The sequence below is a fragment of the Oncorhynchus kisutch genome, linkage group LG23 (genome assembly GCF_002021735.2).
Source record: "Oncorhynchus kisutch isolate 150728-3 linkage group LG23, Okis_V2, whole genome shotgun sequence".
In the NCBI taxonomy this organism is placed as follows: Eukaryota; Metazoa; Chordata; class Actinopteri; order Salmoniformes; family Salmonidae; genus Oncorhynchus; species Oncorhynchus kisutch.
Genome location: NC_034196.2, coordinates 16796952 through 16941130, shown reverse-complemented (window position 1 = coordinate 16941130; position 144179 = coordinate 16796952). Strand labels below are relative to the sequence as shown.

General features: G+C 42.9%; 3 protein-coding genes and 1 long non-coding RNA gene across 5 annotated transcripts; 2 read left to right on the top strand and 2 right to left on the bottom strand.

Annotated features, from left to right (window-relative positions):
• Positions 1-33173: 33173 nt before the first annotated feature.
• On the bottom strand, positions 33174-39343 carry barhl1b (BarH-like homeobox 1b). The gene is made up of 3 exons (XM_020458424.2): positions 37485-39343; positions 35032-35257; positions 33174-33855 (listed from the first exon to the last, which is right to left on the bottom strand). The coding sequence occupies exons 1-3, from the start codon at positions 37936-37938 to the stop codon at positions 33564-33566; spliced, it is 972 nt and encodes a 323-aa protein (XP_020314013.1). The 5' UTR covers positions 37939-39343; the 3' UTR covers positions 33174-33563.
• A 34316-nt stretch (positions 39344-73659) lies between these two features.
• On the top strand, positions 73660-98905 carry LOC109868410 (erythrocyte band 7 integral membrane protein-like). Of its 2 annotated transcripts, XM_031802221.1 has the most exons (8): positions 73692-73874; positions 75343-75455; positions 76961-77070; positions 89515-89587; positions 93579-93661; positions 93760-93963; positions 95029-95163; positions 97251-98905. In XM_031802221.1, exons 2-8 carry the CDS (start codon positions 75344-75346, stop codon positions 97440-97442), a joined length of 909 nt encoding a protein of 302 aa, XP_031658081.1. In that variant the 5' UTR covers positions 73692-73874; position 75343; the 3' UTR covers positions 97443-98905. The 2 variants fall into 2 exon arrangements, with proteins under 2 accessions (XP_020313540.1, XP_031658081.1); XM_020457951.2 differs by lacking the exon at positions 75343-75455 and having other exon boundaries at positions 73660-73874.
• Positions 98906-98912: 7 nt separating this feature from the next.
• Positions 98913-121562, bottom strand: LOC109868411 (gelsolin). The gene is made up of 16 exons (XM_020457952.2): positions 121321-121562; positions 115123-115320; positions 113853-114007; positions 113383-113544; positions 112978-113127; positions 112700-112789; positions 112419-112551; positions 111516-111820; positions 110826-110959; positions 110655-110745; positions 101337-101507; positions 101043-101217; positions 100821-100948; positions 100654-100731; positions 100262-100322; positions 98913-100064 (listed from the first exon to the last, which is right to left on the bottom strand). Exons 2-16 carry the CDS (start codon positions 115313-115315, stop codon positions 99895-99897), a joined length of 2196 nt encoding a protein of 731 aa, XP_020313541.1. The 5' UTR covers positions 115316-115320; positions 121321-121562; the 3' UTR covers positions 98913-99894.
• An 11188-nt stretch (positions 121563-132750) lies between these two features.
• Positions 132751-135144, top strand: LOC109868484 (uncharacterized). The gene is made up of 3 exons (XR_002251914.2): positions 132751-132907; positions 133972-134090; positions 134384-135144. It is a non-coding gene; the product is annotated as an uncharacterized LOC109868484 (long non-coding RNA).
• Positions 135145-144179: the final 9035 nt, after the last annotated feature.

Genomic DNA, 144179 nt, shown 5'->3' with positions numbered 1-144179 from the left:
ATCCTTTCCAGAATCAGCAAATGTTGTGCGATAATCTAACTAAAACCCATGTAACTACACAGCTAGACATCAAATGCGCATCAAACAAAGGAGATTGGTGGCACCTTAATTGGGGAGGACGGAACGGTAATGGCTGGAGCGGTATAGCTGGAATGGTATAAAATACATCAAACGCATGGTTTCTATGTGTTTGATGCTATTCCATATGCTCCATTCCAGACATTATTATGAGCTGTCCTCCTCTCTGCAGCCTCCACTGGCATCAAACAACTATTATACATAATTATTGAACCCAGTTAATGACAGTATCGATTTTAAAAAAAATTATCAATCATATTAAAGTTACTCTTTTTGTTTGAGGCATTGCAATCACTTGCAATCACTGCATTTTGGGGGGGATATGTGTGCCCATCAAAGCTGTTTTCACACTGTGACATAGGGAGATACTAAATGTTACGAGGTTACAGTGCATATCCGAGATCTCCATACAAAAAAAAAGAGTCTGACAGCAATATCCAGGAACTTCACAGGATCAAGGTCAATGTGTAATTCAATTTTGAAATGCTAAGTATACAGTATTATATAACACCAAACAACAGTATCGTAAATGCAAGGATAGAAAGATAATAAAATGAAATAAAGATTTGTGCCAGATCTGTGAAGATTCCAAGCATGGGAAAGGGTTTGAAAATATGTTTTGATTCAGTGAATTATATTGAATGTATCCATGTTCCCCCTTTAAATCTTAATGTATTCCAATGTTCATTTCTCTATCAATGTTGTTTTAGAGGATTTGGCAGTATGTCCAACCGGCCTCACAACCGCAGACAACTTTTAACGATGCCAACCTAGAACCTCCACATCCGGCTTCTTCACGTGTGGGATCATCTGAGACCAACCACCCGGACAGCTGATGAAACTGTGAATTTGCACAACCAAAGAATTTCTGCACAAAATGTCAGGGTAGCTCATGTGCGTGCTCGTCGTCCTCACCACGGTCTTGAAATGACTGTAGCGGTGCGAGTGGTTTGCTGATGTCACCGTTGTGAACAGAGTACCCAATGGTGGCGGTGGGGCTATGGTATGGGCAGACATAATCGATGGCAATTTGAATGCACAGAGATACCGTGACAAGATCATAAGGCCCATTGTCGTGCCATTCATCCACCACCATCACCTCATGTGTCAGAATGATATGCACGGCCCCATGTCACAAGGATCTGTACACAATTCCTGTAAGCTGAAAATGTCCAAGTTCTTCCATGGTCTGCATACTCACCAGACATGTCACCCATTGAGCATGTTTGGGATGCTCTGGATTGACATGTACAACAGAGTGTTCCAGTTCCCGACACTATCCAGAAGCTTCGCAAAGCCATTGAAGAGGAGCGGAACAACATTCCACAGGCCAAAATCAACAGCCTGATCAACTCTATGCAAAGGAGATGTGTTGTGCTGCATGAGGCAAATGATACTGACTGGTTTTCTGATCCATACCCCTACTTTTTTAAGGTATCTGTGACCAACAGATGCATGCATATCTGTCCTCATTGAAATGATGAAGATCTATGGATGTTTTAAGTAGCCTCTTAGTAGGGATCTTCAGTAGAACTCTGTCTGGTCTTCCATTGCATTAGTACCAGTAGTAGTGGACCTTCTGACATAAAAAAGTTTCACATAACCTTGCAGAGGTGAATCTGACTTGGTCTACAGTTTGGACCTCTACCAACTCTCTGGGTTTGTGGATCTGAGTAAGACCTGTATACACAGATCAGTCCATAGACAGCGACTGTCGTCCTTTACTTCTCCTCTCAGGGCCATCCTGTCAGGCTGTAGTTCATAGTGACAGCAGGCCCATACGGGCAAAACCAGAGAAGTCATCCCCTGCCCTCTCCGTGCCCTGGCATCCGTGTACAAGCCGTCTGCACCACAGTTCCCACCACTGCCAAGCATGCTCTTAAAAGCAGGGCCTCTGCCCCTTTAAGTAACTCACCTAATACGAAAGGTCACACAGCCAGGTCTTGTCATCCTCTCCCTGCCTCTCTGTCATCCTCCTCCTCTTCCCCCTCCTCCCTTCGCCATCCCTCAGTGCCCACTTCCTGACCATCAGAGCCAATCGCTTTCCAGCCTCACCTCCTCCGCCACAAATGCCGCGCGACAATCTGTCACCCGGGCACGGGGGGATGCCACCCTGCCGGCCACCTTCCGTACACTGCAGTAATGGCTTCTGGCAGCCCCAGAAAGATAAGTAACCGTCAAAAAAACAACAGAGAGAGAGGGAGGGAAACGGGAGGAACGGGTAAGGGGCAGTTAGTTGAAGACCCACTCTCACTTTCAAACTGCCCCCTCCTCCTCTGCCGTTATTCGACCCTCCTCTCCCCCTCCGTCTCCCCCAGCTTTGGCCTAGTCGCTTTGCGCGATACTTCAGTGAATAAATGAGTCGTTTTAATCCGACTGACAAGCTGGCATTGCCCAGCCCTGCCCTCCATCTGTACTGGCGGCCAGCACAGCAGCAGGCCTCAGGCAGCCCGATGTGCCAATCCAACACACAGCTTATCCTGGCTGTAGCTTCAGGGACAGAAGGGTTAGAGCTCCATGCGGCAGCTACACTCTCCACCAAAGAGCTATTTATATAAGAAAGGGATTAGCTGCCGCAAGCTTTGATGGACTGGAAAATAGAACAACATTTAGAGCTGTTTACTCATTGTCTCACGCAAAGCTTCTGTTATCTTTACAGTAAAGATAATGTAAAATACAATGTTATATTTACATAAAGGAAGCATATAAACTCAAAAGGCTGTTTTTCGAATGTATTGCACAATGTCACAAATTCATCAATTCCAGGTATGTAAATGTCGTAAATCAATAGTGACTCAATAAGAGCATATGATGCATGCTGCTTTGTCAAGTGTGAAAATACGTATCAGGTCTTAGACAAGTCCACCGACATAAAACCGTGGCAATACCATGGTAAACTATTTTTTTCGGTGACCCCAACATGATGGGCTCGCCTAATCTGCTGCTATATTAGAGATGATCATATATTATGATAATCATATAATGCCTCAACCCCGGACTCCATCCATCCTGCCACTGAGGGGTTACTTTTGCCATGTCATCTTTGGCACAGCTAAAAACCAAATGTACCATCACTCTCTCCATCCCTCATCCACCCAAAAACCCATAGAGAGAAAAGAAATCTGGCCATAGGAGGTGCTAAACCCTCTGTTCCATTTCCTATCTCTTCACATGCTGCTCTACTCCCACCTTGGGGCCTCTCTCTCTCTCACTCTCTCTTTATCTCTCTCTTTCTTCCTCTCTCCCTCTCTCCCTCTGCCATGTGTCACCTCGAGAACTGTTGGGAAGGGACCCGATAGCATTTGAGTGCCCAATTAAGCGCAGGAGCTCAGCTTGCCCTCCTCCCGTGGCCCGTTCAGGCACGTCACAGGTGAGAGGGGTGCCATCTCCACCCAGAGGCATCGCTGCAGCTTACCCCCCCCCCCACACACACACACCCCTCACCCTCCTGCCCCCTCACTCCTCTCCCTGCTCACTTCCCCTCGACTGTTTTTCGTCTTCTATCTCTCTCTTCCCTGTTTAAAGCTCCCCCACAGATCCGATTGCAGCTTATCCATGGAACAGGAGGTTATGGCTGTTTGATCCATGGACGCTGAAGCCTGTGCCAGTGATACACTGGGGTCGGGATGGATTCAGCTTATTAGCAGGAGAAATACTCCGACAGTCTTTTGCTGCCGTTGGTGTAAGATTAATCACTGTTGTCTTGTATTAGCCTGGAAAATACATAAAGGGAAAAATAGTTTGTAAGCAAGGTCAACATGTACTCATTATCACTAGGATTCAATAATAGCTTGATTTAAGAGAAAATAACAAGCCTGATTTGATGAAACAGCAAGGCCTTTTAAAGTGTAAAAGGAGTAAGGCATTTCCATGTAAAAAGCCCCATGAACACAAACATATGAAGTTCATAGGAGCACGTCAAATTGGGTGTCAAGTGGAAGATAAGCGTTTATATTTTTGAGACATTAAGGCATAAATACATTTTTCAACTATTTTCCAACCCAGAAATGTGGAATAAGCAGAGGCTTTGATTTCTGGTCAAACAGATGGAAAAGGGGACTTATAAACCATCTCGCAGAAAAAGTCTTAAAATGTATTAGAAATACATCAGAACACAAAAATGCTGAAGTAAATACCCCGGCCAACTAATATCGACACATGTTAAGTTTTGCATGAAATATTTGCCTTCTGTAAGTTTAGTGTCTTGTCATTCAGTTACCAAAAACCCACATATCTTTTAAGATATTTTCTCATTTCTCTCCCTCATGAGGAGGGAGGATAATGAAAGTGAAGGTAGACCAATCAATTAGTTATAGTGTTTTTACTGATAACAATTTTGGTCATGATTAAGTGATTAAAAAGTCCACAACAGAATTACCAAAAGATCAGTAAGAGAATGACTGCAACTGAATTGGCTACAATGGGAGTTCGTAATAGTCACAATTAGGTCATCTGCTACTGTCTTACTGACACCTACCCATGATCCCTCTCTATTTCCATTGACCGTAACCAGCCCCCACTGAGCACCGAACAACACCAGACATCCACGGACGTTGAAAAGTCTGAATCTGAACCAATCATAGATGTCTGTTTAGGGCTCCCGAGTGGCGCAGTGGTCTCAGACACTGCATCTCAGTGCAAGAGGCGTCACTGCAGTACCTGGTTTGAATCCAGGCTACATCACATTGGCCCAGTGTTGTCCGGGTTTGGCCGTGGTAGGCCGTCATTGTAAATAAGAATTTGTTCTTAACTGACTTGCCAGGTTAAATAAATAAAAACGTTTCACAAGTTTAGACAGCACAGTATAGTAGAGCACAGTACAGTGCAGTTGACTAAGATAGAGTATATGACAGTAGAGTACAGTATAATTAACTTAACTGTACTTTTCTGAACTCTACTTCAGAAAAGTAACCGAAAGGTCACTGTTTAACCGAAAGGTCGCTGAAACCGAGAGGTGGCTGTTTCAAATCCCTGAGCCAACAATGTGAGCAAGGCACTTAACCCTAATTAATCCAGGGTCGCCATTGAATAACACTGAATAACATTAACATTGAATAACAATAACATTGAATAACACCCTAGCCGTGAACTAACTCTCCGAGGGTGTCTCAGGGAGATTTCCAATTCCCATATGTGAAATAGGACAAATATAAGCAACCACCAAATTAAATATTATTATTATTATTATTATACTGTACTGAACTATACTGCACTTTACTCTTATTTTCTGTGCTTTGCTGTACTGTACACTCTACTGTGCTCAACTGTGTTGTACTTGTGAAACACAGAAGTCTATCAACATTAACCACATTTGTGTTGTTTGGGGGCAGCGCTCATTAAAATAATAGCCAGTGTGAAGAATAATACCCAAACAAGTAGGATATTACATTTTCTACATTGGTTTACCTATTGAGGATACATCACCATGAAGAGAATCACATTCATGATTATGCATTTCTGTATAGTACAGATCAGGGACCCATGGTGTCATTATGTTACCCTCATTCTGTTACTGGGTGCTAATCCACTTCACTAACTGGAGTTCAATAACCAACATCGATTATTTTTTCACTCAAGGTGTCATATTATATCTAGCACCTCGTTCTTTCTGCAGACATCTTTGAATCTTAACAAGAGTTTTTGGAAAACGTGGTCACAAAAAAACGGAGGGAAATTGTACGGTCATTCTGTTACCAAATTTTACATCGCACTGATCTTTTTAAAGTAGTCCTTGTACATAGAGTTTTATGGTTTGTTTAAAAACCTCTAAAGTTGTTGTCCGCCCCCTTGAGGAAATCTAATTAGCATAACACAACAATCCACGTAAAAATATGTCAGTTTAAACTAGAGATATCTGGGGGTTTTTGCATTGGATGATAGACATTTTTTGAGGTATCTTAAATCACAGCATCTGCCTATGTCACACTTCTGGATCTGCGTTAAAAGGTGACAGAGCTAGAGCAGTGTTTGTCAGACCATGAGACATCGCGAAAATCAGTCTTCTCACAAAATTATCTGTATTGTCTGAATGGTTTGACCTACAAAACTATTGCGCCTAGAAACTCTATGGAAAGATGAGACTCTCACGAACACGATGATGTTCTCCGTTTTGGTCTATGACCTCCACAAGTGTCAAAAGACCCGTCTGAAGTCGGTACAGCCAATCTGCCAACTTCGGTCAAACTGATGATGATCACATTTTGCTACGTTACAGCCTTATTATAAAATTGTTTACATTATTTTTTTCTCATCAATCTACACACAATACCCCATGATGTCAAAGCTTTTTAGAAATGTTTTCAAATGTATTAAAAATAAAAAACAGAAATACTTACTTACATAAGTATTCAGACCCTTTCCTATGAGACTCGAAATTGAGCTCAGGTGCATCCTTGAGATGTTTCTGCAACTTGATTGGAGTCCACCTGTGCTAAATCCAATTGATTGGACTTGACTTGGAAAGGAACACACCTGCCTATATAAGGTCCCACAGTTGACAGTGCATGTCAGAGCAAAAACCAAGCCATGAGGTTGAAGGAATTGTCCATAGAGCAATGAGACATGATTGTATCGAGGAATAGATCTGGGGAAGGGTACCAAAACATTTTTGCAGCATTGAAGGTCCCCAAGAACACAATGGCCTCAATCATTCTTAAATGGAAGAAGTTTGGAACCACCAAGACTCTTCCTAGAGCTGGACGCCTGGCCAAACTGAGCAATCAGGGGAGAAGGGCCTTGATCAGGTAGGTGACCAAGAACCCGATGGTCACTCTGACAGAGCTCCAGAGTTCCTCTGTGGAGATGGGAAAACATTCCAGAAGGACAGCCCTCTCTGCACCACTCCACCAATCAGGCATTTATGGTAGAGTGGCCAGACGGAAGCCACTCCTCAGTAAAAGGCACATGACAGCCCACTTGGAGTTTGCCAAAAGGCACCTAATTGACTGTCAGTCTGATGAAACAAAGATTGAACTCTTTGGCCTGAATGCCAAGCGTCACATCTGGAGGAAACCCGGCACCATCCCTATGGTGAAGCACGGTGGTGGCAGCATCATGCTGTGGGGATGTTTTTCAGTGGCAGGGACTGAGATCGAGGGAAAGATAAACGGAGCAAAGTACAGAGAGATCCTTGATGAAAACCTGCTCCAGAGCGCTCAGGACCTCAGACTGGGGTGAAGGTTCACCTTCCAACAGGACAACGACCCTAAGCACACAGCCAAGACAATGCAAGAGTGGCTTCAGGACAAGTCTCTGAATGTCCTTGAGTGGCCCAGCCAGAGCCCGGACTTGAACCCGATCGAACATCTCTGGAGAGACAGAGCTTGAGAGGATCTGCAGAGAATAATGGGAGAAACCTCCCAAATACAGGTGTGTCAAGCTTGTAGCGTCATACCCAAGAAGACTCAAGGCTGTAATCGCTGCCAAAGGTGCTTCAACAAAGTACTGAGTAAAGGGTCTGAATATGATATTTCCTTTTTAAATGTCATACATTTGCTAAAATAAAAAATGTAAAGTTGTTGCTTGGTCATTATAGGGTATGGTGTGTTGATTTATTCCATTTTAGAGGAAGGCTGTAAACGTAACAAAATGTTGAAAATGTCAAGAGGTCTGAATACTTTCTGAAAGTATTTTTGTTCAATTACAAAAATATGTGGTTAAATACATGTACAAAAAGTATACATTTAAAGGTTTACTGATCTTACTTATACTGTACCTCTCAGATATTGGAGAGCCACTTCAGACCACACTCCCTGTTGTTCCATGTAGTGAATCTGTTATTCAATGTATTTGTCTGGGCTAATAGCAGTAAGGCCACCCCAAAAAATGTATCAAATAATTTTTTTACTTTAAAAAATATATATATTTCAAGGGGTCTTAAAATTCGAAATCAAATAGCTAAATGATCCTTTGTATGACCTTCTTAAAAAAATTCCTGTATAGCTTAGTAGAACACTCCCCCGGCTTGGACAGGGCTTAGAATCTGATGTGTTAACTTTACAATCAATGGTTTTTGTTTGGCATGCTTTTAAAGGGAAAATGGGAGTCTCAGCGTCATTCTGTTTCAGTGGAATTGCCCAGTAGTTTATTCCCTTTACAATGGCATCCAACCAAAGTCCTTAGAACGAAGGAACACTAGTGGATTATTTAGGTTAGCTAGACCGTGACAGCTGGGCTGCATTGAACGCCAACCAAATTGACATAAATCACACTCTTTTTCAATAAGTAGGTTAATATCTCAGAATGGTGTTAAATGTATTATTGAACATCAGGGCAGGAAAAGGGAAATGTTTTGATTGTGGATTGGAGGAGTGGAGAGGGACTGGGGTGGGCAGTGTTTGGCATCTCCCTGTGGCCGCAGAGGAGTATGGGCCCTGTTAAGGCCTTTGAGAACGATTCCCGCCTCTCGAGCCATTCCATATTAACCAAGTGCTTTGTAAGTGTGCCATCATTACTATTCATCACAAATAAATACTTTAGCACAGAGAGCTTAGCATCCCGTTGTTTTACAGTTATCCATTATTTCTGTTGCCCGGCCGTCTGGTATGTTCTGCTCTGGCCCCTTCCCTCTCTCTTCTTGCTGCCTCCTCTGTGACCGTTCGTTCCCATGCCCTTCAGCTCAGGGGCATGGCGTGCTGGGACTACGATGGACCTGGTGGCTGATGGTGCCCGCATGCCAAGCGGCATCCCTGCCCAGTGGCCAACATTATCTGCCCTCACCTGAGGCCCAGTCCCCACAGGACAAGGGGGCCAACAGCCTGCCCTGCCTGCCCTGCTGTCTGCATGCTCCCAAGACATTGCCCTTCACTGTCCCTGTTTCACTCTGCTTACTCTCTCCCTCTCTCTCTCTCTTTCTCTCTCTCTCTCTCTCGCTCACTCTCTCTTCCACTTTGTCTCTCTCTACCTCTCTCTCTCTCTCTCTCTCTCTCGCTTTCTCTCTCTCTTTCTTTCTCTCTCTCTACTTTTTCTCCTTCCATCTCTCTCACACTCTTAACATGTAGTCACAGACACCAGGGCAAAACTCCACTGAACCCCATCCTCTGTCAGTGTTGGTGTTTTTTGGAAGGTGATCCGGCTCTTTCTCCTGCCATCCACTGGTTAGTTGGTTCCAGCACTGTGCGGCGTGTGCCTAGTGTGTGCTGGCGTGGACTGAGCCTGGGCCAGTGTGTTCGGAGCTGATGAATTGCAGGCAAGATGCAAGGCGGCAGCCGGCAAGGAGCGGTGGCGAGCGGCCGTCAGGCAGCATCTCTGTCTGCCTGTGTGATTGGGGAAATCGGAGAGACAGCGCTGACAACTTAATTTAACACCAGATCTGGGGGAAGCCAGAGTGCCACTGTGCTCTGTATAATTGATAACTCTGTCATATCGCCACCCCACCACACCACACCTCACATCACACCTGATCAGAGAGAAGGACAGGATGGACACAATGAATGCCAAAGGTAGCACCTGACCAATTTACTCATAATGCATTGGAGATAGATTTCACGATATTTGCTTACCAAAGGCTTTTTGCGTGCTTTCACCTATGTGTAACATGCATGCATGCCAATTATGCCCTGTGTGCTTGCAATTGCATGTGCAAGCACTCATAAGCATTATGTGTGCACATGAATAGGCCTATTTGTCTACAGTATTTTACAGTCTTTTTTCATGAATGTGTTTCATGGTGTTGTGAGACATCCATACAGTACAGCACTAAACATCTCTCTCTCTGGCTCTTGTCTGACACTCCAGGATCCTGTCACCCCTCACTGAGCCTCAGTGGGCCTCTGAGGATAGAGACAGCTTCCTGGTTCCCCCTGACATCCTGGGCAGGAGACCCTGGTTGACTGCTAATGTCTATTAATTACACAGACACTGCCAATAAGCATTTCTAATACCAGCATCTGGCTCCTCCATTCTCCTTGCAGTGTTAAGTTGATACTGTGTAGTAACACCTTCAAGGTGCAACAATGTAATAGCACTGGCTATGATGCTACATCGGTTACCACTGTACGTCCAAAGCATTACGCAATCAAATGCTAATGAGCTGTACTCATGTTTACTGCCACCTTAAACATGCAATTAAGTGAACTTAGTGAATTATTTATGATTCAATCTATTTTTCAACAGCGGACCAGACCAGGTATCCACCCTCTTTAAGGTCAAGGAAACGGAGACCAGGTAAGAGTAACAACACGTAAACACAAACATGCATAACAATACATTCGGCTAATAATAGCTAGAGGTTCCTCCCCCAAACCCCACCCTCTCCCCATGGTTGTGACAAGACACAGCAGTGCCCCACCCTGCACTACACACCAAAATATATGAGTTATTGGACACAAAGTGTCAGCCAGTCATAATCCCCTTTTAATTTCCTTTTGGGGCCTGAGCCAGGCATCTCCCTCATCCCTCCAACCTGGGACCGACCACTGACTGATGACAGAATGGCCTGAGTGACAGTGGAGGGCTGTGGGGGTCTTTACTGGGAATCAAGGGAAGGAAATACAATAACCAGACATGGCTGTCTCAGCCCTCACACAGCCACCACTCTGTTTGTCTTACACTTGAGGGGGATTTATGTCTCCACACACACACACGCACGTGTGCACACATTCACATGCACGCATACTCTGTCACGAACACACACATACACACATGGTCTCACAAACACACACAAGTGTGCACACTCGCACATAAATACACAGACACTTGTACGGATACATGTATATGCATTCACACTCAAGCACAAACCCACTTATTCTACTCTATATGAGGTTATTTATCTCTTAATTTATACAGCTTGGGCTCAATGTACAGGTCACAGCCCCACAGCTGTCCAATCCTCCACAATCCCACAGTGCCAAGAGTAATATCTCCTTTTCAACAGCAATTTATTTTCCTCGATCTGTGCCGTTATTCAAAAGTAAAGGTCTCATCATTAAAATGTGTGCTTTCACAATGCAGCGTAGGAAAAGGGCAGGCGCTGAATGGAATTCACTCTCCATTCACGTAATGAAACAGAGAAGCCAGCAGATGCAGCCTAGAAATCTCAGTCTGGGAGAGAAAGCTCAGATAGTGCACATCTTTGTAACATATTTGCCAGAGAGGTGGGTTCAGTGAAACAAAATGGAGAAGGTTAACGTTATCCTAGCAGATGAAGGAATTCTTCATGACATTTACTCACAGTAGGGTTTTTCTCGGCACCATCCATTATAAAAGTCTCATTACCATAGTAGGCAGTAGACTACGTGGTTTACTGGTGGTGCCTGTACTGCAGTCACTGTCCGTGTATATATATATATATATTCACACAGACTAAGGAGTTCTTTCCTCTCAGATAATGTGTCATATCTATCTCCATGAGAGAATGGATTTTTTAATAGCAAAAATAAATAAATAAGTAAAGCACACAAAACATTTCCCCCAAGTGAAGGTCCTTATTGGTAACATAAGGGGTTAGCGTATTTTTCCAGTCCGGTCTCATTTAAGGGTAATTCCTATGTGAGTCTGGCTGTTTGATCCCGTTGCCCATCTGAAGTAATTAAAGGGTTATTAGTAAACAGATATTCACGCTCACACTCTCCTGCCAACTGTTTCATGCCATCTGCTGCCTGTGCACGTGCTTTGACATTGGAAATATGCTGTGGAACTGGTGTTCAATGCATAGGACATGAACAGTACAGTTATCATGAAATAAATGTGTCACCTCAACATACTGTATGTGTTAGTGTTTGTGTGTGTGTGTGTGTGTGTGTGCAAAAGAGAGATAATTGTTTTTTGAAAACCTAATTGTTAATTGTGAACTCATTAACCTGTTTTATCTCTCAGGCTATGCTAGCCAGTTGCATCATAGCAACAGGATTATATTAAATCTGTACGTAATGGTATTTTGTATTCTACATTTAATAGCTCCTGCTCCACATTCCCTGCTATCTCTCTCTCTGTCTCTCTCTCTCTGTCTCTCTCTCTCTGTCTCTCTCTCTCTCTCTCTCTCTCTCTCTCTCTCTCTCTGTTTCTGTTTCTCTTTCTCTCTCAACCTCTTCCCTCGTCTTCCTCTCGCTCTAGCTCTCCCTTCCTCTTTCTGTTTTTTTTTAATCCTTTTTATTTTCAGTAATATTGAGGGGATTAGCCCTGCTGGCCCCTTGGTGGTTACTGTTTCATTTTATTCTTATTAAAATCTTAAGAACCTGCTTTATTATTCCTGTTTGATACTACCTCAATAATCCAGGCTGCCCTGTGTGTGTGTGTGTGCGTGTGTGCGTGTGTGTGTGTGTGTGTGTGTGTGTGTGTGTGTGTGTGTGTGTGTGTGTGTGTGTGTGTGTGTGTGTGTGTGTGTGTGCGTGTGTGTGTGTGTGTGTGTGTGTGTGTGTGTGTGTGTGTGTGTGTGTGTGTGTGTGTGTGTGTGTGTGTGTGTGTGTGTGTGTGTGTGTGTGTGTGTGTGTGCGTTTCATGAGGGCATGCTATCTATCGCCGTGTGCTCATAAACATAATCAATCAAATTAATTTGATATCAACAGATGTCACAAAGTGCTGTACTGAAACCCAGCCTAAAACCTCAGACAGCAAGCATTGCAGATGTAGAAGCACATAAGCAACTTGTGTGTTGTGCTGTGTTGACGAATTAAGGCAACCATCTCGATGTTGGATGTTAGTGTTACACAGACACAATCTGAAGGCTTTATTATATTGGCTGACAATGCTGTTGCTGCCATTTAAGTAAGCTCTTGTTTTGTTCACCACTTCAGACAAACACCTGAGTTTCTGAGCCTTACGGTTATACTTCAGCTCCCTCTCATTGGTTATTACTACTGATCGCCCCCCCAGACGGGGTGTGTTATGGTACATACGTGTGTTATGTAGCTGTACCATTGATGTTATTATGTCTCCTCCAGTATGAATCAGGAACATCAGAGCAGTGTTGTCACAGGAGAGCTTCATGGATCAGACACTCAGTGATTCCTCCTGCAGTTTCAGTGACCTGGGGGCAGTTTATTTACGCAATAAGGCCTGGGGGGGTGTGGTATGTGGCCAATATACCACGGCTAAGAACTGTTCTTAAGCACGACGCAATGCAGAGTGCCCGGGATACAGCCCTATCGTCAATATACCACAAACCCCCGAGGTGCCTTGTTGATATTAGAAACTGGTTACCAATGCAATTAGCGCAATATAAATAAATGTTTTGTCCAATCAGCATTCAGGGCTCCAACCACCCAGTTTATAATCAGCAACACAATGCAGCGCTGTGCACAAAGACATCTACAGTCCACAAGGTTATACTTTACAGGCTCCCAACTTTTGTTAAAATGTATTGCGGCATCTGTTGTTGTCTGCGTTGGTCTATGTGATGCCTTTGATACCCTCTCCCAACAGTTGTATATGTTAAAACAGTCTTACATGCATTATGTGATGCAGAATTTTGTGGTAAAGTAGAAGACAGACAACAAGTATATATTTGTACTTTCATTTAAATCTATGAAAGGAATAGTAAGTGTGATGTCAATGCATTCCCCTCTTTAGAATGATTATTTTGTACAGCTACTGGTTCACTACTTCATGTTTTCTCAATCGAGGGACTGCACAGCTTCATTATATTTCTCCTACCATTGAACCTCAGCATACAGTAGAGTACCCAGAGCTAAAATGGATTATGGCTTATCGACAAAGGAAAAGGTCAACATTATTTGATTTTCTGAAAGGTTAGGCTACTTAAATCACGTATTGATTGCAATCTTTTCATAACATACTTTGCTACATTGGTCCCAGCCTCTTGTTTCCATTTCCTCATTTTTGTCATTTACTGTGTATTATCTAAGAAATTATGTATAGTAATTTCGTCTTGATAAAGTATATTATATATTCAAAGTAATAGGATTGTTTTAATAGTTCATCCGGGTGCTGTAAGGTGACTCAGAATAGATCTAAGTGTTTCATTAAAGAGCTGTTGGCTGGCTGCTTAGAGAACACAGGGGTGTTATGCCTGTCTTCCCCTTTCTCTCTCTCTCTCTCTCTCTCTCTCTCTCTCTCTCTCTCTCTCTCTCTCGCTCTTGCTCTCGCTCTCTCCCTCTTAATCTCGTTTTCTCTCTCTCTCTCCCTTTCTCTCACCCTTTCTCTCTCCCTTTCTCTCTCCCTTTCTCTCTCCCTTTCTCTCTTCTCTTCTCTTCTCTTTCTCTTTCTCTTTCTCTTCTCTTTCTCTTCTCTTTCTCTTTCTCTTTCTCTTTCTCTTTCTCTTTCTCTTTCTCTTTCTCTCTTTCTCTCTTTCTCTTTCTCTTTCTCTTTCTCTTTCTCTTTCTCTTTCTCTTTCTCTTTCTCTTTCTCTTTCTCTTTCTCTTTCTCTTTCTCTTTCTCTTTCTCTCTTTCTCTTTCTCTTTCTCTTTCTCTTTCTCTTTCTCTTTCTCTTTCTCTTTCTCTTTCTCTTTCTCTTTCTCTCTCTCTCTCTCTATTTATTCTCCATGGCTCTTTCTCTCTCTCCCTTTCTCTCTCCCACTCTCTCTCCCTTTCTCTCTCTCTCTCTCTCTCTCTCTATTTATTCTCCCTGGCTCTTTCTCTCTCTCTCCCTCCTTCTCTGTCTGTCTGTCCTCTCTCTCTCTCTCTCTCTGTCTGTCCTCTCTCTCTCTCTCTGTCTTCTCCCTGGCTCTTTCTCTCTCTCCCCCTCTCTCTCTCTGTCTGTCCTCTCTCTCTCTCTCTCTCTGTCTTCTCCCTGGGTCTTTCTCTCTCCCCCCTCTCTCTCTCTCTGCCCTCTCTCTCTCTCTCTCTGTCTTCTCCCTGGCTCTTTTTCTCTCTCTCCCTCTTTTTCTCTCTCTCTCTCTCTCTGTCTGTCTGTCTGTCTGTCTGTCTGTCTGTCTGTCTGTCTGTCTGTCTGTCTGTCTGTCTGTCTGTCTGTCTGTCTGTCTGTCTGTCTGTCTGTCTGTCTGTCTGTCTGTCTGTCTGTCTGTCTGTCTGTCTGTCTGTCTGTCTGTCTGTCTATCTGTCCTCTCTCTCTCTCTCTCTCTTTCTCTCTCTCTGTCTGTTTTCCCCCCTCTCTCTCTGTCTTCTCCCTGGCTCTCTCTCTCTCTCTCTCTCTCTCTCTCTCTCTCTCTTGCTTTGTCTTCTCCATGGCTCTTTCTCTCTCTCTCCCTTTTTCTCTCTCTGTCTGCCCCCTCTCTCTCTCTCTCTCTCTCTTTCATCCTATATCTTCTTTCTCTCAGAGATCTGCTCTGAGCTCCTCTCTTCCCTGGCAAACAGAGATATAACCAAATCCCCCCTGCCACGGCACCAGGGTCATGCCGTCAAAATGACTCTTTTTATTACAGTTCATAAACACCAGCTCCCCCGGCGGCCCCGGGAAATTTCACATAAACTTTGATCAAACAGACGTTAGCCTCCCTGGTCCTGAACCACCTCTCACCACACGTGAAAATAGCTCAGCTCAATCAAAGGCAGAGAAAACATGGGGAAAACAGTGCAAATAGCAAGGCAGTCACTGATATATCAAATCATTATTGACCGGACCACCAGGGGAATATATCTCATATAAAAACAATACGTTTCCATTTTCTCTCTATTTTTATAGCTCTTGTTGAAGTGGAGTGCTGCGTCGCCAGTAAACTTTGTGGCTTAAAGTTAATGGCTTTGAGAAGAGGTCAGATGGATGTTATTGTAGCGTGAAGGTGAAAACCATCAGGTTTCTAACTTGTAAAGAGTTAGGTCAGTTTTATATTGATTGCTCTGTACTAAAGTTCATCTTCATGGTCTGCCTCACCATCTCTGATACATGTATCTATCCATCCGGTTTTACAGGACTGTTGAACCAGTGTTGTAGAGAGGAAGTGATGTCATCTCCTGTTTGTAGAATCATGGCAGAGGGGAACTCCAATGACTTATTGGGACAGTATTTTACATGGGGACAGATCAGGGGCGTCCAACCACAGAAGCACGCTGTCAATGAGTGTAGACAGCCTGCTGTCTCTCTGCTAATCATCAGATGGGGGAGGAGGGGAGGTAAAGGGCCCACGTGGGTAACTGGAGGCTCCTGCCTTGGATGGGTAACTGATTTATATAAAATATATACATTACCAGTCAAAGTTTGGATACAGCTACTCATTCCAGGATTTTTCTTTATTTTTACGCTTTTCTAAAAAAAAAAATTGTGAAGACATCAAAACTATGAAATAACACATATGGAATCATGTAGTAACCCAAAAAGTGTTAAACAAATCCACATTTAATTTATGTTTTAGATTCTTCAAAGTAGCCACCCTTTGTCTTGATGACAGCTTTGCACACTCTTGGCATTCTCTCAACCAGCTTCACCTAGAATGCTTTTCCAAAAGTCTTGAAAGAGTTCCGACATATGCTGAGCACTTGTTGGCTGCTTTTCCTTCACTCTGCGGTCCAACTCCTCCCAAACATCTCAATTATGATGAGGTCGGTGATTGTGGAGGCCAGGTCATCTGATGCAGCACTCCATCACTCTACTTCTTGGTCAAATAGACCTTACACAGCCTGGAGGTGTGTTGGGTCATTGTCCTATTGAAAAACAAATGCTCATCCCAGTAAGTACAAACCAGGTGTGATGGTGTATCACTGCAAAATGCTGTGGTAGTGATGCTAGTTAAGTGTGCCTTGTATTGTAAATAAATCACTGACAGTGTCACCAGCAAAGCACCCCTACACCATCACACCTCCTCCTCCATGCTTCACTGTGGGAACCACACATGCAGAGATCATCCGTTCACCTACTCTTCTTCTCACAAAGACACGGCGGTTGGAACCAAAAATCTCAAATGTGGATTCCTCAGACCAAAGGACAGATTTCCACTGGTCTAATGTCCATTGCTTGTGTTTCTTGGCCCAAGCAAGTCTCTTCTTATTATTGGTGTCCTTCAGTAGTGGTTTGTTTGCAGCAATTCGACCATGAAGGCCTGATTCATGCAGTCTCCTCTGAACAGTTGATGTTGAGATGTGTCTGTTACTTGAACTCTGTGAAGCATTTATTTGGGCTGCAATTTCTGAGGCTGGTAACTGTAATGAACTTATCCTCTGCAGCAGAGGTAACTCTGGGTCTTCCTTTCCTGTGGCGGTCCTCATGAGAGCCAGTTTCATCATAGAACTTGATGGTTTTTGTGACTGCACTTGAAGAGACTTTTGAAATGTTCTGCATTGACTGACCTTCATGTCTTAAAGTAATGATGAACTAATAATTTATTTTTGCAAATTTGCGCTGTTCTTGCCGTAATATGGACTTGGTATTTTACCAAATAGGACTATATTACCCCTACCTCGGTCACAAACAAGTGATTGGCTCAAACGCATTAAGAAGGAAAGAAATTCCACATATTAACAAGACACACCTGTTAATTGAAATGCATTCCTGGTGACTACCTCATGAAGCTGGTTAAGAGAATGCCAATAGTGTATAACGCTGTCATCAAGGTGAAGGTTGGCTACTTAGAAGAGTCTCAAATATAAAATATGTTTTGATTAGTTTTACTGTTACTGTAATTGAGTTATTCCAATATGTTTTCATTCATTTAATTCCCTTAATCTATTTTATGAGAATTTGTAAGATTCTTGTTTGCATGAAATAGACGGAGACCAGTCTTATCAATAATAGGTAACAGAATTTATTCTCGGAGCGCGATGCCATGTTACCACGAGCAACAGTTTATATACAATACCATGAGGTAATTTCATTGCTTCTAAAATGAATCCCCTCCTCTCGACCGAGACAAAGCGAACTTTAAAAGTTCATTCAAAGTTCATTCCAACTCACTAGCACATACACAAAACACACAACACAACTGAATTAACTTTTGACTCCTCACCATTATCGATCACCACTTAGCTGTCAGTTCTAATTAACAGAAAACCTAGGAATGCACTCACTGCCTTATCTAAAACACCACAGAGCTCAGTTTCATCAGTTCAACCATAGGTTAACTACCTTATCTGTTTACTTAATCCACAACCCATTCCTTTCTTCCTAGTTGGAATGGTGTTCATTAACTTTAATTACTCCTTGTCCGTGTCACACAATCCCATCTTATGAACTCATATTGTTAATCAGATATAATGAAACAGAGTATATGTTTACTTAGTTACAGTTCTATTTAAAATGAGAATAATGTTCAGTCATTTAATCATAATTTTCCTAACAATTACACGTTTTTGGTTACTACATGATTCCATATGTGTTATTTTGTACTTGTGATGTCTTCACTATTACTCTACAATGTAGAAATAGTAAAAGATAAAGAAAAACCCTTGAATGAGTAGGTGTGTTCCAACTTTTGACCGGTAAATTGTGAGGCCTGTTGATTCATAATCCAATAACAAAGCTGTTAACGAAAGCACATGTGTCGGTGTTGGCTTATGTCATTTTTGTTGTCTGCCCTGACTGTGAGAAAAAATATTGCTAACTTGCTAGCTAGTGAAAATGGTCAGAAAAGGTGAGAGTGGACTGAATGGGGCCCACAAAATCTAAATACAGAAAATAAAATTGCAGGAGCGAGAAATGATATGAAAAGTATCTAAACTTTCTGGTTATTTTTCTGTGGATCACAAAGACACAAAGGACAACGACAACCAAGTAGGGGCCAACTGTTCGAAATTTTCTTGGACATGATTTATCGGCCTTATATGTCATTGAGGCGTAGCCTATGATGGTATTTCTAACGGGTTATAAAGCAAATTATGCAATTATAACAACTGGTTGTATTATGGCTTTTTCTTCCTCAGTACATTTCTACCAGCTATCACAGTCTCATGTCAGAATTAGACGTTCATCCACGTTTCTCAAATGTCCAATTTTGAACTTGTTCCAAACATCACAAGTTTTTAAGGTTAAGTTTAGGAATGAACTCAACATTTTTAAGGTCATGGTTAAATTCAAGCATTAACTCCAAATTGTCACGCCCTGACCTGAGTATTCTTTGTTTTCTTTATATATTTTGGTTAGGTCAGGGTGTGACATGGGTGATGTATGAGTTTTTGTACTGTCTAGGGGTTTTGTAGGTTTATGGGGTTGTTTACCATCTAGGTGTTTATGTATGTCTATGGTTGCCTAGATTGGTTCCCAATTAGAGGCAGCTGTGTATCGTTGTCTCTGATTGGGAACCATATTTAGGCAGCCATCTTCTTTGGGTATTTTGTGGGTTATTGTCTATGTGATGTTGCATGTTAGCACTCAGTTTTGATAGCGGTCACGTTTGTTTGATTATTGTACTTTGTTTGTTTTTTTTGTCTTTCATTAAAAAGATGTATTCACTTTGGTCTCCTCGCTACGACGATCGTGACACAAACTCTTTTAAGGTTAGGCATTAACTTGAAATGGTTAAGATAAGGGTTAATGTTTGGGATAGGCTTAACTAAAATAAATGTAAATAACTTTCTATTGCTGTATTCTAACTTGCAACCTATGGAATCAGAGGCAGATGCTTAGACACACTAACAAAACCGAAATGTACTTGAAGGTAACAGTGCTCACTCTTTCCCCTAATGGCAGTTTTCCACATCTCCTGACGTCCTCAGACATGGATGGACGTCTGACTTGAAACTCGCCTTTTTGACAACATACGAGACCATTCAGACGCATAAATACTTGGTAGAACTGTAATACAGACAGCAGCTACCCTCTAAATGTACACAGTGCTGTATGTTTTTCTCAGAAAAATAGTTATTCAACGGAATGTGTTATATACAAGAACTCCTACAATACCCTCCAATATTACATACTATACACTGAGTGTACAAAACATTAGGAACACCTTCCTAATATTGTGTTGCACCCCCCTTTGCCTTCAGAACAGCCTCAATTCGCTGGGGGAATGGACCACAAGATGTTGAAAGCGTTCCACAAGGATGCTGGCCCTTGTTGACGCCAATGCTTCTCATATTTGTGTCAAGTTGGCTGGATGTCCTTTGAGTGGGGGACCATTCTTGATACACACGGGAAACTGTTGAGCGTGTGTGTGTGTGTGTGTGTGTGTGTGTGTGTGTGTGTGAAAAACATGACTCACCCTACTCATCCTCCTCTTTCATGTTGATGAAATGATCTATGACGCTGTCATACAGTACACTCTTACATTTTTGTTGTTGTCCTAGCTACCTGGCTACCTGGCTATAATGCTTGTTTGCTAGCCTAATTTCCTTTCATGGGCAACGTTAGTTAACATTATCCTTCTACATCTAGCTACATATAGAACTTCCATCCTCTCACCCAGAGGCACAATGTGTACATTTATGGTTGTATCAGAATTATCGTTATAATCATTGGCCAGTACGGAGAATTAAAGGCTCCCGAGTGGCGCAGCGGTCTAAGGCACTGTATAGAGGCGTCACTACAGACACCCTGGTTTGAATCCAGGCTGTACCACAACTGGCTGTGATTGCGAGTCCCATACGGTGATGCACAATTGGCCCAGTGTTGTCTGGGTTTGGCCGGTGTAGACCGTCATTGTAAATAAGAATTTGTTCTTAACTGACTTGCCTAGTTAAAAAAAAACACAAGTCAACAATTCAAGTTGTTTCTATCAATGATGTATTGCTCTCGATGTGATTGGAGGGAAGCCAAATCCAATCTGGCTTCCCTTAAAACTTTTTGGGGGTGTGCCAGCACCATTCACAGTCGAGCTTACTCAGTATAGGTCAATGCTGATTGGCTATTATTCTATTCAATGCCATGGGCGGCAACAATGTCATACTCTTTTCGGCCAGACAGTATCCGATAGATGGCCTACACATACAGACAGAGGGATGCTGTTTCGCTCCCTTGGATACTTTCTCCAGAGAGATACATTCAGTCTCTTGCGAAGTGAAGGAACATTTTGAAACACAGAGACAAAAGATAAATTATTCTATTTATTTTGTTCTTTTTTTATTGGCACATTTTTGGGGGAAGCCTGAGTTCCCACTGACTACCATACCACATTCAAAGGCACTTAAATATTTTGTCTTGCCCATTCACCCTCTGAATGGACACATATACAGTCCATGTCTTAATTATCTCAAGGCTTGAAAATCCTTCTTTAACCTGTCTCCTCCCCTTCATAAACACTGATTGAAGGGGGTTTAACAGCTGACATCAATAAGGGACCGTAGCTTTCACCTGGATTCACCTGGTTAGTCTATGTCATGGAAAGAGCAAGTGTTCCTAATGTTTGGTACACTATGTGCGACTTGTTATGGTGTTTTGGTGCTATAAGACATTGAGGATTTGGTCATGCTTTTTGAAGCATCCTGCCATAGGCCCTATCACTCCTATTGTTTCACTAGCAGCGATGCTATTGCTGGCTGTGGGGTAGGTAAATAAAGAAAACTAAGCCATCTTGTCTTTCAGGATCAATAAATTAATAACATTTTGTCAATAAAATTAGTTATATTTCAGATGTTGGTGTACTGCCACTTTAAATGACAGTCATGTTTACCACATATTTACAACACAATTCTAAGAACTAAATGATACTACAACGAAATGATGGTAAATCTGCATTTTATTACTAATGTGGATTGTACTTTGGAGAAAATACGTTTTTATATAAGGGAAACAAGTGTATTTTCGTTTCTACAGAATATGAAAATAACTGAAATTTTCCTAAAATTGCAGTCTAAGTTGCTATTTTGCTTGATAGTTGTTTTTTCCAATAGTTTATTTTTGGTGTAAAAAAAACCGTGTTGGTAGTTTGAGGCTTCATGTGATTTGGTGACAACGGGAAAGGTTTGTTTGATTACATTGTCAAATCTTCAATTATTCAAACTCCAGAGTCAAGTCTTGGTAGTCCTTGGAAATACAGAAAAAGGTACGGTCTTTCAGGGACTATTTGACTGTGTAGCGGACTTTCAAGGCTGACTAAACAGCGTGCTGCATGTCACTGGGTACAGCAGGGTAACCTTAGAGCCACAGAGATAGGCTGGCCTGGGCGGGATGTACCTGGCAGCTGTAGTGTTATTGGAGAGCCTCTGCCCCCTACCCACACTCCTTTCCTCCTCTTTGTTCATCAGTGAATGTCCAGTCTGTCTCTGGTCCAGCCGATGCCTTCACAGTAGCGATACGGCCCAGCATATGACCTCAGGAGCTCCTTGGTATCTTCGGGGAGGTAGAATGAGTCTATTGTGTCTGATGAGTGTCTCTGAGGCTGTGTGCGTTTGTTTTCTATTTGCGCCACATGGTTGTCTGCATACCTACTGCACTGCCTATGTCCCCTGTCTAGTGGTCTATCTTATTTTACCATCCGTCACTGCCTCCTGACTTCCCCTCTCTGTGTGATGACTCAACCTTTCTTTTCACTGCTCCTTTTTTTTAGCCACCTGAACTACTGAATATCTGTCGGTTCCTTCTTGTCTCCTCCAGCGCGTTCTTTTACCCCAGCCCATGTCTCTTTCACTCAGCCATCAGCTAATCCTCTACGCAGCCTAATTACTGAGTATCTGCTCAATGGGACAGGCACTGATGGTATGTGTCCTTTAAACCTGAGGAGCATGTTAGACTCCCTACACCGCCCTCTCTCTCTCTATGATTTACAGGATAGCATGGAGGGAAACATTCGTTGCTCACAGAAAAAACAGCAATAGTCCTCTCACCCTGAAGATGAAATCCTGTTCCTTGTCTACCAGCATTCTAGTATATGACTTGGAAGTGGGTTATGTGTTGACACTGTTGTCACAATTGTCTCTGGTGCACCTGATTAGTATAGCCTGTCAGTCAGAGAGACAGCATGTACAATGTTTATTGTGTGTGTGTGTGTGTGTGTGTGTGTGTGTGTGTGTGTGTGTGTGTGTGTGTGTGTGTGTGTGTGTGTGTGTGTGTGTGTGTGTGTGTGTGTGTGTGTGTGTGTGTGTGTGTGTGTGTGTGTGTGTGTGTGTGTGTGTGTGTGTAAGGATATGTGTGTGCATTGTGTCTGGTGTCTGTATATATTTATGCACACACATTTTTTTTGCATGCTAGTGAGTGTTTGTGTGTTTGCATGTGTCCGTATGGAGGCTGAGGGTTCTTGGTTTGGAGCATCTACTCTTGGCACCCCTAGGTCTGTGGAGACCTGCCGCTGTGCAGGATCAAGGGGTGCAGGGCTGCTAGTACGGAGAGCCAGCCTGATCGCATGCCAGCTGCAGTCCCTAATGCCTCTGCCACATCCTTGGCAGCCTGGGCCTCTGCCCTTCTCTCTCTGCTCCTCTTCTTGGCACAATAAGGAGGTTTTTCTCATGCATTTATTCCTCTTTTCTTCTCCTCAGGCCTCAGGTTATATCAGTGTTGTTTGACTGATGGGCACATGATTAGGTTGGTCTATATTAAGTACAATAAGCCATGTAGTTACATAGTTATTTTATATAATGTAACAGTGTGACTCGCTTGCACGTTAAAACCTCTTAAGGATCTGCCCCTTTTTTTTTTTAATTGCCTAAAATGACATAGCCAAATCTAACTGCCTGTAGCTCAGGACCTGAAGCAAGGATGTGCATGTTCTTGATACCCTTTGAAAGGAAAAACTTTGTAGTTTGTGGAAATTGTCCAATGAATGTAGGAGAATATAACACATTAGATCTGGTAAAAGATAATACATAGAAAAAAACATGTTTTTTTGTATGTTTTTTGTACCCTCATGTTTGAAATGCATGAGAAAGTCCATAATATATTATTCCAGCCCAGGCTCAACTTAGATTTTGGTAACTAGATGGCAGCAGTGTATGTTAAAAGTTTTAAACTGATCCAATGAACCATTATATTTCTGTTCAAAATCTTGTATCAAGACTGCCCAAATGTACCTAATTAGTTTATTAACAACTTTTAAAGTTCATAATTGTGCACTCTCCTCAAACAATAGCATGGTATTCTTTCAATATAATAGCTACTGTAAATTGGACAGTGCACTTAGATTAACAAGAATGTAAGCTTTCTGCCAATATCAGATATGTATATGTCCTGCGAAATGTTCTTGTTACTTACAACCTCATGCGAATCACATTAGCCTACGTAAGCTCAACCGTCCCGTGGAGGACCCACTGATCCTGTAGATGTTTTAAAACGTACTCATTACAAAGTGTTATGCGAGAAGTCAGGGAAAGTGTATTCCCATGCAAGAAAATGGCTGCCTTAAATCCAGCGGCGGCCCACCCATTGGGGCGTTAGAGGTGGCGCCTCACTTATAACATATAATTAATGGACTTTGTTTTAAATGCTTATAAAAGTGTTGTTTCAAAAATATATTATTCAAAATAATATTATTTGACGGCCAGCAGTAGCAGCAGCTCCGCCTTAAACCCTGCGCTGTGCGAACATTGCTTGGATTATTTAGCCAGCCATTTGCTATGAGGGGGAACTCCCCCAATGAAATCACAGGGTATTCTGCCATCAGTGGCCGCCAAAAATCTATTCTGGTTTAGCAAAATTTCAGGACTACCATCTTTTATTCACCTTTTTGTTCACACACAGTGCATTCGGAAAGTATTCAGACCCCTTGAATTTTTCAACACAAAAAATGACGTTACAGCTTTATTCTAAAATTGACTAAATTGTTTTTTTCCCTCAACAATCTACACACAATACCCCATAATAGCAATGCAAAACCACTTTTTAAAAACATTTTAGCACATTTATTTTAGCAAATGTATTGAAATATTACATTTACATAAGTATTCAGACCCTGTACTCAGTACTTTGTTGAAGCACCTTTGGCAGCGATTACAGCCTTGAATCTTCTTAGGTATGACGCTACAAGCTTGGCACACCTGTATTTGGGGAGTTTCTCCCATTCTTCTCTACAGATCCTCTCAAGCTATGTCAGGTTGGATGGGGAGTGTCACTGCACAGCTATTTTCAGGTCCAGAGATGTTCGATCGGGTTCAAGTCCAGTCTCTGGCTGGGCCACTCAAGGACATTCAGAAACGTGGCCACTTTGTTCTTGGGGACCTTCAATGCTGCAGACATTTTTTGGTGCCCTTTCCCAGATCTGTGCCTCGACACAATCCTGTCTTGGAGCTCTACGAACAATTATTTCAATCTTATGGCTTGGTTTTTGCTCTGACATGCGCTATCAACTAATGGACCTTATATAGACAGGTGTGTGCCTTTCCAAATCGTGCCCAGTCAATTGAATATTCCACAGGTGGACTCCAATTAAGTTGTAGAAACATCTCAAAGATGATCAACGGAAACAAGATGCACCTGAGCTCAATTTCGAGTCTCATTGCAAAGGTTCTGAATACTTATGTAAATAAGGTATTTCTGTTTTTTATTTATAATACATTTGCGAAAAATGTCTCAAAACCTGTTTTCGCTTTGTCATTATGGGGTATTGAAAAAAATATTTGATTCAATTAGACTAAGGCTGTAATGAAAAAAGTGAAAGGGGTCTGAATACTTCACTGTGACACTATAGCAGTTCAGTTTGGAGACTGTCAAAAGGATCATACAGAATTAAACTGGGACTCTCAGTATCCATCATCCTCCAGTGTTGTGAGGCTCTGTGAAGGCTCACAGAAAGCGTCGGCGAAGAGGCGTCACTTCCAGTTAGCAGACGTGCAACACGCTAAAGAGGTTCAACTGCAACGCCAGGCATAGCCAATTGTATTGATATGTTTTTGAAGATGCTTCTCTCCTCTACCTTGTATCACACTCCTCAGACTTGATCCGTCGTGCCACTCCAGACTTACTTCAAACCCCCGGAGAGGAGTGTGAAGTGTGTTTCCTTCTGTTCAGTTGTGTGGAGCAGGGTGAGGAAGCCCAGTGCTGCTGTTTGCTGGTTTTGCTAGCTGCCTCCATTATAGAAATCAGCCCTCTGATCTCCACGACAACATGCCTCCAAATTCCTCTGCCTCTCTCTGACTTTATGTAAATATCCCTGTGTCAGTTTCTCTGTTGATTAAATGAATATTAGCATTAGGAGCAAGGCAGGAGACCGTGCCATTTACTCTCTATCAGGATGTGAAATTCACCAGCTCTACAAACTTTTATTAAGTACAAATGTCATTGCTTATCTTTGTGCCTCTTTGGACTTCTTGGTTTCGTTCCTGTTTTGTTGTTTTATGCCTCTCTCTGCTGTCTTGTCTCCTCACTTCTACCTTCCTGTCAACGGTGGGTGTAGCTGGTGCATGGAAGTCAGGCGCAAGAGAGCAGAGATGAGTGAACACAAAGCACTTTACTGAGGCAAATAGTAAGACCAGAACGCAACAGTGTCACCAAAACCAAATGCCCAAAACAAATAAGGCAGCACAAAGTACCACAAACAAAGTATAAAGTACAGGCTGCCACAAAACACAGGTAATACATAAAACCTGGCGCTAACCAGCCGGAAGCGTGCCAACCTCGACAAATACACAATACTCCACACAGACATGGAGGGAACAGAGGGCTAAATACACGTAGTAATTATGAGGAGATGTAAACCAGGTGTGCAGGAAAACAAGACAAAACAAATGGAAAATTAAAGGTGGAGCGGTGATGGCTAGAAGATCGGTGACTACGACCACCGAACGCCGCCTGAACAAGGAGAGGTGCCGACTTCGGCGGAAGTCGTGACACTTCCTCCTCTCCTCCCAGCTCTCTATCTTTGGCTTGTTAGCCTTGGGTCCTTGCCTTGGCATGGAGTTATAGCTCAGCCAGGCAGCTGCTTGGTCAGCCCTAGGGGTCCACAGATGCGAATGGGAAGTCAAGGACTGATCATTGGAGGTAGAATGTCTCTCCCAGCAGTCAGCCTCACTGCTGCTACTGGCCTCACATGTCCAATTATGGGGTGTTGGACCAGCCTATACCCAACACACACACACATGCACACACACACGCACATGCACACACACACACACACACACGCTCTCACTGAGACCTTGTTACCCACATTACCCACACTGCGCTTACTAGTAAACCTGGTGGCACTTGCCACCTTGACCCAGTCAGAGGTATAGGGGAATCCTGTGGTTTAAGACAATAGCCCTCTAGACCCCCTTTGGGTCTGTTTTCCTGTTGATGGCCCAATGGGGCCCCTGAGATAAAGATGTCTTCATCATGTTCTCCCCATCATGGCTCAATGTCTGCACCTCATACCGCTGTCTAAAGCAAAAGAGCACTTGGCCATATACTTAGCTTGGTAGTTCCCTGTACTGGAATATTTGCATGTTTGTCTTCTATTGAACTTCTGTTCTTAGCCCCGATATCCTCACTTCCCTTGGTTTTTTCTCATTTCCACACATGTACGCATACACGCCCCCCCCCCCCCGACCCCCACTCACACACATACATTGAACAACCAGAGAACAGTAAGACGAAAGCACACTTGGTCCTCTGCTGGCCTCTGCCCTGTACCAGCAGACAGTGTATGAGCGGCTGCCAGACTTCACACAGAAGGGTGTTAAAAATACATGCATACCACACCTCATGACTTATTGATGCTTCTCTCCTCCCTTTATGTTTATGAGGTGAGAGGCCTCCCCGTTGTCCTGTACATTGACCCAGTGGTCCACCGGTGTGTCTGAGACACTGCCTATTCCTTATTTTTTGTTCACTTTAAATGAGACCGTAACATGTGGACACCTCCATATATGCATGCTGACCACAGGGATCACATAAATAGTCATGCTACCTTGGAAGAGGAGCTCCTCCATTGTCTAGGAGCTGCATTTATCATCACTGGGAATCATCTTTAAGTCGTCATGTTTGGGTAGAAACTGACATAATATGGTGCATCAATGTTACCACTCTTACCGTTGAAGACAAAGACAAAGATAGGAACACAAAGACACAGTTTCAGAATTGAGCAGATATTTAGGGAATTTCACCGTCATCCGGTTTAGGTATTCTTTGCTCAGGCCAGATGGTAACTATAGGTAGTTAGGTACTTAGCTTTGCTAATGGTACCAGGTCTGTAGTGGCTAAGTAAATTGGGAGGCAGCAGAATGCCCCCATCCAGCAGGAGGCGCTGTAGTGTGATGTGGAGACTGGAGGACACTGAGGGTATTTGAGGCTGCTGTCCCTCACTCTACTGCAGGCCTCTGTTGTGGTCATGGTCAGTCCTGTGTGAGATGTTGTTATTGCTCAGGGGTGTATTATCTCAGAGGCACTTCCCTGGTCAGGTAGAGGGGGTGTCAGGTGAGGGGTGGACATTTACTTGAGAGGCTGCTTAGGGACTTCTGCAATAGACAGGCGCTCATGCCGGCCCTAACACCACAATTTATTGATTAGATAATCTCTGTGTCATCTGATGGCGGTGTGGCTTACACTGCCTCCCTGCTGGGGGTACATGGCAGTAATCACTGACTGGGGGTAGGGGTGGGGGACAGGGGACGGGGGCCTTTCCTTGAACATAAGGGACTACCTCTTCATGTTAGTCCTGCTTTGATTCCACTTTCCTTCTCTCTTCTTTTCTATTCTCCTCCAGCCAGTGGTGGACTGGGACCAAAAATCAGCCCTACATTTCTAACACATCGGCCCATTTCTTTCCTCAAGGCCCCCACACCAGCTCAATTCTTTCCTCAAAGCCCACACGCGGGCCATTTCTTTCCTTGAGGTCCCTATTATTAGTCAGATATTGATCAGTTTGCGCAAAAAAAAAAAAAACATGTTAGACAGGCCCACTTGGCTAAAAATGGGCCATTTTCCCGAAATGCCAGATGGCCAGTCCGCCCCTGCCTCCAGCTCTGAGAGGGAAGCAGAAAGCTCAAGCTTTCATTATTTGCTGAGATTGGGATGTCAATCCCTGCGCCCCTGACCCAAGTTTGTAGTTCTCCCCATTTTATTGGGGAAATGATTAGCGTCGTTATCTCCCCTCCACACTGTAAAGCTTTTCTTCCTCCTCTCTTCTCCCCACCTCATACCTTCAGGCTAGGAGAAGATTTGCTGTACAGGACATTGCCATGGGAAAGACTTGACTTTGTGATTTCCCCTTCCCTCCTTCCCTCTCTATAGTTTCTTCTGATATTTCAATCTTCTATCCTAAATGTTTCTGTAGCACTGTGTCAGAATCCATATTCACAGTTTTTTCTTTCTTGTCCCCTTTCCCACCCTACCGAATGAGATGGTAGCGTAAAGTGTGGAGTTCTTGACTTTGTTTCTGTGTGACAGAATGGAGGGCATATGATTGGGTGAGAGAGCCAGGGTTAGGATCTGATTTTCCTTGGTTTACAGAGGTCAACCAACCACCCCCATGGAGTGATAACCCAGCTGGATGCACCTATCCTAGTCTCTACCCTTAACCCGCCATACTGAATGGATATATTCACCTTTACAATTCATTCACAGCTTAGTTGTAAATATTCAATAGTAGGCGATGTGATAGTATCATGCAATTTTACTGTTAGTCTGTCTTTTTAATCAACTATTAATGACAACTGCTTACTTACTTTCTTTATCTCAGTTATTATAGGTCTATGGGTATAGTGGGAATGTCTCATTCACAGCAACAGTGCAGCCATTCATGGCCTACATTTGAGCTGGATTTGGTCCAATCAATTTTGCATTTATTAATTCCGTTTTCTAACAAGTATGGGAAACATCACTTGTTTTTTTTAAAAGGTTGTGGACATTAAGTTATAATAAGAAGTTATAATGATTCACTTTTAAAGAAATACATCACAAAACAGTTATTCATTTGAAATTCAATTGGATATTTACTTGCTAAATGGAAGAAATAGCCTTTTTTTTTAGAACTGTCCATAAGGAAAGCAAAATGTATCATTTTTGCATTCAGGTATTTTTCCATCCACCAAGGCTTCCCTGGATTCAAAAACGGATTAAATAACGTTGCCTTAATAACGTTGCATTAATAACGTTGCGTTAATAACGTTGCGTTAATTTAGAAGGATGTAGTAGCCCAATCTCGATCTATAATAAGGAATGAAAAGGCACTGATAAACAAATCTAGGAGAAAAGACTATCGCCCACTCTACAACGCAAATTGCGCTTTGATTGAATCTTAATTTCATCTGAAGGTTGTTTTGTTTAGTTTTTATTCTGACTCAATGAGCTTAATCAGAGTCACTGATCATCTGGGTCTAAGCCTCCCCGTGTTGTGTTTTTGTTTGTCGGGAGCTCAACGAGACTCTATCCGCACTTCATTAACCCTGAGCGGGGGACAATCCGCGGTAAGAGCCGAGGGATTTGCCCGTATCCTTTCACATGCAAAAATCTCCGCGTCATCCATCAAGACAGGGAGCTTTGCCTGAAATCAGCTGCGCACTTCGCAAGAATAACCCTTTTCATAAATGTTGAGGGGGTTATCTTTATTTGAATCGGTCACGGATCCTTATGATTTTTTGGCAAGTTGGGAATTTGTTGAGGGGGGTTTCCTCTCCCTTTTTCCCAAGTCCTAACCACATTCAGTGCGATGTAGCAAGACCTAGAATATTTCTCAGTTAAAGCAAATGTACGCAATATATATGTGTCAATTAGTTAAAGTCAGACTAATGGGCCTATTTTATGAAGAGATGGGCTGATGGTCAATGGGAGAAGGGATAACATGTGCCATGCGAGCGGTGCAGCGGGGGGCTGAATATTACACCCATTATCGACCTTCAATTTAAAGCTATTAAAGTATTTTGTCTAATCGTTAATATCCCATTCGCCAACTCTGTCAGACTGAACTACCCAGCCGTCCTTTATGGTCTGATATTTTGGTTGGTTTAAAGTTTAAAGTCAGACTCCTATTAGGAGTGAGGTTGGGGTGGCGGGTGGGGGTCTGGTGGAGCAGGGCTCTGCGGTGCCGCTAACCAGATGTCCCCTCGCTGATCCGGCCCACAGTCAGCATCGCCCGGTCACCAGCTGTTGGAGCTGTTTGGCAAAGAGCACAGCACCAACACTCCAAGAAAGAGGCATGGAAACAATCCATTTCCAAATGGGATCATTTAAGGCACTTAAACAATTGCACTAGCCTCGCATTAATATTTCATCTGCTTATTGTTTATGGAAAGGAATTAAATGGCATCCTTAATTCAGTTTGCCTACTGTCTACTGTACTAGCGTATTTGTAACATGTAGGCTATCCCCTAGCTGAATAAATGGACTGCTTTTGCCAATGATCATCTCTCGATGCAATTGCTCAAATCTGTAGCAGACTATTTCATTATTTTTTATTTGGTATCGACCTATGTTAGGTTTAACCGAGACCACTTTTGAAGCATGGCTATTGTTTGTGTATACATGTGTGTGTGTGTGTGTGTGTGTGTGCGCGTGTGCGCGTGTGTGCGAGCGTGCATATATTTAATTCTCTGTGTGTGTGTGTTTTATTATATACACACTCCCATCAATGTATATTTTTGACAGAACAATTAGCCTATCCTATTTATTTATAACACATATATACCAAAACACATTTCTAGTCATAACTTATTAGATAGGCCAAAGTTTTAGATATCAAGGCAGAATTAACCAGCCAGCCTACATTTCCCAAATTGAACTCTCACCACTCCAAATCTTTGGATAAATATCTAGGCATTTTTTAAAGGTTAAGGCGGTGAATGTTCCATGCTCTGACGGTGACATTCTTATTAACTTTTTCAGGTTTGACAAATTAAATTCACGATACTAACCAAATAATGAGGGGGTTTGAGGGAAGTGTTTGACAGACATGTTCAAAATGATTCAAACATGGTGCTTCTAATAGAATTCTACGAACCTTAATTAGATGTTATCAGGCATACTTGCCTGATTTATCACAGGTTTACACATTGGCTCTCCTTTGTCGCAACATAACATGTTTTGTTGTTTAATTAGCAAATATGCCAAATCATTATTTTTGTTTGTAATGACCTTGTATGGCATTAAACTATACATCAGAAATGCTACTCTATGTGTGACTAATGATCAATGTCATTCATTCATTAATTGATAAGTTGAAAAGTGAGCATTTGACACGAGCAATGATTGCATGCAGGACCATTTTGTAATTTCTTCTTTAGAGAATAGGACGCCCATTAACAAACCTTGAATAACCCAACTTTCCTCGGATGTAGGCCTATTCATTGCATCTTGCAACGGAAACCGTTTACCGTTTAAGAAACAAACGGAAGCAAACGGAACGAAACGTGGACGGACCTATACCTTCAATAGAAACTCTCCTTTTCATTGAAAAACATTTTCAATTTGGAGTCAACGTGTTGTTGTTTTTTGCAACAGAGGAAACGTTTGCAACAGATTAGGCAGTATTGAATACACCCCCAGGTTGTTGATGATGATGATGATGATGATGATGATGAACAGCCTACTTGTATGCCATTTGCAAAAAGAAATAGTGGCCCTGTATTTGTCTAACATGGATCTGGAAAGATATGGCTGAGTCACGTTATTACATGAAATACCTTTATTTGCACATATATAAAAGTAATGATGTTTTACTCCAAATCCCCCTCTATAGCTCCGACTTAAGCTGTTTGAACACTTTGACAAAAAGTTATTTCAGCTAATGGGGGCGAGGAACGAAAAACGATCCAGAAATACGAGAACCACTCCACAAATTAATATCTGCAATATACATTTTCACCAAAGAGAGTAACAAGGTTTCCACGGTTTGATACGAAATAACATAAGTCATCCACAACGTCTGCTTAAATACACCTAGCAAATCAACAGGCGAAAGACCCAAATTGGTCTTCAGTCGTTATCTGTTTAGCAAAAGTGAAGGGTTTGCAAAGGTACATTGCTACTTGATAAATTGATTTACTCTTACTCTGACTACAAATTGAATACAATTGGGCAAAATTTTAACTAAAAAACTAAAAACATTATGATTAGAGATTTTTAAATACATTTCGTTACAATTTGGCATTGTATGTTGTTTCTCTCATGGACCTTCATTATTCCCATCCAGATTATCACTGAAATGATAGAAAATGAGCCTTTAGCTCTGGCTAATCTATAGCTTTTTTTGTACTGGATCACTGTCATCTGAAGGAAATAAAAATGGATGAATAAATAATATTTTCAAATCAAGAAGTATTCGTATTTACATGTCTATAGCCTATGTCTGGTGATTATTATTTTCATCGTTTGAAAAAAAGTGAATGAAACGCAACTCGTCTTTGTAAAGAGAAATATAACGAAATTATAGTCGTTATGAAATGCCTTTGGATAATCCAATTAGCTATTCAACTAAACTTGGAATGCTATTTCAGTTTCCAGACCAATGCATTGGTTTGTTATGCATGTTTTAAAAAAATAATTGTATCCTGACAACTTAGCATAATAATAATAATGATGTTAATAATAATATCTTTATGATTCTGAGTAAAAGTGCCATTGTCATAAGCCTTGGTGCCAGCAACGATTATTTCAGTAAAACTATCGTGCCCTTTCTGATGTAGCCCACACTGAAGGTATGGTAAACACAAATATAAATATATAAGTTAAATGCATAGAGAAAAATAAATAAATAAAGAACTTCAGCATGGTAAAAACCTATCCACTTTAGATAGTTCGAGATTCAGTCATGAAGTTCATTGTTTAATACCATGACTTCTTTTGTCACCGTTTTAAATAGTTTTTTTTCTCTCTATCACATAGAGTCCTAGTCTGCCAGGTATGGCATATATCCGGAGCGACCGGCTCACCGCTGCTGTGTTGGCCGGGGAAGCACACCGGAGAGAGGGGGGAGAGGGGGTGGTTCACTACCCCCTTGCAGACCATGCAGAAGAATCCGCGGAACGAGAGGTCTTTGCAGAGCCGGAGGGGGCGCTGAGGGGCCTCTGTACAGGTAGAGCGCCGCTCCGGGGTCCAGGTTGGACATCAGGCTTTGAGGGTAGAAATAGGGCGAAGGAAACATTCTCTGAAGGGCTGAGTAATTTCCAGCCTCCGCTAACAGTTCCAGTCCAACTGCCGTCTGCCTCTTCCACTTTGTTCTATTCGGACAAGAAACAGTGGATATTAGTAATTGAAACTCTGATCATAAAAATAGAAACAAGTTTGAAAAGTGCAGTCGGAATCTTTTTATCATATGACTCTGAAGTTTAGAATTCAATCATTTTGAACTGAGTAAAAAATGCAGTTTGGAAAAAACCCAGTCAAAATGCATGGACAAATAACATAGGCTGCATGGTTCAATTTAAACGAAATTAGTTTTTTTTCTTAATGGATTTAGGCCTGCTTTGTAATAACAAGCGTTACCAACATGTGGTGTTTTAAGTGCAAAGTTGAGGGTCAGTTCAGAGTCAGTTGGAAACATCTGTAGCCTACGCAATATTATAGCATGCATTCACTTTCGGTTGGGATCGTATTGGTTTCATCGTGTGGTCTGAAATGAGTCTAATTCTTCTATGTTTCCAAGAAAGATCTAGTTGTACTCAGTTACGCACTTCCGTTATTCTGACAAATCAGTCCTCTCCACTTGTATTCAAGCGAGGGTTAATCTGTCAGATTGTCAATTGAAAGCACTCCTCAATCAGGTAAATTATTCATAATTATAATAATTGAGTAAATATAGTAGTGTGTCTGAATTATTGATATGGCATAGGCCTACATGCAACGATATATTATTCATGCACCAAAGTGTTGTTTTTATACCTATTTATTAATATCGTTTTGCTGTCTGAATGTCATCATAGATTCATTTGAAAACCATTTGGATTTTTTTCTCTCAAAAATGGTTTAAAACAATCTAGTCTCTAATCTAGTAGAAGGCTATTTGTCAGTATTTGAATCACATTGTTCAAAGGTTTCACGCAGTGCCAAATTGCCAATATTTTATGATGTTTTTATTTTTGAATTTCTGTTCTATTTTCTCCTTAATTCTTAAGGAATTGATGCAGGGTGTGCACGTTTTGAGAAAGACATTGGAGCTCATATGTGACCAATGAGTTTGTCTGACTGACATGAGAAAACCATTCTGTCTGGAGGTGAAGAGCGTTTAACCCTAATATCCTAATGATACAAGTGCAGGCGCGCGCACACACTACCATTGTTGGTCTACTAGGCTCACTGCATTCTACCATTAGGCAATATCAAAATACTTCTCGTCATTTTAAATGGTTATAATTTGTGTAATTACACTAAAGGCAACCAAGCGTCGCAGTCCTTACCTCCTGTTCTGGTACCAGGTTTTGACTTGTGTGTCTGTGAGGTTGAGGGAAGCGGCCAGTTCCATCCTGTCTTGCACGCTCAGGTACTTCTGCCGTTCGAAGCTGCGTTCGAGCTGGGCCAGCTGGTGGTCAGTGAAGGCTGTTCGCGCCTTCCTGGGTTTCTTCATCCGAACATGATGCGGACTGTCCCTACTGCTCGAGATCTCTCGGTCTCCTTCCTCTTTCACTGCAAACACAAGAATAGGATAAATATGAAAAACTCAAATTTACAACAATATCTCAAATGTTCATAAAGCCTATAAAGGTGACGGGCAGAGCCTAATCTAAAAGGAATCTAGTCCTCGGTTGTAGACTATATGCCCATTTATTAAAGGGATTTGGATTTCGTTTAAATGTTACATTTACAAACGGACTTAAGCCTATTTCAAAGTTGAACTGTTTGATACAACTTCATATCCTTGTTTGGGTGTTGTGTTGGAGGACTTTAGGCCACTCTCCATTTGATTAAGATTGTGCCTAGTTTTTATGAAGATGTAGCCTAGACCTATTTACAAATGAATATGTTTTGTATATTAGCACATTGTTTTTGCAATTGGATGTGTGTAACATTCCCCTTTGTTCTATTGCTGTCGTGTTGGGGTTAGAACTGTAGTATACATTTCTCAGTTTATTCTCCCCCGTTCCCTCCAAAAAGAGGAGACGCGACGTGAGAGCTCTTGCTAGTTGAATAGTTGAGTCGTCTCTCAAGAAGCACAATAATCCGGCTAATTGAGCCACAAGGGAAGGGCGCCTTTCAACCGCGACCGGAGAAACTTCACAGAGCAGCGGATGAGAGCGAAATAAAGAGCCGGCCGGCCTTGCGCGTTACAAATCTGATTAGCACTGGGACAAATTACATCAAATCCCCGAAATATTAGAAGGCGGATTCGCTGAAATCAAAGCAGTGTACTACTCCCTACAAGGGCTTTGGAGCTGAATTGACTGCGTTGATATGACAATCTGTTACACACACCACACACACACACACACACAAACACACACACACACACACACACACACACACACACACACACACACACACACACACACACACACACACACACACACACACACACACACACACACACACACACACACACACACACACACACACACACACACACACACACACACACTGTATCCAAAGTATATTGATGTCGTTCATGTTCATGTTCCTTTTTAAAATCTGAACTGAAGTCAGGACTTTTGTAAAAACCCTTGCTATAATGGATTGATGAAATAACATTGTTCACTAGTAGGCTATAAATAACATGTCAATGACATTATTTACATGAATAAAAAGTCGAATGAATATTATTATTAATATTACAATACATACTGAATAATATTGGCCTATCCTCATTACACAGTGTCACTGTAAAATGGCATTTTCTTTTTATCAATAAAAGGGGGTAGATATATTTAGTGTTTTTGTTATATAAGTTAATCAAGTCAATATTTATTAGGCCTATTATATTTTTCTTTTCTTTTTCTACGCAGATTTCTATTGACTATTTCCTGCCAGCAGGAATTGTCCTCGCCTATAACCAACGGTTGACTCATTTGTATCCAGGCGCTGCTTCATTAAACTGTCAATGGAGATGACATGTCTGTTATGGCTGACATGATTGGAAACAGACAGACCCTTGATGGCATTTATCTGGAGGCAACCCCGTCATCTTTTCCCATGCAGCTCTTCTCTTGCCTCCCTGACATCAACAGATGCTTTCAAGACGTCTGCTAATGCAAGCAAGTGCGTCTGAAAGGAAAAACGGTTTGACACCTAATGTTTATCCCCCAAATCATTGGAGAATATCAACAGTGTGGATTCCATAATTTAAGAAAATAATAGACTCGTGTCCTCCTTTTCAATAATCCGTTATAGGCCTAGTGTAACTATAGACACTGCTTAAAAGAGCTTTAGAGTTCAAAATAATATGGTTGATCAACTTTCACCTTATATATATATATATATATATATATACATATTTTTTGAGGGGGGGGTTAATTAATCTCTTATTGAGTTTACTGGGATAATGTAAAAGTGTATAATTTGATATTAGATTAGATATATTTTATAGGGGATTCCTTTTGAACAAAGATTCTAGCCTAAGCTGTAGCCTACTTCCAGTAGCCTATTTGCCTTCCGAGGCTAATCACAATTTACAACCATAGCCTAATTAACCGAGCACTACATCTTCAGAAACACTTTGAAACATGGACAGGTGATGTAACACGTTCAATTATGATAAGAAAACATTGAGTTAGAATGAATTATATAGAAAATCATCTGCATAAAGCTCACACAAATACAACGGATATAGAACAGTAGGACTACAACAATTCCATTAGATATAATGTGACAAAGTCTAATTAATTTCTAAACATTAAGCTTGTTTACATCACTATTTTACCTTTGTATTCGCTGTCTGACGATGAGTTGCTATGGATTTTGTCCATGAAGTCATCTGCGAGCTTGGAGGCAAGTCGCCCCGTTTCTTGAGTTGGCTGGCCATTACTGGAGTATGGGGCGCAGGCGGCTAGCGGTTTGCAGTCAGCTAGAATATCTCTGATCAGAAAGGATGAGGTGACGGTCCGCGGCTGTGACCCGGCGGAGATCTGTCCGTGTTGGAGATGGGGCGGCAACCCGATAGCATGACCTTGCCTCTGCAATGCCTCATCCACACACTCCCTCCTCGGCGACGGGGGAGACGAGCAGCCGCTCTCTAGGTCAGACCTCGGGCTGAACTCCAGCGGTGACCGGCACTCTCCCACCAAACTGTCCCCCTTCGACATGACCGGACTTCCAGGTCTGTGGGAAAGTAAAGAGTCGATCCCAAAGCTGGACCCATTGGTGGATGCCTCCATTGTTTACCAGCACAGCTAAGTTCTTCGAGGCCTCAACTCAAACTATCATTGGTATTCGAGGCAAGCAAGTTCAGATGATTGCTGAGATGAGACTTTGCCTGAATTTATCCAGCAGGAAAATCCCAAAATGATTCGGAAATCACATATATTCAACCAAGATGTTTTCTCCTCTTCTTAATTTATTATTATACTTGTCAAAATAGCAACATCTCCGGGTTCTCGGAGTTATATAAGAGTAGGCTACAAAATCGACTCTGCATCCAACTATTTTGTCCTAAATACAACACTATTCATGAATTGGATGCAGCTAGGCTCTGTTGGCGAGTTTGTCCATATGTTTTCTTTGTTAGAAAATGAAAACTCGCCGGTACGACTTCTAAATTATTGATCAACTTATTTTAAATATTGACAAAAAAAACTGCAATGATTAGAGGCAGTGAAGCAGCGTTAGTGCAAGTTAAATAGTCAAGCGATTCAGCACCACCTTTCAGCACCACGGACAGAGACAGCAGCGAGTATTGCAAGTGGAATTCAAGACCTGCAAATGACGAAGAGCGAGGACACAATTGCTGAAATTGTCATCACTTAAAAAGTAGTTCGCTGGTGTGACCCGTGTGGTGCTCGATTGTAGAGGAAGGTAGAGATATTCTACACCAACAGAAAGATGCAACAAGAGACTCGAAACGGGTGGGCTGTGGCAGTCGAGAAGATACGCACAGTAAAACAGTGGTAACGCGGGTTAAATAGACACAACTGGGATAATGTGAAGGAAATCTCAAAAAATGGAACTTGAGGAAAACTCAGGAGCTAGGTTTTTAAGGACGCCCCGTCCACGTGAGTCCCTAGTGACAAGTCTTCATTGGTTGAGGGGGCTTTTTGGGTGTTGACGGGTTTGCGGAGAGGAAGGTAGACCCCCCCACACACACTCACTCACCCCCTCCTCCTCGCCCCATCTCTTTGATTAAAAGAGACACTGAATTCATCAGGAGACTCAGATCCAACTGTTTACAGGCAATTTTCACACTGTTTGCTTTCATTACATCATTGATGAGGCTTATAATGGGGTTATTATGTGGAGCTGGTAGGTCTTTTCTCTCGTCTCTCTTTACGCGCGTGTTCAGTCAAAACTGTACAGGCTTTTTTTACATTATCGGCATTTTCCCACATTTTGCATTTATTGGCAAGTTTCAGAATTTAGTTTAATTGTTTTCCCATTTATGTTCACGTTGTTCTATAAATATTATAAGGCTTTTATTGACGTTAGTTGGCACAGATCTGCTGTTATATGCTGTTGCATTGGATATTCTTTTCTGGTTAAAAATATATACCTAAAGGAATTATATATTATTATTATAAATGTTGTTATTGTGTTACTGTTATGAGGAATGCATATAAAAAATTTTCTCACAAACTTAATGTACTCTACATTCATTTCTAATGAATTGAGGACCCATCCAGTGACATTTTCTTGAATTTCAACGTGTAAACTCAACGTTTCAAAAATCATTCTAACACAAATTACATTTGTATTTTCTCGGATAAATGTGTTGTTTTTGCTCTATGCATCGAGTGCAAGTGAATTTCATACATGCATAATTCGGCCTCAACATCCTACTCCACACACTTTTCTGGGAGTGTACAAAGCACCAGCATCGAATAGTCAACGTTTAGCTCATACTACGTATCTAATAGTAATACAATGCTAATGAGGGATAATAGTCCGAACAGCATGCGCTGAAAGGATGGCGTGAGCAAACTTTAACGTGCATGAAATACCATTGTCTTCATTTTCGCTTCTATTTCCAAAACAGTTAGCCCCACATGACTCCCCGACAGGCCCTAATAATCGAACCCCCCATGTGACCACCAGATTGGAGGCGCGCGTCGGTCTCAGACACCGGCAGGTTAGTGAATCCGCTCCCCGCTCCCATGGGGTCCTATCGCGGCTGCAAGCTGTCACATTGAGGCGGGGACAGAGATGGGAAAGAGTAGCCTTCACACCCATCCTGCCTGACGTTGCCTTTCTTAACAATTGACTTGGGCTCCGGAGGTGGGTTATGGAGATTGCTTTCGAACAACTCCTTTTCCTTGCCATATTTTCGAAAATAAAATGAATGGCCTATATATTTTTGTTTGTCTATCCTTTTCACAAATCAAATCTGGCATGTGTTTACAAATATGGATGTGGTTTCTAATCTTCAGATTGACAACTACATGGCTAACATGGCTAGCCTACATAAAATAGTTACAATAGGATGAAACATAAATTCAAGTGGAAATGCATTGCTGCTCCAAATGGGATTGGATCTGTCTTTTGTAGAAATGTGAGTGATTCCATTTGTGAATTTATATTTCTGAGCTTCCCTTGCAAGAGTAATTTAAAGTAATTGTTTGTACACTTTCCCACTTTATCGAAACAATTCCTCACATGGGAATTAGAGTACACTGTAGACTTGTGTGTGTGTGTGTGTGTGTGTGTGTGTGTGTGTGTGCGTGCGTGCGTGTGTGTGTGTGTGTGAAGGAGAAGGATGGATCTTTGTGTAATGACGTTAGCTGCTGGTTTGGGACAAGTGTTTGGTCAGAGGAAGTAGAGATTTGCAGCCAATGGTATGACTGTGAGTCGGTGTTGTTGATATCACAAATCCCCAATGTGTGGAGGATGGATTTCAGATGAAGTATGGTTGTGTGTGTGTATGTGTGTGTGTGTGTGTGTGTGTGTTAATGTTTGAGACATCTAAAGTATATGATGCGCAATGATACTGTAACATTTCCTGTTTAAAACTGAACAAATTGTGGTCAAATAGGACAATGTGGATAAAACCAAAAATATGTTTCTTGCGCACACTCTTTGGGTGGTTGTCAGTTGTTTATTGTACCAAGGTCGGTGTGCTGCTAAATATGGTCTGTCCATTGTTTTCCAGTTTATGTAGCCTAACTAATAATTGTGTATCTGAATAATATGTGCATAACCAATGGTTTGCCAAGAGGATTCTCTCATTTCAATTAGGGGAGTTAATGGTTTCCTCATGCTGTTGAAAGTGCAGCTGAAATTAAGAATATTTATAGATCTAGACTAGATGTCACCTATGGTAATATTTTGTTTCTGGACACTTAACTCATTTCTGCTGCTGCAAATCATTCTCCATTGTGAGTAATAACACTTACTGGGGCTTATCACTCTTGGAAATGTGGTAAAAAAAACAACAAAAAAAAACAATGTGGAGCTTTTTATTTATTCATTCGTTAAATATATATCTAGATTTGTTTTGTAAAATATGCCTCGGCTTTGGATAAGCTTCGGCATCTCTAACGTTTTGGGACATAGAGTAAAACATCGCTTTCAAGAGGAGATATGTAAAAAGATGACTTTACACAACAAACAAATAGCATGAAAAAAAACTGGCAGGAATAGGCACACACCTGGACCAGTCAGGGATGCAAATTATGCACCTTAAAAAGCCATCAGGTATGGGACTTGACAGAAAATAATGAGAATTGCTGAATCTTTTATAAGGTTAACACTCACATTTCCCAGTCAGCTGTCACACAAGAAAGAATTTAGCACACGCATGCGGGCGAAATAAACCTTCATCGTCTCATTAAAGCTGACAGGGCCCAGGACCGGCAGCTCTCAGCGCCAGGCAGCGCAGCACCTCGTTTTGTGTTGGTAATTTGCAGCGGAGACAGACCTCTCGCCACCAGAAAGAGAGCGGTAGAGAGAGGAAAGGAAGAAATTACGAGGAGCGCAAGAGTGAGGGAGAGGGAAGGTAGGCCTTGGGGGAGGGTGGAAAGATGGCTAGCACACCAGGAGTCTGATTCTCCTCTAATTGGAAGCATTGGGCATTGTCAACTGAGGATTTTCAGCCGGTCACTGACAGGTAGAGCAGTCAGGTTGATAGCGCACTTGTCAGCCCAAAAGACCAACACAAACAAACCGCTTTTGATTTAATTGGAGAGGCCTAGCCTGTGTATATGTTACCTTATAACATGGTAACATATCCTTATGGATGAAGACAGTCATGAAAATATACAGCTGACTGAAGACTGGATGCTGGGCATTTGTGTGGTTGAGTCCGTTTCTGCGGTAACATGGACTCTTAAAACAAAATTATGAAACTTTGTTGCTTGTTGCTGAAACAAGCAAGGTGTTGTTGCAAGCAAGTCTTCGGTTGCCTAGGCAATTCCCCACTACCTGCAGCATATAAATAGAATGAATAGAAGGTGCTTGAAACCTCTAACCCCGGCAATTCGACTGGTAAACTCATCATGGGTACACTCTCTATGGCTGCTTGGAATTGTGATGTCATATTCATGGTAACGTAGAATGTTCATTCAAATTATGTTAACTGATGTGGCTCATACAATGGAACATATTGTTTGTAATGCCAGTCGATTTGAATCAACCAGTTCACAGGACATATTGATGGATACGCTTCCTGTTTTGCTCCTATGGGTACACTTGTAATGGTCACCAGTCCACCCATTATGCCATCATTGGGGCAACATAAATGGGGATGTCCATTCTATTCATCCTTATTTCTATTGCAGCACATGCAGTCAGGAGCAGAGGAGAACATTTGATATTTTTTAAACTCTATGTTTATTAAAAAACTAGGGGGCACTATTTTTATTTTTGGAAAAATAACGTTCCCAAAATAAACCGCCCATTTCTCAGGACCAGATGCTAGAATATGCATATAATTGACAGCTTAGGATAGAAACACTCTAAAGTTTCCAAAACTGTCAAAATATTGTCTGTGAGTATAACATAGCTGATAATGCAGGCGAAAGCCTAAGAAAAATCCAATCAGGAAGTGACTCATGTTTTGAAACCGTTGTGTTCCTATGCACACCTATTGGCCATTGAAAGAGATATCAACCAGATTCCTTTTTCTACGTATTCCTTAAGGTGTCTACAGCATTTTGACGTAGTTTCACGCCTTTATGTTGAAGAATGAGCGTAAACGACTACATTGCGTAAGTGGCCAGCTGAGGGCTCTCAGAGTGATTCTTGCGTAAAAGACAGAGGTAGTCATTTTTCCTCTCGCTCCTACTGTCATTTGGCTGGCCAATAACCGCTGCCCAAAATAACCACCACCCAACCGCCACCCATGACTGTCACAGCCCTACGTGTGTGTCAGAGAGAGAGAGTGAGTGAGGGGGGGGGGGGGGGGGGGTGATCACTGAAGTAAGGGGGACATGTGTGTGTGCATGTGTGCATGTGTGTGTGTGTGTGTGTGTGTGGTTCGGTTTGTCTGTGAAAGAAATCATCACTAGCCTTCAGTTGTTCTCCCTTCATCCCCTCACTGCCCCTCTCTCATCCCTGGCCAGTCAGAAGCCAGGCGAGAGCCAGGAGAGAGTTAGGTGGCCAGTAGCTGCTGGCCTCCCAGGGCATCAGGGTTTCAGGAGGAGAGACAGGGTTTGATTCAGTCCCAGGAGGACTCCTGGCCCGAGGTTGTGCCATCAGAGCAGAACTCAATGAGTGTTTCCTTTCTAACATAGGAGGGTTGATGCAGTACTGAGACCTGAGACCAGGAAAAAGCTGACCTAGCTATGTTGACATGCCTTTCTACACTGAGCAGTGGTCAGCAATATTGATTAAAACTTAGAACCAAAATCAACATGATGACTATGTGTACAGTTTGTGTGAGCTCACTTGATAGAGTGAGTGATTTATGAGTAAATGTGATTGTGTGGTATGTGCCTGTGGATTGTCTTCCACTATGGACTTTTATCTGCATTTCTGTGTATACTTATTAGTTGTTTTTGTGGGAATCATTATATGTTAATTTTAAAAAACAATCTAATGATGTGGACTGATGTTGGCATGCTGTCTTGATCTACTAGTCTATGTACAGTGTGTCTCATGACTATGGGTCCATCCATGTTCCTAAACACAGGCCCTCCTAGCCTTCTCACTCCGGGTCCTCCTGCTCTGTATGCCCAGTGTGCCTCTACAAGCCAGTGGTTTATTATTCTTGACAGAGTTCAATGAACACATCTGGTCTGAGGCAGAGAGGGGATGGAGAGAAGGTGCCAACAGGGAAGAGATGAGCGAGAGGATGGAGGCCGAGGATGGTGGAAAGTCTGGAGGACGAGGTGCTCCAACCATCCATCATATCAGCCTCTGGTGAAGAAAGCCAACTCCCCTAAACTATCCCTGACCCTCCTTTCCATTACTCTTGACCCCACAGTCATGAGGCCAAGGTCTGAGCCAACACCATCACAGAGCTCATTACCACATAGAAACTACAGCTTTTACTTTGATCGAGAAGGATTGTTGAGATGGTGAACAATTAGAGTCGTCAGCTTCAAAGAGTGGTGTAGGTATACGTGGCATGATTGTAATATGGCACATTATTGCATACAATATTTGCAATGAACCTAATTAACCCCAATGAGTACCTCTCTTATAATTAGCTATCGCACAGTAGAATGGAAATAAAAAGCGGAGGTGATTTGGAGGTAGAGAGGGAGGACATTTTTTCTGTAAGGTGCCATAGTTCAGTGTTAGCCTGTCGTCCGAGTGACGGTGGGTCGGTGAGTTCAGGATGGGCCGGAGTCCCTTCCAGCTGCCACAGGGAGACACACACAAGCTGGCGGACAGCAGAGATGCTGCCCCTCTAGCCCCCAGGCCTCCAGGGGGTAGAGAACCAGGGTTGCCCCCTAGCCTCTAACCCACCATCGGAGACAGAGACAGGGCTGCACCCTTGCCCTCCTCCCTCCATGTGGGGGGGTTGTGGCTAGGGAAGCTACTCTGATGTCAATGAATCACCGCATACGTGTCAGCAGACAGGACACATTCTCCTCACAAGACTAATGACTTATGTGTTCAGCTAGCTGGGTGAATGGATACTTTGGAAGTCTATACCGTATGTTGAATTTAATGACCTTGTTAGATGGATAACATTGGCTTAATGTCAACACAGTAATGCAGTCGTATATATGAAGTTCACCATCTTTTATATGTTTCTAGTCCATATATAATACGCTAAGCCTTCTAAGTGACGGGAGAGTCTACTCCATTTTAGCGCCGAGGCTAAAAATAAGTGCATTGTCCTCTTACATGGCAAGCCTACTGTCAACTTTATGTTACGCCGTTTTTTTCTATTTTTGTTTATTTTCCAGTTTTTGTGTGTTTGGAATGGCAGGATTCGGCTACTACGGGAGAGTCAGCTGTCATAATACAAATCATACAAGAAGATCACTATTGTGTCATGTCAATGCCATTATGATGTCATTTCGCTCCCAAGGAAAAGCATACAAAATCGCAGGTCCAGCTGCTCAGTGGGTAAATTCTATCAAAATAATAAAGTACGGGAAGATAGTGAAATTCAGAATGACATATACTGTACACACACACACACACACACACACACACACACACACACACACACACACACACACACACACACACACACACACACACACACACACACACGAGTGTGCAGCTTGGCATTGGTTCCAGCATTCAGTTCTTCTCTCTGGCTCATAATGTGGCCAATATGCAGGTAATATGTGGGGTCGCAACATCTCAATTATCACACCTCCTGTCAGTGGTTAAACTGGGCTCCCAATCCTCCAGTTATAACCACAACCCCTCCCTCCCTCACATCCCACCCTCACTCCCGCCCCACCCGCCGTGACTTTTATTGCTTCATTAGTAGGCTCCACATGCTCCAGGGCACACCCACGCTCCACAAGCCTGCAAACCCTAACAAGTTTGGGCAGACTAGGGGACGATGAGCGGACCCTTGCCCACTGCACCACACGGCACTGTCCTGGCCCACATTGCCTGCCTGCTCCTGGGATAAAGATGATGGGAGTAGTGGGGTGCATGGGGCTCTTTGACCAAGCCTTAGAACAGTCTACATGAATCCGTGCATATTATCCTGCCTGTACCCTCACAATCCTCTGTACTGTAATCTTTACACATGAGCAGAGATCGATGGATTGCTTTTCAGTACGTTCATGTTTTCCATTGCAAAGTACATTACACTGAGGAGGTACAGTACATGTATGCATGCATGTCATACGTGTTCGAATGTGTGCACATGTGTACCTATGTGTGCGTGTTAGGGGGGGTTGGAGAATAAGACCCCAGAAAATGCTCATTAGAGTTGACCTTGGCATTTCTGGTCGGCGTTTGATAGATGGGGTACAGGGCCAAACAAGCCCCTGGGGAGCCATGATCATATCTTATATTGTACACACACCTCCCTCCTACTGACCCCAACTCCCCGTCCCCCCGTCCCCCCGTCCCCACTCACTCACACTGCTCTGCTCTACACGCATCACAGGCAGAATAAATCTGTTTCTGACACACCGAGCAGAGAGAGAGAGAAGAAGGGGGAAAGGAGGGAGGGGAGGCCAGAGGGAGTACGGTGAGACTGGAGGGGGGGGTCTTGGCGAGAGATGGAGGATTTTAAAGAGAGAGAGAGAGAGAGAGAGAGGAAGAGGGAGGGAGAGGTGATGGGCGAGAAGAAGACAAGAGTAGAAAAACACACAGAGGACCCAGAAAACCCAACAGCTCACTGAGGTGTCATTAGCTACATAAGTCAGCTGTGGTTTTCCACTGTAAGTGTCTGCAAGACACAAGGAGCGTAAAAGGGAAACTGAGGAAACTGGCTGTGTGGGGAGGGCGAGAGGGAGGGGGACGGAGGGAGAGGGAGGGAGAGGGACGGGAGAGGGAGGGAGAGGGACGGGAGAGGGAGGGAGACGGAGGGAGAGGGTGATGGGAGAGGGAGGGAGGGGGACGGGGGGAGAGGGACGGGAGAGGGACGGGAGAGGGAGGGAGACGGAGGGAGAGGGACGGGAGAGGGAGGGAGACGGAGGGAGAGGGAGGGAGATGGAGGGAGACGGAGGGAGAGGGAGGGGGACGGAGGGAGAGGGAGGGGGACGGAGGGAGAGGGACGGGAGAGGGAGGGAGACGGAGGGAGAGGGAGGGGGACGGAGGGAGAGGGACGGGAGAGGGAGGGAGAGGGATGGGAGAGGGAGGGAGAGGGATGGGAGAGGGAGGGCGAGAGGGAGGGGGATGGAGGGAGAGGGATGGGAGAGGGAGGGAGAGGGATGGGAGAGGGAGGGCGAGAGGGAGGGGACGGAGGGAGGGAGAGGGATGGGAGAGGGAGGGAGAGGGATGGGAGAGGGAGGGCGAGAGGGAGGGGGACAGGAAAGGGAGAGAGACGGAGTGAGAGGGAGTGGGACGAAGGGAGAGGGACGGGAGAGGGAGGGAGACGGAGGGAGAGGGAGGGGGACAGAGGGAGAGGGACGGGAGAGGGAGGGAGAGGGATGGGAAAGGGAGGGCGAGAGGGAGGGGACGGAGGGAGAGGGACGGGAGAGGGAGGGAGAGGGATGTGAGAGGGAGGGCGAGAGGGAGGGAGAGGGATGGGAGAGGGAGGGCGAGAGGGAGGGGGATGGAGGGAGAGGGACGGGAGAGGGAGGGAGAGGGAGGGAGACGGAGGGAGAGGGAGGGGGACGGAGGGAGGGAGAGGGACGGGAGAGGGAGGGGAACGGAGGGAGAGGGACGGGAGAGGGAGAGGGAGAGGGAGGGAGAGGGGCATCAGTGCTGGAGCAGTGATGATGATGAGTCTGAGATGAAAGACATTCATTCTCAGGCGTCTTAGTGGTGTGTGCGAGTTTGGTCTCTCTTACCTGTACCCTCATCTCTCAACACACACACACACACATGCATGCACACATGTTATGTTCTTCTGTCCTCTTGGGGACCTAAAACTAATTTCGTGTGGGAAATGTCCACACGAGGTGGAATTTTCTTTGTTCTTCTATCCTTGTGGAGACTTTTGGGGATTTTAGGTCCCCACAAGGATAGAAGAACAAATCCCCCCCCCCCCCCCCCCCCACACACACACACACACACACACCCTCCTGTATAATCCTAGTCCCAGTCGGGGGACCCACCAAACACAGAGACATGAGGCAACATCTACCTCCAAGATGGAAAGTTTTCACCCTGTCTGGAAGCTCTATCCACAGGGGTGGCTTCACATACTTCTGGCTCTTTGCGTCATACTCCTCTCCACTCTCCATGGGGAGAGTCCCACTCCTAATTGAGCTTTACTCCAAAGTATGTTTACACGCACACCAATAATTAGACATTAACATGATTATGGCAGTAGGCTGAGTATGGCTTTGGTCATGTAAACACCTAACTTATCTAAAATCGTCAAGGTCAAAATCAGAGGAAGCATACGCCGATTAAAACACCTGGTTTTCTGAGCAATCTTTCGAATGATCGAAAAATAACGTGTGGTAGAACGTTTGATTTTCTGCATTTATCCCAACATGTCCATGTAAAAAGGAATATTAGGAAATTGTTCTTCTTACAACGCATGTGAATGTTTAAATGAATCTATTATATGAATCTGACTATTCACAATAATCATACTTTTGTGTGCTTGTAACCATACTGTTTCCTGGGTTGTTTGTGGTACATTAGTCATAGCTCAATCGTCAATTTTACAAGGTCAAAACAAAACAAAATATGGGTCAGAAAAGCACAATTTGTGGCGTCTTTGTAAAAGATAATATTTAGTTTCCCCTTCTCGATCCTCTCAGTCTGTCTATCTGTCTGCCTGTCCGTCTATCTGTGTGTGGAGGGCTGGGAGGGCCTGATGTCTTACCTGCTGTGTTCTGACAGTTACGGCAGCAGCACACAGCGCAAAGATGTTGCTGTAATTGCACCTGGTTGCGTCATGAAAAAGTAACAATTTGCTGTCAAGGACGTCAAGGTGTCAGTGTTCAGCAGGAGCTGATAATGTATTGACTGCCTCCAGTGCACACACACACACACACGCACACGCACACACGCACACACACACACACACACACACACACACACGCGCGCACACGCACACGCACACACACACACACACAGCTTCTCAAAGTTCCAGAAATAGAGTCAAAATGGTGAGAGAGGGTGGAGAAAGACAGAAGACGCCAAACTCTGAGATATGAATAGCCTTGTATCACCTCACAAATCTAAATCATTTATTATACATGGTCTTAGTAAGTTAAATATTACACAATTACCACCTGGCTGCCTTTGATTTCTGTGACTGGTGTCATGACCATCTATTGGCTAGCAGTCCCAGGCTGGATAAACAGAAGGCTGTTCCTGTTCTGAAGTGGACACGTCTAGACCCCTCTGCTCCTGACTGACTCTGTCTGATGATGAACACAAGGCCTCAGGAGAGGGGCCAACCTTCTCTAGTCCGTACTGAAGGAATGCTATATCCTTTGAGAGGGAGGGAGCGTGTGGGCAGGGGGAGAAATATCAAAGGGTGGAGGAGAGAGCAGCACATATGACAAGGGCACTGGGGAGAGCACTGCACACACATCAGTGGAGCTCACCTTTGATCCAGAGCAGGCCCTCCAAAGCACGATGGACAGGGGCGTAGGAGCGACTCTGGCATTGGGGGGGGCACACATTTTGCTGCGAGGGTCCGGGGACATGCTTACGAAAAATAAAAACCCATTTCTAGTGACTTTTGAGAAAAAAATTGGGGGAAACATGTCCCCCCTGTCCACCCCAGCTCTTACACCCTTGAAATGAGTGCCCAGAAAGAAAGCCCCAGCTCAGGCATAATTTCCGGAACATCCCCCTTGCTCAGCTCCCTCTTCACACCGTCCAACTATTTGATTATCTGTGGGAGATTAAATGAGGGATGATGATGTGTCTGGTTCCATCAAGACTTGTCAAAGCACCTAAAGAGTATTTTTTTAACACCTAACTTGAAAGGGTGGGAATTGACTCCAAGAAAATAAACTGATCTTAATATCTGTGGTTTTTAGTACTACGAAGACAAGGGAGAGAATGACAAGAGGCACACAATTCCTCTCTCAAATGGGAGATGAAGTAAGTTTAAAGCCTCCTAAAGGTAAACAAAAAATGCTCTATACTCCCATTCAGCAGTTATATGTTCTCATTGTGGTTTAATGAACCATCAATAGACCAGCCTGGAGCAGCTTAGAGGATGGGGATTGTTGTGGAGGCGCTCCCAGGGTTGAGTCTCTGTGTAAGGGGTCAGGGTTTGTAGAGCTCTAGGCTGGTTCCCTCCGACGGTTCCCATAGTTCTAAAAGCATCCATCCTAATCTGCTGTCCTGTCAGGATCTCCCTGGCTGATCATCTTCTCATGGGCCACCTCAATCATCCTTTTACCAGCAGCTCCAAGCACTTTTGTTCCTTTCTCTGGCCTTGTGTGCGTTTGGGATTGGCCAAGTGGCCCAGATTAGCTGCCCTGACCTCAGAATGGTTCCACTCTTCTTCTACTCTCTCTTCATTAAATCTTTGTCTTTCACTCTCTCTGTCTCCACCCCCTTTATGCACATGCACACAAATGCTAACGTAAACAATGCGTCCTATTTGTTCCCTCTTCACTACTCATCATCATCCAATGTGTCATAGACATTTCAATAATCGACAGCGGCTCTTTAGGAGCCAATGGATCTCTCTAACCCAAACCCATAGGTTTAAAGTCGACTGGCCATGGACCGACTCACCCCGTATAGGGGACACAGTAATTAAACCTGCTGTCCTTATTTCTCTTGATTCACCTTGCATGTATTTCCCCCCTGATTCCCCCTCCCCTCCCATCCCCCCAGCCGCCTTCCCTCCCTAAACTGATTACCTCTCTCTCCCGCCCCCTCAGTGGCATTTAGCTATTCTCATTTCCATGTACATGCCCTTGCTGTGCGGCCTGCGAGCTGCTGAGATTGATCAAGAATGCTGCAGTGTGTTTTATTATGCGTCAGTCGGAGGCCGCTACCAGACGCAGTGGGCACACACATGCACACCAGCCCACGCAGCCGGGTACACTAGTGGGTAAACATGTTTTCTTGATCATCCACGCACAAGCACATGCATATGCGCACGCACACAAAACATCCACACGTACTGCACAAACACTCATCTAACTGTAAATACACACGTTAAAGCCTGTGGATATGCTCACGTTGCGCGGATATACTTATGAGTCAGACAAATGTATTTAAGCATTTGGTCTGTATATCTTCTTGTCCAGTGAGGGTAAGTGATGGTTAGCATGCAGATTGCTATCACTCAGAGGAATGGTGATTTTACTGTAAGATCTTGGCAGTGATCTATCCTTTCCTCTCTTAGGCCTACTGAGCTGACAGATATTAATATGCAAAATAGGAGGATGCTGAACAAAATGATGATAATTAAGTGAAGATGTTCTGGGTAGTGTCGCGCTTAAGAACGTGCACGTGGGACCCAGCACATGGTAAGCCATATGCCTCCGAGCAGTTAGCGCTGTGCTTTGGGGTGGGGGTGAAGGTCTGTTCTGCACAGGCACTGTCAAAATAGAACCTCAGAGAGTTTAACTGTATGCTTATTAGGAGGGAAGGACTGCATCTTAGGTCTTTTTATTTAGGCTATACCAGGAAGCGAGGGAAGGGATAAAGGATGAGCCGAATCGAGTAATAGCTGCAAACTTATCGTAGGTAATACAGTATGCGGGCATGAAACCACATATTCTTTGACACAGGTCAAAGGTTACAGTGCATTCTTCCTGTGCCAGGGTCCTTCCTCTCTTTAAGTAATATTCCTTCTATAGATAATGTCTTATAAAAACGTCTCCACTGGATAAGTTTGGTTGCCTTAACCCTCTAGGTGGCCACCTCCACTCTCTTTCCTCTCCCCCACCCCCAGCTGATCTCACTCTGTCCCTGAGGAGGTGAGGCGAGCGGGAGGATTCCATGCTGCCGGGGGCGACAGGCAGGCTCTCTCTGCCATCCTCTTACACAAACGGCAGGATCAGTGCTCCACACAAGAATAATTAGAAGATAATGGGGAGTAATGCGGCCCGATCTGTCCCGATTATCTCCTGGCACCCACCAGGCACAGCGCCATCTGGTGCCTGATCTGGGGACAGCAGCTCCTGTGCTATCTGAAAAGAAGGCAGGCTTAGTATTAATCTCACCCCCCGCTCTGTTTATTGACTGTCTGTTTTGGTGTGTATGTTTGTGTGTGTGTGTGTGTGTGTGTGTGTGTGTGTGTGTGTGTGTGTGTGTGTGTGTGTGTGTGTGTGTGTGTGTACGTGTGTCACAGTCACAGATGAAAAGTGAGTTTGAAGTTATGAATGTCTGTCAGAGTACCGTTGCTGAGAGACTGTCCCTACATGGACAAGTGTCCACCATGCTGCTTTCTCCCAGCTTAACTCACGCCCTGCTCTCTTCTTAGCCAGACAGTGTCTCCCCCAGGCAGCATTGGGCCAATTCAATAAGGCACTCCATTGTATGGGCAGTGTGGCCTGTTGTTTAGAGAGTTAAGGCTCTTTGTGCCGTGTGTTTACAGATGCTTTACATACCCGTCAGAATTCAGGGCTCTCTCTCGCTCACCCACCGCCACACACACTCAGCAGTCTAATCCCCATAATGCCAAAGCCATTACAGATATTAGATCCCACAGAGAGACGCTGGTTTACCGTAAGACATAAAAAAGATTGCCGTCTGTAATGTCAAGTATATAGAAAGGAGTTATGTGTATCAATATCATCTGAAGAATGGTATGCTTTGTAATAAATGTTATTATGCAGCCGGGGATGGACAACCAATTTGCTTCAACCTTGCATCAAAATACACCTTGTAAAATCCACTGACAAAGGAGATCTTTAGTAACACAGATATACACACTATCTTCAGAACTTCCAACCACCAACCAACTTCCAACCACATTCTGCCTGTTCCTACTGTATATGCCACCCCCTCCCCACAAACTCCCCCAATCCATAGCCACCACTTCCACCTCTAGTCTACAACCCCCTCATACACCCCTCATCTCTCCTCCTGTCCCACTAATTTGCTCTCCATGCACAACCTGGCTGTTTATTGAGATGCTAACTCTCTTTATGAGCACCTAATCCCGGAGCAGGGGGGATAATTTATGAAGCATTTACATGAAGAAGGCCAGCTAATTGGGAGCATGTGTCTGAGTAAGCCTTGGCGACGCCTCCATACTGCAGATGAGCAGGCCAGGATTCTGACTCTCTGCCTGCCATAACGTACAGTATAGCCCCATAATCACCATCTCTTTCTGGTAATGATACGTCAAATCCATCCTTCTTCAATTTATCACTCCCCTCAACAATTTAGCCCTTAAAACTTCATCTCTGTGATATATTGGTGTAACAATTGAACAAATTGTATTGTGTGTTTTCAGAGTGGTAGCTAGTCAGTCATGGTAGGTCTACAGCAGCAAAATACAGGGACTCCAAATCCTCCCTTTGTCTGCTTGGACGCGTACGGTAGCCACTCTGCAAGCAGCTGGCTTCTCCAACTAACTTCCTCCATTCAGAGCCCAAATGACCCGCCCAAGAGATACTCAGCCATGACTTTCAAGGCCTGACCTCCAACCTGCCGTGTCCAGAGGGTCAAAGGCCAGGGCGGACAGTTCTCTCCCCGCCCGCCGAGAGAGCAGTGGCCATTTTTATGTCAGATAACACGTGTCTCCCATAACTTCCACAGTTTTTACGTCCCTCTTCGCTCCATCCACCGCCTTCCTCATTTACATCAGGTCGTTTGTTATTACTTTATGGTTATATATGGGGCTTTGTCTGGATGTGCATGTACCTTCACCACTCCCAGCTGGTCCCCATTAATAACTGGGCCCTGGCAGCGGGCGGCAGGCGGAGGGGAAAGGCAGGCAGAGGCAGGGAGACAGAGAAGCTTGTTAGCGTCATAGCCGAGTACAGGGGCCCAGCGTGGGAGAGGGGACGGGAGTGGATGGGTGAGTAGGACTAGAGAGGAAACAGGAGGGAGACGTACAGTCCAGTACACACACCAGGCAGAAGCCATACATATAAACACTACAAACACATTCCAGACCAACACACAACTCAACCACAGTCCCAAGGTTGTTGGTAATGTGTCAGCGATCAGCCCATTGCAATCACACAAAATGTATTGTCGTTGGCTACATCTCTGTGTAAACATGTTTGTGTTATTCTATATGTCTGACCATAGTGTCTGTCTGTGAGCCACCAGTCAGACGTGTTGGGGTGAAAGCATAATGAGGCTGCTGAGTGGACAGAGCAGAGCAGGCCATACACGATGCAGACAGGCTCCATTGTGGGTCACACACAGCAGGCAGCAGAATCCCTCAAATCTGCCTGCCTGATCAGCACTGTGGGAGCCAGCAGGGAATAAAGGCGTGGAAATAGGATTTATTTAGCACGGCTCATCAAAAGGGAATTAGCAGGGTTTGGGAAGGGAAGACGGGGTCTGTTTAGGGCCAGGATGAATAGTAGGATGATCTCTTTAATCCCAGACCCCCCCATTACTCCCTCCCCAAAAATGACTCTTTATGACTTAGCTCTTATGTAGCCTCGCTCAATCAGTCAAACTAAATGCAGGCCAAAGTAACACATATTTACGAGATTAGATCTTCAGAGCAGTATGTAAAGATCTAATCTCGTACATTTTTGTTACTTTGGCCTACATTTAGTTGGACTAAATGGCCCACATGGCCCAGATGTAAGGCTGTTGTGTCTGTTCTGTTCTTTCTTGTAATTCTTCCTCCTCCCTCACAACATGGCGGGGAGCTGTCAGCCTCGATCATGGCAGTGCTGATGGCAGAGAGCTGGCTGCTGAACATGCCACAAACAACGAGTGGCAGTGTGTAAACTAAAGCAAACACAAGCCCTCTCCGCTCCTCCAAAGGCAGGATCCCTCCCAACTGCCACCTCGCCAACGCTGATGAAACACACTGAAACAGAGAACGTCCATTAAATAGAAAAGCAATGGGAAACGCTGTGCTGTAGAAGCCCGTATAATACAACGGAGCTTGTTCAGGCTTCCCCATCACACTTGCCGTGGTTCATTATCCCTGACAGGCACAACTTTGTGTTGTGACTTCTCAGGCTGAGCCTCAGACAGAGACACACGTGTAGCGGTGCTTATCACAAACAGCTGCAGAAGTGACAGGGTGACTGGCATTCTCACTCTGACAATGTGATGACAGACAGAGGCTACAGTGCAGCCTATCTTGCTGGAGTTTCATCATCAATATTCACCCTTTCACCATAATCAAATTCTTAAGTCATTAGTAATGCATAGCCAGTCCGACTGTCTCGAGTTGGCCTAAAGATGTAAGCTGTAAATGCTAACTGAGCAGCTTCGTTAAACGCTTCTCTTAATTTCCCTCTCTATACCAAGCCGTCCTGGGCCTGTATCCACAAAGCTTTTCAGAGTAGGAGTTTTGATCTAGGATCAGTTATGCCTTTTAGATCATAATGAATACGATTATATGGAAAGATCCTAGATCAGCACTTCTACTCTGAGACTCTTTGTGGATACGGGCACAGGGCTTAAATGAGGCTAAAATCCACAGATTTATACAAATGAAGTTTTAATTGTGTTTAATGTATTCAATGCTATTCACCTGCTTTTTCATCCCCCAGGGGTGATCTCCCTCCTCCACCCTCCTCTCTCTCTCTGTTCTGTACAGTAGTTATATTAGAATGGCTTGGCCAGAATAAGCAATGCTGAGCCCATATTTTTCAGCGCAAAGGTAATTCCTGTCACCTCCCCCAGTTTATGTGTCTTGGAGGCCCCCTGTGTCCCCCACAGACCCATAACAGACCCATAGCTCCTTTATGTAACACCCGGGGGATGCTCACTCTACCCCCTGCACAGGTACAGCTCTGCCTCTGAGAAACCAACACCATCAGTAACCTGTCTGATGCACGCATGCACTGCACTGCATCGTGCCGGAGCCCACGCTTTCCCTGTCCCCCATCTCCTCCCTTCTTCCTGCTCCTCTCCGATCCATCTCTCCGCTCGCTCTCTAACTCTCTCTGCGCCCCGCAGCCCAATCATCGGCGGCCCCCATTTCCCGTGATTTATCGCTCCCTCCTCTGGTGAAAACCAATAGATCAGCCATGCAGCGGGGGGCCTTGTAGGTAGAGAGGGACCAGAGATGGGGGACAGGGATGGGGACAGGGATGGGGGGGGGGCAACGGCAGCATTGTACTCACAGCCGGTGTCCTGCTATCATACAGTGTCCACTGAATACATGTCATACAGCACAACATACATACATCTCTCTGGCTTATCACACTCTCTTTCACTATCCCTAACTCATACATCTCTCTGGCTTATCACACTCTCTTTCACTCTCCCTAACTCATACATCTCTCTGGCTTATCACACTCTCTTTCACTCTCCCTAACTCATACATCTCTCTGGCTTATCACACTCTCTTTCACTCTCCCTAACTCATACATCTCTCTGGCTTATCACACTCTCTTTCACTCTCCCTAACTCATACATCTCTCTGGCTTATCACACTCTCTTTCACTCTCCCTAACTCATACATCTCTCTGGCTTATCACACTCTCTTTCACTCTCCCTAACTCATACATCTCTCTGGCTTATCACACTCTCTTTCACTCTCCCTAACTCATACATCTCTCTGGCTTATCACACTCTCTTTCACTCTCCCTAACTCATACATCTCTCTGGCTTATCACACTCTCTTTCACTCTCCCTAACTCATACATCTCTCTGGCTTATCGCACTCTCTTTCACTCTCCCTAACTCATACATCTCTCTGGCTTATCGCACTCTCTTTCACTCTCCCTAACTCATACATCTCTCTGGCTTATCACACTCTCTTTCACTCTCCCTAACTCATACATCTCTCTGGCTTATCACACTCTCTTTCACTCTCCCTAACTCATACATCTCTGCAGCTATGATCCTTTTATCTTTTTTTTAATATCTTCAATTCTCCACCTATCCCTCTCTCCTTTATCCCTTACTCTATTAGGACTTCAACAACCAACTTGAGAGCTGTGATAGATTAGCTGTCCAAGATAGACAGGCAGGCAAACAGCGAGCAGTGAGGGAGGCAGACGGACAGAGAAGGAGACAGACAGAGAAGGAGACAGACAGACAGTGAAGGAGACAGACAGACAGTGAAGGAGAGAGACAGACAGTGAAGGAGACAGACAGACAGTGAGGGAGACAGACAGACAGTGAGGGAGACAGACAGACAGTGAAGGAGACACAGACAGACAGACAGACAGACAGACAGACAGACAGACAGACAGACAGACAGACAGACAGACAGACAGACAGACAGACAGACAGACAGACAGACAGACAGACAGACAGACAGACAGACAGCAGTGAGGGAGGCAGACGGACAGAGAAGGAGACAGACAGACAGTGAAGGAGACAGACAGACAGTGAAGGAGACAGACAGTGAAGGAGACAGACAGTGAAGGAGACAGACAGTGAGGGAGACAAAGACAGTGAGGGAGACAGACAGACAGACAGACAGACAGACAGACAGACAGACAGACAGACAGACAGACAGTGAGGGAGACAGACAGACAGTGAAGGAGTCACAGACAGACAGACAGACAGACAGGACAGACAGACAGGACAGACAGTGAAGCAGACAGAAAAATAACTGATGGAGAGACAAGGGTGACATTGCTCTTACTGGTCCAGCATTTGTTTGTTTTGGAAGCGAGACATTTCTGTGGTGGTCTTCAGATCATTGACATGAGGGAGCACATTGGAGAGGTGTGTGACTGCTTGACCCTGACACGAAGCACCCCAAAAGAGCCCTGTCAAAATGGTAATTATGTTTTATAGAGACGTGTTCTCTCTCTCCTAATCTCTTGGCAATCATTTTCTACCTCTCATTCTACCTTCACCACCACTTCTTGGGGAGACAAAACAATGGAATGAAACTTTGCTATTGGGAGGGCAGTTGAAGAGTCACATAGGTATGACCAAACAGCTGACTCACTGGCTTACTGGACACCTGGCCTCTTTTGCCAAAATAGAGCTGGGAGGTGGAGCTGGGAGTCCTTTGGGTGTTAATTTCACTGCAAGCATCAAATGGATTTAGGACAGACTGAGCGTGTCCAATCAGAGCAGTGAGGCTTTGAATGAGCAACATTCACCTTGGTCTGGACTGGAGAAGGGTGACACACACACACATTTGAGTCCTTTGAGGAACTGAAATTGGGGGGGGAGTCAGAGGGAAATGAGAGAACAGAGAAGAACGAAAAAATATATATTTCAGATAACATCCTTATTGCAACTAGGAGCAGGACAATGGCGCTTAGCAAAACTGCTAACAATGAGTGCAAGAGAAATCCCCTATCCTACAGGGGCCCGACAGCACGCTTTCTATTTCCATAGTCATTTAAATACAGTAATCTCATTTTCTGCATCAGCTGAAGGGGCATGCTACATTTCCCTGTGTGAGGATGGGGGCAGGAGGTACGTGGGTGTAGGATTAGTGTCTTTCTTTGTGTATCTCTGGGGTCGGTCAGATTCTGGGGGGGGGGGGGGGGGGGGGGGGGTATATGCATGTATGTGCAGAGTGTGTGTTGGGAGGAGAGAGGAGTGGATGTCATATCAGAGATTTGACAACAAAGGGGGGAGAGGAACAAAAGCTGTTTCAATTCTTCTCCTCTTCCGGTCCAATGGAACAGTTGATGAAGTTTAAATGAAGCAGAATTAGGAGATCAAGCAGACAGCTAGTGTTGGTGGTATCTGTGAGGCCCCCTAGGGCTCCAGGCCAGGGCTTGGGGAATTTAGCAGGGGTTAGCTGACCCGGATGGAATCGAGAGGGAGGATGGAGAGAGAGGGGAGGGGTAGGAGATAAGGGAATGAAGTATTCCCTAAATGTGATAATCTCCAATCACCTCAAACATCAATTCTGTCAAGGCTTCGGTTAATGAGCTCACAGCCGATCGAGCATGATGCTCCCCTTCCTCTCCTTCTTCCCCTCTGATTCTCCCTTTCTCTCCCTTGCCCTCTCTCATCATCACTGTTGTTCTTTTGATTTAATCCCTCTCACTTCAGCTGATTTGAGCAAGACGGTGAGGGATGGAGGGATGGAGGGTAAAGCCTATTACCCAAGCCTCTCTGCTCTCGTCTATCTAAATGCTAACGATGTGAGAGAGCGAGTGAGAGAGAGAAAAGAGAAGGAGAGAGAAAGAGAGAGAGAGAGAGAGAGAGAGAGAGAGAGAGAGAGAGAGAGAGAGAGAGGGAGGAGAGGGGATATCTTGGTGAGGGAGGACACGATGCGGCAGAGGGGGGCTAATCTGCAGTTGCCTGGGGTCCCAGAGAGGGGTTTGGTTATTTTGAAAGTGGGTTAGCTGAGGAGAATCACAACATCCTGTATGCTGACCCTTCATCCCCAGGGTCAAAGCACCTGATCTGTCCTCTTCCTTCCACTCGAGCTGCTCTGACACACCGCAGCTGCCCAGAGCTCTGTGCTCTGCTCAGCCAGGCTCTCCACCAGGGCTCGGTGTGCTCATTTGTACCTACTTTAACGCCACTATTGATTAAAACCTGGGTATTCTTTTACTGCATGAAATTAGGTGCTGCAGATTGATTCGGCGTTGGCTGGTGTAGTTGGTTGGAAAAGACTGGGGTAAAAGCTGTGGGTCACCTTGAACTGAGAGTAATGTCTGTTTCGATCTGCTCGGAGCGCTGCATCTTGGGACCAGAGGTATCTTCTATTGTTTGGTATGAGTTTTCCTGCTCCCTCTGTCACTGGAACATGTGTTTTCTAGTTAGTTTTTCCTTTTGCAGTGCCCTAAGACCCATGAAATTATAGATGAACACAAGACAATCATTTGAACGTAAATACCTGCAGTAGTTGCGTCCTGCAGCACCAATTTCAGCTGCAGCTACTGTGCTTTTGGTGACTCTTTTAAGTGAGCAGTAGACCTGAATATAGATGACGCACAAATCTATACCTTAATAAACACACATTTTCAAATACCATTTCACATGACATTTTAAGTCATATTTTAATTATATTTGATGTAGAGGACACAACATCAATTTGATCTCTCACAACACAATCACCATCTAAGCACAACTAGTCTTTGTGTTCCGCTTTATGCACTGTTATTGTCCTTTTCATCTTGATTTGTTATCACTGGACCCAGCATTCAATTCATATTCAATACACAAGAAGAACAATGGTATGAATTTCCTGGAAACACACACAGGCCTACTAAGTGTGTCTTTAGGCTTGGCAGAGGCTGCCACTTGTTCTCTGCATTATTCTACCCTTCCAATTGCCTTGTTTCTAAAATCCCATTTGATTTCATATTGGCCAATGAAACAGCAGTGGGTGAGAGGCAAGTGAGCAATCAATCTTTGTAATGTGATACGCGGCTGGAGTACGGTGAGTAAATGTTTGCGCAGGCAGCCATCCAAGCTCTGCAGTCCAACGAATTGAGGAGAAAGAGAATCTATCCAGGGCAGGCCTCTCTCTTTATCTCTGCCTCTCTCCACAGCAGCAGGGTATCAAGCACATTATATTCCAACGCTCGGTGCATTTTTCATATAGGCCCGGCTTTTATGTTTTATGTACGCCAGCTCAGGGGAGAACAGCTGTGTGGGCGCTGCATCCTCTGTAAGTTGAGAGAGAGAACTCATTTCACTGGGAGAAGTGGAGCAGAATGCCAAACACAGGCAGGCAGGCGCCTCGCTTGTCAAGGCAGCAGCACACTACCTGGATACCAGCAGGAACAATGGAAAGTGGAGGTTGCCTGGGCTATAACATTATCATAATGCTCAGGAACAGCAGTACACATAGTTGTATTGCAGGTAAAACACAAAATAGTACATGAAATGAAAAGGTTCTTGGGTTATCAAGTAGTGACTATATGATCGGGTGAACAGATGTGAGCTCTGAATGTGTTATGTACAAGCGATTATGTTAACACAGTGAGCATGTTTTTTTCATCCAGCTGATTTGTATATTTACCTAGACCGTACAGAATGTATTGCTGTAATAAGAGGAAACTGTACTCATTTAGTATACAGAATTTGAATTGAATACATGAAATGTCTGATCTTCAGACTACAATGAATACAAGTGGGGACTGTGTTAACACCTATTATATTATTCTATGTGTATTTAATACATGGAGAACAGTGTGATCTTCAGACTACAGTGAATACAAATGTGAACTATTTGAAGACATATTCTATGACTTACTTAGTCTTCTTTATTCCTATGTGGAACATAAGTGTCTGTTTCAAACCCTAAATGATGTAGAACGATTGTGCCCCATTAAAGGTTGAAATGTTTCCGCTGATATATTTTGCAGGCATACCTCCTATAAAAAGCGCTAATGGATTACTAGAGCTGTTAAATGTGTGTCCCAGCTCCAGGCCCACTCTTTCCTCACTCTGCTCTGTCCCTTCTCCCAGTTGTTCTTCATGGCACGCACCAAGCTGACATCATCTTGTTTGGAGAGCAACACTGCTCTCTAGTGTTCAGAATCGTTCACCAGTACAGGCGTCACAAATAAATAATTCACCAGCAGTGACACGTCTTGATACTGCTGCAACAGATTCACATCAAAAACAACCACATTTTTAACAAATTAGTCTGAGAATATCGCACAAAAGACAATGTTTTTATCCACCACTAATGTTCTAGTATTTCTACGAGGCTGCCCATAGGTTGCAATACTGCCATGATGATATTTAGAGAACCATAAGGGCCTTTTTTTGTGGACATGTGATTGGTTCAAGCATCCTTTTGTCCTCAACCCTTTACTCTCATGAAGGGTTTCTCACCTCCATTAGTACTGTACGGAGAAAACAAAGAAGGGCAGAAAAAAAGAGAAAGGGAGGAGGGGAGGAGGGGATGGGGAATTGAGGGGGAATTGGGAAATAGGAGAGAGAAAATAGAGAGAGAGAGTGACATGGGAATAGAAAGGGAGAGGATAACAGGGAGAGGGAGGGAGCACAGATAGACCAAGAGGGAGAAGGGGGGGGGAGAGAGATATTGGAAAATGAGTGAATCATATTCTGTAACTCATCCACCAGGCCCACCAGAGACCAAAGAACCTTCAGTATTAGAGGAAAAGGTCAAATCCCAGGTAGCCGCTGGGAGGGAAAAGCATTTTTTCACGCCTGAGTGGGCGTTGGCGGTTCCTAACTGGCCACTGCCAGCCAGTCCAGTGCACTGGTCCCAGCTTGGTGCTTTGTCAATGTGCTGTGACTAATCCAGGAGGGTTCCCAGATCCCCTCTCCTTACCCTAATTAAAAGAGGATTAGCCGGCATGGAGTTTTCCCGGCCACTCCAACACGCGCAGGCAGCCTCCATCCCCTTGCTTTCCCAGGATAATCACACCTTCAGGAATTGCAGGGATTTTTTTTTGCCTGGAAAAGGCAGGCCCAGTAGAATGGTTGGCAGTGGGCCCGGGTCACATTGAACACACAGCTGTAGTGTGCTGTGGACTGGGCTAGGTGAACTGGGTAGTTCACCTACCTCTGCCAGCCAGTGGGCTATTCATTTGTCAATAGGCATAGCATAGACTATGCTATTTTTTGCTAATTGGCCTACCTGTGTGAAATAAGAGAGTGCTTCACATAAAGCACTTCCGTATTCTCTGCGGACTCAGGGAAATCGAGAGGTGGTTTGCCTCTTCATCAACAACAAATGGTGTGCCGACTCGAGCGCAGTGGAAGTCTCGACCCATTGTTCACCCATCTTGGAATACCTGGCGGTCAATTGCCAACCCTTCTACCTCTCGAGGGAGTTTTCAGCTGTTAACATGACTGTTGTATACATTCCACCTAAGGCCAAGCTGGCACTTAATTAACTATACGAGACTATGAACAAGCAGGAAAACGTGCACCCTGAGGCTTCTTTCCTTGTTGCCGGCGAATTTAACACGTGATGCCCCTCTTCCATCAACACGTCTCTTTTCGCCACTAGGGGCAATAAAGTCCTAGACCAGTGTTACTCTACCCACAAACAAGCATACAGGGGCCTCCCTCGTCCCCTCTTCAGCAAATCAGATCATGACTTCGTACTCATGCTTCCTGTTTACAAGCAGAAGTTCAAATAGGAAGTTCCTGTGACTCACTCCATTGAGAAATGGGCTGCAGTCCAAACACATTATTTTGACCACCTAAGCCCTTGTGCTATCCACTTTCGAAACTGGATGCAGTTTGATTGCCATCTTAAATGGAGGTCCAATTCACTAACGTTGCCCCCTCAGCCCTCCATTTAGCTCCAGGGAGCGAGTGAACTTTGGTCACTTGCGGGTTGATATGACCCATGTCATGACGTGGCCCTTTCTGGGTATAGATTGTGGCTTCCACCTCTCTCTCACTCTCTCCTACACCCAGGTTCTGTTAGCTCAGGTCCTAAATTCCTGGCGGAGACTCTCTCCCCCTGGCCATGCAGTATAGAGAGAGAGAGTTTCACAGTAGAACAAAGGAACTTCTACAACATCACATCATTTGAGAACTGAACAATATCCATAAATATCAATATTTTGGAGATTGTGTAAATGGTCGGTGGAGAAGCCAGCTACGACCCGATCCGTTTTGTTTCATGTTTGTGACCTCATGAAAGACAATACAGAAACATTACCATAACTCTGTTTATACAGGTGCCTCTGTTATGAGGTTTGCATCTAATTGCAATCTATTTTTAAAATGAATGAGTAAAGATGAAACTATTTGTGAAATGATGTAATGTGATGTTAAACCTTTAATGTGAGAGAATTGTATTCCCTTTAAAGTTTAAGTCATTGGCCTGCCCCGGTGAGCACAGACATGATCAGGCATCATAGAACTGCCTTTTCTATTGGTACGAATAAAAACCCCTCCTGAGGAAATCCTCTTCAGACCATGCATACCTCAGTGTAAACTTGGGTGACACAGGTTTGAGTACCAAGACTGAGAAACCCACAGTGTGAGCTGTGATTGCGAATAAGTAAATATATATTGATTGCAATTATTCACGAATGAATGAGCGTTCAGGTGCAAAGGATTAGCATTTCAGTTAATATAGTTGTCAACTGTGTGTAGTGATCCATTTTGTCTTTCCCGCTCTTTCTCAGTCCACGCCCACTTCCCTTTGTCCACCACGCCGTCACATCGGCTTACCATACTAGGGAATCTTCCCTATCATTTGTTAATAACATATCTACTGTTTGTTTATGCATTTATGTGATTATTTAGTTAGTTAGTAAATAAATGATTAAGCCAATTGGTGTATGGATGATTGATAGTAAAGGCTGGGTTCGTACAGATAACCAACAATTTACGACGTTTGGTATGAGACTGACGTGAGGTAAAGAATAATTCATGAATAGAAGACTAACTAAGAGTTAAACTCTGAAAATTATTACTTTGTAATCTGAAGATTTTCATTGGTGCCCCGACTTCCTAGTTAATTACATTTACATGATTCGTTTAATCACGTAATAATAATAAGAGAGAATTGATATGATAAAATAACAGTCTTCACTTTTAATGATGCCAAAGACACGACACCCACAATTCAATGCAAACTGTAGTTGCATGTCAAACTCTGGTGGCCATGAAGTGTCAAATGTAATCAACAAGGCTGCAAAAAATAGTCTTAAAATAGCCTTAGTCTCATAGTAATAAGCGTATAAAACATTGGTAGATTCATAAACAGACTTTTTGCAGATCTGAAATATAATGGAATAAATCACAAACTATATAACCAGCTATTAGTAAATGTAGCTAGCTACCTGACAGGAGTGCCACCTAGATACGTTAGCTTATTAGGTACATCAATCAAATCACATTTTATTTGTCACATGAGCCGAATACAACAGGTGTAGACCTTACAGTGAAATGTTTACTTACAAGCCCTGAACCAACAATGCAGTTTTAAGAAAAATACCTTAAAAAAGTAAGAAATAAAAGTAACAAATAAATAAAGAGCAGCAGTAAAATAACAATAGTGAGGCTATATACAGGGGGTACCAGTACAGAGTCAATGTGCAGGGGCACCAGTTAGTCCAGGTAATTGAGGTGATATGTACATGTAGGTAGAGTTATTAAAGTGACTATGCATAGATAATAACAGAGAGTAGCAGCAGCATAAAAGGGGAGGAGGCAATGCAAATAGTCTGGGTAGCCATTTGAATAGATGTTAAGGAGTCTTATGGCTTGAGGGTAGAAGTTGTTTAGAAGCCTCTTGGACCTAGACTTGGTGCTCCGGGACCGCTTGTCGTGCGGTAGCAGAGAGAACAGTCTATGACTAGGGTGTCTGGAGTCTTTGACAATTTTCTTTCTTTCTCTGACACCACCTGGTATAGAGGTCCTGGATGGCAGGAAGGTTGGCCCCGATGATGTACTGGGCCATACGCACTACCCTCTGTAGTGCATTGCGGTCGGAGGCCGAGAGGTTGCCATACCAGGCAGTGATGCAACCAGCTCTCGATTCTGTAGCTGTAGAACCCTTTGAGGATCTGAGGACCCATGCCAAATCTTTTCAGTCTCCTGAGGGGGAATAGGTTTTGTTGTGCCCTCTTCAAGACTGGCTTGGTGTGCATCGACCATGTTAATTTGACGCCAAGGAATTTGAAGCTCTCAACCTGCTCCACTGCAGCCCCACCGATGAGAATGGGGGCGTGCTTGGCCATCCTTTTCCTGTAGTCCACAATCATCTCCTTTGTCTTGATCACTGATCAAGTTGAGGGAGAGGTTGTTGTCCTGGCACCACACGGCCAGGTCTCTGACCTCCTCCCTATAGGCTGTCTCGTCATTGTCGGTGATCAGGCCTACCACTCCTCTGTTCCTCGGGGGATGTGGAGGTTAACCCAGGCCCTGCGTGTCCCCAGGCGCTCTCATTTGTTGACTTCTGTAACCGTAAAAGCCTTGATTTCATGCATGCTAACATCAGAACACTCTTCCCTAAGTTTGTTTTACTCACTGCTTTAGCATATTCTGCCAACCCTGATGTCCTTGCCGTGTCTGAATTCTGAGATTTCCATCCCAAACTACATTTTCTGTCAAGATAGAACTGCCAAAGGGGGAGGAGGTGCAATCTATTGCAGAGATAGCCTGCAAAGTTCTGTCATACTTTCCAGGTCTATGCTCAAACAATTCGAGCTTCTAATTTTAAAAATTAATCTCTCCAGAAATAAGTCTCTCACTGTTGTCGCCTGTTATAGACCCCCCTAAGCTCCAAGCTATGCCCTGGACACCATATGTGAATTGATTTCCCCCATCTATCTTCAGAGTTCGTTCTGTTAGGTGACCTAAACTGGGATATGCTTAACACCCCGGCAGTCCTACAATCTAAGCTAGATGCCCTCAGTCTCACACAAATTATCAAGGAACCCAACAGGTACAACCCTTAATCCGTAAACATGGGCACCCTCATAGATATTATCCTGACCAACTTGCCCTCCAAATATACCCCTGCTGTTTTCAGTTAGGATCTCAGCGATCACTGCCTCATTGCCTGCATCCGCTATGGGTCCGCGGTCAAACGACCACCCCTCATCACTGTCAAACGCTCCCTAAAACACTTCTGCGAGCAGGCCTTTCTAATCGACCTGGTCCGGGTATCCTGGAAGGATATTGACCTCATCCCATCAGTAGAGGATGCCTGGTCGTTCTTTAAAAGTAATTTCCTCACCATCTTAAATAAGCATGCCCCTTTAAAAAAATGTAGAACTAAGAACAGATATTGCCCTTGATTAACTCCAGACCTGACTGCTCTCAACCAGCACAAAAACATCCTGTGGCGGACTGCACTAGCTTTGAATAGTCCACGTGATATGTACATTTTCAGGGAAGTCAGGAACCAATACACGCAGTCAGTCAGGAAAGCAAAGGCTAACTTTTTCAAACAGAAATGTGCATCCTGTAGCTCTAACTCACAAAAGTTTTGGGACACTGTTAAGTACATGGAGAATAAAAGCACCTCTTCCCAGCTGCCCACCACACTGAGGCTAGGTAACACTGTCACCACCGATAAATCCACGATAATCGAGAATTTCAATAAACATTTCTCTACGGCTGGCCATGCATTCCTCCTAATTTTGCACGCCCAATTTTTCAGTTTTTGATTTGTTAAAAAAGTTTGAAATATCCAATAAATGTCGTCCACTTCATGATTGTGTCCCACTTGTTGTTGATTCTTCACAAAAAAATACAGTTTTATATCTTTATGTTTGAAGCCTGAAATGTGGCAAAAGGTCGCAAAGTTCAAGGGGGCCGAATACTTTCGCAAGGCACTGTACCACCCACCGCTCTCGTCGGCTGGCCTTCGCTACATATTCGTCGTCAGACCAACTGGCTCCAGGTCATCTATAAACACCCACCCGTAGCACGCACTCCAGCAGGTATATCTCACTGGCCAACACCTTATTTGGCCACCTTTCCTTCCAGTTCTCTGCTGCCAATGACTAGAACGAATTGCAAAAATCCCTGAAGTTTCCCTCGCTAACTTTAAACATCAGCTATCTGAGCAGCTAACTGATCGCTGCAGCTGTACATAGCCCATCTGTAAATAGCCCATCCAATCTACATACCTCATCCCCATATTGTTTTTTTATTTAATTTTCCGCTCTTTTGCACACCAGTATCTCTATCTGCACATCATCTATCACTCCAGTGTTCATTTGCTAAATTGTAATTACTTCGCTACTATGGCCTATTTATTGTCTTACCTCCTCACGCCATTTGCACACATTATATATAGAGTATATATATTTTTACATTGTGTTATTGACTGTATGCTTGTCTATTCCATGTGTAACTGTGTTGTTGTTTGTGTCGCACTGCTTTGCTTTATCTTGGCCAGGTCACAGTTGTAAATGAGAACTTGTTCTCAACTGGCCTTCTTGGTTAAATAAAGGTGAAATAAGAAAAATAAAAACCCACTGTTGTGTCATTGGAAAACTGAATGATGGTGTTGGAGTCGTGCCTGGCCCTGCAGTCATGAGTGAACAAGAAGTACAGGAGGGGAATGAGCACGCACCCCTGATGGACCCCTGTGTTGAGGATCAGCATTGAGGATGTGTTGTTACCTACGCTTACCACCTAGGGGCGGCCCGTCAGGAAGTCCAGGATCCAGTTGCAGAGGGAGGTGTTTAGTTCCAGGGTCCTTAGCTTATTGGTGAGGTTTGAGGGCACTATGGTGTTGAACACTGAGCTGTAGTCAATGAATAGCATTCTCACATAGGTGTTCCTTTTGTCCAGGTGGGAAAGGGCAATGTGGAGTGCAATAGAGATTGCATCATCTGTGGATCTGTTAGGGCGGTATGCAAATTGGAGTGGGTCTAGGGTTTCTGGGATAATGTTGTTGATGTGAGCCATGACTAGCCTTTCAAAGCACTTCATGGCTACAGACGTGAGTGCTACAGATCGGTAGTCATTTAGGAAGGTTACCTCAGTGTTCTTGGGCACAGGGACTATGGTTGTCTGCTTAAAACAGGTTGGTATTACAGACTCGGACAGGGAGAGGTTGAAAAATATCAGTGAAGACACTTGCCAGTTGGTCAGCGCATGCTTGCAGTACATGTCCTGGTAATCTTTCTGGCCCTGCGGCCTTGTGAAAGTCGACCTGTTTACTCACAATCGTCATCGATGCACTTATTGATGAAGCCAATGACTGATATGGTGTAATCCTCAATGCCATCGAAAGAATCCCTGAACATATTCCACTCTGTGCTAGCAAAACATTCCTGTAGCTTAGCATCTGCTTCATCTGACCAATTTTTTATTTGACGGAGTCACTGGTGCTTCCTGATTTAATTTTTACTTGTAAGCAGGTATCAGGAGGATAGAATGATGGTCAGATTTGCCAAATGGAGGGCGAGGGAGAGCTTTGTATGCATCTCTGTGTGTGGAGTAAAGGTGGTCTAGAGTTTTTTCCCATCTGGTTGCACATTTAGCATGATGATAGAAATGAGGTAAAACGGATTTATGTTTCCCTGCAATAAAGTCACAAGGAGCGTCGCCTCTGGATGAGCGTTTTCCTGTTTGCTTATTTCGGTATACAGATAATTGAGTGCGATCTTAGTGCCAGCATTGGTCTGTGGTAGTATGTAGACAGCTACGAAGAATACAGATGAGGGCCTGTTCGGATGTCTTGAGGAAATCCCTCTCGTCTGACTCATTAAAGAAAAATGATTCGTCCAATTCAAGGTGAGTAATCGCTGTTCTGATGTCCGGAAGCTCCTTTCGGTCATAAGAGACGGTAGCAGCAAAATTATGTACAAAATAAGTTACAAACAACGCAAAAAACAACAACAAAATAGCACGGTTGGTTAAGAGCCAATAAAACGGCAGCCATCATCTCCGGCGCAATTACATTACAATCACTTAGGTTGGTTGTTTTTAAGCTTAGTTTAAAGATTTCTACTAAGGACGTTGCCTCTCTGATCATCACTCTCCCTTGCTTGGGCAAGGGACATTTAAGGTATGCTCGGATGTAACGATGTAGAATGTCATTCAAGGGCTGAGGGTTTAGGGCCGAGGGCTGTCTACTTTGAGTGTGAAACGCAGCCAGTGTCATCAGAACCAGAGATTATGCTACAGGACTGCTTTGCTAGAGCTGATTGGAATGTGTTCTGACTCTGATAACATTGACAAGCTGAACACCTCCACCACTGGTTGCATTAGGAAATGCATCAGTGACGTTGTCCCCACAGTGAAGATTCGCTGCTTTCCCAATAAAAAACCCTGGATTAACACTGAGGTTGGCGCTAAACTAAAGGACAGAGCTACTGCACACAAGGCTATTGCAGACAACCCTGAGGCTATGGCTGAGGACAGGAACCAGTACAAGAAGTCACACTATGGCCTCTGTACAGTCATCAAACAACCAAAAGGGCAATATAAGAATAAGGTGGAATCATATTACACAGGTTCCGATGCCCGCCGCATGTGGCAGGGGCTACAGTCCATTATGGATTACAAAGGAAGACCCAGCCGTGAGCTGCCCAGCGATACCACTCTTCCATGCCTCTTGAACGCAATGCATTTTACCAGACAAACTCAATGCATTTTATGCACGCTTCAACAATAACACCGTGCCATGCGTGAGGGCCCCTACCGACCCAGAGGACTCGTGATCTCGCTATCCATGGCTGACGTGAGTAAGGTCTTTAATCAGGTCAACACTTGCAAGGCTGGGGGGCCAGACGGTATTCCTGGGCGCGTTCTCAGAGCATGCACAGAACAGCTGGCAGGCATATTCATGGTAATTTTCAACCTCTCCTCGTCTCAGTCTGTAAACCCCACATGTTTTAAGCTGACCACCATAATTGCTGTTGCCAAGAATTCTAAGGCTTCATGCCACAATTATTACCACCCTGTAGCACTCACATCTGTAATCATGAAGTACTTTGAAAGGCTGGTTATGGCACACATCAACTCCATCAACCCAGACCCTAGACCCACTCCAATTTACAAACCGCTCCAACAGATCCATAGACAACACAATCTCAATTGCACTCCACACTGCCATCACCCACCTAGATAAGAGGATTACCTAAAGTACCCGTCAAAAGTTTGGACACACCTACTCAATGAAGGGTTTTTCTTTATTTTTACTATTTTCTACATTGTAGAATAATAGTGAAGACATCAAAACTATGAAATAACTCATATGGAATCATGTAGTAACCAAAAAAGTGTTAAACAATACTAAAACATGTTATATTGTATATTGTATATTCTTTAAAGTAGCCACCCTTTGCCTTGATGACAGCTTTGCACACGCCTGGCATTCTCTCAGCCAGCTTCACCTGCAATGTTTTTTCAACAGTCTTGAAGAAGTTCCCACAAATGCTGAGCACTTGTGCATCAAGCCTGACACAAACAGGCTCCCAAACAGCTTATCCCCAAGCCATAACTGCTAAATCACTATCAAAATGGCTACACAGACTATCACACACACACACTTAATTTAATCACACACACATAACATGCATATACACATTTAAACTGACTCTACACACAAGCACACACTCACATACAATCATCATATACTCTGGTAGTACAGTGTTTATATATCCCGAAGCCTAGTCACCTTACTCCTATACATTTCTACCTCTACCACTCCATTTTAAGTAGGGTATTGGAACTGACCCTGTATATATAGTTGATGTCGGAAGTTTACATACACTTAGGTTGGAGTCATTAAAACTAGTTTTTCAACCACTCCACAAATTTCTTGTTAACAAACTATAGTTTTGGCAAGTCGGTTAGGACAAGTAATTTTTCCAACAATTGTTTACAGACAGATTATTTCACTTATAATTCACTGTATCACAATTCCAGTGGGTCAAAAATGTACATACACTAAGTTGACTGTGCCTTTAAATAGCTTGGAAAATTCCAGAAAATGATGTCATGGCTTTAGAAGCTTCTGATAGGCAAATTGACATCATTTGGGTCAATTGGAGGTCTACCTGTGGATGTATTTCAAGGCCTACCTTCAAACTCAATGACTCTTTGCTTGACATCATGGGAAAATCAAAAGAAATCAGCCAAGACCTCAGAAAACAAATGTGGACCTCCACAAGTCTGGTTCATCCTTGGGAGCAATTTCCAAATGCCTGAAGGTACCACGTTCATCTGTACAAACAATAGTACGCAAGTATAAACACCATGGGACCACGCAGCCGTCATACCGCTCAGGAAGGAGATGCGTTCTGTCTCCTAGAGAGTCTTGTATCAACATAACCTGAAAGGACGCTCAGCAAGGAAGAAGCCACTGCTCCAAAACCACAATAAAAAAAGCCAGACTACGGTTTGCAACTGCACATGGGGACAAAGATCGTACTTTTTGCCCTCTGGTCTGATGAAACAAAAATAGAACTGTTTAGCCATAATGACTTATTGTTAGGTTTGGAGGAAAAAGGGGGAGGCTTGCAAGCCGAAGACCACCATCCCAACCGTGAAACACGGGGGTATTCAAAGTGCTCTGAACAAATTAAGGGAATTGTTCACAAACATTGGCACATCCTAAAATCCGATGATAGTCTCGGTAATGTGTTTTCGGACCTTCCCTTGGTCGTATTCTCGCGGGGCAGAAATCTCAGAGACCAATTGGTAAACTCTGATTTACCACCCCAAGATATTCCTGAACAACGTCTATTTGCGCCCCTACTGGATGGAAATTTCAAATGTAATGGCTGTGCTCAATGCAATGGCACTTATAAATGTAGATCCTTCAAACACCCACAAACAGGGAAATCGATCCCAATAAAAGGTGTTATTACGTGCTCCACTAAGGCAGTTATTTATCTTCTAACTTGTCCTTGTGGTAAAAATGATGTGGGTAAAACAAAGCGCGAATTAAAAGTACGTATCTCAGAGCATCGTAGCACCATTAGGTATAAAAACTTTACTTATCCAGTTGCGGCCCACTTCTTGGAGGCAGGCCACTCGATTTCGTCTCTGCGTTATATTGGCATCGAACATGTCACCCTCCCTAGGAGAGGGGGTGACCTTGATAATTTATTGTTAAAACGAGAGGCAGCCTGGATCTTTAAATTAAAGACCCTTGCACCCTTCGGTCTCAACGTAGACTTTGATCTGAAGCCATTCTTGTGATTATTGTGACTTTGCCATTGTAATTGTTTGTAAACTTGTATAGTCAAATTAATCTATGATCGTATGCTATCCATTTGTTTGTATGCTGTTCTTTGTATGACATTTTAATATTTGATTATTAACCAATGATATTAGGCCACTCCTGGCCATGATTACAGACACCTGTGTCTTTTGACACTATATAAACGAGTCATCCCGCAGTGTTTGTGATTATACCCTGATGAAGACAGCTTGGCTGTCGAAACGTTGGTATTACATTTTTGCATCTGAGCTCCTAGAGCTCTCTTTTATTTTCAAGTTTCTACTCCGCTAGCCAGCACCTCGTCTAAATAGGTGTGCGTTTCTTTTTTTCTTCTAGATATATTGAAGCAACATCTCAAGACATCAGTCAGTTCAAGTTAAAGCTTGGTCGCAAATGGGTCTTCCAAATGGACAATAACCCCAAGCATACTTCCAAAGTTGTGGCAAAATGGCTTAAGGACAACAAAGTCAAGGTATTGAAGTGGCCATCACAAAACCCTGACCTCAATCCCATAGAACATTTGTGGGCAGAACTGTAAAAGTGTGTGCGAGCAAGGAGGCCTAGAAACCTGACTCAGTTACACCAGCCCTGTCAGGAGGAATGGGCCAAAATTCACCCAACTTATTGTGGAAAGCTTGTGGAAGGCTACCCCAAACGTTTGCCCCAAGTTAAACAATTTAAAGGCAATGCTACCAAATACTAATTGAGTGTATGTACACTTCTGACCCACTGGGAATGTGACAAAATAAATAAAAGCTGAAATACATTACTATTATTCTGACATTTCACATTCTTAAAATTAAGTGGTGATCCTAAGTGACCTAGGATAGGGAATTTTACTTGGATTAAATGTCAGGAATAGTGAAAACCAGAGTTTAAATGTATTTGGCTAAGGTGTATGTAAACTTCCGACTTCCAACTGTAGCTTACTTACTACTTGTGTTTTTCTTATTTTATTTATTGTGTGTTTTTTTCTACCTTATGTTATTTTTAGTACTTCATTGCTGTTGATTACTGCATTGTTGGTATTAACGCTTGCAAGAAAGGCAATTCATTGTACTTGCTCAAGTGACATTAAAACTTGAAACTTGATATATTAAAACCCTCCTAATATTTCTGTGTGTAAAACCCAAATGAGGCGCCTCAGCGCTTAAATCATGTTTTTTTAGCAACTGTCCTCCAAGAGTTGCCAAATAATGCAGCTGGGTCATTTTCCTTTTCAGCAAGCCAAATTATCGGGCTACATCATTTGTTGTTATAAAGCCACGTCATCATAGTTTTTGTGTGTGTGTGTGCTTGACCCAGTAGGGGGTGACAAAGTGCATGAAAATTAAGTAAGATATGTCAGTACATCCCCCAGAGGACGTCTTATCTTGTGACACAAACATGCTCATTTTCATCAACACACATACTCGACTGAAGCGAGAGTACTGAGATCAGTGACTGAAGTGTATTTTACAATGGAGGAAGACGGCAAAGAAACCATTTCAATTAGAGAGAGTAAAAGACGGGAACGTCAAGCAGGTAGGCCTAATCCAGTCTATTTACTTAAGTCTGCTGATATCTACATTTGGTCATCTTTAGTTGGTCAAATCAACACGACCAAAGAAAGCAGTGGAACAGAGACCCACCCTACAAAACAGCGTTGTGGTGTGCGACGCACGCATGCACGCATTATGTATCAGACATAATGGTTAACTTACGTTTTTGCCACATTACTATTTTGCTTTAAATACAGTTTGCCTGCAGTGTTGGGCAGTTGCCTAGTTAGGCTATTTGCCCAACGTCGATTTGCCAGATCAAATTCAGAATTCAGTGTTATAGTTAGTGTCATAGCCCAGCATGGTCTTGTAGACTAGACTTAACATAGTAAACGTAAATTAGTGTTTATGGTGTTCACCCATAAAATTATTATTTCATTCAATGTTTATGTTTGCATCAGAAAAACAATAGTCCAAACCCTATGTCTCTAGGAAGTGGTCGCTTCATTTATACAATGGGTTACCAAAATCTTCAAATAATGATTGACATATTTTCATATTTTTTATTTATTTAGATTAATTTATTCATATTATTTCATCCTTCCACAAGAAACAAAGCAAATCTATGGTTGCTACCCAAGCAGTCTGGTCGTTCATTCTATTGATTCGGTTGCCAGAGACTGGACCCAGTCGTTCAGTCTTTTTGTTCTCTATCTATGGACCTGACCCAGTCGTTCGTTCTAAATGTTTCATTGTCATATTGGCTAGCAACATTCTTATCCCTTGCTTGTCCAGGTTTAGAGTTAATTAGGCATTTCTGAATTTAATTCAATCCAATAATTTAATTGGAAATAAAGAGCAATTTGCATCTGGGTGATTCCATGCCAGAGGGAGTGGAAAATATTTTAGGTATCTCAGATTGTTCTGGGAATTCTCACATAGAAACTTAATTGGGAGGAAGGATGTTTGAAATGGTTTTTACATCATGATTCTTTACAAGATGCATGTAACGTAAACTCACTCACTTTTGTACATCGCCTTGGTCCGTACAATTGACCTTATTTTAGCGCCCCAGAAACGTAATACTTTCAGATCAACTGTAATGTCAATACCATTGTAAAGCACAATTTCTCCCCTTTCCAAAATAATCAATTACATGACCTAAACGCTGCTATCGGTCTTTTTTAAAATGCTAAGGGAAACTAATGTGTGGTAGTGAGAAGGAGAGATGTTGTGTGGGAAAATAGCTTTTTTTCACTCGATCTGTCCAACTTATCACCTTATTGCCTTTAAAATGAAAATAAAACACTATAAAGAGTTTACATGTTTGTGTCATTACATACCTATTTGAAGGTTTGTGTCAAATTTGAATCGGGTTTTTAGGTGCGCTGCTAAAGTGATCTTAGAAGTAAACAGCGGCTTTGAGAATGATGATCACATGCAATGATGATGCAAAAAATGACTAGGTATCCCCCCTTACCCCCGTCACTGTCCATTTCTTGTTTTTAAAGGATGAGAGAAGTGCTACACCTGGTGGAGAGAGATCGTAAGACAGAATGTAAACACAGTCGCTACAGTCCCATTAGTTTTCTTTGTGCGGTTGCGCACATTTGTACGGAATGGGGTGAGTTTACGTTAGTCAGTTGTACAACTGAATGCATTCAACTGAAATGTGTCTTCTGCATTTAACCCAACCCCTCTGAATCAGAGAGGTGCGGGGGGCTGCCATAATCGACATCCACGTCTTCGGCGCCCAGCAACAGTGGGTTAGCTGCCTTGCTTAGGGGCAGAACAGATTTGAACCTTGTCAGCTCGAGGATTCGATCCAGCAAACTTTTGGTTACTGGCCCAACACTCTAACCACAAGGCTACGTGCGCCCCAAGACCCCATGATCTGTGATCTGTACATGATACAGATTCCGGTGTATGTCACATTAATGTATTCAACATTAAACATATTAATATGAATATTGCCAAACTATCCTTTTGATTTAGTTTACACTCCGGAATTTTGACATGTATATTGTTACAAATAATGTTTAACAATAAGCAAAATCAAAAAGGGTAGTTTAGATTAAATTTTTTATATTGAACAAATGAATGTGAAAATGTGTATTTCAGAATCTAGACATGCTCCATCTTTGAGAGAATGCTATAAGGATTATAATGACACCAAGTTGTTGTCTGTATCATGTACGGTTCACAGATCATAGGGTCTTACAGGAGACATAGGTCTAAAAAAGGTTAAAAAAATGGCAACTTTCATCATGATTTTCTCCCCAAAAAAGGGGGATACAAATGTAAAAAGCATGTTAAACATCCTTCCTCCCATTGAAGCGCCTATGTGAGAATTGTCAGATCAATCTGAGATACCCAAAGTATTTTCCTCTCCCATTGGCGTGAAATCACTCCACTCAATTCAGAATTGACCCAACCCTGCTACAGTAGTGGTGTATCCCCCCCCATGTGAATGCCAAGGCTTGTAATGTTACCATTGTGAATCGTCTGAATATTATGGTATACAGTATCTCTGTAGTTTGCATGTGATTCTGATACAGGTAGGTAGGTTCCTTTTGAGTATGTCAGGGGAATTAGCTACTTGTTCGATAGCTAACTAGGTAGGTTTAATTCAACAAGTAAAGCTTTAAGGGCTGTTGGCATTAACCAAATTTAATTTGAACAGTTGCTCAGTGGATAAACTTAATCTCTTCTAGACTGTTTATTTTCATCCTAATCTAACAATAGTCTGATTGATTCATTGTTGTGGTAGGTGGTTCAGGGTGTGAATTTAGGGAAAGGTTAGTGTGATATCCCAGTCATCTGGATTGGATGCTTTCGCTGGTTGCTAACTTGAGACACATGCATATCTGGGTATTACCAGCAGTTCTAAAACAATTTTCAGCCTAATTGTTTGTAGCCTAGGTACAGTAGCTGATGCACAATTTCAGCTACATAAACTAGACTTGGCAGATCACAGAAGAATACGGATGAAACATTTTGAAGAATGATGCTACCAGAAATGCATGATGTGGAAGGGGCTGCTCTTGGGTTGGCTGGGATGTGAGAATGTACATTTTCTGTTTGCAGTTATATTTCACACTGTTGGTATGTTTTTGTATTGTCTTTCAGCCTTGGAGAGCCCAGATATTGGTATTGGCTTATGTGGGTGGATCATTGTCGGATTATCCATCCTTCTGATGCTCGCGACTCTGCCTCTCTCCATATGGATGTGTATTAAGGTACAGTCATTACCTATACATCTACACAAGCTGGATGGTCTGTGAACTGAGAACTGGTTAGGGGTGTCTATTTATTCTGTGAATTGATCGCGAACCAGCATGCCTCGTTGCCCATCTAAATGGCCTTTCTCTCCTACTCGTGATGCAGCATGCCTCGTTGCCCATCTAAATGGCCTTTCTCTCCTACTCGTGATGCAGCACCATCCGTCAAGGTTGTATTGTTAGATGTTTACACACTTTAAACTAGGAACATATAGAAAAGGAACTGCCAGATGTGTCATAATGGCCTGGAAGTAAAGCTTCAATGGGAGCCACATTTGAAATAGAATACATTGAATACATGGAGCAGGGTGGAAAGAAAATACAGTGCCTTGCGAAAGTATTCGGCCCCCTTGAACTTTGCGACCTTTTGCCACATTTCAGACTTCAAACATAAAGATATAAAACTGTATTTTTTTGTGAAGAATCAACAACAAGTGCGACACAATCATGAAGTGGAACGACATTTTTTGCATATTTCAAACTTTTTTAACAAATCAAAAACTGAAAAATTGGGCGTGCAAAATTATTCAGCCCCTTTACTTTCAGTGCAGCAAACTCTCTCCAGAAGTTCAGTGAGGATCTCTGAATGATCCAATGTTGACCTAAATGACTAATGATGATAAATACAATCCACCTGTGGGTAATCAAGTCTCCGTATAAATGCACCTGCACTGTGATAGTCTCAGAGGTCCGTTAAAAACTACGGGATTAAGGGGTCACATCAATCAACCCTATATAGCCCTTCATACATCAGCTGATATCTCAAAGTGCTGTACAGAAACCCAGCCTAAAACCCCAAACAGCAAGCAATGCAGGTATAGAAGCACATGTTCTGATTAAAGAAGCAATAAAACTGGCCTTCTTTAGACTAATTGAGTATCTGGAACATCAGCATTTGTGGGTTCGATTACAGGTTCAAAATGACCAGAACAAATAACTTTCTTCTGAAACTCGTCAGTCTATTCTTGTTCTGAGAAACTTCGGGATGCTGGCCTTCTAGGCAGAGTTGCAAAGAAAAAGCCACATCTCAGACTGGCCAATAAAAAAAAAATATTAAGATGGGCAAAAGAACACGGACACTGGACAGAGATATGGCTTTTTCTTTGCTACCCTGCCTAGAAGGCCAGCATCCCAGAGTCGCCTCTTCACTGTTGACAGTGAGACTGGTGTTTTGCGAGTACTATTTAATGAAGCTGCCAGTTGAGGACTTGTGAGGCGTCTGTTTCTCAAACTAAACACTCTAATGTACTTGTCCTCTTGCTCAGTTGTGCACCGGGTGTTCCGTCCGTCGTTAGTGGTAGAATGACCGGACCAAGGTGCAGCGTGGTAGGCGTGAATTTTCTTTATTAAATGTTCCACCAAAAAAACTATAAACAACACAACGAACGTAAAGCTTCAGAGTGCAACACATGCAACAAACAAAGACAAGATCCCACAACTGAAGGTGGGAAAAAGGGCTGCCTAAGTATGATCCCCAATCAGAGACAACGATAGACAGCTGCCTCTGATTGGGAACCACACTCGGCCAAAAACAAAGAAACAGAAAACATAGAATGCCCACCCAAATCACACCCTGACCTAACCAAATAGAGAAATAACAAGGCTCCCTAAGGTCAGGGCGTGACACCAGGTCACTCTTTCTAAGTTACCCCAACATTTTTAACGGTAGTGTACATGTTGTGTAAATATATATACTAGCATCGGTATTGAAAGGGGTGGATAACAAAACAAAACACAAATATCAGAAGTGGACGGTTCATGTTTTGTTTTTTGGCTAATACATTATGATTTGCCTCTGAACTGTATGTGAACCCCTCCGCAATCTACTTGAACTAAAGCATTAAAATCTAGGACAAAACCAATTTTTTTAATGAAAAAAATATATAAACTGGCCAAATATCAACTCTACATAATTCAGCAGGCAGCTGTGCAACTACCACACATAAAACCTATTATACCAGTGTATAAACTACGTCACCTACATAGGCATTACCAAACGATTAAAACATTCCCTAACCAGAAACCGTGGATTGATGGCAGCATTCGTGTGAAACTGAAAGCGCGAACCACTGCTTTTAATCAGGGCAAGGTGACTGGTAACATGACCGAATACAAACAGTGCAGCTATTCCCTCCGCAAGGCTATCAAACAAGCTAAGCGTCAGTACAGAGACAAAGTAGAATCTCAATTCAACGGCTCAGACACAAGAGGCATGTGGCAGGGTCTACAGTCAATCATGGACTACAAGAAGGATACCAGCCCAGTTACGGACCAGGATGTCTTGCTCCCAGGCAGACTAAATAACTTTTTTGCCCGCTTTGAGGACAATACAGTGCCACTGACACGGCCTGCAACGGAATCATGCGGACTCTCCTTCACTGCAGCCGAGGTGAGTAAGACATTTAAACGTGTTAACCCTCGCAAGGCTGCAGGCCCAGACGGCATCCCCAGCCGCGCCCTCAGAGCATGCGCAGACCAGCTGGCCAGTGTGTTTACGGACATATTCAATCCATCCCTATACCAGTCTTCTGTTCCCACATGCTTCAAGAGGGCCACCATTGTTCCTGTTCCCAAGAAAGCTAAGGTAACTGAGCTAAACGACTACCGCCCAGTAGCCCTCACTTCCGTCATCATGAAGTGCTTTGAGAGACTAGACAAGGCCCATATCACCTCCACCCTACCTGACACCCTAGACCCACTCCAATTTGCATACCGCCCAAATAGGTCCACAGACGATGCAATCTCAACCACATTGCACACTGCCCTAACCCATCTGGACAAGAGGAATACCTATGTGAGAATGCTGTTCATCGACTACAGCTCGGCATCCAACACCATAGTACCCTCCAAGCTCGTCATCAAGCTCGAGACCCTGGGTCTCGACCCCGCCCTGTGCAACTGGGTACTGGACTTCCTGACGGGCTGCCCCCAGGTGGTGAGGGTAGGCAACAACATCTCCTCCCCGCTGATCCTCAACACTGGGGCCCCACAAGGGTGCGTTCTGAGCCCTCTCCTGTACTCCCTGTTCACCCACGACTGCGTGGCCACGCACGCCTCCAACTCAATCATCAAGTTTGTGGACGACACAACAGTGGTAGGCTTGATTACCAACAACGACGAGACGGCCTACAGGGAGGAGGTGAGGGCCCTCGGAGTGTGGTGTCAGGAAAATAACCTCACACTCAACGTCAACAAAACTAAGGAGATGATTGTGGACTTCAGGAAACAGCAGAGGGAACACCCCCCTATCCACATCGATGGAACAGTAGTGGAGAGGGTAGCAAGTTTTAAGTTCCTCTGCATACACATCACAGACAAACTGAATTGGTCCACTCACACAGACAGCATCGTGAAGAAGGCGCAGCAGCGCCTCTTCAACCTCAGGAGGCTGAAGAAATTCGGCTTGTCACCAAAAGCACTCACAAACTTCTACAGATGCACAATCGAGAGCATCCTGGCGGGCTGTATCACCGCCTGGTACGGCAACTGCTCCGCCCACAACCGTAAGGCTCTCCAGAGGGTAGTGAGGTCTGCACAACGCATCACCGGGGGCAAACTACCTTCCCTCCAGGACACCTACACCACCCGATGTTACAGGAAGGCCATAAAGATCATCAAGGACAACAACCACCCGAGCCACTGCCTGTTCACCCCGCTATCATCCAGAAGGCGAGGTCAGTACAGGTGCATCAAAGCTGGGACCGAGAGACTGAAAAAAGCTTCTATCTCAAGGCCATCAGACTGTTAAACAGCCACCACTAACATTGAGTGGCTGCTGCCAACACACTGACACTGACACTGACTCAACTCCAGCCACTTTAATGATGTAAAATGATGTAAAATATATCACTAGCCACTTTAAACAATGCTACCTTATATAATGTTACATACCCTACATTATCCATCTCATATGCATACGTATATACTGTATATACTGTACTCTATATCATCTACTGCATCCTTATGTAATACATGTATCACTAGCCACGACTCTGAGTCGTTTTTTTGGGTCGCTGCATGGGAACCACTCCGTTGTCCTGTTTGTAAGGCAGAACACAGGATCCGCGTCGCGAAAAACATATTCTTGGTCGTACTGATGGTGAGTTGACGCTGATCTTATATTCAGTAGTTCTTCTCGACTGTATGTAATGAAACCTAAGATGACCTGGGGTACTAATGTAAGAAATAACACGTAAAAAAAACAAAAAACTGCATAGTTTCCTAGGAACGCGAAGCGAGGCGGCCATCTCTGACGGCGCCGGAAGTTCTCGGATGTAACACATGTATCACTAGCCACTTTAACTGTGCCACTTTGTTTACATACTCATCTCATATGTATATACTGTACTCGATACCATCTACTGTATCTTGCCTATGCTGCTCTGTACCATCACTCATTCATATATCTTTATGTACATATTCTTTATCCCCTTACACTGTGTATAAGACAGTAGTTTTGGAATTGTTAGTTAGATTACTTGTTGGTTATTACTGCATTGTCGGAACTAGAAGCACAAGCATTTCGCTACACTCGCATTAACATCTGCTAACCATGTGTGTGTGACAAATAAAATTTGATTTGATTTGATTTGATCTCTTTCAATTCACATTACTTGTAGATATAACTATTTGCAAACCTTTTAAAAAGTCCAGAAAGACAGTGGTCTTTTAAGGGTATTTATACTTTAAAATATATATTTTATGTGAATGTATGTGGATGAAAGAATTCTGCCAGGGTTTTAATGTCCTAGTTTCATATTTTTTTCTTTACCTCCAACTCTATGTATCTAAGTGAGCCTATGAGGACCTTGGGGATCAGATTTACCATTATACCCATTGATCAAACGTATAACAGACAGACACTGCTCAAAAGGAGTTGTTTGTGATATTTACACTCAGTTGCCACTTTATTAGGTTCACCACCTTATTCACGAAAATAAATTGCTCCTACATACACTAAGTCCCGTGGTCTTGGCTTGCTAGACACTAAAGCATGCAGAGAAGTATTCAGGTATTCTGTTACTGTTTGTTTGGACTTTAGAATGTGCAACATGACAGCACAGTCTGTGATGGTCTTTGGTAACTCAGAAAGTAAAAAAAAAAAACATGTACTGACTGTAATAAACTCTAACTGGACTTGAACAGTCTATCTCCTTTCCCAGTTTCATCAACTGTTTTGAATTCACACTGTTCCAGAAGCAAAGGGGGCTGTACCTAATAAAGTGACCCCTGAATCTATAGACTTTCCAGAATTTGTTCTTAACTGACTTGACTGACTTAAAAAAATAAAATAGATTCAGCTGTTCAACACTTACAGCCAAATGTATTAAAGATTTGGCTGTAAGTGTTGAACAGCTGAATCTATTTAAAAAAAAATAATCCTTTAGGCAAGTCAGTTAAGAACAAATTCTTATTTTCAATGACGGCCTAGGAACAGTGGGTTAACTTCCTGTTCAGAGGCAGAACGACAGATTTGTACCTTGTCAGCTCTGGGATTGGATCTTCCAACCTTTCGGTTACTAGTCCAACGCTCTAACCACTAGGCTACCCTGCCGCCCCCTCAGGAGATGTTACCATTCAGCTTGAACGGAGATGACAAAGAAGGACTTCAACAAAGCCAAAATAGAAAATGCTTGGAAGGGGCCTCTTTGCTGTTAAATTAGAGAAGTATAAATAAATAAATGACTGTTGTGTCATGTAACTGTTGCACTAAAAATGAAAACATTGATTTGGCATACACTTTAAGATTGTAATAGAATAAATCCTACCTATTTTGATGATTTTGTCATAATGTTCCTAGGCCGTCATTGAAAATAAGAATTTGTTCTTAACTGACTTGCCTAGTAAAATAAAGATAAAAATAAAATAATCACTGAACACGTTATTGATTTATAACGCTTTTTCTATCAAATCAAAACTGGAATTTGTATTCAAAACAAAGGTTTCAAAAGTATGCTTGAAATTTATAGAATAACTCATATCTAGTTTGATGATTCTGTGACAAACGGTGAATTAGTTATTGATTTTTACATTTGTAAATGGCTTTTGCCGAATGTCTGTTGAATGTCTGAATGTCCGAATGTATGAATATAAAACTAACTTTACCTCGGTCCTAGATGTAGCCTAGTACTCTCACGTTGACTATCTTGCAAACTTAGCTGGTTCATTGTTGCCCATGCCAGGAAATTAGGCTAGCAAGCATTTTAGTTTAGTAGCCTATGGCAACAAAAACTAAAAGCGTACTGTATGACCGAGCCATAGACCGTTTTGCCAACTTGAAAAAGAGAATGGAATTAGCGTTCACAATTAGGGTGAGTCATATGTTTTTACTCTTACCACATACACACAGACAGAAATCAGCACCATGGCTAGCCACGTGAAATTTAGCAACATTGATTGGACTAAATTGTCTTTAAGTTAGTTTTCACTGTATTATAGCCTAGTTGATTTGACGATGTTTAAATTGTGCCTGTGGTAACTCCGTGGTTCAATCAGTAGTTGTTTATAGAAAACATGAACTTGCTGGACCATGCTGTAGGTCATGTAATTGTTTGTTACATGCAATATTTGCTTTGTGGACTTCGGACAGATGTTGTTCTCTGGGTCTGTGATGATACAAACTAATGTGTAATTTAATTTATTCCGCCACTGTGTGACTGTTGTCTCTGCCTTATTGTATGTCACGGTGGCGTATTAATGATTGGGTTATAGAGCAAACAATGCAATTATCACAACCTAGGTTGTAATATGGTTTTTTTACTGACTTGGTTTGGCTTCCCCAGTGATTTTACCCAGCACCGGTTAGGAAGTTGAGTAGGCAAATATAGACAGATGTGTGCCTTTCCAAATCATATCCAATCAATTGAATTTACCACAGGTGGACTCCAATCAAGTTGTAGAATCATCTCCAGGATGATCAATGGAAACAGGATGCACCTGAGCTCAATTTTGAGTCTCATAGCAAAGGATCTGAATACTTATGTAAATAACATATTCCTGTGTTTTTTTATTTGTAATACATATTTTTAATACAAAATCTAAAGAAAAACCTGTTATTGGGTATTGTGTGTAGATTGATGTGAAAAAATTATATTTAATACATTTTAGAATAAGGCTGTAACGTAACAAAATATGGAAAAGGTCAAGGGGTCTGAATACTTTTCGACCCCCACAGTTGAAAGTGCATGTCAGAGCAGAAACTATTCCATGATGTTCAAGGGACTGTCCGTATCTCTGAGAGGGAATTCTGATGAGGCACATATCTGAGGGAGTGTATAAAACCATTTCTAGAGTGTTGAAAGTTTCCAAGAGCACTGTGGTGTCCATCATTGGGAATTGGCCAGACAGAAGCGACTCCTGAGAAGAAGTAACAGGACTGCACGCCTGGAGTTTGCAAAAAGGCATGTGAAAAAATCTGAGAGCATAAGGCAAACGATTTTATGGTCTGATGAGACAAAACATTTACTATTTTGCCTGAATGCAAGGCGCTATGTCTGAAGAGAACCAGGCACAGCTCATCACCCGTCTAACACCATCCACACCGTGAAGCACGGTGGCGGCAGCATCATGTTATGGGGATGCTTTTCAGCAGCAGGGACTGAAAGATTAGCAAGGATACAGGGAACAATGAATGGAGCCAAATACAGGTAAATCCTTGATGAGAACCTGCTTCAGAGTACAAACAACCTTAGACTGGGGTGAAGATTTACGTTCCAACAGGACAATGACCCCAAGCATACAGCCGAAGCAATGCTAGAATGGCTTCAGAACAAGACTGTTAAAGTCATTTAGTGGCCCAGCCAAAGCCCAGACTTGAATTCCATTGAAAATTTGTGGAAAGACTTTATGATTGATTGTTCATCACTGCTCCCCCATCTAACTTAAGAGTTTTTGAGAAAGTCTGCCAGGAAGAATGGGAGAAAATACCCACGTTGTGCAAAGCTGATACAGATACACAAGACGATTCAAAGCTGTTATCGCCGCCAAAGTTGATTCTACAAAGTATCGTCTCAGGGGTGTAAACTAGATTTCGGTATTTCATCTTCAATACATAAGTAAAAATGTTTAAAACATTTTTTCACTTTGACATTATGGGGTATTGTGTGTAGATGGGTGAGAGAAAAACAACTATATAATCCATTTTGAATTCAGGCTGTAACACAACAAAATGTGGAATAAGTCAAGTGTCGGGAGAAGGAGAAGAGGACCAAAGTGCAGCGTGATACGTAATTCATAATAATTTTAATAAATGTGAAAACTGAACAAAAACAACAAACCGACAAACGAACAGTTCTGTAAGGCGCACCAAAAACACTAAACAGAAAATAACTACCCACAAATCATAGTGGGAAAACAGGCTGCCTAAGTATGGCTCTCAGTCAGAGAGACTGACTGATGCCTCTGATTGGGAACCATACCAGGCCAAACACATAGAAATAGAAAACATAGAACACAAAACATAGAATGCCCATCCCAACTCACGCCCTGACCAAACTAAAATAGAGACAGGACAAAGGAACTAAGGTCAGGACGTGACATCAAGGGATATGAATACTTTCTGAAGGCACTGTAGTGGTAAACTTGAAGAACTTGGACGTCTTGGTGAAGTGAAATGATTTTGAACGATACAATGTAGCCTAACAACATTGCTCGGAAACAGCACAGATGGGAGATTTGCTTCACTATAGAAGAACTGGTTCTCTTACATTTTTTGTTCCAGGTTGCATATCAAAATATTTCAGGGCATATCGAATGTTTTCCTCTTCCCATAACAGTCACGCCAAGCACAGGGTTACTAAAGATGCATGCAATGGGCCTCAGGATCTCATCACAGTATCTCTGTTCATTCAAATTGTGTTCATTGTTCGTAGCTTATGCCTGCCCATACCACAACCCCACCATGGGCAACTCGGTTCACAACGTTTACATCAGCAAACCACTCGCCCACACAAGGCCATACACGTGGTCTGCGGGTGTGAGACCGGTTGGCCATACTGCTAAATTCTCTAAAACAACGTTGGAGGCGGCTTATTGTAGAGAAATGAACACTCAATTATCTGGCAACATCTCTGGTGGACATTCCTGAAGTCACCATGTCACTTGCATGCTCCCTCAAAACTTGACACATCTGTGGCATTGTGTTGTGTGACAACTGCACCTGTGTAATGTTCATGCTGTTTCATCAGTTTCTTGATATACCACACCTGTCAGGTGGATAGATTATCTTGGCAAAGGAGAAATTCTCACTAACAAGAATCTAAACAAACTTGTGCACAACATTTTCAGCTCATGAAACCTGAAGCCAACTTGCATTTATATTTTTTGTTCAGTGTATATATTTAATGTAGTTCATGAATGGTGACACAGACCTTCCGAAAATGCATTTAAATTCCTATATTTATTTTTTCCACCCTGCTGCATGTATTCAATGTATTCCATTTCAAATTTGGCTCCAAATGCGGCTAGTTCAGGGGGTATTGTGGCGCATCTGACAGTTCCTTCTCCGTATGTTCATAGACTTTCCATATGATATCTCAATTACCAGTGTAGTGAAAAGTTAGTCAAAAAGGGGAGAGGGGGCCTCCCAAGTGGCGCATTGGTATAAGGCACTGCATCGCAGTGCTAGCTGCGCCGCTAGAGATTCTGGATTCGAGTCCAGGCTCTGTCACAGCCAGCCGTGACCGGGAGACGCATGGGGGGGCACACAATTGGCCCAGCGCCGTCCGGGTTAGGGGAGGGTTTGGTCGGCAGGGACTCCTGTGCCGGGCCGGGAGCAGTGCACGCTGACACGGTGGCCAGGTGTACGGTGTTTCCTCTGACACATTGGTGTGGCTGGCTTCCGGGTTTAGTGGGCATTGTGTCAAGAAGTAGTGCGGCTTGGTTGGGTTGTGTTTCGGAGGACGCACGGCTCTCAAACTTCGCCTCTCCCGAGCTGTACGTGAGTTGCAGCGATGAGACAAGACTGTAACTACCAATTGGAAACCACAGAATTGGGGAGGAAAAAGGGGTAAAAAAACATATATACACTACAAGGCTAGCATCCCGGAGTCGCCTCTTCACTGTTAATGTTGAGACTGGTGTTTTGCGGGTACTATTTAATGAAGCTGCCAGTTGAGTTGGCTGTTTCTCAAACTATACACGCTAATGTACTTGTCCTCTTGGTCAGTCATGCACCGGGGCCTCCCACTCCTCTTTCTATTCTGGTTAGAGACAGTTTGTGCTGTTCTGTGAAGGGAGTAGTACACAGCGTTGTATGAGATCTTCAGTTTCAATGCAATTTCTCGCATGGAATAGCCTTCCTCAGAACAAGAATAGACTAACGAGTTTCAGAAGAAAGTTATTTGTTCTGGCCATTTTGAGCCTGTAAACGAACCCACAAATGCTGATGCTCCAGATACTCAACTAGTCTAAAGAAGGCTAGTTTTATTGCTTCTTTAATTAGGAGAACAGTTTTCAGCTGTGCTAACATAATTGCAAAAGGGTTTTCTAATGATCAATTAGACTTTTAAAATTATAAACGTGCATTAGCTAACACAACGTTCCATTGGAACCCAGGAGTGATGGTTGCTGATAATGGGCCTCTGTACTAGAGGTTGACCGATTAATCGGCCTGGCCGATTAATTAGGTCCAATTTCAAGTTTCCATATCAATCGGTAATCAGCCTTTTTGGATGCCAATTATGGCAGATTACATTGCAATCCACGAGGAGACTGCGTGGCAGGTTGACCACCTGTTACGTGAGTGCAGCATCAAAAGGACCTTGTGGCTGCAAGGAGCCAAGGTAAGTTGCTAGCTAGCATTAAACTTATCTTATAAAAAACAATCAATCTTCACATAATCTCTAGTTAACTACACATGGTTGATGATATTACTAGGTTAACTAGCTTGTTGTGCATTGCATATAATCAATGCGGTGCCTGTTAATTTATCATCGAATCGAATCACAGCTTAAAACCAATACACAAGTATATATTTTTTAAACCTGCACATGTAGTTAAAATAAATTAATATTTGCAGGCAATATTAACTAGGGAAATTGTGTCACTTCTCTTGTGTTCAGTGCAAGCAGAGTCAGGGTATATGCAGCAGTTTGGGCCACCTGGCTCGTTGCAAACTGTGTGAAGACAATTTCTTCCTAACAAAGACCGTAATTAATTTGTCAGAATTTTACATAATTATGACATAACATTGAAGGTTTTGCAATGTAACAGCAATATTTAGATTTAGGGTTGCCATCCGTTTGATAAAATACGGAACGGTTCCGTATTCCACTGAAAGAGTAAACGTTTTGTTTTCGAAATGATAGTTTCCGGATTTGACCATATTAATGACCAAAGGTTCGTATTTCTGTGTGTTCATTATAATTAAGTATATGATTTGATATTTGATAGAGCAGTCTGACTGAGCGGTGGTAGGCCGCAGCAGGCTCGTAAGCATTCATTCAAACTGCACTTTACTGCATTTGCCAGCAGCTCTTAGCAATGCTTGAGGTACAGCACTGTTTATGACTTCAAGCCTGTCAATTCCCGAAATTAGACTGGCAATACGAATGTGCCTATAAAAACATCCAATAGTCAAATCTATATGAAATACCAATGGTATAAAGAGAAATAGTCCTATAATTCCTATAATAACTACAACCTAACACTTCTTAACTGGGAATATTGAAGACTCATGTTTAAAAGAACTACCAGCTTTCACATGTTCTCATGTCCTAAACAAGGAACTTAAACGTTAGCCTTTTTACATGGCACATATTGCACTTTTACTTTCTTCTCCAACACTGTGTTTTTGCATTATTTAAACCAAATTGAACATGATTCATTATTTATTTGAGACTAAATTGATTTTCTTTATGTATTATGTTAAGTTCAAATAAAAGTGTTCATTGTTTCAGTATTTCTGTAATTGTCATTCTTACAAGTATATACTGTATATATATAAAAAGCCGATTTCGATTAATCGGCCGATTTGTGTATATATATATACATATGTGTATATATATATATATTGTGTATATATATATATACACAAATCGGCCGATTAATAAAAATAATAATAATCAATATCGGTATCGGCGTTAAAAAATCCTAATCGGTCGACCTCTACTCAATGCGCCTATGTAGATAGTCCATCAAGAATCTGCCGTTTCCAGCTACAATAGTCATTTACAACATTAACAATGTCTACACTGTATTTTTTATCAATTTAATGTTATTTTAATGGACAAAAAATGAGCTTTTCTTTCAAAAACAAGGACATTTCTATATGACCCCAAACTTTTGAGTGTGTGTGTGTGTGTGTGTGTGTGTGTGTGTGTGTGTGTGTGTGTGTGTGTGTGTGTATATATAAAAAAGAGGGGAGAACTATGACTACCCAGCCTGTGTTACTTTCTCTCCCAGATTGTGAAGGAGTATGAGAGGGCCATCATCTTTCGCCTGGGGCGGATCCTACGAGGAAGAGCTAAAGGACCAGGTAACATACTCCCCATCATCACCTTCACACCCACCGTCCTTTGAGAAACTCTGTGCCTATTAGCTATGATTCTTGGATTCTTTCAACGTCCCATAAAATTACATTTTAGTCTCTACGAGTATGATATAAACGAAAATCGCAGTAAACAGGATGTGGGCCTGCCTTGAAACCACCTTAACTGTGAAAGTATGTTAGGAGGAGGAGTCAAGCCCCTACTTAGTGTTAATGTGGTTAGGGGTAAATCTGCTTTGACCTATTTGTTTTACATTGTGGTGGGCTACCACACTATACTTGTTCTTCCATTGAACCACTGTGTAGGAGTTCACTGCAACGGATCTGTTCTGCACTTCTGTGTCCTAGTTTAACCACTCCTGTCCTGCAGTAGCTTATGTTTAAACAGAATTGCAGAACGTAAACCGAGTTCTAGGGTTCACGCTGGAATACTTTCAGCAAGCACATTAATTAAAATAGTGCTGGTCTTTGTTTTCCGAAGCGTAGTTTGTGTGGTAGGATTTTTTGCCTTGGTAACACTGTAAAATATGTCTGGGGTATATTTGTCATGACAAACTAAATATACCAATAGTTGGCCTTCAGATCGATGTATATAGAATACTTTGAGAGGTCTCTATTTAACAATAAGTCACAGAATTTGGCAGCAATTGCAATCAATTAACTAATGATCTTAAGAGACTTAAACTAAGTGATCTTAGAGCTCCACTGCTGTCCTGTACAAACTGATGTCATGATGAGAAGCAGTGGACCTGAGTCATAGTACTGGACTGGTAGTGCAGAATAAACACCAACATCCCTCCTCAGCTCTCTCTGATCTTTCTTTTGCCTACTACCAACCGCCTATTCGGAAGGTTATTTTGTGCATCTCCTGTTTGTGTGTTTTCCTTTACTCTAATGATATTACCCTTTGATGCTAACTTTTTCCCTAAATGAGGCTCTCCTCATTTCTCGAATGGCCCGATTCAGACTTAGGAAATGTACGCTTTCCCTATGCACACCTTTCTTACGCACTTCTCGGTAGTTGGTATTCAGACTTACCATATGCAGCTGCACAATAAATTATATAAAGAATGATAGCAAAAAGCTTTGGAGCACCTTAAATTACATTTTGGGAAAAAAGGCTAACTCGGCTCCATCATTAATTGAATCAGGTGGCTCATTAATCACAAAACCCACTACTTGAATTACTTTTTCATTGGCAAGATAAGAAAACTTAGGTATGACACTAAACATTCAAGTATAACTGACCAAATTATGAAAGACAAGAATTATACTTTTGAATTCTGTAAAGTGAGTGTGGAAGTGGTGAAAGAATTATTGTTGTCTGGGAATCTGGATGCAACATTACTGAGGATAATAGTGGACGATATTACCACTCCTATTTGCCACATCTTCAATTTAAGCCTACTAGAAAGTGTGTTCCCTCAGGCCTAGAGTCATTCCGCTACCCAAGAATAGTAAAGCCCACTTTACTGGCTCAAATAGCTGACCATTCAGCCTGTTACCAACCCTTAGTAAACTTCTGAAAAAAATAGTTTGACCAGATACAATGCTATTTCACAGTAAACAAATTGACAACAGACTTTCAGCATGCTTATAGGGAAGGACACTCAACAAGCACAGCACTTACACAAATGACTAGCTGAAAGTAAATGATGGTACAATTATTGTGGGGGCTGTCTTGTTAGACTTAAGTGCAACTTTTGACATTATCAATCATATATCAATCATAGTCTGCTGCTGGAAAAACGTATGTGTTATTTTTTTACACCCCCTGCTATAATGTGGATAGAGTTATTTGTCTAACAGAACACAGAGGGTGTTCTTTAATGAAAGCCTCTCAAACAAAATACAAATAGAATCAGGAATTCCCCATGGTAGCTGTTTAGGCCCCTTACTTTTTTCAGTCTTTACTAACGACATGCCACTGGCTTTTGGGCCAGTGTGTCTATGTATGTGGTTGACTCAAAACTATAAACGTTAGCTACTACAGCTGTTGCTAGTGATCCTCAGGAACAACCACACAAATGTGACAGAGGAAAGAAAGGTAAACTTATGATGTAATGGAATGATGCAAAATGTAAGGAAACTAACACTAAAGTGACAGTTATAAATGTAAGGAAACTAACACTAGTTAAAACTGTATGTGGGTATAACTGATGGTGGCTACCGATAGTGAATAATATTTAAAAAGATACAAATTGCAAAAAATACAGTATAAAGAAAAGTCTGGGCATATAATTAAAACATTCTACAAATCAAAAATCAACTTGGTAGATTTGGCACTATTCTGTCATTTGCACATTTCTAAAGAAGCCTATAACTTCGGACTCCAAATGTCATACCTGCATGTTATAGTGCCAGCATTTCGTAAACTTCACTGTTGAAAAGGTGATATATTGATATGCTTCAGTTTACAGCCATATAACTGGTTTGACATTTGTCTCCAGTGATCATAAGGTAAAATGGATCTAAAACAATAGTCATTTATATTTACAATCCCCTTATCCATATGGCTTGCTCATTTACCTAGCTCTAATCAATAGCTCTTATCAATTAGTACATTTCAGTGCATGGACACTGGTGTTATTTCTTTAAAAAAAAAAAGATGTTAGGTAGATGTTGTTCCACTTGGAACAGACAGGTTACTCAACCTTATTCATTGTGCATAAAGGTGGTGGAATTACGAGGGAATTAAGTCAAGGTTAGAATATGGTGTATCTGTAGACACACCTTTGCCACACCTTCATTTCTTTGATCGCCACCCCAAACGAATAGCAGGTTAATAGCATGCTATTCTCATGCTTAAGTTCAAGGTCAGAATACGCGTAGACAGAAAAGTCTAAAAAGGGAATTATGTTCCATTTACGCGCTTCATTCTTGTTGGAATTTCCCCCTAGCTGAGCAGAGTGGCTAGATCAGAGGCATGCTATCTCTTTGTAGTTGGAGTAGAAGAGTGGTGCTGAGGGTTTGGTTGACATTTACCCCTCAGTAGATGGTGGCATTCTTAAGATAATTGATTAATTAGCTATATTTACACTTTAACAATGTGCAAGATACGCTATTGCCATAAAAAATCTCCAACCTTGAGTGTAAGTATAAAGTGGCCCCAGTAGTCTATCTACCATAGCCAGGCTATGGACATCAAACTCTCAAGCATTGCTCTCCATGGGTGAAACATGATCTAGCAGGATTCCGGAACAGCCGCATGATAACAGCCAGGGTTAATAATAAACCGTGTCCATCTGTCACGAAGGGACCCTCAAGTTCCTCTGCTGCCCGGAGACACAAACACCAAAGTTGAGTTTAATATTTGGTTTCGCCAACTAAACTCTGCTCATTATCTCTATGATCTTTCCCCCTCCCTCCATAGTAAGTCTTGTCCAACTGTCAGATAAGATCTTTTAACAGAATCAACTGTTATAAGTCAGGCTATGGGCTAGTCAGTAGTCATTGCATTTGCAAGTTTCCCTGATGCTTTATGCATTGGTGTTACTCTGCATTAGCCTTAAACCAAGTTGGTGTGGTGAGTGAACCAGTTACATTTTTAGGGTGGGAATCCATGGAATTTTCCATCATATCCCATGATGCTTTGCATAGCGAATTCAGAGCATACTCCTGTGTTGCAGACTTGCAGTACAGTACAACCAGGGCCAGCAGCTAGCATTTGGCTGAAGTCCCAGCTGGGAACAATTATTCAAGAAAAAGAAGGAGCTGTTTACATGAGTGAAAGTTGCACGGGGCAAATGCCTCTGTTAAAGGGATAGTTCAGGATTTTAGCAGCGAGGCCAAAATCCCAAAGTATCCTTTAAAGCCGCTTGTTTGCCCTAAGCTACAGTATTTTACACACCATCATGCCCAGAACTCTGTATTTGTACTGTACTGATTGTACAATAGTTGTGAGACTAATGAAACTGAGGCTTGATTTGTAGCTTTAGGCTTCGCTGTTAAACAAGTGTGTGTGCACATCACCCCACAGGCCTGTTCTTCATCCTGCCGTGCACAGATAATTTCATCAATGTGGACATGCGCACCATCACCTTCGACATCCCCCCACAAGAGGTGAGCCCCGCCCCCCCCATTACCTTAATTACTCTTACCATGAAATACCAGTTATGATCAGTGCTGTCAGTAGTAACTGATTTCCCCCTTCTCCCCAGGTTCTGACTAAGGACTCAGTGACGGTCAGTGTTGATGGAGTGGTGTACTACCGTGTTCAGAATGCCACCCTGGCTGTGGCCAACATCACCAACGCTGACGCTGCCACCAGCTTGCTGGCACAGACCACCCTGAGGAACGTCCTGGGCACCAAGAACCTGGCTGAGATCCTGTCTGACCGCGAGGAGATAGCCCACAGCATGCAGGTACTGGACCACAGAATCCTACCACTCACTCTGACCATAACCTGACCATACACACGCACCATACTCCACAGCATGCAGGTACTCTAATGCACCGTGGTCTGTTCTTTATTTAGTCTTGCTATAGAAACTTAATACCACACTTTGCAGCAAGTCATAATTGCCATAAAACATGAGATGTTGCTAGAGTTCACTAAAAGCCACTAGGTAGCAAAGATGGAGGGGCATGTCTCATGATTAACAACTCATGGTGTGATTGTGGTAGCATAAAGGAACTCAAGTCCTTTTCTTCTCCCGATCTGGAATATCTCAACAATTACCCCTTGAGATCATTTTCTTTGGTTATTGTCACTGCCGTGTATATTCCACCCCTCAAAGTTTTTAGCTGTGCGACTGCATCTAGGGTATTATGCAAGGTTAAGGTTAGGTGGTTAACAGATTTTATTTTACTCCACCGCCCTTGGGTAGGTGGAGGGAGTCTGGAAGTGCACCTAGGAATCTTTGGGTTGTCCTAGAATTTATAGTGCGGCTTTGGATAATCCTTGGTTGGGGTCTGAGGGAATTATTTGTTCCGATTGCAAACCTAATAAGATGGTGATTCAATAGTCCATAATTATGAGGATAAACATTTAGATCTATTCCACGGGACAAAAATAGATCCAGGGTATGATTGTGGCAATGTGTATGTCCCGACAGATGTTGGTCAAAACCCACTAGTAATGGTGCGGGTAATTACCTTTCACCTGTTTGTGCCAGAAACATTGAGTTTTCTTTGTAGTAATGGTTCAGCCGTGACACTAACGAATCTGCACTCTGCTTTTTCTCTAGGGCACTCGGAAACAACGGTACAAGGAAACCTAATCATTACGACAATTATTAAGTGGGCACATTTTTTATTCTAGGCGCACTGGTGCTCTTAAAATTGCATTTAATTTCAGGTCACACAGCAAAATATTTCGGTGCATATGGTCGCACTTTTGAGCCCTGTCTGGGCCTGTTGTGACCTGAGGTTTCAAAAGGAGCGTGTTGGATGTAGAGTTCCGTGTCTTATCCCCTGTGTTTCCTCAGACTACCCTGGACGACGCTACAGATGACTGGGGTATCAAGGTGGAGCGGGTGGAGATCAAGGACGTCAAACTGCCCCAGCAGCTCCAGAGGGCCATGGCTGCAGAGGCCGAGGCTAGCCGCGAGGCCAGGGCAAAGGTACGGTACTGACACAGATACAGACCAGGGTCACACACACACTCGAATATACAGGCATTGGTCTTTAGTCTATTTTTCAGTCCCTTGAGTTGAGCTAAATCCTTTTCCTCTGAGTTAAAAATCCCCACTTGGCTTCTATTATATCGTTTGTTGATTTGATTGACTCCCAAAATAAATCATCCAGATGAAAATGTTTTTTGGACGGGTCAACACGTCATCTCCCTTGTTCCTTAGCAACCGGTGGTCATATCGTAAGAACCCGAGAGCATAGCAGGTCACAAGCCGGGGCTTCTCTGCCCGAGTCTCCTCCCATCGGCCATTACACTAATTGGATATCATCTTCAATCTGCTGGTTAAAGATAAGAGGGCTCTCTGGGATTGATTTATTTAATCATCCACTCACTATGGTTACTCTCTGTATGCTTACATTCACTTGATATGTGTGTGAAGAAGAAGCCGAATCGGATCGGAGCGCGAGGAAACAGACAGGATGGTTTGGTGCTCACCTCTCGTAGACGCTTTTCTTTTACAATATTACCAGGTGCAGGACTAATTGGCCAATTAAGTTTGTACGGAAAATTACAAACAGGACGTTTAAAAATACTTTAATAAATCAAAAGTATTCTCAATTTAAACTCTTCCAGCAACAACTTGACTGTTTGAGGTTGTGGACAGGTTTTATACTGATAACAAGTTAAAATAGGTGCCATTAATACAGGTAACGAGTGGAGGACAGAGGAGCCTCTTAAAGAAGAAGTTACAGGTCTGTGAGAGCCAGAAATCTTGCTTGTTTGTAGGTGATCAAATAATTATTTTCCACCATAATTTGCAAATAAATTCATTAAAAATCCTACAATGTGATTTTCTGTATTTTGTTTCTCATTTTGTCTGTCATAGTTGAAGTGTACCTATGATGAAAATTACAGGCCTCTCTCATCTTTTTAAGTGGGAGAACTTGCACAATTGGTGGCTGACTAAATACTTTTTTGCCCCACTGTACAATAAAGAGGTCTGGTCTGACCCGCTCGATGTGGGGGTATCTTTCTCAAAGGAGAGCTTATCCTACTTCGCTAATTATTTGATTAGCTGAAAGTCCAGCTGAAACTGTTTGGGGTTGCCCTGTACCATTACTGTTCCAGACTTATAGAGATTTATATTAGCTGACTCAGAGTCCTTGTTGTCAAGTATCCTGAGTTTCCATCCCTCGTTAACACCCCCTCTCTTAACGAAGGGATAGTGTGCTAATATAGCACTGTGTCATGCCAGGGGATGGTTTGTGTGGAAGATAAGGTTGCTGATGTTCCCATTTTTGTAATAGTCAGCAAAACGTGTCTCTTGATTTTCCATAAGGAACTTCATTTTGTCATCTTTTCTTGCTTTATCATTCTTTACATACACAGGGTACTGTATTTGAATTACCTCTGAACAGCTGGAGGCAGCTTCTAAGGCCTCTCCATTTGGTTGGAGTAGACTGTTTGACTCTCCTGCCATTGTTGGGCTAAAGGACTTTGACACCTCTCACTTGACACGTCAGTGCTAATTGAAGCTGTATCAAACTTGGCACCCTTAATTTACCATTCAGTCCCTATAAAGTAATGTAGTGTATTTTTCTTCTTGGCTTTTTGAAATAAAATACAGTTTCAGACTAAACATTACTCACTCAGTTCCAGGTTGGATGGTGTTTTCAGGTTTCTGTTGTTTTCCAGAGAATTTGCTGTATAGAATAATAATCATTGGTAGTTGTAAACCTCCAGGTGATTCCTTAATTCCGTCCAAAATCAGGTTGTAGGTTTTGAGTTTTGATTTGGAGGGAAGGTTATGTTGTCGAGGGTTGCATCCTGTATATGTTCCTGACAAAAAAATCCAAGTTCATCTAACTCTAAATCTATCTTTTTTAAAGAAAATGCTGAAAACTGCAGGAGCACATGTGATCATGACCTCTAAGCCTGCTCTCTCTCTCTCTCTCTCCATTATCTATCTTCGTTACTTAATGGTCATTACCTAACCTCTTTTTCTTCCATCTCTCCCTTTCTCTCTCTATCTGTCCCCCTCCGCCCTGCCTCCTGTCCCCTGGGTCCTGTGTGTAGGTGATAGCAGCAGAGGGGGAGATGAACGCTTCGCGGGCTCTGAAGGAGGCCTCTCTGGTGATCGCTGAGTCTCCATCGGGCTTGCAGCTGCGCTACCTGCAGACCCTCAACACCATAGCTGCCGAGAAGAACTCTACCATCATCTTCCCCCTGCCAATGGACATGATGCAGGCCTTCATGAAGAGAGACTGAAGGGAGCCTGTTGGGTGCTGTGTGAGTGCTGTTACACACATACAGTACACCCACACGAAACAAACATTCCCACATATATCATAGTGTGCTGCTTTCCCTTGTGCCAAACATTATGTCAATGCCAGCTGATGCAGAGGACGCTAGCTAAAGAGCTTGGTTGAGCTTTATGAGTCGAAGTACTTAATGTAAATGTTTTGTGTATTAAGACAATATTCTGTATTGTGAGTTCCCATTGAATGGAACAGAGAAACAGGATTTGAACAAAAACAAGGGAAACTGCGTCGCCACTCGCCGGTACTACTGAGGTGTGGTGTTTCCAGCCCTGCTATGAGACCAGGATGTACTAGGGACCCTGTCTGTCTGTCTGTCTGTCTCCATGGGAAGCAACCTCTTTACTATGGCCATTTAAGCAGCTCACAGCCTTAAATCATTGCCATGGAGTCGATGTACTCATCTCACACAGTTTCTATGCATACCTGGATGGAAATTGTAAATTGTAATTGTTTTAATAGCAGTATTTACAGTACCTATGCAGTATACACTACTGTATAATACATGGTATGTGTTATACACTGAGTATACCAAACATTAGGAACACCTTCCTAATATTGAATTGCACCCCCTCAAAACAGACTCAGTTCGCCAGGGCATGGACTCTACAAGGTGTTGAAAGCGTTCCACAGGGATGCTGGCCCATGTTGACTCCAATGCTTCCCACAGTTATGTCAAGTTGACTGGATGTCCTTTGGGTGGTGGATCATTCTTGATACACACGGGAAACTGTCGAGCGTGAAAAACCCAGCAGCGTTGCAGTTGATGACACAAACCGGTGTGCCTGGCACCTACTACCATACCCCGTTCAAAGGCACTTATATTTTTTGTCTTGCCCATTCACCCTCTGAATGGAACACATACACAATCCATGTCTCAATTGTCTCAAGGCTTAAAAGTCATTCTTTAACCTGTCTCCTCCTCTTTATCTACACTTATTGAAGTGGATTTAACGAGTGACATCAATAAGGGATCATTGCTTTCACCTGAAATGACCTGGTCAGTCTGGCATGAAAAGAGCAGGTGTTCTTAATATTTTGTATTGTCAGTGTATTCTGGTGTATAGTGTTACTGTATGTGTGAAGGAGGACATAGTTACATTATTTCATGTTACTAAACCACTCTGTTGTAACCTATTATTCTCATATTGAAATGATTTCTTATCATGTTTATATTTTCATATCCTTATCATGTTTATATTTTCATATCCTTATCATGCAAACTTGCTGTTGAACAGTTTCTATAAAGGTCCATGTTGATTACGATGAATTGTAAATGTATTGACATACATTTGAAACTGAACTTTTCTCTTCCACTGTTGTCCTTCAAAGCCATATTGTTATGTTCACTATGATTCAGCCTTTAAATAAAAATGATATACACTTTACATGATATATATGATGGAGACAACACATCTAGTGTCGGTGACATAAGGTTTTATTGAAACAATAGTAAGGCCTGGGGAAAACCATTGAACTTGACATTGACTGCTGTTACGTTAATTGCGTGATCCTTATACTCCTGACTGGCTGACACCAAACAAATACAATTTAAAGGCAATGTTCCCACGTTGGTGGAGACTGCATTCACGGTAAACACTGCATATATCGTCTCAATCGGAAAATGACCTTTAAATTGTTATTGCGAAAACTGTAGCGATACGGATTGATAACTAGTGAGGTTATGTCTGTCAGTGTGATTTCCTCAAAGCTTTGTCTCCCTGCCTCTGTTGGTTCAGATGATTGTAATATTCTAGGTTTCTTAATGGTGAGATACCGAATAGAAACAGCCTAATGTTGCTGACGTCGTATAAAATATATTTCAATCTTAATGCAGATTGTAGCAGGTGCAAAGCCTTATCTAAACCTGTGGTTCCATTAAAGCCCTTATTATTGGTCACGTGCATGCTATTTGCATACGTAAAAAAAACAAATAAAGTCTCCATTTTATTATCAGAAGACTGCATTGGGTCACTGTTCCTAAATATCCTTGGATGAATTTAGAAGCAGGGGTGGGCTGAAATAATGACACAACATTATCACAATACGAAAACATGAAATGAGAAACCTACGTTTTACATGTGGTGGGGGAGTAGAGCTAGTCTATTACAGTACCTTATTGGCATTGCAATTGTGCACCAGTGCTCTGTATCAGATATACAGGGTTATGACAGCCTCTTCTACACTAATCAAAGCAACACATTCTAACCTAAAAGCTCAATATTCTTTGACACATTTTCTTTTTCAAAATGTAAAAAATCAACAAAAAGCCTCCTCCCACTGGCAGTCAGAAGAAAGGAGGTTGGCGGGGCATAGAGGGTTCTCCATTAAGTCTCATGGCTGGAGCTGCTCAGTGCGTGCGGTAAAGTCAGGCGGCAGGGTTAGGGGTTAAAGGTGAGGGTTCACAGCTCCAGCTCAGCCATGGCCCGCTCCAGGGGGTCGCTGGTCCAGTACTCATGGTCCCAGCCCAGGAACCAGCCGGTGAACGTGGGTGGCTCGAACCCTTGCTTGATCTTCACGATGGGTGTCCTGAGGTCACGGTTGGCAGGGTCCGTCTCAATGTAACGCAGAGCTGGGGGAGGAGGGGATTCAATTATAGTTCTATAGAGAGCAGTTTTCCCAGTGGGAAACTTCTCAATCAAATGCTTTTAGTCCTGAGTAATTCACTCAAAAAGAAAAGGTGGCATGAACATTCTCTATGTAAAACCGTCTGCAAGATAATTAATAAATAATGTATTAAATTAAGCAGTTTTCAATTTGATTACATACCGGAGGCCATCGCCTCAGTCTTCTCCTCTTCGTGGGCTTCATTCCCGATCCAGACAAACACCTAGAAGAGGATATTCAACTTTCATTAGACTATGTACAGCAATTCATATGTTATCCACTGTGTTACTGTGCAGGTGTAAGATCTTAAGTTGTTCACTCTTGTTGCTGAGAATTTTCCTTTACCACAGGAAATGCAGATGAGCTTTGTGATTTACATAAATTCACTGACAACCCACACTAAGACAGGGTTATATTAAGAGTATTGCACTTTTTATGTAGTTTACTTTAGTCAACCTTATTTTGCTGTTAAAATATAGGTCAAATTAAGATCCTATATCTGCATACTTAATAACATTCACATCTCAGAAAATACCACATGCTAATTTATCTACCTGATCCCATGTGTCCAGGATCATGACATCATCAGTGGCCAGATCTTCTTGGGTCATCTCCCCAGGCACCTCCTCAATCTGGGTGGAGAAGGTGACAAGGCATTTGAAAAAACAGGGTTAAAGATGTTTAACCATGAATGGCTTATGGTATTAATAATGGGACTCACAATGAAGTTTCCAGACTTGTTGGAGCAGGCAAAGAGCCTGGGTGGATGGGCGTCCATCTTGTCCTTGCTTCTGAGTCTGGAGGAGGTGCGGTATGCTGCCTTCCCTCCTAGAGCCTCCCAGAAATCATCTGCATAGACGCACACAATAGTCAGTTGGTTACGACATGCCACAGCCAGCCACAGAGCAAAGGTAAACCAATGTCATTGGCACAATGTACATACCGGTCTCTCCGCCCTCAGGCAATTCTGAGGAGGACACCCCCAGGATAACACATAGCTGCTGGGTGCCATTTTTCTCAGTGTCACTGGCCCCCTGGCCCATCCACACGAAGGAGGCTCCAGGAGTCACCAGGAGGAAGGCATCGTTGGAGTTCAGGTTGGAGGACACAGCATCAACCTAGAGGTGGATAAGACATGGTGGGTAGAAAATGACCACGAGTGTCATGCCTGTAAATATATTGCAGTTTAGTAGCTGATTTCAGAAAAAAAGAGAGGCATTGTCCTCATGTCACTCACTTCCACAGCTCTTGTACACCCTGCAGAGTTGGAGCGCACCTGGAAGAGGCGTGTTTCTGCGGGGGCGGACTGGCCCCCATCTCTGGACGTACCTCCCTTGTACACCACCATGGGTTGCCCCCCAAACATGCTCATGAGGTGAGCTGGCTCCTTGCCCTGGGCCACCCTCACCTGGACCACACAGAGCAAACTAGTTAACAAACATACACTGGGTATACCAAACATTAAGAACACCTGCTCTTTCCATGACAGACTGACCAGGTGAATCCAGGTAAATGCTACAATCCCTTATTTATGTCACTTGTTAAATCCACTTCTATCATTGCAGATAAAGGGGAGGTGACAGGGGAGGGTAGCCTAGTGGTTAGAGCGTTGGACTAGTAATCGAAAGGTTGCAAGATTGAATCCCTGAGATGACAAGGTAAAAATCTGTTGTTCTGCCCCTGAACAAGGCAGTTAACCCACTGTTCCTAGGCCATCATTGAAAATAAGAATTTGTTCTTAACTGACTTGCCTAGTTAAATAATTAAAAATAAGGAGTTTAATCATTGAGACATTTTTTATTTATTTCACCTTTATTTAACCAGGTAGGCTAGTTGAGAACAAGTTCGCATTTGCAACTGCGACCTGGCCAAGATAAAGCGTAGCAATTCGACATATACAACAACACAGAGTTACACATGGATTGTGTATGTGTGCCATTCAGAGGGTGAATGGGCAAGACAAAACGTTTAAGTGCCTTTGAACGGGGTATGATAGTAGGTGACAGGCGCACCGGTTTGTGTCAAGAACTACAATGCTGCTGTGTTTTTCACACTCAACAGTTTTCCATGTGTATCAAGTAGGGTCCACCACCAAAAGGACATCCAGCCAACTTGACAACTGTGGGAAGCATTGGAGTCAACATGGGCCAGTGTGGTGAAAAACAAAAAGAAGTGGATCTTTGGAAGAATATAATTGTATTTAATTACATCTATTTGTAAATCTATGGACATACTTGCAACGCAGCCTTGCATGTGTCTGCAAATATTTACCACAGGGTGGCAGCAGTGAGCTCTGAACAACAAGGCATGAAAACACTAAGCACCAAGTGTTCTACAGCGCTCCCCACCCTACTCTCCCAGCATGCTATGTATCTGTCTGGCTGGCTGGCTGACAACAGGAAGTCCTGTTTAGTGGATGCAGCAAGCTTGTCTTGCCATCCGCCAGCACAAAGGGGCCTTCTCTCTCTCCTCCCCTTAAAGAGCAACTGCTCCTAAAAAAGAAACTTCTTGATTAGAAAATGGCCAATGTGGCATCGATATGAGTCAGAAAAATGTATTTTGTGTAAAAATTAACTACAATGTGTAAATAGAATAATTATGATCATAATGTCAGTCTCGTCCAAAACTGAGATTTGCGAGATGATAGGATAAATTGTGCAGTATGTCACGGAATGACGAGTACCGTAACAGTTTTCAGTGGGCTGTGTTTACTTGAATTGTTCCCACAGCTGGCAGCACTCAATCATAAATTCAGAGCGCAGTTGCATGCGACCCAAACGTAATGCCCATGGTCAATTTGGTTTGACATTCGATTTCCCTATCGGGGCTAGTTAGGGACCATCAGTAAATTACACAATGTACATAGGACAATATTTTAAAAAGGTCCATAGCTCCAAATTTCAATTACTTAATAACCTCAAACCAACTAAAATCATATACAAATATTAAAAGCATTTATTGAGAGAACTAAAAGATGTGCAACATGAAAATGTTATCCCACTTACATTGTGTAATGTATTGACGGTCCCTAACTATCCCAAGCAATGGGCTATCCAAAGTCTGACTGTGTGCATTTCTCATTGTTTAGTCTCTCGAGTGTGTTTGTTCTCCCCTTAACACCATTCCTGACATTTTGGGACCTGGGTGAGCCTGCACAAAGCCTTGTTCAGTTTTATTTGTTTTCAAAATTGGAGACTACTAATCGGAGAAATAGAGATTAGGTGCATATTGCACAGAGTTAATGAAGAAGTCTACCTCTGTACTGAAAACATGTGTGAGGCAATGTTGCAATCTTGGATGTTTAGTGTGATGACTAATTTCCATGCACTGAGTTCCTCTAAATACTGTTTCTGTTGAATGACTATGAATCACACTGTTACAATGTATGTATGATTGTGTGTCAAATTAAATCAAATTGAATTTGTCACATGCGCCAAATTCAACAGTTGTAGACCTTACAGTGAAATGCTTACTTACAAGCCCCTAACCAACAATGTTTACTTACAAGCCCCTAACCAACAATGTTTATTTACAAGCCCCTAACCAACAATGGTTACTTACAAGCCCTTAACCAACAATGTTTACTTACAAGCCCCTAACCAACAATGCTTACTTACAAGCCCCTAACCAACAATGTTTACTTACAAGCCCCTAACCAACAATGTTTACTTACAAGCCCCTAACCAACAATGTTTACTTACAAGCCCCTAACCAACAATGTTTACTTACAAGCCCCTAACCAACAATGTTAACTTACAAGCCCCTAACCAACAATGTTTACTTACAAGCCCCTAACCAACAATGTTTACTTACAAGCCCCTAACCAACAATGTTAACTTAAAAGCCCCTAACCAACAATGTTTACTTACAAGCCCCTAACCAACAATGTTTACTTACAAGCCCCTATCCAACAATGTTTACTTACAAGCCCCTAACCAACAATGTTTACTTACAAGCCCCTAACCAACAATGTTTACTTACAAGCCCCTAACCAACAATGTTTACTTACAAGCCCCTAACCAACCATGTTTACTTACAAGCCCCTAACCAACAATGTTTACTTACAAGCCCCTAACCAACAATGTTTACTTACAAGCCCCTAACCAACAATGTTTACTTACAAGCCCCTAACCAACAATGTTTACTTATGTTTACTTACAAGCCCCTAACCAACCATGTTTACTTACAAGCCCCTAACCAACCATGTTTACTTACAAGCCCCTAACCAACCATGTTACTTACAAGCCCCTAACCAACAATGTTTACTTACAAGCCCCTAACCAACCATGTTTACTTACAAGCCCCTAACCAACCATGTTTACTTACAAGCCCCTAACCAACAATGTTTACTTACAAGCCCCTAACCAACAATGTTTACTTACAAGCCCCTAACCAACCATGTTTACTTACAAGCCCCTAACCAACAATGTTTACTTACAAGCCCCTAACCAACAATGTTTACTTACAAGCCCCTAACCAACCATGTTTACTTACAAGCCCCTAACCAACCATGTTTACTTACAAGCCCCTAACCAACCATGTTTACTTACAAGCCCCTAACCAACAATGTTTACTTACAAGCCCCTAACCAACAATGTTACTTACAAGCCCCTAACCAACAATGCTTACTTACAAGCCCCTAACCAACCATGTTTACTTACAAGCCCCTAACCAACCATGTTTACTTACAAGCCCCTAACCAACCATGTTTACTTACAAGCCCCTAACCAACCATGTTTACTTACAAGCCCCTAACCAACAATGTTTACTTACAAGCCCCTAACCAACAATGTTTACTTACAAGCCCCTAACCAACAATGCTTACTTACAAGCCCCTAACCAACAATGTTTATTTACAAGCCCCTAACCAACAATGTTTACTTACAAGCCCCTAACCAACAATGTTTACTTACAAGCCCCTAACCAACAATGTTTACTTACAAGCCCCTAACCAACCATGTTTACTTACAAGCCCCTAACCAACAATGTTTACTTACAAGCCCCTAACCAACAATGTTTACTTACAAGCCCCTAACCAACAATGTTTACTTACAAGCCCCTAACCAACCATGTTTACTTACAAGCCCCTAACCAACCATGTTTACTTACAAGCCCCTAACCAACCATGTTTACTTACAAGCCCCTAACCAACCATGTTTACTTACAAGCCCCTAACCAACCATGTTTACTTACAAGCCCCTAACCAACCATGTTTACTTACAAGCCCCTAACCAACCATGTTTACTTACAAGCCCCTAACCAACAATGTTTACTTACAAGCCCCTAACCAACAATGTTTACTTACAAGCCCCTAACCAACCATGTTTACTTACAAGCCCCTAACCAACAATGTTTACTTACAAGCCCCTAACCAACAATGTTTACTTACAAGCCCCTAACCAACCATGTTTACTTACAAGCCCCTAACCAACCATGTTTACTTACAAGCCCCTAACCAACAATGTTTACTTACAAGCCCCTAACCAACAATGCTTACTTACAAGCCCCTAACCAACAATGCTTACTTACAAGCCCCTAACCAACCATGTTTACTTACAAGCCCCTAACCAACCATGTTTACTTACAAGCCCCTAACCAACAATGTTTACTTACAAGCCCCTAACCAACAATGTTTACTTACAAGCCCCTAACCAACAATGTTTACTTACAAGCCCCTAACCAACAATGTTTACTTACAAGCCCCTAACCAACAATGTTTACTTACAAGCCCCTAACCAACAATGTTTACTTACAAGCCCCTAACCAACCATGTTTACTTACAAGCCCCTAACCAACCATGTTTACTTACAAGCCCCTAACCAACCATGTTTACTTACAAGCCCCTAACCAACCATGTTTACTTACAAGCCCCTAACCAACAATGTTTACTTACAAGCCCCTAACCAACAATGTTTACTTACAAGCCCCTAACCAACAATGTTTACTTACAAGCCCCTAACCAACCATGTTTACTTACAAGCCCCTAACCAACAATGTTTACTTACAAGCCCCTAACCAACAATGTTTACTTACAAGCCCCTAACCAACCATGTTTACTTACAAGCCCCTAACCAACAATGTTTACTTACAAGCCCCTAACCAACAATGTTTACTTACAAGCCCCTAACCAACAATGTTTACTTACAAGCCCCTAACCAACCATGTTTACTTACAAGCCCCTAACCAACCATGTTTACTTACAAGCCCCTAACCAACAATGTTTACTTACAAGCCCCTAACCAACAATGCTTACTTACAAGCCCCTAACCAACAATGCTTACTTACAAGCCCCTAACCAACCATGTTTACTTACAAGCCCCTAACCAACAATGTTTACTTACAAGCCCCTAACCAACCATGTTTACTTACAAGCCCCTAACCAACAATGTTTACTTACAAGCCCCTAACCAACCATGTTTACTTACAAGCCCCTAACCAACCATGTTTACTTACAAGCCCCTAACCAACCATGTTTACTTACAAGCCCCTAACCAACAATGTTTACTTACAAGCCCCTAACCAACAATGTTTACTTACAAGCCCCTAACCAACCATGTTTACTTACAAGCCCCTAACCAACCATGTTTACTTACAAGCCCCTAACCAACAATGTTTACTTACAAGCCCCTAACCAACAATGTTTACTTACAAGCCCCTAACCAACAATGTTTACTTACAAGCCCCTAACCAACCATGTTTACTTACAAGCCCCTAACCAACCATGTTTACTTACAAGCCCCTAACCAACAATGTTTACTTACAAGCCCCTAACCAACCATGTTTACTTACAAGCCCCTAACCAACAATGTTTACTTACAAGCCCCTAACCAACCATGTTTACTTACAAGCCCCTAACCAACAATGTTTACTTACAAGCCCCTAACCAACAATGTTTACTTACAAGCCCCTAACCAACAATGTTTACTTACAAGCCCCTAACCAACCATGTTTACTTACAAGCCCCTAACCAACAATGTTTACTTACAAGCCCCTAACCAACAATGTTTACTTACAAGCCCCTAACCAACAATGTTTACTTACAAGCCCCTAACCAACAATGTTTACTTACAAGCCCCTAACCAACAATGTTTACTTACAAGCCCCTAACCAACCATGTTTACTTACAAGCCCCTAACCAACCATGCTTACTTACAAGCCCCTAACCAACCATGTTTACTTACAAGCCCCTAACCAACCATGTTTACTTACAAGCCCCTAACCAACCATGTTTACTTACAAGCCCCTAACCAACCATGTTTACTTACAAGCCCCTAACCAACCATGTTTACTTACAAGCCCCTAACCAACAATGTTTACTTACAAGCCCCTAACCAACCATGTTTACTTACAAGCCCCTAACCAACCATGTTTACTTACAAGCCCCTAACCAACCATGTTTACTTACAAGCCCCTAACCAACAATGTTTACTTACAAGCACCTAACCAACCATGTTTACTTACAAGCCCCTAACCAACCATGTTTACTTACAAGCCCCTAACCAACCATGTTTACTTACAAGCCCCTAACCAACCATGTTTACTTACAAGCCCCTAACCAACCATGTTTACTTACAAGCCCCTAACCAACCATGTTTACTTACAAGCCCCTAACCAACCATGCTTTAACACTTTTTTTTCTTAAAACTTCTTTAGTAAAAAATAGATAAGTAAAAAAAAATGAAAATAAAATTAACAAATAATTAAACAGCAGCAGTAAAATAACAATAGCAAGGCTAAATACAGAGTTTTACCGGTACAGAGTCAATATGCGGGGGCACCGGTTAGTTGAGGAATTAGGTACACGTTGGTAGAGTTATTAAAGTGACTATGCATAGAAGATGGACAGAGAGGAGCAGCAGCCTAAAAGAGGGGTCTGGGTAGCCATCAGCTGTTAGACATCATGGACAGTTTGATGGAACATAAACAGGTTTGTGACTGACTTTTCCACCCTGGTGGGCTTCTCCACAAATGTAGGATCACTGTTAGTCATGCATTATAACAAATCAATTAAATAACTACAGTGCCTTGCGAAAGTATTCGGCCCCCTTGAACTTTGCGACCTTTTGCCACATTTCAGGCTTCAAACATAAAGATATAAAACTGTATTTTTTTGTGAAGAATCAACAACAAGTGGGACACAATCATGAAGTGGAACGACATTGATTGGATATTTCAAACTTTTTTAACAAATCAAAAACTGAAAAATTGGGCGTGCAAAATTATTCAGCCCCTTTACTTTCAGTGCAGCAAACTCTCTCCAGAAGTTCAGTGAGGATCTCTGAATGATCCAATGTTGTCCTAAATGACTAATGATGATAAATACAATCCACCTGTGTGTAATCAAGTCTCCGTATAAATGCACCTGCACTGTGATAGTCTCAGAGGTCTGTTAAAAGCGCAGAGAGCATCATGAAGAACAAGGAACACACCAGGCAGGTCCGAGATACTGTTGTGAAGAAGTTTAAAGCCGGATTTGGATACAAAAAGATTTCCCAAGCTTTAAACATCCCAAGGAGCACTGTGCAAGCGATAATATTGAAATGGAAGGAGTATCAGACCACTGCAAATCTACCAAGACCTGGCCGTCCCTCTAAACTTTCAGCTCATACAAGGAGAAGACTGATCAGAGATGCAGCCAAGAGGCCCATGATCACTCTGGATGAACTGCAGAGATCTACAGCTGAGGTGGGAGACTCTGTCCATAGGACAACAATCAGTCGTATATTGCACAAATCTGGCCTTTATGGAAGAGTGGCAAGAAGAAAGCCATTTCTTAAAGATATCCATAAAAAAGTGTCATTTAAAGTTTGCCACAAGCCACCTGGGAGACACAGCAAACATGTGGAAGAAGGTGCTCTGGTCAGATGAAACGAAAATTGAACTTTTTGGCAACAATGCAAAACGTTATGTTTGGCGTAAAAGCAACACAGCTCATCACCCTGAACACACCATCCCCACTGTCAAACATGGTGGTGGCAGCATCATGGTTTGGGCCTGCTTTTCTTCAGCAGGGACAGGGAAGATGGTTAAAATTGATGGGAAGATGGATGGAGCCAAATACAGGACCATTCTGTAAGAAAACCTGATGGAGTCTGCAAAAGACCCGAGACTGGGATGGAGATTTGTCTTCCAACAAGACAATGATCCAAAACATAAAGCAAAATCTACAATGGAATGGTTCAAAAATAAACATATCCAGGTGTTCGAATGGCCAAGTCAAAGTCCAGACCTGAATCCAATCGAGAATCTGTGGAAAGAACTGAAAACTGCTGTTCACAAATGCTCTCCATCCAACCTCACTGAGCTCGAGCTGTTTTGCAATGAGGAATGGGAAAAAATGTCAGTCTCTCGATGTGCAAAACTGATAGAGACATACCCCAAGCGACTTACAACTGTAATCGCAGCAAAAGGTGGCGCTACAAAGTATTAACTTAAGGGGGCTGAATAATTTTGCACGCCCAATTTTTCAGTTTTTGATTTGTTAAAAAAGTTTGAAATATCCAATAAATGTCGTTCCACTTCATGATTGTGTCCCACTTGTTGTTGATTCTTCACAAAAAAATACAGTTTTATATCTTTATGTTTGAAGCCTGAAATGTGTCAAAAGGTCGCAAAGTTCAAGGGGGCCGAATACTTTCGCAAGGCACTGTACGTAGTGCAGGTCCCCATTTTTCATACTGGCTATAGACAGGAAGGTGAGACTGACAGGCACAAACAGACAGATACACAGAAAGAGATGGTTGCAGACATTCCCAGAGCATGGAACCTTATACAGAGCAAGGGCATGATCTAGCCAAATCATAATGAACTGCAGTATATAAGACAACCTACAACAGGGTTTCCCTAACTAAGGTTCAGGGACTCCAAGGTGTGCATGTTTTGGTTGTTTCTCTGGCACTACACAGCTGATTCAAATAATCAAAGCTTGATGATGTGCTCCTTATTTGAATCAGCTGTGTAGTGCTAGGACAAAAAACAAAATGTGCACCCCTTGGGGTCCCCAGGACCGAGTTTGGGAAAAGCTGACCTAGAATCACTGGTGGCCTCTATATAACCTATGCAATGGTCCTTGCTTGAGTTGAGCACATCTCATAAGGACGAGCAAGACAGCTCTTTGTCCCTACAACAGGTCAGGGAATTGGCTCGTCTGGGAACAGTAACTGTGCCAGAGTGATGAAGCAACATAATCCGAGAGGATAAAGGGAACACCCTCATAAACATGGCCCTTAATGTCCTGTTTTGGGTCCCTGTTGATTTCAACCAGCTCATTTCTCTGTAAACACATTGAGCCATATCAGTTAAATACTCTGCTCTGTACTGAGTTATGCAGCCCTGAGAGGGGAGTACCAGGGTGGTAATAGGAGCACCTGAAACCTGGAGAGAGAAAGCAAATGAAAGACAGGAAACAATGAGAGGAAGAGGGATAGTGACACACGGGGTTACACGGAGTTACTGGTTCGAATATAGATGAGGCTAAGAGGAAACCATAGAAATAAAGAATATGCCACTTCTATACACACACACACCCACCCACTTACAAACACACATTCATTACCTGCACAGGCCCACCACCAAGCTCATCGTCCAACTGGGCACCCAAGATGGCCGAAGCACCAATTTCGTCCTGGGAAGAGTCACTTCCTTGCCTGAGAGACATTGTAGTTAGCAATGTATCTCTTCTGATTGTCTCTCTACTGTTTTACTTTTACTTTAGTGTCTCTCTTACCACATGTAGATGATGTGCCCGTGGCGTCCTCCATGGTGGTAGTTATAGAGGATGATGTAACTGTCTCCGCCATAGAACTGTCCATGTGTGGAGGGGTCCACTTCCACCTTGTCTGATCCCTCAATACGCCAGATCTGTACATAAACATACGCATGATGTGACCCCTAATGGTGGCAGGCTACCAAAACAGAGCTAAATATGTAAATACAAATTCATGCCCCTGTCATTTGGTTGCTATCTGTTCATCAGAGATTTCCTACTTCAATATCCTTCCTCTATCGGCTACATTGGTCTGAAACCCTAGCATACCTCCCTCACAGTCTACATAGATTAGCTCACAGAATTATTTTGACTGTATAATAGCCCTAATACATAAAGCTGATAGTGACAAGCAATACTGGGGCGGCAGGTAGCCTAGTGGTTAGAGCATTGGGCCAGTAACCAAAAGGTTGCTAGATTGAATCCTAGAGCTGACAAGGTAAAAATCTGTTGTGCTGCCCCTGAACAAGGCAGTTAACTGTTCCTAGGCCATCATTGTAAATAAGAATTAGTTCTTAACTGACTTGCCTAGTTAAATACAGGTTAAATTAAAAATAACTACTCATCCTGATAGTTACTCTAAGAAAGATTACTGGGAAGGCTTGTCATACAATGTGGGTACAGGCCCAGCCATTGGTCTTGTCCACCCACCTGCTTCTCTCCGTTGCCACCATCCACCATGCCGTGCTGGGCAGACATGGCGGGGGAGTCGTGGAGTGTGGCAGCATCAAATGGCACCTTCTCTATCTTGGCGATGCTGTTGGAGACATAGGCCACACCCAGACCCTCCGTCTGGTCCTTGTCACGCCAGTTCTTGAAGAACTGTTTGAAGAGAGGCGTCTCTCCCATCTCCGGCAGGATCTGCACCTGGGTGTGTTTGGGGTAGCCCATCTTCTTGATGAACTCATCTGCTGCCTTCATGGCTGCCTTACGCTCCTCCAGGTTGGCTTCTTTACCTGGGTGAGAGTGTGTGGAAGTTGGGTGAGAAATACAAAAAGTGGGTTTAATGAATTCAACCACTTAGAAACTATAAAGACGGAGGACTTTATATAAATAACGGAGGACAATTATATTTTGAATTAAGAACAACACCTTTCAGTTGCATCCAGGGGTATCAATTGTGTTTGTCGAAGTCCCCTATTGACTGAGGTGATTTGAAGCTACCGCAACAAGATGATCATTTCCTGGAAGTTGTTTTTGCTGTTCTCCAAGTTGCATTTTTTAGTTTTTAAATGGTGTAGAAATGCAGTAAATGAGCTTCAATTTTATATACATTTCTTGGAGGTTAAGCTGAAATGACACCCGTGGTTGCATCATATGCTCTCTGTGGAAGTTTATCATGTGAAACTGTCCAAGACAATGTCTCATTCTCTAAATGTGGTCTGTAATGCTATGTGTTACCAAATGGACATGACAGCAGCCATACCATGCCAAAACAATTCCAGCTACAGTATTATGCTTTCATTGACTGGTTGAATTGGTGGAGAGTGTTGCAAACTGTGAAAAATCAGCTGATCATAAATATGTCTTTGATATTGGGTGACCCCAGCTGACCTTTCCAGATGAAGATCTTGCCATCGGAGCCGTGATCCAGGATGAAGCAGTCGCTGGACTCCAATGCACTCTGGGAGAATGGGTTCTCTGCTGCCACCATGGACATGGACATGTCTCCACTTGCATTTGACACCTGGGGGAGACGAGGAGCGACAGAGGAAGAATTGCAGAGAGATCAGAGACGTGTATGTGAAAAGTCCTCAGGGTCTATATGAGATGTTCTCATTATGCAGCTAGACCAGTTGATCTTGGTTTCAGTAGATTGTTCCCTGTATTCCCACCTTGTACAGTTTGGCCATCTTCCTGTTTGAGGCATCAGCTTTGATGTCATCAGAAGATCCTTCAGGAAAGTGGGGTTTATCTCCCAGAACCTGAAGACGCACAGAGAAGATCCCTTTTAGATATACTGTTGAAAATTAAACAATGCTTTAACCACAGCTGGAGTTTATTCAAAAGTCCATTATGCACCATTAAACACCACAATCAACCAATCACAGACAGAAAGAGCGATAAAGAGAGTAAGAAGACTCTCCTGTTCTTTAGTTGTTTATGATCTCACCTCTATCATCTTGTCTCGCTCTGCTCCCTCGTCACACACGTACACGCGGGCTCGCCCACTGCGCTCGTTGTCACGGATACCCTTGGCAACCTGAGTGGCCTTCAGCTTCTCAAAGTGGTTGCTCTGGGAGCCACACCACTGGTAGATCTCCTGTGGGAGGAGAGATACACAACAAACAGGATACGTGATGTGGTCAGCATCGACCAGGAATTTGTTTTCAAGAAATGTATGTGTATTTGAACAATCTCTCTATTAAATGTTTCTCTTTGCTCTTAAGCAAGACGTGAAACATACAATGTGCATGCTTCTCTGTTTATTTGATTGAAATGTGACGCCAATGTTTGATGACGCTATGTCCTATGAAATTAAAAGTACACAGTCTCCCTCAGGCTGATGGTAACTCACGCTGCCCAGGTCCAGGATGAAGCAGTCTCCCTGGTTGAAGCTGTCCCAGCTGACAGGCACCTCCGTCGCCCTGACAACACGCCGACCTTTGACCTGTAGCACCCGCTGCATAACCACCTCGTTGGTAACAACATGTTTGAACCCAGATGCTACGCCTCCTTTCTAAAACAGTGACAAAAGATATGGCACGGTTAATATGGAGCCATTCACATTTCTAGGGCATATTTCCACCATTAGATTAGATTAACTTTATTATCACAAAAAGGAGACAATAAAAGGAGGGCATGCTTTATACCTATTAAAAGCTTGATGTACTCCAAAACCATTTAGGTATAGAGACTAGTTTATAACAATACCCATGCCTGAGGTATGAATGCAATATTATGTGTGTCATGACCTGGGTTTAAGCGCAATAATGACAAAACTGTCAAAGAACATTTTAATTGTCATCTCAAATAACATCTCCTCACCAAGTACTTCAGTCCAGCCTTGAAGTAACCCAGCAATACTTTGGACTCATGTCCCTGGACCTCACGGTACTGGATGGGTTTACCTCCCAGATAGTCATCCATCTGGACTGTGAAGATGGCTGCTGCTCCACTCTCATCCTGGGTGCAAAAGTCGCCTGGGGCAGAAAAACCACAGAAGTTAAACTCAACCTGTGAATTGCAATGTTTTGCTCTGTTGTCTTTGTACAATGGAGGCCCAACCCCCAATGGGTTGTGCCGTGGCGGAGATCTTTGTGGGCTATACTCAGCCTTGTCTCAGGAGGGTAAGTTGGTGGTTGAAGATATCCCTCTAGTGGCGTGGGGGCTGTGCTTTGGCAAAGTGGGTGGGGTTATATCCTTCCTGTTTGGCCCTGTCCGGGGGTGTCCTCGGATGGGGCCACAGTGTCTCCTGACCCCTCCTGTCTCAGCCTCCAGTATTTATGCTGCAGTAGTTTATGTGTCGGGGGGCTAGGGTCAGTTTGTTATATCTGGAGTACTTCTCCTGTCCTATTCGGTGTCCTGTGTGAATTTAATTTAATCTAATTCTCTCTTTCTCTCTTTCTTTCTCTCTCTTGGAGGACCTGAGCCCTAGGGCCATGCCTCAGGACTACCTGACATGATGACTCCTTGCTGTCCCCAGTCCACCTGGCCGTGCTGCTGCTCCAGTTTCAACTGTTCTGCCTTATTATTATACGACCATGCTGGTTATTTATGAACATTTGAACATCTTGGCCATGTTCTGTTATAATCTCCACCCGGCACAGCCAGAAGAGGACTGGCCACCCCACATAGCCTGGTTCCTCTCTAGGTTTCTTCCTAGGTTTTGGCCTTTCTAGGGAGTTTTTCCTAGCCACCGTGCTTCTACACCTGCATTGCTTGCTGTTTGGGGTTTTAGGCTGGGTTTCTGTACAGCACTTTGAGATATCAGCTGATGTACGAAGGGCTATATAAATACATTTGATTTGATTTGAATGGCTACTTAGTCTGCTAGATTCCACATACGTCATGGATGACTATTTCCCTAAAGCAAAACTTAATGGACACATACTGGTACATTGAATGAACCAAGTTTGAGTATCACTCACTTAGTCCATTTCCCATCAATCATAGAGATAGAATTACAGTACATACCCACCACAAGTCACAGTGACTTGAAAGAGGATGCCCATTCTAGTAAAAGTATTTCTATGACGTCAATCATATCCACCAGGGTTTGTAATGCAACCCATCCTGCTCCTGGTTCTGTCCTCACCCAGCCAGAAGTGCAGGTCATACTGCAGGTTCCCGGAGCGCTGCTTGATGGTGTTGAGGATGAGGTAGGCGTCTCCCGTGTAGAAGCTTCCATACAGATTCTCTGGCACGGCCACCAGGTCAAACTTCTCAATCCTCCACACCTGCAGGCCCGCCTGCTGGCCAGCCTTCTCAAACTCAGGATGGTACACCATGCTGCCTGCATGGAAAGATCACATACACACACATGCTTTGATAGAAGATATTGATGATATGGAACACTATTAATTCACCAATTGCCAGAGACAGTAAGATAGTAAGATAAGAATGAATATGACCTCAGGAACAAGATCTAGTGAAAGACAAGAAAAGTCTGTCTCTACAATTTATGGACATAGTTTGCAGAAGGGTGCCACTCCCTTCACTGAGAGCTGTTGTCATGGATATAAAGATAACATTTAGAGTCGTGAGTTAATAATGTGTGATGTGGTGACTCATTGGTGCCCTGTGCTGGGTGTTGGGTGTTTCCTCCTCTCTCTGATGGGAAAGTGCTGTGACTCGGTTTGAGACAGGCAGCCCCAGCAGTGGTGCCACCACAGTATATAAGTGTTTGTAGAGAAGAGAGGAGAGAGACCATAGATGAACTACGGCATAGTGCACACACACACAGCACACTCGCAGTCAGGCACGCAGCCCAATGGGACAGGCCCACAAACTTCACACTTCAGTCATATCAGACACCAAAATGAGGAACTGTATTAAAAGCATGGAGTGGATGGCTACGCTCAGTGAGATTATCACATATTGTATTTGAGCTCATTTTGGCATGTGGGAATGGTTGAGATTTTTAAGACTTGAGGAGTCTTAACTGTCTAACTTAATACCTATCCTCTTTGCAGATCACTATAGTGACCACAGAAAAGCATTTCAAAATGTTCAGTCAGTGGTCTAGATGCCAGGTAATCATGCCTAAGTTGGTTCCTGCACTTAGACAGTAGCCCTGCCACACACTGTTTCCACAGCAACCAAACACATAAGGTGATGCCCACTGAAAGGGAAGTGTCAGACATCTATATTTGCTCAGGTTTCAAAAGCAGTAACCGATGAAGATAAGGTTACAAGGCCTCGTTTCTTATCCGTTTTGAAACACACAACAACAACAGTTCAAATAAAATGAGAAGTTAAATTACTGTTACGGTAGGCCTGAATTCTATCCACACAACATTCCAGACAGCGCAAACAGGCTGCTCTGTGCTCTTAAAGAGAGTAAACACAGTGTTTTCTGCACCGGGGCCCATCTGCATGCCTCAGGACTCAATATATTTAGGGAAAGACTGCCGTTTGGGTCTCCTTCTCAATTTGTATGACTAACCCTCAGCATCAGAGCATGGGAAAAAATTAACACGTGACCTTTGTTTGGGAGAGAATTCAGGCAACCCTAACCCCGAAGAATATGATGTTCCTTTTTCCTCTGTCTCTACTCTTTTGTAACCTATGACAAATTTCACAAGCAGTCACATACTTATTTCCCATATCTTTTCTTACATGAAGACATGGTAGTAAGTCTTATAGCCATCGTAAAGTTCAATATTGATGTCGTTTTCAATCACATGGGTATCTGTCCTGTTACAAATTTCACAGGGGGAACAATCTGCCACCGGAGAGAGCAAACAGAGAACAAACCATTGGCCATAAACAACACATTGATTCCTGTTTCAGTTGAAAATATAATCATTTGATCAACACCAGATCATGAAGTCAGACTTACAGCTCCCGGGGATCTAAGGAACCTGGGACTAAACACCGCCCTCTGCAGCTGGATCCTGGACTTCCTGACGGGCCGCCCCCAGGTGGTAAGGGTAGGTAACAACACATCAACCACGCTGGTCCTCAACACGGGAGCCCCTCAGGGTGAGTGCTCAGTCCCCTCCTGTACTCCCTGTTCATTCATGACTGCACGGCCAGGCACGACTCCAACACCATCATTAAGTTTGGCAATGACACAACAGTGGTAGGCCTGATCACCGATAACGACAAGACAGCCTATAGGGAGGAGGTCAGAGACCTGGCCGTGTGGTGCCAGGACAATCATCTCTCCCTCAACGTGATCAAGACAAAGGAGATTATTGTGGACTACGGGAAAAGGAGGGCCGAGCACGCCCCCATTCTCATAGATGGGGCTGTAGTGGAGCAAATTGAGAGCTTCAAGTTCCTTGGTGTCCACATCACCAACAAACTAGCATGGTCCAATCACACCAAGACAGTCATGAAGAGGGCACAACAAAACCTATTCCCCCTCAGGAGACTGAAAAGATTTGGCATGTGTCCTCAGATCCTCAAAAGGTTCTATAGCCGCACCATCGAGAGCATCACTGCCTGGTATGGCAACTACTCGGCCTCTGACCGCAAGGCACTACAGAGGGTAGTGCATACGGCACAGTACATCACTGGGGCCAAGCTTCCTGCCACCCAGGACCTCTATACTAGGCGGTGTCAGAGAAAGGCCCTAAAATTTGTCAAAGACTCCAGCCACCCTAGTCATAGACTGTTCTCTCTGCTACCGCATGGCAAGCGGTACCGGAGTGCCAAGTCTAGTTCCAAAAGGCTTCTTAACAGCTTCTACCCCCAAGCCATAAGACTCCTGAACATCTAATCAAATGGCTACCCAGAATATTTGCATATTGCCCCCCCCCCCTCTTTGACACGGCTGCTCTTTAATTATTTGTTACTTTTATTTCTCATTCTTATTTTTTTTAGGCTAAAAATATATAATAATAATAATAATTAACTGCATTGTTGGTTAGGGCTTGTAAGTAAGCATTTCACTGTAAGGTTGTATTCGGCGCATGTGACAAATACAATTTGATTTGAACTACTGTATATTGACAGATCAGCCCAAGTCAGCTTTTACTTGAAACTCTGTCCAACACCATGAACATTGCCATGCCTCCAGATAGAGAGAACCATATAAATAAATTATGAATGAATAGAATGGGCTTGAAACCTCTAACCCTGGCAATTCGACTGGTAAACTCATCATGGGTACCCTCGCAATGGTTGCTTGGTATTATGAGGTCATTTCCATGGTAAGGTAGAATGTTCATTCAAATGATGCTAACTGATGTGGCTCATGCAATGGAATGCATTTTTTTGTCATGTAATTTGACTTGATTCAACAAATCACAGCACAGATTGCTGGGTACATTGCTGGGTACACTTCCTGCTTTTGCTTCCTGTTTTCTCCTATGGGTACAACATGCAATGACCGTTAATCCACCCATTATGCCATCATTGACTTGAATGGGGACACCCGTTCTATTCATTCTTATTTATATGGAGAGAAGTACACCTGCAGCTCACTATGTTTCCATGCCTTGAACAATTTGTATTAAATGAATTCCAAACTTTAATTCCAAACTTTTTGAAGTGCTTGCAGTATGAAGTATGATGTTACATGACCAAATACCTGTAACTGTGATCTCTACTCTGACAGAGAGGACTGTTCGCTCTGTGAGAACATCAAGGCCCCCAGTGCTAGATCACTACCAAGGTATTTACATATGAAACATCATCTGAGCAAGAGCCCTGCAGGAAGTTATCTTTCTTTGAGCGGGAAGCCAGCTCCTCTCAGCTCCCACTGTCACGTCTCATCAGAGAAAGCAGCTAATTAAGTTGCATTGCATATATGATTATTTTCTGTATATGATATGAATATATCATTCATCAAAATATATTGCAGCAACCTGACAAGTGACACTGCTGCAACTTTACTTAGATACAAGCAACGGTATCTTCCTCTGTAATTACTTGTCTGCTTATGTGCTAGGAGAGGGGATGTCATTTGTTTACTGTAAATCATGTCCCTGGGCCTCACAGTGTTGACTATCAATGCTATACTAACAGAAATTACTATATGTCTATGTTATGTGTCACTGTCAACACAAACTATACTCTAACTCAGTCACTTCTCTGATGATAATCTCCTCTGTGTTCTGGTCAGTGACTCAGAGGGGGTAGTTTGGTAGACTTCATACTCCACAGGAGGGTGAATAAATAGAACAGATCACCTGACTGCTGGTCCCAGTCTCATTGGCACATGAGGATAACAGAGCTGCCCAATGCAAATCCTCAAGACTTACGCAAGTCATTACCCGTCCCTCTTCTCCACAACCACATAAAAGTTAGTCAGTCATTCCAGTATTCCCGCCCCTCAGAGACTTGCTGCTGGCCTGTACGCTGCACCCCTCCCCCACCAACCAGCCCCTTTTTATTCTTCAGTATCAGATGAACTGGAAAAAAGCTTGGAATGTGTTCTGGGTAAGCTGCTACAAGGTCTTTACTGAGGCCCAGAGAAAGGAGGGATGCTGGATTCGAGAAACTGCAAAGTACTGAGAGCTGTTGCTATAAACCAATTACGTTATAGATTACACGAAATACACAATCATAACAGGAAAACCAAAAAGTTAACTCGTTTTTTGCTCTCAATCTGATAGGGTTCAAGTGTTATGTCTAGTACTCAAATCAATGCATTGATGACGATCTTCACGTCCATCCTAAGTTTCCTATAGTTCGGTTTGGAAGAGAGATTCCTCAGTACTAATTTAGGGGTGACTCATTTTCTCCACTCAGGCTTCTCCCTCAGCTGAGTGTGTATCGTGTGCCTACCCTCAACTCTACAGGCGTTACCAGATAGACATTCAGTTTGGCTCCTTTAACCCCTTCTCTCCATCTACATACTGCAGTGTTTACACAGAGTATAACATCACCTGGAGAGGAAGAGAATCAGAGCCAGACTGACTTTATGGCAGTGTAAACACACATCTCCGGTTATAAGGTCGGACATTAAACTTGTGCGTGGGCGGGTACCGTTTTTAAAAGGGTTCAAGGTCAAGGACAAATAACATCTTATTTACCTGGCTTCTCTTTCATTCTCTCTCGCATTAAAAGTAATGACGCACATAACACGCGCACAACACTTATATATGGTTATGGCTCCAGCTAACACAGTGGATAATGTGTGTTAAAGTGAGGCACAGAGGGATTAGGTGTGCTGTCATTTGTGGCGTCAGACAGCTTTCCCTGGTCTGGGCCCTCACATCTGTGTGGGTAAGAATCAGACACTTCCCCTGCTGACTGAGTTCCAGGTTGCTCTGTCTCACACACACACGCATGCACGCACACGCACACATTATTTTTTTACAGACAACCAAAGGCCAACATACAACACTGTAACTTCCTCTTATATTGGTTATTCATCATGCAAGGCCAGTGTTTGGAGTTGTGAGTGTTTCCATGGTGACTAAGGATGTCCATTTATAGATATGAGAATGCCCAACTGTTGATGGGATATGAACAGTAGGCATAGACAAACAGGCAATCATGTGTGCCATTTGATTGACACACACTTTGCACACCCTTTCAAGCAATATACATTTAGCAGGAATATTTTGATATTGTAAAATGATCATGAATAATTTGACAGTCACTGTGCATAGTGAAGCATGCATTCAGAAGCATGTCTCTCTGTGTCGTGCAAAACCTATAAACTCTTATACAACTTGAACAACGTTATTATGTTATTACAAAGTTGTAACAGTTTGATTAACTATGGTTCACAAAGGGGGGAATCATCAGAGTGTAAGATCTTCTTCCACATATTATAATGGTTTGTGCATCTAAATGTAATCTGACATCTTGATGTTGGAGTCTTTTCTTTCTTCTCTTTTTATTGGCAAATGTCATTGTTTTTTTCCAATGGTTTCTTTCATCCAAGTTTTTCACTGTCGGTCCATATATTACATGGCATCCTCAGATATAATCATTTGGCATAGCTCAATTTAAGTCATTGTCTCTGTTAACATTTTTTGTAATTCATGATGATGGCTGTTTTACTCCAATTACGCACAAAAAAATATCATCTTTCACCAAATATCGGATGCATAAACAGAAAGGGAAAAAACACTCGAATCACCCCCACTAAAAGTTTCAGCAAATAGGATCAAAGCAGTGCAACATCGCCAGTAGAATAGGACTGAATGCATATTTAGTTTATGTTTTTAAATCGTAGCCTGTGAGTATAGCCTAATGATTATCGAAAGAATAACGGTCCGGTTCTGGTTAAATCAGCGCTGTCAGGGGCATCTATCTTGCTTCATTGATTTAATGCATCATTGTAACAGGCGCCAGAGTGTCGGTACACAAATTCAAATGAATTGCTTACCGTATGCCGTGTGATTTAGACGTTTTCTAGGCCGCGGCGGGTGTTTTGAGGCTGCAGGAGACGGCTTATTTGTGAGGACAGTGTCGCTTGGCAGGGTGTGTTGGTGCGTCTGGCTTGGGCCGAGCAACTCCCTAAATGACACTCGCGCTACAGGGGGATCAAGCTGGCATGTAGTGCCGCGTTCAAGTGCAAGTCGGAAACGGAGGGTGTATAACCATTTAGCAAATAGGATATTTCAGAGTTCCGACTAGCATATGAGCGCGGCATAACCCCTCCTGTCTGGATGACAACCACAGATGACAACGGAGCATGATAGCCTATTACAGCCCACCACTTTTGTATGAATACCATACGGAGTACAACTGTGTCTTGCAAATTCTCTGTTTTTAATGGCTTGTTTGAAAGCACATAATGTGTTCTCTTTCTCTCAATGTTATGCATTCAAACGTGACCATAAAACACTGAAAAACGATTAACTAAATACCAGAAAACATTGCCCACGCTTGCATTGCAGTTTATTTTGACCAAAGTTTGACACAGGGGCACAACTTTGGTTTTAGAAGTGGTCCCAAAGTAAACCGTTGCCACCGTTTGTATCACATTCTAATGATAAAACTGGGGAAGACAAAAATGCAATTTCAGAATGTGGGGGGGGGGGGTCCTCTTCCCCATCCCCAGTGAAAGTTGCGCCCCTGATAGACATATACAATATCCCGTTTTGATTTAGCTACCTCTTTGCTTCTAGGGCGAGTCCTTATGAGGGCAAGTGAAGTCTGTCTGTTGGAAAGGCCATAGCACTATCTGCTGGTAACGCTAAAGTATGGTTGGATGAATGTGATCCTCGTCATTTGAGGTGATTCTCTTGACTAGAGTGTGGATTTCATATGGCCTCTTTTCCAGAGGAACAACCTCCAATTATTATTTTTTTAAATCACAAAATGGAACTAATTTGATGTATGTCAACTCCCACCCAGCGAGACCATCAAAGGCATTTCATTTGTACAATTATTGTCCAACAAGTGTTTATAGGCCTTGATTGTTTAATCATAGAACTGAGCTCAGCAGGAGCTGCTCTCCCGTAGGGGTGGGAGGGTCAATAGACCTGAGAAGGCAGAACAGTGCTCGGGTTAGGGTGTAGGGTGTGAGCATAGACTGAAAGTTGGAAGGGGCAGATCCTCTTGCTGTTCCGTAGGCAGGTACCATGGTCTTGTAGTGGATGCGAGCTTCGACTGGAGTGGAGTGTGCAGAGGAGTGGGGTGACATGAGAGAACTTGGGAATGTTGAACGCCAGGCAGGCTGCAGCATTCCAGATAAGTTGCAGGTGTTTGATGTCACAAGCAAGGAGCCCAGCCAACAGCGAGTTGCAATAGTCCAGACGGAAGAGGACAAGTGCCTGGATTTGTACCTGCGCCGCTTCCCGTGTGAGGTAAGTTCATACTCTACGGATGTTGTAGAGCATGAACCTGCAGGAGCGAGTCACTGAATTTATGTTTTCAAGTACATAACTATAGAGAACATACAAAAATGCTATGGTAATAAAACATGTACGTCTACACACAAAGACGAAGGGGCTGTACTTTCCAGTCATGTCCAGCTGAGGTCCTGGCTGCCTTTTAGGTCGAAATGTTGGTGGAAGTGGCTCCACATTATCCTCTAGCACAGTGTGCCAACGGTCCTCTACCTCGGTGGTTGCAACTGGTGAACTGGCCCTCCTCCACTTGTGGGCTGTCCTCTTCACACCTCTAGATGGCCGGGCGGGGGTGGGTGTGGAGCCTGGAGGAACCAGTTCCTACGTTTGAATGACTGGGGGATGGAGGGCTTGAATATGGTCTCTTTGGAGTTGGCTCCCAGAGGTAATCTCTACCACTATTGAGGATTTTTTAAATTTTATTAAGTTGGAAAGTTGTGTGGCATGGAGCATTGTCCTTCTGCAAAAACCAATCCTCAGAGTTGGGGAACATCGTCAGAGCAGAAGGAAGCAAGTTTTCTTCTAGGACAACCTTGTACGTGGCATGATTCATTCGGCATTCACAAAGACAAATCTGCAGGATTCCAGTCTTGCTGAAGTCTTCTTTCCCCTCTGTCGCACCTGCAGTGAAAATAACAACCAGGAAAAGCCCTGTGATCATTCAGATCAAGAAAGAGCCTTGACTGGCGTATGGGTCACCATTGAATTCTCTAAGGCTATAGAGAAGGTGTATCATGTGGCCAAAATCTTCAAAGTGTGGAACTTTCCCAGGAAATCAGACACTCTTTTTAAAGAGTACATCAAGACTTTCTTGAGATGCAAGCAAATGGCTTCAGGGTATCCTGCATTAGTCACAGATCAAAAGAGCAAAGACAGATACATTCAGGACTATCATGAAAAAGAAGGCATACATCTTGACCCTGACAGAATAGAGGTCAACAAAACCAAAATAAATGTATTGAAATTATTTTTTGAATGCGCTTTGGGGGAAAAATGGCCAAAGACGTAAAATGTCAACAACATCAATCATTAAAGATCCCGAAGAATTTATGGAATTAGTTTTTTCAGACCAATATGAAATTTCACATCTCTCGTTCTTGAGTCAAGACATAGCCCTGGTGCAATGGCGACGTAACAAGAAGTGGGTTCTACCCCCTGGTAATGTAAATGTGCTTCTTGCAGCATTTACCACGCCCTATGGGCAACTTGAACTATACACCCTCGTGGAGCAGGTGCAGAGGATGGTTCTTTACCACGACACAGACTCTGTGGTCTATGTAAGCAAACAGGGTGATTGGAACCCCCCACTTAGCAACTATCTGGGTGGTTTAACAAGTGAACTGGAAGATGGTGATCATATCATAGAGTGGTCATCCTTAAGCCCCAAAAGCTTTTAGGACTAAAAACAATCACGTGGTGTTGAAAGCCAAAGGCGTGACACAAAACTATGAAAATACCTTGTGTGTAAACTTGGAATCAATCACACGCTTAGGGGTTCATAAATGACCGGAATAGTGTATTAGAAATGTTGAACTCCTACAAAAAGTTTGATACAAAGGGGTTTCATCTACGTAATGCCCCACTTACTAAAATATTCTGGGTAGTCTATAACAAGAGATTGCTTTTGCCTGACGGGACCACCTTGCCCTTTGGTTACTGACTTTATGTTACAAACCCTGTGTGTCTTCACCCTCAAGATATAAACGGCTGCTGTAGAAGTTTTGATCCCAGGTTGCAACTATCATTTTCGGCCTTATTCGCAGGCCCATCCAATAGCGGTAAAACTTGTTTTGTAAAAGGTATTTTAGAGAATTCTGAAGATGTATTATCTCAGAAACCTGACAATATTGTGTGGTGCCATAGGTGTGATAAATTGACATTTAGGTGTGATAAATTGAAAGCATATAATGTGTAACCCTCTGTAAAAAATTATTTCTGTCAATAGGTATAATTTTACTGTAATCGCAGCAAAAGGTGGCGCTACAAAGTATTAACTTAAGGGGGCTGAATAATTTTGCACGCCCAATTTTTCAGTTTTTGAGTTGTTAAAAAAGTTTGAAATATCCAATAAATGTCGTTCCACTTCATGATTGTGTCCCACTTGTTGTTGATTCTTCACAAAAAAATACAGTTTTATATCTTTATGTTTGAAGCCTGAAATGTGGCAAAAGGTCGCAAAGTTCAAGGGGGCCGAATACTTTCGCAAGGCACTGTATATCTGAACTGTTCTCAGGAGGGGCACATAACTGTCTCCTACCCTTTGATAGGATATGATGTCGGTATACACATGCATGTATTGTCACATCTGCTCCCGCTCTTCCCTTCCCCTGGCGCTTGAGGGCGGCAGATTACCCTGCATCACACACTCCTGCCATCCATCACTCACACCTGCCCTCCCTCGTCACTCACATCAGCGTTATTGGACTAACCTGGACTCACTTATCACCTGCTAGTTCCTCCCCTATATCTGTCTGTTCCCCAGCTCTGATCCCCACTGTTGGACTGATTGTTTTTTGTCTTAGTTTCTGTTTGCTGAAGCTGTGCGTGTCTCGTCATATGTCCGTTATTTATAAAATGTTACTCCCCGTACCTGCTTCGTCTCTCCAGCAGCAATACATGTGACATGGATATACATAAATATATCCATTTATTGGGATTCATCCCCAACATGTAGGCTAAATTACCACTGGTCTTTATAGCTCCTTCATCATCCCCGGATAGTTGTACACGTTTCTGAATAGGGTTGTAGTTCAATAGTATTTTTATTTGGTTCAGTGTTAGGAGGCTGTTCAACTCAAAGATAATCCTCTTTACAGTTCTATAGAATCCTTTTTTAAGCTTTATAGGTTTAGAGGGTTCAGATGTTCTTTTAAAATAAAAAATCCCGGTCCTTATCCTTGATATTATACCAACTATGGGGGTATGTAATCTCGCTGAGACCTACTTCACAGGCCTCTGCAAAAATCAAACATTTTATAAAACAGTCCGTATAATTATTACACCACTACATATCTAAAATGCAACATTTCTAATACCACCTTGCTTACGTGTGTGTAGAGTGCGTGTACTGACGGGTGTGTGCATGTGGATGTGGGTGTACGTGTGTGTGTCGTCATAGTACGCATTTTTCCACAAGGTGTAGGTTCATCTGTTTTTTTACATGATTTTACTGCTTGCATGAGTTACTTGATGTGGAATAAAGTTCTGTGCAGTGCTAGTCATTTGAACAGACAGCTCGATGCTTTCAGCATGTGAATACCACTCCCAAAGACAAGTAGTGATGCATTCTCTCTTCTACTTTGAGCCATGAGAAATTGACATGCATGTCATTGATGTTAACTCTCCGTGTACATTTAAGGGCCAGCCATACTGCTCTGTTCTGGGCCAACTGTAATTTGCATATGTCCTTTTTTTGTGGCACTTGACCATATAACTGGTCAGTAGTCCAGGTGCGACAAAACTAGGGCCTGTGGGACTTGTTTTGTTGATAGCAATGTCAAGAAAGCAGAACAGTGCTTTATTACGGGCCGACCTCTCCCCATTATAGGCAGCATTCACACTGAGCTAAAGGCTAGAGCTGCCGCTTTCAAGGAGCGGGACTCTAACCTGGAAGCTTATAAGAAATCCCGCTATACCCTCAGACGAACCATCAAACAGGCAAAGCGCCAATACAGGACTACGATCGAGTCATACCACACCGGCTCTGACGCTAGTCAGATGTGACAGGGACTGCAAACCATTACAGATGACAAAGGGAAGCACAGCCGAGAGCTGCCCAGTGGCGCAGACCTACCGGACAAGCTAAACTACTTCTATGCTCGCTTCGAGGCAAATAACACAAAGATCCATGAGAGCAACAGCTGTACCGGAAGACTGTGTGATCACGCTCTCCACAGCCGATGTAGGTAAGACCTTTAGACAGGTCAACATTTACAAGGGCGCTGGGCCAGATGGATTACCAGGATGTGTACTGCGAGCATGTGCTGACCAACTAGCAAGTGTCTTCACTGACATTTTCAACCTCTCCCTGTCCGAGTCTGTAATACCAACATGTTTTAAGCAGACCTCCATAGTACCTGTGCCCAAGAACACTAAGGTAACATGTCTAAATAACTACCAACCTGTAGCACTCATGTCTGTAGCCATGAAGTGCTTTGAAAGGCTGGTCATGGCTCAAACCACCACCATAATCTCAAAAACCCTAGACCCACTCCAATTTGCATACCGCCCCAACAGATCCACAGATGCAGTCTCTATTGCACTCCACACTGCCCTTTCGTACCTGGACAAAAAGGAACACCTATGTGAGAATGCTATTCATTGACTACAGCTCAGCGTTCAACACCATAGTGCCCTCAAAGCTCATCAATAAGCTAAGAACCCTGGGACTAAACTCCTCCCTCTGCAACTGGATCCTGGACTTCCTGACGGACCGCCCCCAGGTGGTAAGGGTAGGTAACAACACATCCGCCTCACTGATCCTCAAGACGGGCCCCTCGGGGGTGCGTGCTCAGCCCTCTCCTGTACTCCCTGTTCACTCATGACTGCACGGCCAGGCACGACTCCAACACCATCATTAAATTAGCTGATGACACAGTGGTAGGCCTGATCACCGACAACGACGAGACAGCCTATAAGGAGGTCAGAGACCTGGCCGTGTGGTGCCAGGACAACAACCTCTCCCTCAACATGTCCAAGTCAAAGGAGATGATTGTGGACGACAGGAAAAAGAGGACTGCGCACGTCCCCATTCTCATTGAAGGGGCTGCAATGGAGCAGGTTGAGAGCTTCAAGTTCCTTGGTGTCCACATCACCAACAAACTAACATGGTCCAAGCACACAATGACAGTCGTGAAGCGGGCACGACAAAACCTATTCCCCGTCAGGAGACTGAAAAGATTTGGCATGGGTCCTCAGATCCACAAAATGTTCTACAGCTGCAACATCGAGAGCATCCTGACTTTTTGCATCACTGCCTGGTATGGCAACTGCTCTGCCTCCGACCGCAAGGCACTACAGAGGGTAGTGCGTACGGCCCAGTACATCACTGGTGCAAAGCTTCCTGCCATCCAGGACCTCTATACCAGGCGGTGTCAGAGGAAGGCCCTAAAAATTGTCAACAACTCCAGCCACCCCAGCATAGACTGTTCTCTCTGCTACCACACGGCAAGCAGTACCAGAGCACGAAGTCTAGGTCCAAGAGGCTTCTAAACAGCTTCTACCCCCAAGCCGTAAGACTCCTGAACATCTAGTCAAATGACTACCCCGACTATTCACATTGCCCAGCTCCCCTCTCCACACCACTGCTCCTCTCTGTTGTCATCTATGCATAGTCACTCCAATTAACTCAACCTACATGTACATATTACCTCAACTAACCGGTGCCCCCGCACATTGACTCTGTACCGGCACCCCCTGTGTATATTGTTCTTTTTTAATGCTCCTCTTTAATTACTTGTTACTTTTCTCTTATTCTTATCCGTATTTTTTGAAACTGCACTGTCTGTTAGGGGCTCGTAAGTTAGCATTTCACTGTAAAGTCTATACCTGTTGTATTCAGCGCATGTGACAAATTTGCTTTGATCTTAGCTACCGTTGCATCAATATGTTCACACCATGACAGTTTACAAATCAGGGGTACACCAAGCGCTTTAGTCTCTGATGCAGAGAGATTGAGTTAAATGCGGAAGACACATTTTGGTTGAATGCCTCAGTTGTGTAACTGACTAGGTATCCCCTTTCCTTTCCTTCCTCAACTTGCTCAATTTCCATTCATTACAATATTTAGTTGAGGTTTAGGGTTTCATTAATGATTTGTCCCAAATACAATGCTTTTAGTCTTTGAAATATTTAGGACTAGCTTATTACTTGCCACCAATTCTTAAACTGACTGCAGGTCTTTGTTTTAAGTTTTGCAGTGATTTCACATGCTGTGGTAGCTGATGTGTATGATGTAGTGTCATCAGAATTCATAGACACAGGCTTTACTCAGTGCCAGGTCATTAGTAAAGATTGAAAAAACAAAGGGGCCTAATGAGCCACCATAGGGAATGCCAGACTCTACCTGGATAATGTTGAAGAGGCTTCCATTAAAAAAAAAACCTCTGCTTTCTTGTCACACCCTGACCTTAGATAACTCTGCTTTTCTATATATTTTGGTTAGGTCAGGATGTGACTAGGGTGGGTACTCGAGTGTTGTATGTCTAGGGTTTTGTATGTCTAGGGTTGTTGTATGTCTAGGGTTTTGTATGTCTAGGGTTGTTGTAGGTCTAGGGGTTTTTGTATTTCTATGTTGGTCTGATATGGTTCCCAATCAGAGACAGCTGTTTATCGTTGTCTCTGATTGGGGATCATATTTAGGCAGCCCTGTTGCCCACTTTCTGGTGTGGGATCTTGTCTATGTGTAGTTGCCTGTCAGCAATCGGTTGTATAGCATCACATTTCGTTTTGTTATTTTGTTCAGTGTTCATTCTTTAAATAAATAAGAATGTGACTCCCTATATGATTACACAGGAGGCAGGTGATCCCTGTGGATTTGATATGGCCCCTTTTCATTAAATGAACCTACACCTAATAGTGGACTCGTTCAGCTCCCTCTTGCTGTGTGTCATTGCCTAGATATTCTAGTTTTGTTTGGCAAAAATAACATATGCAGTGAAATATATAGTTTAGGTCTATGCTAATTTTGTTAATGTATTTTAGCAACAACAAACACATTTGCAAACGCGAGGGCCGGCTCCAGGAATAAGGTTTCCCTTAGTCGGGGTCTCAACTTACTGTTGAGAGTTAAAAGAGTAGAATACACAAAGTGCAATTTTCAAAATGTGGTTGTGCATCAGCAGTTTCTCTTATTAGGTCGGTCTCTGACAATCAAATCAAATTTTATTGGTCACATACACATGGTTAGCAGATGTTAATGCGAGTGTAGCGAAATGCTTGTGCTTCTAGTTCCGTCAGTGCAGTAATATATAACAAGCAATCTAACAATTCCCCATCCACACATAAATCTAAAGGGATGAAATAAGAATATGTACATATAAATATATGGATGAATGATGGCCGAGCAGCATAGGCAAGGTGCAAAGATGGTATAAGGTACAGTATATACATATGAGATGAGTAAAGTAAGATATGTAAACATTATTAAAGTGGCATTGTAAAGTGGCCAGTGATTTCAGTCTCTATGTAGGCAGCAGCATATCTGAGTTAGTGATTGCTGTTTAGCAGTCTGATGGCCTTGAGGTAGAAGCTGTTTTTCAGTCGATTGGTCCCAGCTTTGATGCACCTGTACTGACCTCGCCTTCTGGGTGGTAGCGGGGTGAACAGGCAGTGGCTCGGGTGGTTGTTGTCCTTGATGAGCTTTTTGGCCTTCCTGTGACATCGGATGCTGTAGGTGTCTTGGAGAGCAGGTAGTTTGCCCCCGGAGTGATGCGTTGTTCAGACCGCACAACCTTCTGAAGACATCAAAACTATGAAATAACACATGGAATCATGTAGTAAGCCACAAATCAACATGTGTTATTTGAGATTCTTCAAAGTAGCCACCCTTTGCCTTGATGACATCTTTGCACACATCTTTGCAATCTCTCAACCAGCTTCATGAGGTAGACACCTGCAATGGATTTTAATTAACAGGTGTGCCTTAAAAGTTCATGTGTGTGTAATCCTTCTTAATGCATTTGAGTCGATCAGTTGTGTTGTGACAAAGTAGGGGTGATATACAGAAGTTAGCCCTATTTGGTAAAAGACCAAGTCCATATTATGGCAAGAACAGCTCAAATAAGCAAAGAAAAACAGTCCATTCTTTCTTTAAGACATGCAGGTCAGGCACTGTCACTGGTGTAGGTCCGAGGCACGTAGTCCATGGCAGTCCCGAGGCGCTCCAGGCACGCGTCGTGGTGGTGGAGCTTTGCTCCTACAGCCGAGAGGTCGGAATATCCTGCTGCTTCCTGTTTTCTTGGGTCGGTCATTCTATCACTGGTGTAGAGAGGAGTAGGCAGGAGGCAGTCGCAGGTTTAGAACTACTGAGTTTATTTAAGCACCATAGATCAAAGCTGGATGAAACCTAAATGCTGTTGTGCTCAAAATATATCTCCATAAACAAAAAGGCACAGGGCGATCCCAAAGTGCAAAATATAATATACTCAGGAAATAGTAGGAGAGATTCCTCTCAGGAAAACAAGTCATATTTACAATGACCAACAAAGACAAATGGCAGAGGGAGTATATATAGAGTGGGGATTGGAACCAGGTGTGTGTAATGATGACGAGACAGCCGGGGTTGATGAGTGAAGGGCGTTTGCCAGCAGTAGGTTCGGCAGTAGCTAGAAGGCCGGCGACACTGAAAGCCTGAGCTGGACAGGAGGTGGAGCCAAAGCGAAGACTGGTGTAACAGTCAATCCAGAAAATTTCAAGAACTTTGAAAGTTTCTTCGAGTGCAGTCGCAAAAACCATCACGGACTATGATGAAACTGGCTCTCATGAGGACCGCCACAGGAAAGGAAGACCCAGAGTTACCTCTGCTGCCTTGGATAAATTCATTAGAGTTACCAGCCTCAGAAATTGCAGTCCAAATAAATGCTTCACAGAGTGACGAGTGACAGACACATCTCAACATCAACTGGAGGATCAGGCCTTCATGGTCGAATTGCTGCAAAGAAATCAATACTGAAGGACAACAATAAGTAGAAGAGACTTGCTTTGGCCAAGATACACAAGAAATGGACATTAGACCGGTGGAAATCTGTCCTTTGGTCTGATGAGTTCAAATGTGAGATTTTTAGTCCCAACTGCCGTGTCTTTGTGAGACGCAGAGTAGGGGAACGGTCGCTCTCCGCATGTGTGTTTCCCACTGTGAAGCATGGAGGAGGAGGTGTAATGTGCTTTGCTGGTGACACTGTCAGTGATTTATTTAGAATTCAAGGCACACTTAACCAGCATGGTTACCACAGCATTCTGCAGCAATATGCCATCCCATCTGGTTTGCGCTTAGTGGGACTATCATTTGTTTTTCAACAGGACAACACACCTCCAGGCTTGGCAAGGGCTATTTGACCAATAAGGAGAGTGATGGGGTGCTGCATCAGACGACCTGGCCTCCACAATCACCCAACCTCAACCCAATTGAGATGGTTTGGGATGAGTTGGACTGCAGAGTGAAGAAAAAGCAGCCAACAAGTGCTCAGCATATGTGGGAACCCCGTTCAAGACTGTTGGAAAAGCATTCCAAGAGAAGCTGGTTGAGGGAATGCCAAGAGTGTGCAAATCTGTCATCAAGGCAAAGGGTGGCTACTTTGAAGAAGCAATTTTTTGGTTACTACATGATTCCATAAGTTTTTAATTCACAGTTTGGATGTCTTCACTATTATTCTACAATGTAGAAAATGGTCAAATAAAGAAAAACCCTTGACTGGTACTTTAAGTCTTGGCAAAATGGGTTGAGTTGCAGGAAACTAGCTATAAAACTGCTCAACTCCCCTCCGCCCTATAACAAAATATAAAGAATTGCAGAAAGCTTGCTTTAAAATTGCAACATTTTCTCTAATCCATATGGGAAAATGTGTAGAATTGCAGTTGTTGTTGTAAACCTATACAGGAATACAACCACATATGGTTGTTAATTAGAACTCAAAAACGAGATATGCATTCAATTTCGACAGTCTAAGTTGCATGTCCTTTGAGTTCTTATTAACAACCATATGTGGTTGTATTCCTGTATAGGTTTACAACATCAACTAACAGCACTGATAGGCTCACGCCCCGATCACACCAATAGTGTTCCAACATCATCTGGATATGTGTGCAGCAACAGTTCAAAATTATCCTTCTGCCTCCATTTCTGTCAAGCCATATACACGTAGTTCGACGAATACGTTCCATAAATCCAACGGACGCACCACACACAACTGCCTCTGCAATGCTGCAAGGCCAACACAGCGTTCCATTTGAAACATATACCCAAACGCCATTGACAATCGGTGTGATAGAGACGTAATGCATCAGAAAGCGAAAGTGAAAATAGTCTTCTGTAGTTTCCTTCTAAACTTTTGTAACTTTAAAAGAGAAGAGAACATTCATACAAAGGTAGCCTACATCTCCCGAGCTAGAACATCAACCTTGGTAAGGCGATGTTTGAGATATTTTCCAATAGAACGTGTTAATTTGTGTGCGATTTGAATTCGTTTGGAATATAATCAGAATATGATCGAAAATCTGAGTGACGGAGTGGGATTGCTTTTTCCTGACCTTGTAAACTGGCATAATGCAATGAACAGTGCGTAATTTGACAAATAAATGTGTTTGACTTGCATTGTATATTTATGTTCTTAACGACATTTAGCAGTTATGTAATGTCCTATACTGTAATCGGTAGAGAGAAACAACCTGGTTTCAGAGCATTTCATATTATTCTGAATATATAAATCTGAGGGAATTCATTTACTGTGATATGCTATGTTTGGTATGGTTACATAAGACAAATGGTTACTTAAATTTGGCAAAAACTTAACCCGTTTAGATACCCTTCACCCAATCCTAACCATAACCCTTTAACCTAACTCCTAAACTTTAAAACATATTTTTTTCACCTTTATTTAACTAGGCAAGTCAGTTAAGAACACATTCTTATTTGCAATGACGGCCTACCCCGGACAATGCTGGGCCAAATGTGATACAGCCTGGATTTAGTTACAAAATTACAATTGAACCCTAACCGTAACTCCTAGTCTAGCTAATGTTCGCAAACGACCTAATATTAGCCACCTAGCTAGAATTCGTAACATATCATACGTTTTGGAAATTTGTAACATATTGTAAGTTTAGCAAATCCATAACATATAATTCATTGTATTTCGTAACATATAATACGAAATGGACATACACAAATTAATACATACCATACAAAACACAACATATTGTACTAAATGGAGTGTCTCGGTTTACATACAGAATAATACAAAATGCTACGAGACCAGGTTGAGAGACAATGCTTAACGTAGGCTGAGTAGATGTTTGTAGATCAAATCAGCAATCATATTCTGTCTACATGAGACGTGACTCAAATTGGCTGTATGCTGTCTCCATATCTGTATTCCTTGATAGGTTTAGGACTTCAGTCAACTTTACAAAATGAAATAGATCATGTTTTCCCTCATATTCAAAATGTTCTGTGTCTAATGACATAGAATGGCATCTGGTCCGGAATCTGGGTCTTCTTCTGGCCAACCCTTCAACATCTCAGCCAATAATGTCAACGCTCCCATAATGACTGGTAACACCATTGGGGCAATCCATTATCATACAGGTGATGACGGGTAGTGTAAAATCTACACTTTTCACACAATGATTTTGCACAAAATAAGTAAACTGAGAATTGCACTCATATGAGACAAAAGTTCAATTATTGACAAATATTGACATAAAACATTCACACTCAATCGTACCAATCATACCAATCATACCAATCGTACCAATCGTACCAATCGTACCAATCATACCAATCGGTACGATTGCATACGGCAGCTAGAATGATTTCCATTTGACTCATCACTACCTCTATGGATATTTATTATAACAGTGAGTCCTCTTCTCTTGCAGGCCCTTTGTCTGCGGCACCCCAGCACACCAGCCCCTCCGGCCCCATGATGTCATCAGTTCATGATTTCCTGAAAACACACAAGAATGATCTGGAGAACAGGATGGGCAACCTTCGTCCCATCCTCAGCAATCTCATAGACCTTGGGGTTCTGAGTGAGGAGGATAGAGAGGAGATAGAGATCAAAACCACACGGACCAAGAAAAATGAAGCTCTGCTGACCATGGTTATTAACAAGGGGAAAACTGCACAGGAACATTTTTACCAGGCCCTGAAAAAAGCAGACCGTTACTTGGTGAAAGACCTAGAGGGATAAACTACCTCCTGATACACTGCTGTATCCATAATTGCCTATTCCATTCCGTTATGAAATAAGACCAAATGTTTACAAATAAATCATCCAAATTAGGATAGTTTATTTAAATTCCATTATAACATGATTTAGAAAGGTAATTCCAACGACATTATCTTATCTGTCATACCATGAATCAATACAATTTATCTTTGTATGTTCTTGTGTCTAGGGTTGATGTGGCCCTAGCTGCACTGCAGATATATTTTGATTTGGTGTTACACTTTTTCATTACATGAACCTAGGCCTAATACTGGTCTCCTTCAGCTCCCTCCTGCTGTGTGTTGTTGCTTACATTTTCTTGTCTTATTTGGCAATAATAATGTATGCTGTAGAAAGTATTCACACCTTTTGACTTTTTTCCACATGATCTTGTGTTCCAAAGTGGAATTAAAATGGATGTAATAGTAATTTTTGGTCAACGATCTACACAAAAGGCCAGGCAACAGCTCTCAGTTTAGAGACCTATATGTTTGTGTGGGCTCTGGTATGATTTCCAAACCGTAGGGATCAAGGTAAGGATCATCTTTGGTGACAAACAACCCCACTCTGTATAGAATTGGTCCCCATTTCAACACTTTAATAATGCCACTTTAATACTGTTTACATATCTTGCATTATACTATCTACTGCATCTTGCCTATGCCGCTCTGTCATTGCTCATCCATATATTTATATGTATATATTCTTATCCCATTCCTTTCCTTAGATTTGTGTGTATTAGGTAGTTGGTAGTTGTAGGTAGTTGTGGAATTGTTCAATTACATGTTAGATATTGCTGCACTGTCGGAACTAGAAGCACAAGCATTTCACTACACTCGCAATAACATCTGCAAACCCATGTGTATGATCTTTTTCACTGATATTGATTTCAAATCAAATCATATCCAATTTTATTGGTCACATACACATGGTTCGCAGATGTTATTGCGAGTGTAGTGAAATGCTTGTGCTTCTAGTTCCGACAGTGCAGCAATATCTAACATGTAATTCCACAACAACTACCTAATAGACACAAATCTTAGTAAAGGAATGGATGTTGATATTGACTGAGATGATGAACTGTAGTTACTAAATTGCCCACTAGATGAAGGGCTTTACCACCATGTTGAGCTTGGTAGTAGCGAATGCTCCAGTATCAGCAACTTCTGATGTTATTGGCTGACTATTGAGATGATGAACTGTAGTTACTAAATTCTCCACTAGATGGAGTGCTTTACCACCATGTTGAGCTTGGCTGTAGCGAACGCTCCAGTATCAGCAACTTCTGATGTTATTGGCTGACTATTGAGATGATGAATTTAGTGACCTTTGAGAGATTTATTTTTAATTTAAATATTTTTTTATATATTATTATTTTTTATTTTATTTTATTTTTTTAATCCATTATTTTACCAGGTAAATTGACTGAGAACACGTTCTCATTTACAGCAACGACCTGGGGAATAGTTACAGGGGAGAGGAGGGGGATGAATGAGCCAATCGTAAACTGGGGATTATGGTTTGAGGGCCAGATTGGGAATTTTGCCAGGACATCACTCAGGACATCTCTCCTAACTGGCCACATTGATTACCCATGGGCACCTTTGAGGGCCTGGTCCATCATAGACTTGGCAGGAGCAGGCAGAGAAACATGGCACCCATTCAAAATGGGATGATATGCTTACATTTTCACATTCAGCACATGCACATGCACATGGTGTAGTGACGTCCTAACCTGGCACTTTAGTGAACCCACTGTTTTCCCTTATCTGTTAAAAGACTACATAGAGAGGGTGTACATTTGATGGAAATATAAGCTTTTGAAAATAGTATAGCTATTATAATCAACAGGCTACTGCAGGCGTGAGAGAGTAGTCAGCTGTTTTCCCTCTCCTGATGATAACCTGGTGACAGACTACGGTGACCTGCAGTTTTTCTGCCTGCCTTTGTGGGAAGATGTTGGTACGAGGGACAGGGAAAGCAGGAGTGGAGAGAGGGAGGGTGAAAGAAGCTGAAAGAGGGTTGGGGAATGAGAGAGAGAGATTATTCATCAATGTTTTATATAGTTCTATACGAGGCATAAAGTGGAGAGCAACTCCCCTGGCAGCAGGAGAAGAGAGGATCCTGGGAGACTTTAAACAATAATATAAATCTCAGGGCCATGTGGGGAATGTATCAATAGAAATGGCTGTTAAAAAGAATGACGGCGAGTGCGTTATCGTAAACTTTTCAAGCTTCCATTCCCAGGGAAGGCATTATACGTCGGTGGGCGGACGGTAACGGTGGTGAACGGCGAAGCTGCTCAGCCCGCCCCTGTCTAATCACTTTTACGTGCACGTCGTCCGCAAGTCCTTCTCTCCCTCTCTCCCCTCTCTCCCTGTTTATTGGAGCCGGACAACAAGTCTGTGGCGCCACACTCACAACTCAGCTTAATACTGCTTCAAAAATGGGTTTTGTGGACTGGGTAACATTTTTATTTATTTTATATGGCTTCCTTTGAGAAGGCTTTGTTGTGCTGTCATCCTCGTCTTGTGTCAGATTTGCCTGTCTAATGATGGTTAATAATAGAATGGGGTACAGCATGTTAGGAGTGCTGCTCACCGTCCACAGCCCCTGCCAACTACCTCCACTACTCTAATACAGGTACTACTCTCATTCAGTGTTGTGCTGAGTCAGCTCAGTACTGCACCCTCTTTTATAGTTCCTCTGTTTGCATTGCCTTCACATACAGTGGTGATTATATAGATTAGATTTTACTATTACGATTCTCTATGATGGACTTTCTGTCTGGGACTGAGGTTAAACAGTACTGTGTGTGTGTGTGTGCGACTGTGTGTGTGCGACTTTGTGTGTGTGCGACTGTGTGTGTGTGTGCGACTTTGTGTGTGTGCGACTGTCTGTGCGTGTGCGACTGTGTGTGTGTGTGCGACTGTGTGTTCGCCTGCATGTGTGTCGTATGTGTTTCTGAGTAACGTACATGTGAGTACACCTGTGTGTATGATATAATGTGTGTGTGTGTGTCAGAATGAGGGAGCACATGTGAATTCATGCCCCTCAACACTCACACAGTTGGTTCTTTCATTGTGCACAGCTTGCGTCACAGTCCATACAAACCCCTCACTTCTCTCTCTGCCATGACCACAGGCAAGAGCAGATTTACAGTTGAAGCCCTATAATTAAGCTTGTGTGTGTGTGTGTGCTACCTGTGATCAGGCCTGCCTGCCTGTTTGTATATTAATCACGTTGCTCTCAACTGACTCCAGACCAGTGCTATGTTGTGTACAAATCTAGATTTACATAAGACAGGAAGTTGGAGACAGGTATAGCTTCCGCATCAAAATATTGCTTTTGGCACTTGAGTGCACTGTACACAAAAACCTCTGTCTTTTTCCGTGTATTCAGTGGTGTTTACTTTAGAGGCAATCATTTAGTATCTTTACCTGACAACTCAAACTGAATTCTTCTGCTGCTCTATCGTTTGCTACATACTTCAGTCTGAGACTGACATCAATAAAGTTGTTTGTGGTAATGTCAAAATGAGGGTTGTTGTACAGAACAAAGTAATTGGATCATATCTTACCAATCAGAGTATCAATGCCCGCTTTACCCACATGTGTTCTGGCTCTGGCCCAACTCATCAGTTTCTGTGACCAATCAGACGGTCTAGAATGGTTTTCCAGATTTCCAATAGTATCTGTGCTTTTCTAAGAAGCTAAATCATATGTTAAGAGGATTTTTCTCAGACTATGAACTTCTCCATTCAACTTAATGTAGTTCATGTCTTTCCTTTCAATGTGATTTTTATGGAAAACCATTTGAGGGAAGCTACAGCGACCAGTATCAAAATCTACAGACAATGTATGTCCTCATACTGTGATGCAGGGAGTCGACCCCATAGACGCTCTCCCCCATGTGACTGTGCTATAGAGTCGAGGCAAGGAGACCCATGCTGCTATTCTCTCTCTATATATATCCTGGAACTGGCTGGTGGCACTCCGTATGTGTGTATGTATGTATGAATGTGTGGTGTGTGTACATGTATGTGTGGTGTGTGTACATGTATGTGTGGTGTGTGTGTGTGGCAGGTTGCCTGGCAGGCCCCACCACCGCAGGTAGTGTTACTACCAACCAGCTCACCTGTGATACAAGTCAGTATTTGACGTCCATCCATGTCTGAGGATGTTGGGAGATGACGTGGAAACCGTCCACTAGGGGCAACAGTGAGCGCTGTTACCTTCATGTAGGTTTTGGTTTTGCTGTACGGGGATGGCGGAGGAATGCAAGCATCTGCCTCAGATTTTTTTATTTTCCCAAAACTTAACCCTTAACCAATTGGAGTTAATAATGAACCTTTCGGAATTTGGAGTTAATGCCTAAACTTAACCTTTGAAACACTTTTGGAACAACTTCAAATTTTGACGTTTGAGAAATATGGATGATCGTCTAATTCTGACGTGGGACTGTGAGAGCTAGTAGGTTGCTACTCAGGGCAGATGTATCTGTGGTGTACAGGTGGCAGATAGCTGTTAGCACCGCGGCCATATCAAGAATGGAGCCTGACGGGTGAGAACAAAATGTCTGAATTTGGCAACAGTGTTAGAATTTCAGCCACAGATCAAAGAAGAATGCTTTCTACTGACATCAAAGTTTTGTTCTTTCAAGTCAAATCACTCAATACCAGTTTTAACACGGAGCAGGGAATGGAACGTTTTTCAATAGCTATGTATTACTATCAACAGGATTTACTGCAATGGTGTGTGAGGGACTTCTGTGTTTGAGAGACAGACTAAAGCTGTCGCATAATGCGAATACCAGACATAGATTTGAGGCAGGAAGGCAGGCTACCTCTCCAAAGTCAACTCCTGGATGTTGACTTTTCTTTCAAGCCCAGAACATGAACACGGTCCATAACATTTATAGGATTACAGTATGCTGTTATAAATTATGAAAATGTAAGGAAATGCACATTTCCCAGACAGTCTACGAAGTCCCCATTCAAAAGGGCCATGATACAATCTCTTGAATAAACATTCCTATGCACCCCACCCCCATCCCCCACAGGTCTGAGTGTTGATGAATGGGCTGCTGACAGATGGTCACATGGCTCAGCAGGGCCTATCCCACAGCGTTATCTGCACCAGTGGATCTGGTAATCATTGATTATCTCTCAGGTTGAACGACAGGACCAGGTCCTAGTAGGCTGGGAGGCCAATCATCGACCCTCCTGAAGTAAGGACAGACCAACAAAACCAAGACTGAGAACCAGCAGCCTCGCTGTAAGAAGTGAAACTGTCCTCCAAAGAACAATGAAAAGCAACGGGGATCAGCCTGTTTATCGGTTTCACAAGGTGGTTTGTCACTTTCTTCCTCACAGATATACTCATCGAGCTAAGCATGTTACCATCTTACGTTCCTTGCTTCTCTGTCATGGTGATCACAGAAGCAGTGACCATTGTACTGTATTTGACTATGCCAGAAATAGTTTATCGATGGGTACATTAAATCTTTCCTTTTTTTTTCTTGATCTAAAAGGTCACCGTATGGAAGGAATACAAGGACAGCAAAAAAATAATAGGTCTCTTTGTTCAGTGGAGAAAATGTTTCTCTCGTGAAGATTTATGACGTTCCGGGGGGGGGGGGGGGCTGCTTTCTGGAATAGGGAACATGTTTAAGGATGAAGACTTATTACATGGTCTTGATGTTCTCTCAATACTAATGTCTTGAAACATGGGCCATAATGATTTAGCAACACGTGTGAGGAGAAGAAACAGGATTTAGCAATGCAGCTCGTCCTCGTATTTATTAAGCGCCAGGGCAGTCTGGGTTCACATCGCCTGGCAACAGAAAACAGACTCAGAGGAGCTCATGTAAATTACATTATACCAAGCGCAGCAGAGAATTGGCTTTTGTGCTCGGTAGCGAGGCTACTTTGAATTTCTAAATGTTTCAAACACAACGGAATCCTGTCCTATCCTCAGTCCGTCAGTGAGTTTTTCTGGTCTGTTTGCCCATGCGACAGCCAAGAAATATATGACAGATATACCCTAATTTCTTCCGCTGGCTCCATGGCCAGGCTTGGAGAGAAATCCCTAAACCTTGGTATGTTTGAATGTTCCAGGCATTTCCGGGAAGTTTCAGAGGGAATGCCAATACTTAATTATTTTTAGGACTCCCAGTTCACAGCCGGGATGGAATATGTATGTTTGATAGAATAATAATCAAATGGATATTGATTTTGTTTTGCAAGCCCTGATTCAGTACTTGTGTTTTGTTTATCTGGTCCTGAAAAATGACCCGATAGTTGCTAAATTCAGCAACTGCATTTGATGAAAAGCATGTTTACTCTGTGAGTCTCACCAGCTGGCCTCCTTACACAACGTTTCTTTTATGAAAACTCAATTTATGGTTTCCTAGGCTGCGGCGAGTGGTTGCATCGACTGGTTGCATTACTTCATTTGGTAACATAAAGGCTGGCTTATGTAAAACCTCTGGGTCCAGGAGGCCTCAGCTCTCCTCAGTGCTCTCTCACTCTCCCTCCCTCCTTCTCTTTCTCTCTCTCTCTCACCCTCCCTCTCTTCCTCCCTCTGTTTCCCTCCCTCCCTCCCTCTTTCTCTCTGCCTCCTCTCTCTCTCTCCCTCCCTCTCTCTCTATCTCTCCCTCCCAATCTTTCTCTCATTCCCACTCCCTCCCTCTCTATTTCTCCCTCACTCTCCCTCTCTTTCTCTTTCTCCCTTCCTCTCTTTCTTTCACTCTCCCTCCCTCTCTTTCTCTTTCTTTCATGCTGCAGATTATTTAGAGGCGCAAGCTGGTCAAAGTTGTTTATGTGAACTCCAAGCTGCCAGAATATGCCAGAATATGTTGAGTTCGAATAACAGACTGGAAGCTTCAAAAGGAGGGTGGTGCTTGGAATCATTGTTCTTCCTCTGTCATCCATGGTTATCTGCAAAGAAACACTTGCTGTCATCATTGCTTTGCAAAAAAGGGCTTCACAGGCAAGGATGTTGCTGCCAGTAAGATTGCACCTAAATCAACCATTTATCAGATCATCAAGAACTTCAAGGAGAGCGGTTCAATTGTTGTGAAGAAGGCTTCAGTGCGCCCAAGAAAGTCCAGCAAGCGCCAGGACCATCTCCTAAAGTTGATTAAGCTGCAGGATCGGGGCACCACTAGCACAGAGCTTGCTCAGGAATGGCAGCACGCAGGTGTGAGTGCATCTGCATGCACAGTGAGGCGAAGACTTTTGGAGGATGGCCTGGTGTCAAGAAGAGCAGCATAGAAGCCACTTCTCTCCAGGAAAAAGATCAGGGACTGACTGATATTCTGCAAAAGGTACAGGGATTGGACTGCTGAGGACTGGGGTAAAGTCATTTTCTCTGAAGAATCCCCTTTACGATTGTTTGGGGCATCCGGAAAAAAGCTTGTCCGGAGAAGACAAGGTGAGCTCTACCATCAGTCCTGTGCCATGCCAACAGTAAAGCATCCTGAGACCATTCATGTGTGGGGTTGCTTCTCAGCCAAGGGAGTGGGCTCACTCACAATTTTGCCTAAGAACACAGCCATGAATAAAGAATGGTACCAACACATCCTCCGAGAGCAACTTCTCCCAACCATTCAGGAACAGTTTGGTGACGAACAATGCCTTTTCCAGCATGATGGAGCACCTTGCCATAAGGCAAAATTGATAACTAAGTGACTCGGGGAACAAAACATCAATATTTTGGGTCCATGGCCAGGAAACTCCCCAGACCTTAATCCCATTGAGAACTTGTGATCAACCCTCAAGAGGCAGGTGGACAAACAAAAACCCACAAATTCTGACAAACTCCAAGCATTGATTATCCATGAATGGGCTGCCACCAGTCAGGATGTGGCCCAGAAGTTTATTGATAGCATGCCAGGGTGGATTGCAGAGGTCTTGAAAAAAAAGGGTCAACACTGCAAATATTGACTCTTTGCATCAACTTCATGTAATTGTCAATAAAAGCCTTTGACACTTGTGAAATGCTTGTAATTATACTTCAGTATTCCATAGTAACATCTGACAAAAATATCTAAAGACACTGAAGCAGCAAACTTTGTGAAAATTAATATTTGTGTCATTCTCAAAACTTTTGGCCACGACTGTATATTCATTTGGATGTCGGTAGGGAGAATGAGGAGAGAGGAAGTGACATGTCCCAAGAGTGTTGCAGTTCTTGACACACTCAAACCGGTGCGCCTGGCACCTACTACCATACCCCATTCAAAGGAACTTAAATATTTTATCTTGCCCATTCACCCTCTGAATGGCACACATACTGTATACAATCCATGTCTCTATTGTCTCAAGGGTTAAACATTATTCTTTAACCTGTCTCCTCCCCTTCATCTACACTGATTGAAATGGATTTAGCCGGTGACATCAATAAGGGATCATAGCTTTCACCTGGATTCACCTGGTCAGTCTATGTCATGGAAAGAGCGGGTGTTCCTAATGTTTTGTACACTCAGTGCATATCCATTGTTTAGCTGGAATGGAATATTGGTATCTTGTATATTTAACATATACATTCAACATCAGAAATATATCCTCATGCTATAATGTGAACTAACACTTGCACTTGACTTTTGTCTCCCATACTAGCTCTAACTTTGCTGATAGCTACTTTACTGAAGAGAAATGTACTTACTATGACTGTGATATGTGGTTGTCCCACCTAGCCATCTTAAAATGAATGTACTTACTATGACTGTGATATGTGGTTGTCCCACCTAGCCATCTTAAAATGAATGTACTTACTATGACTCTGATATGTGGTTGTCCCACCTAGCCATCTTAAAATGAATGTACTTACTATGACTGTGATATGTGGTTGTCCCACCTAGCCATCTTAAAATGAATGTACTTACTATGACTGTGATATGTGGTTGTCCCACCTAGCCATCTTAAAATGAATGTACTTACTATGACTCTGATATGTGGTTGTCCCACCTAGCCATCTTAAAATGAATGTACTTACTATGACTGTGATATGTGGTTGTCCCACCTAGCCATCTTAAAATGAATGTACTTACTATGACTCTGATATGTGGTTGTCCCACCTAGCCATCTTCAGATGAATGTACTTACTATGACTCTGATATGTGGTTGTCCCACCTAGCCATCTTAAAATGAATGTACTTACTATGACTGTGATATGTGGTTGTCCCACCTAGCCATCTTCAGATGAATGTACTTACTATGACTCTGATATGTGGTTGTCCCACCTAGCCATCTTAAAATGAATGTACTTACTATGACTGTGATATGTGGCTGTCCCACCTAGCCATCTTAAAATGAATGTACTTACTATGACTGTGATATGTGGTTGTCCCACCTAGCCATCTTAAAATGAATGTACTTACTATGACTCTGATATGTGGTTGTCCCACCTAGCCATCTTCAGATGAATGTACTTACTATGACTCTGATATGTGGTTGTCCC

Excerpts from the sequence above, each read along its gene's own strand:
- barhl1b (XM_020458424.2), bottom strand. The coding sequence starts at position 37,938 with ATGGAGGCATCCACCAATGGGTCCAGCTTTGGGATCGACTCTTTACTT. Across the intron at positions 35,258-37,484 it reads GTCAGACAGCGAATACAAAG|TGAAAGAGGAAGGAGACCGA; the intron begins GTAAAATAGTGA and ends TTGTGTTTGCAG. Across the intron at positions 33,856-35,031 it reads ACCTGGTACCAGAACAGGAG|AACAAAGTGGAAGAGGCAGA; the intron begins GTAAGGACTGCG and ends TTGTCCGAATAG.
- LOC109868410 (XM_031802221.1), top strand. The coding sequence starts at position 75,344 with ATGAGAGAAGTGCTACACCTGGTGGAGAGAGATCGTAAGACAGAATGT. Across the intron at positions 89,588-93,578 it reads AGGAAGAGCTAAAGGACCAG|GCCTGTTCTTCATCCTGCCG; the intron begins GTAACATACTCC and ends ATCACCCCACAG. Across the intron at positions 93,964-95,028 it reads AGATAGCCCACAGCATGCAG|ACTACCCTGGACGACGCTAC; the intron begins GTACTGGACCAC and ends GTGTTTCCTCAG.
- LOC109868411 (XM_020457952.2), bottom strand. The coding sequence starts at position 115,315 with ATGGTGTACCATCCTGAGTTTGAGAAGGCTGGCCAGCAGGCGGGCCTG. Across the intron at positions 101,508-110,654 it reads TTGGTGGTGGGCCTGTGCAG|GTGAGGGTGGCCCAGGGCAA; the intron begins GTAATGAATGTG and ends TGTGTGGTCCAG. Across the intron at positions 100,065-100,261 it reads GACTGAGGCGATGGCCTCCG|CTCTGCGTTACATTGAGACG; the intron begins GTATGTAATCAA and ends CTCCTCCCCCAG.